The sequence below is a fragment of the Paroedura picta genome, chromosome 6 (genome assembly GCF_049243985.1).
Source record: "Paroedura picta isolate Pp20150507F chromosome 6, Ppicta_v3.0, whole genome shotgun sequence".
NCBI lineage: Eukaryota > Metazoa > Chordata > Lepidosauria > Squamata > Gekkonidae > Paroedura > Paroedura picta.
In genome coordinates, this window is record NC_135374.1 from 91,017,521 (window position 1) to 91,139,416 (window position 121,896).

Sequence of the window (121,896 nt, forward strand, 5' to 3'; positions counted from 1 at the left end):
CACTGTTACTATCACTACATTACGATGTATACCCGTGACGTTTATGTAAACCACCCTGAGCCTTATGGGAGGGCGGTATAGAAATTTAATAAACAGGACTGATAAATTCAGTTTGTTATCCTAGCAAAGCATTTGATTGTGCTAAACATCTTTATTATGTAGCATATTTGTGAGATATCTTCATTATGTTGTTTACTAATTTGCTTACGTCTGTACTGTGATTATTGCTATTTCATTGCCTGAGGAAGTATACATGCACACGACAGCTTTCACCTTCAATAAAACTTTGTTCATCTTAAAGGTGCCAATGAACTCAAATTTTGTTCTGCTACTTCAGACCAATACGGCAACCCACAGTTCTTGAAAAACTGACTTGAACTGTTTGGATAAAAGCTCATGGACCATACTAGAAACGTCTTAGAAATACAGTTTTTATTTCATCTGAGGATGTTAATTTTTTTAAAGGAAAAGAGATTGAACATTTTATTGAGCTTGAACTTGACTTTTGTCTTTCAGTGCTCTGGGGCTCCTGGTACAATCACGTAAAAGGGTGGTGGAGAGCAAAAGATGATCACCCTATCCTCTACCTCTTCTATGAAGATATCAAGGAGGTGAGCCTTTCCCCCCAGCCTTCTGTCAAATCTGTTTAAACCATGTTCCATTGAACTCTATGGGACAAAGCTTCAGAAACACCATTTAAACCAACTGATGAATGCATAGCATTCATATGCTTAGTGTCCTGATGTTATGAAGCAACATATCTAGATGACCCTCAATAGAAACTTCAGCTTAGCAGGCTTCCCATGAGAATATGAGGGCTGCCTTGCTGCATCTGTGGCCAGCCAGATCTATCTCAATGCTCATATGAATTTCAGATGAATTTTACTTATGCACAGCACCTGCCATTCAGAAATATACTTCCACTTTAGATGAAGGCTCCACTTAGCTATCATTAGGGCATAAACCAGGAAAATGTGGTTTAGTTCATGGCATGTGTGGCTGGCGAATCACAGACTGTCACAAATGTTTTGATGCCAGACAAACCAGTTCAGTTCATGATGCAGTAGGAAACACACAAACAGGCATCCTGGAGACATCCTGGATTATTTCCAGCTTCACTGGATGAATAAGGTTTTTGTATTAGGGGATAGAAGACTTTTGCTTCTCCGTTTGTAAACAGAAGTAGTAATAATTGAGTTGTTCAGACAGCTTTTGCTCCATTCAATTAATTTCCCCCCTTCTCTCCCTAACTCTGCTAGTTGCCTGATTTTACTTTCTCTATAGAATCCCAGGCAAGAAATCCAGAAAGTGATGCAATTCCTGGAAAAGGATCTGGAAAAGGAAGTTCTAGATAAGATCATTCACCATACACAATTTGAGATTATGAAAGAGAATTCCATGGCAAACTATACCACCACGTCTCCAGAGATAATGAACCATAAAATCTCCCCATTCATGAGAAAAGGTAATGGTTTTCTTTCTTTTTCCAGTAGAAAACCTTCCATTTAAAAATGTAGTTTCTGGCAAACAGAACAAGCATTTACACTTAGCGTTTCCAGGTTTCCCTGGTCATCAGCAGGGGATTGAGGGAGGGGTATAGGGATGCCTAATCCAGATTTGGAGACCTCTGGAGACTTGGGGATGGAGCCTAGGAAGGCCAGGGATCTCAGTGGGGTAGAATGCCAGAGTCCCTTCTTCAAAACATCAATTTCCTCAGGGGAACTGATCCTTGTAGTCTGGAATAAACTATAATTCTGGTAGATCCCCAGGTCTGACCTCAGCGATGGCATCCCTATTTGCACTACTAACATTATCTAAACTAGTAGAATAGGGAAACAAATATTTCCCGAAGCAAAGTTCCCGAAGAACTTTTGCAGATGGCGCTTCTATTTCATCCTGCTTTAGGAGCTGTTGGAGACTGGAAGAATCATTTTACTGTAGCACAGAATGAGAGATTTGATGAAGACTACAAGAAGAAGATGGCAGGAACGTCTTTGACTTTCCGCATGGAGCTTTAAGAAGGAACATATTCTACATTACATCACGGCACTTCCTATTGTTATAAGGAGGGTTGCCAACTGCAGGCTAGAATATTCATAGAGATTTTGCAGATGGAGCTCAAGGAGATGTCGGGGAGGAGAGGGCCTTAAGCAGAGTATAATACTTTGTCTTCCTCTGGAACTTAGGTAATGTGGAGGAATGCCATTATCTGAGATCCAATGCCTCTGTGTTATAAAGATAATGGTCTTGCCATTATAAAGTCAGTGCAATGGGATGTGAAGTATTTTTAAATCTATAAAATGATTATAATGTATTATTGTCATTTTATCTCTTTTCCAGAACTTCTTTATATGTGCCCTCCAGAAATATACAAAATATTGCATACAAAAAGTGTAGACTTAAGGGGCCCTGGTGCCCCTGCTGTAAAGGATTCCTCTTGAGCTTTTCTGAGGAATGCTGATCGAGAGTCTTCCTGTGGTGGATGCCAAATGGGAGGCGGGGAGGGGAACTTCTTCATTGGAGTCTTCTTCCTCTTTTCTTGCCTCAGGGCAACCAGCCTCTGGCTCCTCCTCCAGCCCAAGACAGCCTATCCCATGGCCCCTCTGGTATGCCCTGTGCTGGCTTTCCTCCCTGCTCTTCCTCTGTCTTCTCCATCCTTTTGCTTCTCCGTCTCTCTCCCTCCACTCTCCTGTGGGTCATCCGCTCTCTTTTTCCCTCCTCCTGCTGCCATTTATGCCGCTTGCCTTCCCCCTACTTCCCCATCCCCTGCATATTTAAGATCTCTTTTCCATCAATGAAGTAATAATTTATATTATTTCCCATGGATACTAGTGCCTATGTACTAGCAAGTGAAACTGTTTCAAGGCCCTTTTAATGAAACTTCTCTAACGTCTTTGAAATTCCTGTGTTCTCTAGTTACCTGATGATAATAAATGGATCACAGCTAAAATGGAATTTCTTCCTTGGTTATTGGGCACGTTAGGTACGAGGTCGGTAAAATGAGTACCCAGCTTGCTGGGAGTAAAACGGTAATGATTGGGGAAGGCACTGGCAAGGCCAACCCGAACTGAGTCTGCTATGAAAACGCTAGAGGGCGTCACCCCAAGGGTCAGACATGATTGGGTGCTTGCAAACATTCAGTCATGTCTGACCCTTGGGGTGATGCCCTCTAGCGTTTTCTTGGCAGACGCAATATGGGGTGGTTTGCCAGTGCCTTCCCCAGTCATTACCGTTTTAACCCCCAGCAAGCTGGGTATTCATTTTACCGACCTCGTACCTAACGTGCCCAGTAACCAAGGAAGAAATTCCATTTTAGAATTTCCTTTTAGGGCAGTGGTTCTCAACCTGGGGGTTAGGACCCCTTTGGGGGTCGAATGACCCTTTCACAGTAGTGGCAGGGCAAGCAGCTTGGACGTGGGGGGGGGGGGAGGCACCATCCACACAACAGCCTTGTGGGGTAGATAAGATAGAGCGTTCGTCTGTCTGGAGCAGCAGAAAACAGCGCGGTCGGCATGGTGGGACAAGAGGCAGAACTGAACTAAGAAACGCCGGGGGGGGGGACAATTTATAAAGTCGAGCTTGCACGCATTCGTTTTGTACGGATGGATACGAGCGCACTGCAAGAATTGCAGTGAAGAGATAAGATCAGACACAAAGAAGCGCGCAAAAAAGGGGATCTCGACGGCGAACCCACACGCGACGTAGACGATCCCTACAAGTCTTCTGCGCGCGCAGACAACCGGAGCTGCCAACGGATTTTCTCTTCCCCGGGGGAGCTGATTCAAAAGCTGGCCGTCATGCCGTCCTCGAGGAGGCGTTTTCAGGCGCAAAGAGCCGAGCCTCCCTCAGAGGGCGCGGGAGGAGCCCGGGGGAAGCGGCAGAGGCCGGGAAGAAAGCCGGGCGCTCTTCTCCCCCCGCCCCAGTACGCGTCGCCCGGGCAACAGGGCGGAGACCGGGGTCGGAAGCTCGGCCGAACTCTCCCTCGGAGGCATTCGGGCGGGCGTCGCTGACGTCAGAGAAGAGCGCGCGCGGAGAGCGGGTGACGAAGGCGGAAGCGGCGCGAGAGCCGGGGCTGAGGGATGCGAGGCTGAGGGCGCCAGGCGCTCCTTCCCGCCCCTCCCCCGCAACTGACCCAGCCCCGCAATGGAGGTAACGGAGGTGGAGAAAGAGGGAGGGAGGGGAGGATTCAATCTGACCCTTGGCGTCCCCGCACCCCCTTGCCTGCGCAGTCCCAGCCCCGAAGTGGACACGGGTTGTGAGGGTCAGTCGGCTTGGTTTGATCTCCTGGCCGCAGAAAGAGCCGCCACTGCCCGCCCGCCCTCCCATCCTCCTACCTCAGCCCTCCAGGGGCACATTCCAGAAATCTCAGTATTTCTCTCGCCATTAAACGATGATGCTGACTTCTCCCACGTGAGACGGTCAGGACTTGCTCATTTCTGCCCCTGTATAACGAGCAGCCAGCCCAGTGCGGTAACAGGCCAAGCCTTTTGGGAGCACATAGACGGGAGAGGGCCTGTGGCTCAGTGGAAGAGCCGCTGCTTTGCTCTGTGTGCAGGTTGGCCTCGGTTTCAAACCCTGGCAACGGCAGTTAAAAGGAGACCCTGCAGAACAATTTCCAGGCAGGGTAGACAGTTCTGACTTTGATGAATGAGACAGACGGATGGTGGTCCCCATCCTTTTTATCACAGGGGACCACTCAACGCCTTTTACTGAGGCCCGGTGTGTGTGTGGGGGTAGTTCTCTACTCTCAACCACTGCCCTAGCGCTCTCTGATCGCTATGGTAATATTTAAACATCCCTTCAAAATAAGATACAGACATGCCACAACAGTGAAGTGTGTTGTAAAGGGCCGGGGGGATGAAGTAAAGGGTCAGGGGGGGGGGAGAAGGCGTCCTTCAGAGCCCACCTCCAATTAGTCGAAGGACCACATGTGGTCCGCGGCCCACAGGTTAAGGATCTCTAAGGCAGCTTCATGAATTGATGCAGGGAAGGGCTTCGGCTCAGTGGCAAAGCATCTGCTTTTTATGCAGAGAGTCCCAGGTTCAGTTCCTGGCATCACCAGTTTAATAAGTGTCAGGTAGTGGGTGATATAAGAACACCTGATGAACCAGGGATCTGACTAAGTATGTGTCCACTACTGATGAAGAGTGACCAACAGTTCCACTGTAAACAGAATTATACAGTAGGTTTCACTGGCCTTAATTGGGTGTGACTTTGCTTGGAATGGTCCTGTAGTCCCTTGTTCAAATCTTGTCTTTGAAACTTCGGTAGCTTTGAGGTGTGTCACTACCTTTGAAACCTGTCTTATGAACTCTGTGTTATGAAGATAACAATCTTGCCATTGTAAACTTGGTGCGATGGAATGTGAAGTACTTTTACTACTATAAAATGATTATAAGTGTAATATTATCATCATTTTATCTCTTTGCCAGAATTTCTTTATATACCAAGTATCAGTGTGCCAGGCCTCTGTTAAAAGAATTGTTCTTGGGGCACTTCCAACATGAATCTGGATTTGGAACTCTGGTGTGGAACACACCACCTCCACATCTTGCAAAGGGAACAGTATATTTGAAGTGCTGCTTGCCAAGTCTTGGTGCTGGAAATATAGTTTGATTGTCAAGCCTCAGCTTTTGATATGAAATGTCACATCCCTCCCAGCATGTGCTCAGCAATTACCAGAAAGTAACCAAAACCACACAGTCTCTGCATTAAGGGACAATTGGGAGACATTTTAGAGCCCAGTTGGTGTACAAAATGTATCTGGGTCCTGTGCTTTCAGGGTAGTGAACATTGGTCCTGCCTGTGTAGAAAGTTTGTACTAAAAAATGACATCGAAATGTTGTCTTGTCAGAATATGAAACCTTATTTGCTGATCCATAGACTTGCCAGATTATGGAGGTTTGTTTGTTTTTGGAGATATGAGTGAAATCATGCTGGGCTAATTGTAAAACAGTTCTAAGTGTCACTTGAATTAAAAGGAGGTTGGAATAGGGAAAGGAAATTTGGTTGAAAGGTTAGTTGTAAAATGGTTGCACATCTCATGAAGTCACCAAGTGTGCTTAGAGTACACCTCCTTAGTGTCAAGTTAAAATCTTCTCCCGCAAGATGTTATTTGTCTTTATGGCTTTTATCCTTTAGATTTCCATAAAGTTAAATTCTGTTTCTTGGTCTATGAAACCTGGGTCGAGTCTGCACTTTGTTTTTTATCTTCTCCGAGCTCGAATAAACCCTCCCCTCTGCACTTTATTTGATTTTGATTTTGGGTGCGTTAAATTTTCCCTCTGCAACATCCATGACTGACCCCACTGACCCTACCTTTCCCCGGCAATATCCAGGAGCGGATATAAGTTGCTATATTTGAAGACCCGGCTTTTAAAGACCCCAGTAGAAGTGTAGATGTTCTGCGTTTCGCGGATTAACTTCCCGCTCCATGCCTGCAATGCTGACAAAGCAAAGAGGTCTTCCAGGATTGGCCAGGATGCCAGTTCAAAGACTTTCTGGTTCCCAGTTGCGAGATTTCCCTCCCAAGACTTATTTTTGCCCTCGTTTTGTGATCTCCAGGAGCCCATACTTCTCTCTGCAGAGATTTGCCTCTTGGATTTATTTCCCCCTCCTCTGTGAGGCTGCTGTCTCCAATCCTCTCCCCCCTCCTCTCATTCAGGAAAAGAAAAAGCCTTCTGCTGCACTTGGCTCCCCTCCCTGCTCAAGTGCAGAACACTTTCTGTTTCAATTTGGGGGGGGGGGGTAGGAGGAAGACCCAGGTTCAAATTGATCTGAATTCAGCAGGATTGACAATGTAAAAAACAAAGAGTCAGAGTACCTTTATTGGCATAAAATTGCAAAGCATAAAATGAAAATTTCAAACAGTTTCAGATGTAAAATCTATCGTAAAAGATTTTCGTTTCGTGTGTGTTTGTGTGTGTAAAAAACAAAGTAAGTGCAGAATCCGCCCTGCCCTATGAAACCACTGACTACTGTCATTTAGAGATCCTGGGTGAGCTATCATCAGTGTGATGATAACTTCCAGCTTTCCTTCAGGTGAGGCAGTAGTCTGACTGCTTGGACAGATGCCTGTAATAGGCTGAAAGAAGAATAAACTCATCCCAGACAAAATATATAATATTGTCTATGGTATGCCTCACTAATAGTATCCCAGTCCTAGATACATGTTTTAGTGGTTCTCCTGGCTTCAGCATTAATCATGATTTTCCAGGTAATAACTATACAACTTGTCACACACGTCCTCCAGCCAGGTTGTCAGAATGATTTCTCTCACATCAGCAATGATCAGGGGATAGTATCTTAGTATCGGACCATCTCTCTGATTACACCCTCTGAAGAGTACTTCACTCAGCTAGTTTCTATTGGTGGCCCCCAGCCCCAGAGAAGTGTGTCTAGCCTTGACCAGAACCAGGGCCTTCTTGGCTCTGGCTGCAGCCTGGTAGAATGAGTTGCCAGCAGAAATCTGGGCCCTGTTGGAACTGTCAAGGTTCTGAAGGGCCAGTAAAATGGCACCCTTTCACCGGTTTTATGGTTGAGGCCAAGGGTAGCCCTTTGTCATCTAAATTAGCGATCCCCAACCTGTGGGCCGTGGACCACATGTGGTCCTTCGACTAATTGGAGGTGGGACCCGAAGGACGCCTTCTCTCCCCCCCCCCAGCCCTTTACTTCATCCCCCCCCCCAGCCCTTTACAACACACTTCGGGTGTCATTGTCTCCCATCACTCCCAGATGGGACTATCTCGTTGCAGAGAAACAAGCTCAGGGTTCCCATTGATTTGTCATTGTCATGAGTTAAAATTTCCATGAAAATAAAATGTTCCTTATGTTCATTGTTGTGGTGTGTCTGTATCTTATTTTGAAGGGATGTTTAAACATTACCATAGCGATCAGAGAGCGTTAGATCAGTGGTTGAGAGTAGAGGAGTAAACTACCCCTCCCCCACTGGGCCTCAGTAAAAGGCGTTGAGTGGTCCCCGGTGATAAAAAGGTTGGGGACCGCTGATCTAAATGGACCCCCCTGCCTTCTCCACCCCTACCATCTTAAGCCTGAGTGGTTAAATCCAGCCCATCTGCACCCAGGTCGCAGTGATGGAGCATGTTCTAAGATAGTTATTTTTAACTGATATGGTTTTAAATGTAAATGCCTTTATTTATGTATGGAATTTTAACCCACTGTTAGCCACTCTGAGACTGCCACTGGAGAAGAGCGGCCTAGAATTATATTAAAATAAATTAATAGTGAGCCCAAAGGACACTATTCTTCCCCCCCCCCCATTGCTAGACCACAACTGTGAAAACAGTAGTGGACCATCTCAGCTTCCTCCTAGCATAAGTCCTGTATTGAAAACAGTTGTGGTTGGTAATAAATAAGGAGTTATTGCAGATTCTTAGCTACCTGACATCAACTGGGCCCCCTCTAGAACTCCCATCATAAATGCCCCATGAGAACATCTAGAGAGAGTCGGAATTAAAAGACCGGACAGCTAATTATGGTTTTAAATGTTTTAAATAAATGTTTATAATGTAAGTTAATGAGAATAATTTTTAGTATGAACTGTAATTTGTGTTTGTATGTGACCCGGAGCCCTTCTAGGAGGGCAGTATAAAAATTCAAGAAATATTAATTAAAACAATAATTCTAACAGGGAGACAGCTGCGAAATAAACCAAACCCCTTACTGAACCGCATCAGGAATGGAGTTCCAAAGAAAAGTTAGGAGAACGGGGCTTTCAGCTCTTTTTACTGAGGCTTCTGTGTCTTTGAAATTTGCATTGACAGCGGAATCACAGTCTCCTTTGCAGTGCTCCCATGCTCAGTATAACTGCACTTATCAAATGGCTCTCTGTTAAGCAGCTTTCAGTAGCGGAAGAGCCAGGTTGGACTGAGAAAGCTGGCAACCATGCAACAGAGCAGCTACATGTTTATTGTGCAGAGGTTTATCGTGGTGTGGCATCAACTGGAATTAAACTTAGCTGCTCTCCGAAGCAATTTACAGAATGATTTTAGGATTGTATAGGTCTTCTGTCAGGTTTTTAGAATGAAAATGACAGCATATTATCTGTTGTGGACTGCACTCTTTTATGTTGTTTTATTTGCTATATTATTTTGATTGATGTGAGCTGCTTTTATGAACATCTAATCAGAAAGGTAGGAATGAAGACACAAGTAAGGCTTTTGTATTTTTACTACAGGCGCAAGATTGTGGACAAGAGTCTGCAGCTTCTCCTTCCACTCCTGGAACAGGAAAGTCAAAAGTAAGTTTTCTTTTAAAAAATGTATAATATATGCAGTAGGATATTGTAAGCCTCTGTCTGTAGGGTGGCTTTGTTTAGAAAAAAGTCAGGATGGATGTGTTGGCTTTGCTTTATTACCAGGAAGAGAAATCATGGCAGTAATTGGAAAATGTACGTTTGGATGCTTCCCAAGTTTATTTGGCAAGTACAATTAGCAGCTGTTACTGGTAGCAGGTGGGGCCAATTCCTCCTGTTGAAAGAATAGTTGATTAGATCTGGCTCAAATATTTGGTTTTTCATTTCCTTATTGCTCATTTGTGCTAGTCTTGTTAAATCAAAGTGCATTCAGCAATCTAAGCAAAAGATTATCCTAAGTTTCTCAGTTTGGCATGCTGCTGAGGACATTTAACCATTGTTTATCATTTCAGCATAACGGTTAAAAATTAATTTGAGATGAATTTAGTTTAGTGATCAACTCAGGATCAGGGTCTGTGTGGAGCGGTTGCCCGCTTGGATTGAAGTATGCCATTTATTTATTTACTTATTAGCTTCAAAGCCCTAAGAACGGGCATTGAAAGGGTCCCCTCCCCTGGCCCCCAGCCAGGCAGCTGAAGGTGGCTTTGGGCCACAGCTTACAGCCAGATCAAGTGGGTTGGGCGGGGGGGGGGGGGGGGTGGCCAGCTCATTAGCAGGGCCCGTACAGAGCAGGCAGTCAGCAGGCCTGGAGGCCCTTGTTAGCAGGCTGTGCTTAACAGACTAAGAGGCCATCGTTAGCAGGCCCTCCACCATGACCCTTTGCCCAGGGCCCTCTCCTCTTACCTGCTGCTAGCTCCAGGCACTGAGGCGCGTCTGAGAGCAAAGAGGCTAGTGTCCAGGGATGGAGGGCGGGAGCTGCAGGGGCAGGGACAATCCGTGCAGCCAGCTTTGCTTTGCTGGCTGCACCCTGATTGGCCCTATTCCAACTTGGACAGCCGCACACATTCCAACCCCCAGGCTGTTTCACAAATATATAGAGGAACCATGGATAAGGATTAACTGTGGCTGTCCTAGCTGCCTCTCTGATTCTTAAAGGGCCACAGGCACTTGTTATATCTGTGAAAATTCCCTATGTTTTCCCTACTCCAGTATCTTATTGACAACAGTTTCTATACACACAGTCTTTTTCATTTTTTAAAAAATCAGAAATTTAATAGTATTATAGCATTATACCAATTTGTCTACCTGATATTCTGAATTCTCAGCTTTCACAAAAAAAAGCAAAAGCAAATCGCTAGCCCTTTTCATTATATAAAAACAAATGGATATCTCTACAACTAAAAGAACTTAGGTTTGATAAATGAATGCTGGGAATGTTGAGAATGTAATAGACTGATTGCGACAGTGGTATAGTGGTATTCAGATTTTGTAAAAGGCTCTTTGGTAAGGTGGAATACCTGCTGCAAGGGACTGGGTCAGGGAAACTAGTACAGATGTGGACACATCTGGATTTTCCCATCCACATTCACCTCAGCTTTCCTACCGTTTTTCCAAAATGTTGCAGTAAGCAAAATAGGAGGAGATGGTGAAAATTCTGGAGGTACATGGAAGTGCTACAGTTTTGTGGGGAAGCAGGGGTAAAAAGCTGCTTTCTATAATGCCCAAACCAGGGCAGCCTCCCTGCCCTTATATAAGTGGCCACCTTCACCATGAGAGACTGGAGTAGATGCTCGGGCTTATGGTAAAACTGGCTGTCTGGACCAGATCCATCCAAAATAGAACTCCTCCTCTCTCCTTATGCTCTGGTCCTGAAAATCTTGTGGCTGTTCTGAAAGTCTTGCAGGTCTAGTGAGGGGAAGCAGTGTCAGATCGCAGTCACAGAACTTCATGGGTGCATGGTGCTTATAAAGTTCAGCATATTTCTTGGATATCCTTGTTGACACAGGCTCTTTTGAAGGGAGTGAAGTTTCTGTGGGTGGAAGTAAATTACGAGCAGAGCCATAAAAATTCCATATGTACCTTATTCATTTGAAATATGTTGCCTTTCAGTGGTGTAGCTCACAAGGCAGTTTCCAGATTGAAGCTTGCTTGCTTGTTTGCTTGCTTGCTTGCTTGCTTGCTTGCTTGCTTGCTTGCTTGCTTGCTTTATTTATTTATTTATTTATTTATTTATTTATTTATTTATTTATTTATTTATTTATTTATTTAATCATATTTCTATACCGCCCTCCCCGGAGGCTCAGGGCGGTTTACATTAATGCTCATTAAATACCCTAAATACTATTATCTAAAAACCGAATTTTATTTGAAGCACATATAAATAGACAAGAAACTTTTAAAAACTGTCCAGTGTCCAAGGCCTTGTGGAGTGAAAAAATAAGTCTTCATTGGCCTCCAAAGGAAGCGAAGTGTTGGGTCCCTGAGCCAAGAGGATGCCAAATTTGTTTCCATCTGAGATGATGTTCTTGACAGGGCCTTCTTGGAAGAAGTTAGAGAAATAGCGTGGAAATATGATGAAATGGCATGATGAAATTCATGCTCTCAAACTATGATATATGTTTATGAATTTTACAGCTGGATAATTTACCCAAAGAAGAGCTCATCAAATTTGCAAAGAAGCAGATGGTACTTTTACAGAAAGTGAAATCTCGATCTGCAGGTAACTTATTGAACCTTAAAGTGGTGTGACAGTGTGCAGGAGAGAAGAAAAAGCAGAAATGGCCTGATAGGCTGCCATTAACAGCAGCAACTAAGGAGAGTGCTGAAAACATAGCCTTTGAAATTCCTAGGAATTTCCTGTGTTCAGACATCATAACAAGCTCCAGTCAAACACCAGTTAAACTCTCTGTGCATGGAAACACATTTTCTTACTGTGCTTGTGTGCATCCTTTCTTCCTCCCACCAGCCTCTTCCCTTTATGTGCTGAGAACTTCCCAGCTTGATCCAGTTGAGTCTGAATGCAGGTGCCCCAGTGAATGGAGTCCAGCAAATACATGGGTGCATTATTTACTACACACACGCACCTCAAAATATAAATTGATATTCAACCAGTCTGTGTGGAGCCAACAAGTTCTCTTTCACCAAGATTATTTGGATGTCACAGGGAATTAGAACTTGATCAGGTCAGGAAATGTAATTCTCTGGCTGTGGAGTTAGGGGTATGCATAAGCGTAGAGAAATGCTGTGTTTGCACTCACTTGGTGTTTCAGTGGAGTTTGTCACAATGCAGCCACCGTGGATGTCTGACCTGGCCATTCTCCCATTGAAAACAGTGATGCTTAAATGGCTGCAGACTGAACTTTGAGGTTGCTGTCCAGTCTGGAAATGTCACATCGCTCTGTCCTTACCTCATAGGATGCCACTCTTGTCTCTTCCCTCCCGTCTTCTCTTTGACCGTTTATGCACTAGAGGTTTCATGCCGGGCTGTAGGCTAGAGTTTTAGTCATGGCAAGTTGCCCCACCTCTTCCTGCACCCACATGGAGAAGCATTTGGCTTGATGCGCCTCATCCGCCCCCGATTTGTGCTCCTGCGTGGGAGCTGGGGCAGTGAAGTTCCCAATGCATAAACTGTCTTTGAGTTGTATGCATTGGCCGTGGAAAATGACAATGGAACATTAGCTGGGCTTCCAGGAAAACTTTGAAGCAGGTCTTACTTTCCGGTAGTTGTTATTTATATCTAGACTAGAGTAGTCATTGTTGTGCAATTGTTGACATAGTAGATTCAGAGATCTACTTCTCCCCTTCTAGAATTGGAAAAGGAGATTGAAGAACTGAAAGCAAAACCTGCTGCTGGAGGAACTGATGATATTATTCAGGTGGGAACAACCCCATTTTATGTCTCATGTAGTGTGCAAGGCTGCTACATCTCTCAAAAATAACAGTGTTCAGTATAATGGGAGCAGTCTCTGCTTGCATCCTGTGGCTCAGACTTCTCCTCTTAGCTGCTTGGTAGATCATTAATCTATGAACAAAAATATAAGAGGTACAGTTCTATTAAAATAACTTGTATAGGAACTTTCATCTTTTACTTATAAGAACAGAATAACACCTGCTGAAACTTGCAGGTGCTCTTCCAGCAGCTTATTTCATTTTCAGATGTTTGCTTGGTTTGGTGTAAAAAGCTGCTGATCATAAAAGTATTGGCACTGAACAGGAATCTGTTCTCTGCTTTAGACTCAGTGAGTTATCACAAGAGGTTAGGTCCAGAATTCCATTCTACCAGTAGATGGAGGAAGAATGAACCTTTCCTTTGTAGGAAGGCTTCCCTGATAGCACATCTACACCAAGTCTGTTGTATCTTAATAATAAATTTTGATCTTGTCCTACACTACATCTGAAGGTCATTTGTCAGATTTCATGTGTAGGAGAGCTGAATTCAGCCTGACTGCTCTGGGTTGTTCAGAGATTTTTGACAGGCTGAGATTGTACTTGGTTTCCCGAGGCTGCTAATGCTCCCAGCTTCCTTCCCCATAAGTAAAAGTAGAAGGGTTAGCAAGGCATGGTGGCAGTCAAGTCATCTTTGTCAGTGCTGTCTCATCAAGAACAGTCTGTGTGGGAGGAAATAATTGGAGTTAACTATGTGATGAATGTCTTTCTGCTGATTTGATGTAATTGAATAACCCCAGTACTAAAACAGGTGGATAGATTGCTCATGCCCACAACAGAAAGGAGAAACCAAGTCAAGAACCCAAGGATCAAAATAAACAAAATGTGCTCAAGCCTCTGTAAGGTAGAACGTAATGTAAAATTGAATATTAATATTTATTAAAAGTAAAAACCCAAGGCTTAAAATATAGCCTCATTAAAATCCAAGTGCACATTCCTACTAAAGCCTCCACTGACCAGATGTGTTTTGGCAGGGCTGCCTTTATCAGTGGTCAGGCAGATATAGAACAGCATACATACAATACAGGAAATGAAATATTAAATATACAGTTGGCTCCTTTACATACAATGATATACAATGTTTATTATTTAGTACACTAAGGACTTTAATGGATTCTAGGGACCAGAATTCTTTGAGGACTACTATGTTTCTAAAGCAGGCCCTGGTCCAGATGAGCACTTCCAGTGTCCTATAGGAGCCAGCCTTTCTCCAAAGTATCCTACAGAGGCTTGAGTGCATTTTAAAAATTTTGACCCTTTTTTGGAGGGGGCGAGGTAGATTGCTCATGCTTCTGCGGCATGGGGGAGTGGAAGTGAAGTGAGATGCCTGCAAGAAGTAGCCAGCACTGGTGTTTATTTGCAGTTTCTAATCTCTCTTGTATGCTTCCTAAATTAGGCCCTCACAGAGAGATTGGACGCTCTTCTTCTCGAAAAAGCAGAAATCCAGCAACAGTATCTAACTCTGAAAAAAGAAAATGTGAAAAGACAACAAGAAGCAGAGGTACTATATAAGCTCAGTTTAGACATAATGTGAAAGCATGGCTTATTGCCACATGGCTAGTCAGCAAAACCAGGATCTAGGATGCACACGATCACTGACTGTTATTGTTATGAGATATCCTGGCTTCAGTACTGTCCATGACTCCCCTAAGCACCCAGTGGATGGGAAATCCTGACTGCATCTCTGGTTCATTGTTTGCCATTGGCAAGCACAGAGGAGCTCTTCTCAGAACAGTAGCTAAGCTCCCCCCCCCACCCAAAACACACACACACACACCAGAAATAATGAAGCTGGCATGCTTTCACATTTATTTATCAGTCTTCCTTTCTCACAGACTCAAGGTAGGTAACATGTCGTTACTGCAGTCAATAAGATGATGCACCTAATAATGTAATAGGTGTAGGATTATAGAAATCTGAAATTAAATCTTAAAATATTAGTTAACAGGGACCAAGCCCGTTTTATTCAGGAATACAGTGGGCGCTAGATTGGGGGGGGGGGTGGAAGAATTCTGCAAATGTCCTCTCCCTCCTCTCAGGACCTGGAAAGGCTACAGGAAGCTGTAAGGGAACTCACCGGCAGGGACAGCCCTGAGGATCTGCAGCCTCCAAGCCTCAGAAAGAAGTGGAAGGAGAAGGGGGTGGCCAGGAGTGGGGGACAGAAGGTGATTGGCTGGCCACTGGTCAGACAGGCAAGCCAGATGGAGGAGGACGCAGTCAGGGGCAGGACAGGTGCCCTGAGTGGGGGTCAAGCGCAGAGTACTCTATAAACTTGTTAAAGTATATGTGTTCGATACTGCTACTTATTTTTTCTTTTTCCCAATTAGGCTGCTGTTGTCAAGGATGAAGAATCACAGAAGAAGCTCATGCAATTGAGCACCAGTTACTTGAAAGAGACTGAAAGTCTTAAAAATGAAATGGAAACAGCACAGTCCAGATATGAAGAAACTTTAACAGTACTGCAGAAGGAGCTGCATGAAGAAAAGAGGAAACAGGAAGAGCTAATGGATCAACTTAAATGTCATAGCAATTGGCAAGAAGAAATCAAAAGACTAGAGGAAGAGGTCCACCAAACAAAAACTGTATATGAGCAACAAATCTCAGATCTGGAGAAGCGGTTGGGAGCCTGCAATGAAGCTAAGAAGAAAGAAATTACCAGTCTGCAAAATGTTATTGAAAACAATTCTCGGGGTTACCAAAATGAACTGGATAAATTAAATGAAGAACTGGTGAAACTGAAGACCTCACACCAAGAAGAGGTGTCCGATTTGATGTGCCAGCTTGAAGCTTCTGCTATTGTATGTGAAGAAGAACGAAATAAGGTAGACAAGTTAAAGCAGGACTTGAGAGAGCAGAATGAGGCGCAAGAGAAAATCCTGCAGAATGAATTACATGCCTGCAAAGAGAAGTATGAATGTGAACTGGAGTGCTTAAGACAAGCTTTAACGGCAAATGAAGACAACCAAACAGAGCATGGTAATAAATCTCTAGAGCCAGAACTAACGGAAAAGGCCAGGAACTTAGAGAGTGCTCTAAAAGAACTGGAATCCCAACACAGTATATTGCAAGATGAATTAACCTATATGAATAACGTTAAGACGAAACTAGAAATGGAAGTCCAGCATGTGAAAGATGAATATTTTCATGAACGGGAGGATTTGGAGTTCAAAATCAATGAACTGCAGCTTGCCAAAGAAGATCATTGCTGTGTAATAGAAAAACTAAAATTGGATCTTGATGGCATGAGAGAGTGGTGTGAGAAAATTGCACAAGAGCACAGCCTAGAAATTCAAGATCTCACGGCAAAGCACGAGAAAGAAATGTGCGAACTCAAGCAAACATTGTCATCAAGTTTAGAGACAGAAAACAGATCACTGGCTCAGGAAGTCCAAGATCTTAAGGAACAGTGTCAGAAGTATATCTTGGAAAAAGAGGAAGCAATTGATAGCTATGAAAGCTTGAGAGAAACAATGGAAACCCTACAAACCGAATTGGGGGAATCAGCTGGCAAGATAAGCCGAGAATTTGCATCGATGAAGCAGCAGCAGGCTTTGGATGTTGATGAACTACAGAAGAAGCTTAGGGCTGCTTTCAGTGAAAAGGATGTTCTTCTGGAGACGGTGAACCATCTTCAGGAAGAGGTGGAACAGCTGTCTTGCAAAAGAGAGGAGATGGAAGAGCTCAGACTTAAAGCCCAGGAGCTTCGGGAGGAAAATGAGAAACTCGTTGCTTCTCTTAATCGAAGAGATGCTGCTGTCAAGGAGCTGGAAGAGAAGGAGCAAGAGCTTTGCTCTCAGAACAGCAGTGTGTTTGATGAGGTCAAATGCTCCATGGAGACGATCAAAACCCTCGAGGAACGGTGCCAAGTGAAGCAAGCAGAGGTCATGGGATTTCAGCAACAGGCTGAGACTCTCCAGCTTTGCAACCACAAATTGGAACAGCAGGTGGAGGAATTAAAAGAGAAACTGAGAGGCGCTGCAGGAGAAAAAGAAGACAGTCAGCAGAAAGTTCGAGAATTAGAGCAACAAATGGAAGCTCTTCAGCAAGACAGAGAGCGTCTGGTGTCTGAAGTCCAGAACCTTTGTGATGAAAGTAACAAACTAAAGGAAGAAAGAGATGGTGTTGATAAGAAGCTGCAGAGCATGGCATTGGAAAAAGAGGAATGGCTGGCATTTAAAGAGAAAGTGGGTGGCTTAGAAATGAAACTAAAACTGGCCAGTGAGGGCAGAGACCAGCTAGAGAAGCTCCTTGGTGAGGAAAAGTCCCTCAGGTCCCTAGTTGCCAGTCAGCTGTGCAGTTTCTTTGAATTGATGGAATCTGAATGTCCAGATGAAAACGCACAGTGTGACATTATTGCTCTCCTGCAAGTGGCCAGGGAATCCTTAGCAAGAATGAAGCAAGAGAAGCACAATCTGGAGGATGCCCAGGCTCACTTACAGGAGGAGATCAGGAGGCTCCAGGAAGAAAACACAGCTTGTTGCCTAGAGCTGCGATCTCTACTGGATGACTCGGAAAAAGAAAAATTCCTTTTGAGAGAGGAACTGGAAGGGGCTTTGTCAGAAAAAGAAGCCCTGCAGCTAGATATCCAAGAGCTGAACCATGCCGGTGAAAAAGTCAAGGCCGAGAACCAAAGCCTCCTGGCTTGTGTTGAAAATATTTCTGAAAAACTTGCAGACTGTGAAAGTAAACTGAAGGAGCAAGAAAAAACTTTAGAAGAAGAGAAGAAGAATCTAACCTTAACTCTTGATCAGAAAGAGTCTGAGCTGAGAAGGGTGCAAGAGGAGCTTTCTTTCCTTAAGGTTAGTCTTCTGTTAGTGATATACTCAGATTCATACTTCAAGACCCTTTCAGTTGAAATCAGGCATTTGTTGCGTCTTGGGCCCCGATACATGAAAGGAAACATAATATAACTTGACATCCCCATTATAATAATTCCAGATTAATTAAATAAATAATAAAACAGGAGTCTTTTTGACTTCTTGAAGACTAACAGAATCCATTCCAGCATAAGCTTGGATTGGTTACTGGTTCTTTTTGTAACACCCTTCCCCACAACCTTTATCCAATGCATCAACCTGATGGATATGTGCTCCAGTGCTGCTTCTGCTGGAATAAATGTGGTTAAATACTTTACTTGCCACTGCAGGATTCCTGTTTCATTTGAACACCCTGTAGCCCCTTGTAAACGTATTGTTATTGAGGCACTTATTCACACAGCAGTTGCGTATGCTGCATGTGTTGTGGAGTTTGCTTGTTGTAAAATTGTTGAGTTTAATGTTTCCTCCATGGCATTGTCATAATTCGGAAGTAGGGGCAATATGTAACTATAATTACACCATACTTCTGTAGAAGATTATACAAGTGTGAGGGGAAGCCTTTAGACATTATGTGCATTCACTGAAGAACCAAGGCTAGTAGTGCCATCCAGGGATGTCCCTGATGCAGAGATGGGTTCTTTCTCTTTGACGTGCCAGCTGTGCCATGTATAGATATTGTATTTAAAATGGGGGTGTGCAATCATTTTAGCAGCTGCATAGCTCTGGCTAGCCCGGATGCATCAGAGCTTGTGTCTGCCATAGTTAGTGCTTTGATAGAAGACAGCCAGGAAAGACCAGGGTTGCTATACAGAGGAAGGCAGTGAAAACCACTTCTGTTTGTCTCTTTCCTTGGTAATCCTAGGAGTTGCCATAAATTGGCTACGACTTGATGGCACTTCATTATTATTAGTCAGTCGTTTTAGCTGCTTTCCCATCACGTAAAGCAATACAGTTCATTCTTTTGCCTGCTTGCCTGCTCTTTGAAAGAGTCTGAATTAAATATGTCTTCCCTTCTTGCTTGGTTTTCACCAAGGCAAACAGACCATTCAAGCTTTAAATCCTGAATAAAGAAGCAAAGGATTGGTACTTGGATTAGAGGTCAGATTTGTTATCTGGAAGTTAACCAGCCTTCAATTCAGACCTGTGGGTTAGATCTTCACTATTCTGGTCAGCTGCATATGGAGTCTTTTGCCAGAGGGAGAAGCCTTTCATGTTGGAGAATGGGCCCAGCAACGTCCAGCAGACTGTCTTTAAAGACTGTGCTAAAATGTACTTTAAATGGAAAAGAGTAAAGCTCCTTATAGGCTTCAAAGGTTCCTTTTTCTGCATAATGAGTGTAGAGGAGATGGGTATTAATTTCTTGATGACTTAAAATAGTGATTACCCGATGAAACCTGTTGCTGATAGAAAAATGTTTGTTTTCAATAAGGCAAATGATGTTTGGATTTATTTTTTCCAAGTAACATTTATCCATGCCACTTTGAACCGATCTCTTTAATCTCAATAACGGTGGCAACACAGCAATGTTGTGAGCTTAGTCCTATGTATAGCTAGCCAGCAAGGCACAATGTGGGCTCACACTGCTGGCACTCCTCAGGTGCTGGCACCTTTGCTGAGATGTTGGCACTTAGCACCCCAGTTCAGTACCAACTCAGTGGCATCCATTCCTGTTGTCGCTATAGAAATGTTCCCAAGCAGCCAGAAAGTCCTACTTTTTCAGAGGCAGCTCTAACCGTGTATCTTGCAGGAGTTTCATCAGGCTACCCATCTAACTCATTTTGTTTGCATTGCAGAATTCCATGGCAGATTCTTCAGCTAAGAGTGACCAACAGGCACTGGAATCACAAAAAATAGGTAGCTTTCAAACCTTTGTTATCTGTCTTAATTTGTTTCCTCTCGTGTGTTGTCATAATTCGGAAATAGAGGCAATATGTAAATAAAACTAAACCATCCACTCTTAGAGGATTATTCAAAAGGCTTTTGCTTGTCACATGTTCTTGTTAATTTTTATACACACCTTATGTGTGACTGAATGCCACTGTAGGCTATGGGAAACAGAATTCAGTTGTTCCAAGTCAAAACGAAACCCTGTAGTTTAAATAAGCAGCTGCCCACAGGAATATGCTGCTCTCATAAGGAGGATGGCAAAATATGATGTATGATCCACACAGAGCTCAGCTCATATATATTTTTAGAAGCTTCTGTGAGAATCCTGATAAGCAGTTTTCAAAAAAAAGTTCACCCCAAGTTCTCAGTTTGCAGATCCGGTGTTCAAAATGTCCAATGTCATCTTTGGTATCAAAGAGGTTGCCTGCTTCCTGAGTTGAGCAAGATATGAAAAACAGACCAGCATCTAGTCGTGCTGTCTTGTGAACATTGATCAAGTTTGAATTACAAAACTCACAATGAGCTTGATGGTGTAGAGGTTTTTGCTTGTTTAGTCCTGGCTTAATTTGTTCTTTCAGAGAAGATTTGGTTAAGAGGTAGGGCATTGGAGCCAAAAATTTGTCTTTGTAGAACATTGTAGCCTAATCTTTATGAATTACATTGCATCTGGTGAAATAGATTGTTAACATATGAATAGTTGTGCCACAATAAATAATTAAAAAGTGATTCCAAAATCACACCTGTCTACATTCTGTTGGTTTCAAGGGTTATAGCTCTGTTTAGGATTGTGTTGCTAGTCTTGAACGTGCCCTTTTGACCATCTTGCTGTAATTGACTTAGGTGGCTGCTTGTTAGGGGGAAGATTCTTTCTGTCTAATTCTATTGCCATAGGTAGCAAGATGTTTGTTGTAGGACAACAGTCCTGTGGACACTTATTCAGGAGTACTTCATGTTAATTACATTGCAGTCAGCTATCAATAATTTCCAGTGGAGGTAGTATTAAGGTTGTCTCTGATTCATTATTTAGAATTTTATCAAATTTAATAAGTTAGAGCATAAGTGATTGATAGTCACTTTCTGGGTGAAAGAAAAAAATTGAATATCAACTAGAAGGTTGCTCCCCTAAAGGTCAAATAAATAAATTCACTACATTTATCACCATCAATATTACCATTCAATAATACTAAATCTGAATTCCTAATCAACTGACAAAAAGTCCTCCTGGATTTATTGATTAAGGAATCTTTTGATTGCCTAGTCAAATTAGAGATCCATACAATTATTGTCATTCCATTGACCCACTAATATGATCTTCACATTGGGAAGGTTAACTTCCAAATCCAGTAAATAATTTCCCAAGTCATACAAACAATGACAAAAACAGTTTAGATCTTCTCTTTCTGGGACCCACCCCTAGTTTCAATAGCTTGCGTTTGTATATCTGTGTTCTCAAGTCTAGGGTTGAAATTACATTTTCCTTCCCATGTTGCTTGTGCTTTTGCCTTTATATGAAAATCTGTAGAATTAAGTTTTGGTTCTCTGCGAGGAAGAGGTTAAAAATTTTGGTCCTGGTATATAAATTCTGCAAAAATGTCTTTAGATTATTTAGAGTATCATCAATGGTTTGCTAGTTCTCTGTAACTGAAGAAATTTTTCTCGTTGAAAAGTTGAGAGGGAAACTGTTTTTTTACCTTTCTGCATTGACTATTTGACACTGTAATTTGGTATTAATATTAAATTTTCCTCCTCTTTGGTGTTTTGTTGATGGCTATGGCTGAGCTTAAGCAATGCAATCCAGTTATCTTGAGTCATGTTAAATTGAATAAGAACTAATTGTGTCAGTTCACCTGAAATGGAAATTATATATTGTAATGGGGTAATAACATGAAACAAGATAAAATGTGTTATATATGGATATATATCTCACAGTTTCATCTGATAGTTTAAATAAACTTGCAATTTATCCAATATGAAAATTTCCCTTTACATTGTATGTATTTATTTATATTTATACTTATATTTGACACCCCCCCCCCAGCATGCCAGCTCAGGGTAGCTAACAACATTATAACAGACTGACTTTTTCTTTGCTTAGTGAATTTAGAAACACAACTGAAAGAGAAAGAAGAAAAATTAAATAAAATTAAAGCGGTTGCTCTGAAATTAAGGAAGGAGCTGGATTCTAGCAGAAAAGAGGTAACTTGCATCTGATGGATCTCAGAATTTTTAAATAAATGAAAAATTAAACAATAATTCCACACACAATCAGAAATTTGTAATCTCATAATGAAGCTACACAAGTCTTTTGAGGTCTGCTTTTAAATTGTTCCATTTGTTGTTCTTAGGGTAATCCTAAACCTTTCTGATAGTTAAGTTTCTGATTTAGCGTATCAAATTCCATGGTGTTCTGTTTTGACTTGTATAATTTGTGTTGGAGAGACTTGGAAATTTGGATGCTATCAGTGTACTGGCATCTGTGTACAGTCACATAGTCTCAGTTTTGAAAAATGGTTTGGTCAGCATGCAAAAATGGAAGTCATTGTTATTGGCAGGCCTCGCACATAACTTAAATATTATGTGCTTCCTTTGCTTGTGTTCTCACAACTAAGGGTTATCAAGAGTGCAATCTTTGTTATACAATCCACGCCTTGTATTCAAAAATTAAGGCAATATAGATCTGTGGTTGTTTTCTGATTCTGGAATTTCCTTCTGTCTTAACATTTCTCAGAGTCAGTATATGATCCTTCTTTTTAGAAAGGCATCTAGCTATAACTTGTCCTGTAGTTTGATGGCTTTGATTCATGCTCTTACTAGTATTTTATCTTGTTTTGAGCCATGTCTGCATGAGTCTTCTGAACAGAAGGAGATAGAAATGTACTTAATATGAATATTGTCATTAACAAAGCTGCATCTGACTGTGCCCTTAGATGCAGTCCCTTAGGGAAGAGCTGGAGCAAACACGTTCAGAGAGAGAGCAGCTTTCTTCTTCGATGGGAGACATCATTCAGGGAGCAGAGGGCTATAAGGTAAAATGCAGGTGGTTTGTCTTCATATATGATTTATGTGCTTGAAACACTGACAGTACAGTCTCCAAGGACTCTTTTCTGGGAGTTAGCCCCATTGAATAGACCTGAAAAGAATTCTGGGTAGACCAGCTCAGAATTGCTGTCTTAGTCAAAGCAGGGCTTGCACCAATTTTGCATCTGTTAAAGCTGCTGTGGAATTGTAAGTGGGTGCCTTGTTTACAGCAGACTGTACTGTAGCAGAAAGCTGCAGGTATTTTTGGTGGTGTGGATTTTCTTACCTCAACTGTGAAATAAACTGTTCTCCTCAGGTACTTCTGTCTGTCTGTCTTTCATCACAGCTGATTTGAGATGATTCCACAAGGCTTTCATGGCAAGAAGCATTCAGAGGTGGTTTGGCATTGCCTGTCTCTGGGTAGTGATCCTGGGCTGTCTCGATATAGCCCACCTGGTACTAGCCAGGATGACCCTGTTCAGCTTCCACAATCGGACCAGATTGGACTAGCCTGGGTGTTCAGGTCCAGGTCTTAGCTACTTGGATTAGCACTGACCCCCATTTTTAATATTTGTTGCAATCTTCTGGAATATTGCACAAAACCCAAAGAGAGATCATGGAGAGGATTAGGGTTTTTTTCTTCTCAAAATGATCCAATTGGAAAAACCCCATAAAATACAGGGGACTGCTGTTTAATTCCATCTCCTTTATTGCTTAAGCATAATGGACAGCATATGGAAAGGCAGAGTCAATGTTGCCGTTCTTTGCTAATGGCAGTGCCTCCATTTGGGTTAACGGCAGTGCTCACACAATTTTGCATTTACAATTTTGCTTCATTTCAGAGGAGTCAGACTTTGCATTCAATTGCAGCTATACAGACATTTCTGTGTACATATACTACAAACTGGCTGCTCGTCAAATCATTCTTAATTCAACCCTGGTATATGTATAATACAGATGCTTCAGTGGTAAAACTGCCATTTGGTTGACATTTTTAAAGTGTGGTTCTTAACCTTGATCCTGAACACACATCTGCTTGCCACTAAGCAAACAGTGGTGGTGAGAGCTGAGGGTCCTTCATGGTGCTAGCTGCTCTACCCCACTGGCCTCCGCATGGTGCTGTCCCCTCTGTAATCTTATTTAAATTAGCCATGAAACAGCTGCTTGTTGTTACTTACTTGAGTCCATACTGATACATTTAGCAAACACATAATGGAGTATATATTTTGAATCACCCTTGGAGGAATATGACCACAAAGTTGCAGTTGGATATGACCATGTAGATTTTACAGATGGCTTGCCAGTAAACAAAACAAAACAAAAAATCAGTGCTGTTTCCATATGAGGAAATAGCTCTCCCATTTTTTCTTCTAGGGTACTTCTGGTATTATGATAAATAAAGAGATGTGCTTACTGATTCTTGCATGCATAGAACATTAGTTGCTTCTGTTTCTTTAACAAAAGTTTAAAGGCATTTGTATGTATTCCCAGAATCTCTTAATAGAATTTGACAAGCAAGCGGAGCAGCTGGATTTTGAAAAAGACCGATCTCGGAACTTGGAACGTCAGATAGAGGATCTTTCGAGACAACTGGACACATCAGCTCAACAGGTACCACTTCTAGAGGCTCAGAACATATACTTTCCAAAGCCCAGAAGACATAATTTGGAAATGAGATCTAGAATGAATACCATGCTTGTTGCTCATACTCTTTTTAGCAAGACCAGTGGCGCTCTGCTAATGAAGACTTCATGGCTCGGGTAGAGACTCTGCAGACCAACACTAAGCTGTTGGAAACCCAGCTGTTAGAAATGCAGAAGGCCAAAACAAAAGCAGACAAGGAACTTGAAGCTGAAAAACTTCTAAAAGAACAAAAAATAAAGGTACGCCAAAGTCTTTAAAAAAAGCAACAACCCAGAAAGAAATCCAAAATAGTTATTTTTCCCCTTTCAGTGAACAGCCCTTAAACTGTTTTGGCAGGAGCACAGCACCGCTGCAAAAGAAGTTGAAGATCTGCAGGCCCAACTTCAGAAAGAAAGAAAGCATCTCCAAAAAGTCTTGGAAGAACTGGAGATGGCAAAGAAGGTAGATGTGATCCCTGGTGACCACCACGATGATGGTCTGAATGTGAACGTCTGGGCTCTGGGCAGACTGATCTTATGGGCTTAATGGCAGAGGAAATACTTATGCTTGTCAGGACCAGAGTCCGTGGTTGAGTCCCCTATCCTTGGTCACACCAACCTCAGTGAGAGCTGTTGATAGGTCAGCTGGTTCCTGTCCTCGTCGTTGTTAGATCCGAAGTCGTGTCCGACCCATCGCAACCCCATGGACAATGATCCTCCAGGCCTTCCTGTCCTCTACCATTCCCCGGAGTCCATTTAAATTTGCACCTACTGCTTCAGTGACTCCATCCAGCCACCTCATTCCCTGTCCTCATAGCCCTGTCCCTTTCTCTCTAGTACAGACTGAGTTCAGTTATTACACCATACAACAGAGGGGATAATAAAAGTGGAGGGAGAATGACAAAACTTAGAGAGGTAATGGATCAAGCTACACTCTGTCAAATGTGTGCCCTCTTTCCAGTTTGTGTCAAATAATAAGGAGGAGTAATGAAAGATAGATTCCCTTGGTGGGCTAATCATTTGCAACCTGCTCCACAGAGTCCCTATTGACTTTAATAGAACTGTTTTGGTTTAAAGATTGCAGGCAAATATTGCCTAAAAATCTGTATACTGTTTCTGGCAATTTCTGTCAGAGCTGCTTACAACTGAATCACTTGAATGTTCTTGGACACACTTCAGAATTATCTAGAATTTTCAAAAAAAAGTGTTTATTTTGCGTTTGCGGGGTAGTGTTTGAGGATTTCATGTGACTCAAATGATGGCTCCATTTATTAGTGCATTGGATATAGAATCTTAAAAAAAGCACCTTTGGTAATCCATGATATATTAAACTCTAATAATTCAGTTGTGATAAAGGAGAGACTTTTGCCATGCAAAATAGAATCATAGAATTGGAAGGGGCCATACAAACCATCTGCTCAAAAAAGGTTTGACCAATGGAGTTGTAAATTTTAATTCTGTAAATACCATCTGCTTAAATGATAACATGCAGGATGCACAGAAGAGTACACTGATGGACATGGAAATGGCTGATTATGAGCGTTTGGTTAAAGAACTGAACCAAAAGCTCAGTGACAGAGGCAACAGAATTGAGGATCTTGAGCAAGAGATTAAAATTCAGAAGCAAAAGCAAGCAACGCTGCAAGATGAAATGAGTGAGCATTCCTCTTGTCCAAAGAAAGTTCTGTGTATATTTTAATGCTGCAGGGGGGATTTTGGGCATGAGCCTGAGCAATTGAAAAGAAGCAGGGCATATATAGTATCATGCAAACACAGTTTAATACCACCAGTTCAATCAGTGCTAATAACATCCCAGAAATTGCTTTAAGTAGATGCCAAAACATTTTGTTAGACAGATCAAGGGCATGCTGCAGCATGTACAAATTTGATATCCTGGTGGACAGTCACCATTTGTGAGAGGGTTAGAGAACAGTCTGTTAACAGAACATACTGGCACTGGTATATGCAGGTCTTTGCCATGTTTTTCCAACCTGACAGTCCCCTCCAACCTCAGGACAGTTGATTCCCAGGGTTGCAAGACTGACATGGACCAGCCATGTGGGTCAAGAGCTCCACTGGGCAAAATAGATTGTCTTCTATCAGCTCATCTGGGGTTGTTGGATAGGGAGTAGGAGTGGTTTCACCCCCTTCTCCCTCCCTAGTGCTGTTAGTCCACACCTATCCTGAGACCTTGGGAATCAACATTCCTGGCATCAGAAACAACTGCTTGGGAAAGGAAACATGGCAAAGACCTGTTGCCCTTGCACTGATAGAGCAATGGACGGCATCTCAATGTCTTTTTTCACAACTATAAGCCTAAGTTGTGGGTGCTGTTGTGTTTTTTTTTTAAGTTTTGTCAATTGCATTTAGGATACTTTTCCCCCAGAAAAAGTCTTTTAATTCTTTCTTTTTAAAAAGTCAAACAACAAATGCTTTTTGTATAGCTTTAACTTGTGTTGAAATGAGGGTGCAAGAAGGAGGCACTGTTAACATTTGTCTTTTTGAAATGTTCAGGAAATGCGAAACAGGGGGGGGGGATCTTTTCTGAAACATCCTGCAATTTTGTTGCTTATAATGTCTGTTTGATCCCTTAGAGTCATTTCAAGCCTCTGCACAACAGTTTGAGGATAAGAACTCTAAGATCAAACAGCTGCTTGTGAAAACAAAAAAAGAGCTGGCTGACTTGAAACAAACCGTGAGTCGTTTTTTACTGTTTGTTAAGCCTGATTTTCTTGTAACAAAGTGATGCCGCCCCACCATGCCTTGTCTTCTATAGTGTCACCTTTACTATGCTTATATTTTGTAGGAAAATGAACTTCTGAGAATTCAGGCATCTCTAAAAGGAGAATTGGAAGCAAGTCAGCAGCAAGTGGAAGTTTACAAGGCAAGCAAGATAAACTTTTCCTCCCCCTAAATAGTGAGAAAGGGTGGTACTACCAGAGCAGTTTTTATTTTAAGCTGTCTCCATACTCTGTGGCTTACCTTTGGCGCCATCTGCGACAGGTACCTCTCTACACCCTTTCCCGCTGAGGGAAATTTTCCCTCCAAGAATTTTCTAAGTGTTGTCTATCATACCATCTTCTCAGACTGTCTTGCCAGCCGCCATTCTACTCTTAACATCTTACCGATTAAGTAGCTTGTGTAGAAATCGGCGTAAAGCTTTGAGTCATAGCATCTCTAGGACCTGAGCATCCTTTGCAATTGTTAACCCAGCTTTCGTCCTGATGTATTCAATAAATTCAGCTGTGAAAAATAAATAGGTAGAGAATAAACCCTGCTTTTAATTCCCTCTGCAGGCAAGCTGTACCGAATAGGCTAAAATATTTGTATGGCAACTTGCATCCTGGTCTAGGCTGCTGGTGCTCTGGCTAAGTAAAATAAGGACATACACAAGCCAATGGAGCACAGCAGAAGTCATATGATCACTTTGTAAATGAAGTATGTGATGATAATCCCATTTAATGGGCCAGTGGTTATTCTACTTAATAGGCAAAATGAATGTTAAGCCTCTTTTCAGTCTAATTGATTCCCTTGGAGTACCATTTAAGCATATGTTTTTAAGGTTCCTATTAAAATCAGTGTTAGCTTCATGTACAGCTTGTCTTGCTGAGATGACAGGTTGGATGATTACAAAATATAAAAACAATGCAGTTAGATGTCCAATAAGCGATGCAGCAGGCCTTGGGTTGCAGAATTAGAAAACAGGGCAAGTCAAGAACTGCCTAAGGCATGCCTTCCCATAAACAATGCAGAAAGTGGATTAGGGAGGTAGAGCCACATAAAACAAGATACAATGAACATCGCAATAGACTACTTTCCTTTTTCTGTGCCTGCCTGTAGAAAACCAAGCATTTCACATTGCCTCTAGTTATATGTGCTCATTTGAATTCAGCACATCAGACCAATTGTCCAGTTGGCTTTTTAAAGCTTAGATTTAGTTACATGTAAAATAATAAAAGTGTCATATGCCCTGTTGTCACCACCATCCAAAGGCCAGAGTTCCAAGATAACAAACCGATGGTAGGGAAAAGTGGTATGCCTAAACCACCACTGTGGTTACCATGCAAAAATTTGATGGCCCTTTGAATCCAGTCATCTCGCTAGGCCTGGTTCATTCATGGCAATGAATTCTGGGTGGAAATTCTGTCCTTGGCGGGAGTGTGCTTGACCAAGAAATCCACCTAACCAGAATAAATCTCCTCCTCCAGATTCAGTTGGCTGAACTAACCTCAGAAAAACACAAACTTCAGGAGCAACTCCGGACTTCCGTAGAGCACCACCAACGTACTTTGAGCACTTATCAGCAGAAGCTTGCAATGCTCCAAGAAGAGTGCAGTGCAGCAAAGGTATTCACTAAGGGGGGGGGGAGTTATGCTCTTAACTAATGGCTTATCACTGAAAATATTTATCTTCATCATTTGCGGAAAGGCCGACTGAAAACAGTGTTTTTGAACTAAGAATACACCTCTCAAGTTAGCCTCCCTTTATAGAGAGAGGGACAGATTATCAGGATAAAAGTATTGCTATTCCAGAAAGCTGAATGCAGATCCATGTTGACTGTCTCTAGGAGACTTAGTTCACTGTCTATGTCTCTGATGACTCTTGGGCCCGTTGGTACACTGCTTGCTTTATGGCTTCCCATCTGTCCATCATCCTACAACATCTTCAAAGTATGAGAGGATTCTAGGTGTGTATCTTCGAAAAGGAAAACCCAGCCGATGACTTTATAAGGATGTTGTAGGAATAGGGGCCGAGCACGGCAGTGGCTAACCATGATATGAGTTTTGTTTATTAAGTTAAGATTTTGGTGCTGTTCAGCTTTAATCCATAGAACACAGTGAAAGGTAGCAGATTATAAACAGGGATCAAGCGAAATCATGATCTCTTGCACATATGTCATATCAGTTATGGGCCCAGGAGAACTGAGTGAAAGTTTCTGAAGGACTTCTGCTTAATAAGAACACACCTGTCTTTCCCATGCAGGTTAGGTAGATCAAGTTCTGAGGAATTTTTGATTGTTTGATGAATACATTTCTATTGTGGAATTTTTTTTAAAAGGGTAGAGTGGTGAAAGAGGGAGTCGTATTATGCTGTGGTAACAGTGCACCATGAATGTAGGTCTTCAACGGGTGTCTCAAATTGAATGCAGAGGTATCTCTATCTTTTGGGCTTGAGTGAAACAGAATGACTCAGCATCCAGTTTAATTACAAGTCAGCATTCGATTGATGTCTTTATAGAAGTGGATGGGCAATGATGGCTGCTTCACAGCAAAATGCCTGCCTGTGGTGATTCAGCCCCCAGCTTGTGGTGATCATAGAAACTGACTAAACTTTGAGGGGAAAATTACGTTGAATCGATCCATTTTAAAAGGGTATCTGGAAGGTGTGGTTAATGTAGAACACTTTTTACTGCCATTCTCAGGAGAGTCTATCTTTTATTGATCACGTAATAACAACTTGAACTTACAACCTGCAAGGGCAAATTTGCTGTGTTTCAGAAAGCCCATGCTTGTGATCCGGCAACAATATAGTTGCATCCAAAGTTTACCTGTGTCAGGAGTAGGCTGCTTGTGAAATATCATCCGCCCTCCCCTGTCATTGCAGGCAGAACACGCTGCTGTGTCATCTGAATTTGAAAGCTACAAAGTTCGTGTTCATAATGTTTTAAGACAGAAGAATAAATCTTCTCAAGCTGAAACTGATGGGAGCAAACAAGAAAGGTAACTGTAGCTGTTTACTTTGAAGTATCAGCTTTTGATGGGGGGACATTTGTTAAGAGTCCTTCTGATAGAGGTAGGCAGGGGTTTGTTTCATTACAGAAAATATGGTTGCTTTTGCTGTTGACCCTGCTTCCTGCATTCAGCATACTTTCTTCTTCTGCCACTGAATTCTCCAAGAAACCATTTGATCCAAAGTATAGTTTAAAAAAAAACACTCCAAAGCAGTCCCAGTAGTTAGTTTATGATACTATATTTGCCAAGTTAACATGTCTTGGTGAGATCTACAGCCACTGACTCTTTCTGCAGGCTACGCAGGTGCTCTACTATGGAGTCCTTCTCCTAGCCCAAACAAGTATTGACATCCAACCTTTCTCCAGGGAAGCAGGGAAAGCTTTGGGTGTAGTATCTTGCCCCATGCCTTGCTGCTGAAAGTGTCAGTGGTTTTATGTACATTCCTTTTCTGGCTCAAGGGCTGCAACCATCCCAGGATTCCTCTCCTCTCTCCCTTAGCCAGCTGTTGGCTTCTATGTCGAACTGTTTGGTGCTGCCCTTTCTCTTCCATGAGGCCACAACAGCCATCAAAAGAGTCATTTGCTGCTCACAGAATTCCTCTTATCATCCCTTAGTACCCAAGTTCAGTTTATGTTAATCCTGTATAATGAAAATTAAGTCCATCCGTAATTTCCTTTACTTTTAAGAGTTCTGTTATTTGTCTGTACCTGAAACTGTACAAAGTCCTGTAACCTACAGAACACATTATTTTCATGGTCTGCCAATGATACATGTGAAGTTTGAAAAGCAGCATTAACATTTGTAAGCCGTTTTGTTTTATTTTCTTTCCTTTAGAGAACACCTAGAAAATGTAATAGATCAGTTAAAGACAAAATTGCAAGACACTCAACACAACTTACAAATCAATGTAGCTGAGCTTCAATCGCTGCAGTCCGAACACGACACATTGCTGGAACGACACAATAAAATTCTTCAGGAGACCGTAGCAAAGGAAGCAGAGCTCCGAGAAAAGTATGCATCTACTGTGTAAATTGAATTGTTGTTTCTTCTTGTGACTAGCATTTCATACTTGAATCCACCAACCGGTTACAGCAAGAACAGATGTTGATGAGCAGGAGTTTTGCTACCTTTCCAGTACAGCCCTTTGCTTCTGAATGCTGAACCATCTTCAGGAGCGGCATGGAATGCAGCAGTGAGAGGACGGACTGTAACCTTCTATTATTTTCTGTTCTCCAACCCTCACGAGTGACTTTCCAAGGGGCATGAGACTGCCCTTCTGTGAATGACATTCAAGAAAGGATTAAATCCATCTCAACAAATACATTTGGTCTTTGGTGCTAAGCCCCCACAATTTATTGGCTATTTCTGTTGGGGATAAGATATTTCAATGCATTTCTTAAGGTTCCTTTAAACTTAAAACTTAAAACTCATATGTGTAGCATCCAAGGACTATTTGTTTATTTAGAATAAACTCTTAGCTTTAAATACATGGGCTTCTCTTCTCTTACAGACTCTGTACAATACAGTCTGAAAACATGGTGATGAAGTCCGAGCACGCACAGACGATGAGTCAGCTGACAGCCCAGAATGAAGCTCTTCGAAACAGTTTCCGAGACCAAGTCAGGCATCTTCAGGAAGAGCACAGGAAGACTGTGGAGACATTGCAGCAGCAGCTGTCCAAAGTAGAAGCCCAGCTCTTTCAACTCAGAAGTGAGCCAAGTTCAAAAAGTAAGCTTCTTTTGTTACCTATGGGCAGAAATAATGTTAAGCTGGGAGGTACTGTCAGCGCTTTCCTCACAGTCACACACCTCTGAGACTCTCGCTTATCTTAAATTGAATTGCCGGCTCCCTAACTAAACCAGGGGGATCTCTTCCTATGTTATATGCTGTTGGTAGGGCTTACACATGGAGGATGTGGCAGATGTTTATGGCATCAAGCTATTAGTGGTTTGGTTTTATTATTGGATTTATCACCAGGGCTGTGGGAGGGAGCATCTTGTCTGTCTGGCCAGCTTTTGTGCAATTCCATTCCAGTAGCAACTTTATATTGTAGCAGAATTCCTGATTTTTCAGGTCCTACTCCTTCCAATATACCAACAAAGAACTTGCGAGAAAGAAGGAACACTGACCTTCCTCTTCTTGATGTGCACACTGTAGCTAGAGAGGAAGGAGAAGGAATGGAAACCACTGACACGGAATCTGTGTCTTCTGCCAGCACTTACATACCATCTTTGGAACAGCTCCTTAATACACCTGATACAAAACTTGGTAAGGAACACTTCTCTTAAGGCCGTGTGGTAGTGGTGGTTTCCCTGTCTGCAGAACTTAGTAGTGCTTGGAAGTTTTTGGAGTAGAGTTATTTTCGTTGTCCAGAGCTTTCTGCTCTACTTCCTTCATATGCACCCCCAAAAAGCATTCATACCGAAGCAGTCTCTTTCAGTGTTCTTGATAGCCACTCTTGCACAATCTATTATACCAGTAGTGTGAGCTGCTGTCAGAGAAGTTAGACTGGCTTAACATAATTGACCTTCAGGCATATTTTCTCTGCAAAATTTGGAGCAAATAGCCACTCAATTATAATGATGAATTCTGTGAGTTTTATTCTCTGAGGGTCTGGCTGATACAGAGTCTAGGATTAAATGGGATTAATTGTTTAGGTTTTATTTTTGTTTTGTTTTTTGAAATCCTGAGTTAAATTGTTCTTTGCAAGCACAGAGGAACAAAAAGCATTAGCTTTAACTAGGAATTTTATTAGCGCTAATGTGCGTCAGATAACAGAAGCTAAAGGTTTTATTTGATAGTTCTTCTTTTAGGTGGTTACTTGTCTGTGTAGATAAAGTGAGTACCAAAGAGAGATCTTTTATGTTGTTATTTCTGGAGCACCATCTCTGTGTGTGGCACTTACAAAAGAAAAGAACCTGCCCTAAGAACCTTAAGGTCTAAAAAAAAAAAATCAGCAGAGGATAGGGAAGCACAGTTGAGATGGAAGAAGGTGTGATTGTTACCTTAATTTTAGTTCCAGCAACAGTGGAGGTGGGAATGACAACTCTGAGCCTGTCCTCCAAAATGAAGTGCTGCTCAGTGAAAAGCTAAGAGTTGTCAGATGGATAGGCATGTGCACTGCCAAGTTATATAACACATTTGTTGTTTTGGGGAAAGACAGGGAAGATTCACCTGTTAAGTAGAAGGGAAATAATATTCAGAACATTGCCGCAAACTTTAATGTGAAAAAGTTATATAGATCTAAGTCTGCAGAGTTGTCGATAAGGCCTTAGCTTTTTCACATGTGTATATTCAATATTACATTGGTCTTTTGCTGTGTAGGCACAGGCCACCATCCAGAAAAATTGTGTGTGTTTTTATAGTCCGGAGTACAGCTGTCATTTTATTTTATGGGTGCAGTGGAGAGATTCTGTTCAGTGTAAAAAGTATCCTGCCTGTCAAGCCATTGCTGATAACTGCACCAGAATCAGGAAGCAAAGACCTAGATTGGAGCAGGGCTGAAGCCCTTGAAAGTGTCTATAACTCTGGATGGTAACCATAAAGAATAGTGACTCCATAAAATAAAATCATGAGGCCAGGTTCACATTACCTTTTCAATATTCACAGAACCCCCTCAGTGGCAAGCAGAGCTTACAAAAGAAGAGCTGGTCCAGAAACTAAACACCACAACAAAGAGCGCCGATCACCTAAATGGGTTACTTCGGGAATCAGAAGCAACCAATGTGATTCTAATGGAACAAATTAAGGTCAGTAGACAGACTCTTAGCAGTCTTCTAGTTCATATGACTGTCTACAAATCCCTCTGTAATTGTCATGTGAAATTGCTATCATTCCCATTAGTGAGTGCATGCTTCCCCACGTGTTGCATTCTGTGCTGTGTAAGTTCAACAAAAGTTTAGCAGGACAAAGGTCTGTCTCACCAAGTGCTCTTTGCCCTGCTTTGAGAACAGAGTCAGGGTGCAGAAGTCACTGTAAGAGAATAGAGTTCTTAAGGGGCAGAAGATGAACTAAGAACACAGGCTTTGGTACTGGGAGTTGGATTCAAAAGCAGGGCTACCAGTATTGCACCAACAAGGCTTGTCATCAAATATAGTCTTTTACACAGCATGAAATGTTTTGCCACAGCTGTTTCCAAGATCAGGATAAGTCATGCTCCTTAGAATCTAAAATAATACTACTTTATATTTATACCCCACCCTTCCCAATTGGCTCAGGGTAGGTAACAAAATAAAATAAACAAACTGATACACTATAAATAAATAAACTAATTCATATATAAAATATAAGTTTAAATTATATTAAAAGCCACCTCCTTAAAGTCCTTTCGGAGTGAGGGGCTAATTTATATTGGGCAGAGTGATATTTTTGGAGTAGGGAGGTCAACATTTCCTCAGTGATTATTTCTTGATGTCAACCATAGTTCTGGCGGAACAGCTGTCTTACAGGCCCTCTGGAACTGTTGAAGGGTCCTGGAGGGTCCTGATAACACCAGGGAGAGCATTCCACCAGGTCAAGCCCAGTTGAGGCTGGAGATCGTGAACAAGTTCTGATCAGAAAGACTTTTTGTGAAATGTAGCAGATGGGAACAGGCCAAGAACACACCCCCTACAAGTGCCTTCAGGCTTTTGATTGCCTGATGTTGTTGAAAGGGGAACTCCTCCAGCCTCCTCTTCCTTTCAGTCTATCCATGATTTCTGCATATGGGAGTCAATTCACACTCTTATATTTCTGCTGATGATCCTGCATGATCATATGACCCAGGAGGCATAATAACAAAGGGTTGCACTTTTATTCACTCATCTGCTTGTCCAGGAGGCTGGCAGAACTTAGTAGTATGAAGGAAATCAAATTTGACTCCATTCTTCTATGATATATCTATAAACACAGTCTATAATACTGTGTTTAATCTAACAGGAATCTCTCCCGCAGCTGCTCATTTTGACTGCTTTTCTTACTTTTTCACAGCCACTTAGGGATGTTTTTTTGTTCTCTGTGTTTTTTCCACCTTCAGCTTCTTAAAAATGAAATTAGACGTTTAGAAAGAAACCAGGAACGAGAGAAATCCGTAGCTAATCTGGAATATTTGAAGAATGTTCTGCTCCAGTTTATATTTCTGAAATCGGGCAGTGAAAGAGAGAGGCTTCTTCCTGTAATAGACACCATGTTGCAGCTGAGTCCAGAAGAAAAAGGAAAGCTTGTTGCAATTGCTCAAGGTGTGTGAAGCTATTTTGCTGCCGGTGTGTTCTATGTCAGGGAGTGTTATCAGAGAAAGGAAAGGAGATCAGAGAGGCTTCTGCTGGTGAAGACTGTGCAGCAAAATAGATGTAGTGAAAAACCTGGATGTCTTTTGACAAACAAGGGCCTCTAGAGCACTGGGGAAAACAAGACTAAATGTTTAAAACAAAACAAAATGTACAATGCAGGGCCTCCAAGAAGGGACACATTGTTTTTTTTTTTTTGGGGGGGGGGTTCCACAAAGGAATAAGCAGTCCTTCAGTTATATTTACCTTTAGCATGACTTTAGATCTGAAAATCATAGTTCAAAATGACATGGCCAGAATAATGATAGATCATACAACCAAATATCCATCAAAACCAAAAGCTAGTTTGCTTGTTTCTAGCTATGGGGTTGGAATCCAGGGATGGGTGAATGTATTTAGCATAGTTCCACTTGCACAAGACTACCAGTAACACATAGCACTTTAACGTAAGTTTTAACAGATCAAAAGTGTGCACGTTAAGCAATGGCATGTACAACAAATGGTTCACATGATTTCATTTAATCCGGTTTTTAAACTGTGTCAGAAGAAATACCTATATGCTTGCACATAAGCCGACCCACATATAAGCCGAGGCACCTAATTTTACCACAAAATCTGGGCAAACATTGACTCGCTTATAAGGTGAGGGTGGGAAATGCTCCATCATCACAGCCTCTCCCATCCAGCCTCCCCCACCAACAAATACAGAAAAGTTAAGAGGATGAATAGCTGCTGGTTTTTGTACCCCGCTTTTCACCCAAAGAAACCAAAATAATAGTTTGGAAGAAGTGATTAAGAAGAGGAAGAAGTGAATGCAAAGGAAAAAAAAGACCAGAGTCCCTCAGTCAAACTGTTGATGCCCTACAAGCTGTCAGTGCAGGCTTTTATTTCAATTACCGTATATACCTGTGTATAAGCTGAGGAGGGCTTTTTCAGTGTGAAAAAAGGTGCTGAAAAACTAGGCTTATACACAGGTAGATATAGGGTAGTTTGTACTATTTCTTGTGCACAGGGAAAACCTAGTGGAGATACAACCACCTTCTCTTAGTGCAAAGAGTAATTTTAGCCCTTCTGCTTGTGACAGGGGTTATAACAGTCCTATAGGGCAGGGGTAGTCAACCTGTGGTCCTCCAGATGTTCATGGACTACAATTCCCATGAGACCCTGCCAGCATTTGCTGGCAGGGGCTCATGGGAATTGTAGTCCATGAACATCTGGAGGACCACAGGTTGACTACCCTGGCTATAAGGGTTGTATAGGGGATAGTTCTGTTTTATAATAGGGTTGGGCACTTGTATTTTAAGCAGCAATGTTATACAGGTCAGTCAAATCATGCTTTCTTGTCTTTGGGTTAAAAGCTCTTCCTTGATTTACAAAGGCTGTATGTTTTTGTTCTTCTCAAAAGGTGAGGAGGAGAGCACATCACAGCCAGCTGGGTGGGCTTCATATCTGCACAGCTGGTCAGGACTCCGCTAAAACTATGGGCATGCTGAAGACTCTGCTTATCTCCACATGTAACAAGGGTAACTTTTGGGTTTTCTGTTGATTATTCTGTTTTTTTGGTTAAGTCTTGTGATCTGTGTGTTCTGGCTTCAACTTCTGGTCCCTATTTGGTGACTCATTACAAGGTTATAATGTTTGTAGGAAGCAAGGCCTGTCTCCCTCCTTGGTTAGAGAGTTGCATATGTGTAACTCTCTGCATCTGGAGCTTCTCCCTCTATTGAACCCTTCAGCTGGGATTTCTGACTGCAGCAAGCACCTTCACTTGTATTTCTCTGAAACAAGCTCCTGCACAAGATAATTATCAGTAGCAAGGCCAAAATGGAATTGGCCACTCTGACCACATGCGTTCCAGTTCTTCTCTTCAGCCCATCGCCTGTTTTGTGCTTAGGGATGTAGAATTATATGACTTAGAGTAAAACACTTCAGAACTTACCTTACAAATTGCTTATTCGTCCAAAAAGGGGAAAGGAGCAAAAAAAATTGGCAGCATTCTGCTACTTGAATAAATTGAAATTATGGCCCAAGTCCAAACTTAATTTAGAGATTCCTTAAGCTAACAGGACACTATCTAGTGTTTAGAACATTGCTGTGTCAGATTCTTTTGCCTGAGCATGAAATCATTAGTTAATGGCTGTCGAGAACAAATTTTCCTAAAGTATCCCTTTGACATTTTTTTAAAAAGCATTAAAATAAGAATTAGAAAAGATGTGTCACTCTGATCACAGGACGGCGTTACCTGTGCAGTAGGTCATATGGAGATTCTAAAGCTTGGTTCAGAGTTTGGGTCAGGTTATGAATTCTAAGTAGAATCAGCAGTGATCATTGCCAAGGTTGTGTGCCGTCTTGAAAACCTTCAAGCTTAATTCAGGTCAATATAATTTACAGCTATATGCCTTTTTCTCAAATGGATGCTTTTGTTCCACCATGATGCTCAAGGTGTTTCTACTTGACATGCATGTGTTAAAATCTGTATGATGCTTCTGTAGAAACAAATAGTTCTCTTTTCACTCAATCTCTATAGCATTTTTTGTTTGTTTCTCTCGAAGGGATGCTCTCAAGGATGCCCCACAAAATGTATCATTTTACATAACGTATATTTCAGTCTTGGTGATTTGTATTCTCTTAGCATATGCATTCTGCTTCCTTGCTAAATCTCTCTCTGGTACCCAAAGTTGATAAAACTGTATACCCAGTTCACACAGTACCACTTCCTCTATCTCAGTGCTTCAAAGTCTGGCTCCTGTTTGCCACCCTCTTAAGCATCAGTAGGTAAAACTGGGTTGAAAGATGGCCCAAATGATATAGTTGGAATCCTGGATAAAGTGGGTGTCCTCAGTGAACTTTGAAAAGAGTGTCTGAGGTCCAATCTGCTTTATCAGGCTGTCGACTGATCTGGGGTGGGTAGAGCAGCCCCAGTGAGATTTACTGACTTGTTCTAGTGGATGTGACTGCTTAGAGCAGCTGGCTAGTATTGTGTCTGAAGGCAAGTGAAAACAACATGGGAAGTGAGCCAGCATTCACAAAGAGAAGACTAATGAATGGCACAGCCATTTCTAGGGCCACTTAAGAGCCTTAATGGGTTTCATGACCAAAGTTCACATTCTCTGACAGGGTAGAAATGTGAGAAGGCCGTTGTGTTTTTAAGGTGTGGCATGAAAGTCAGCCTTGAGCAATCTTGTTTGATTTAGAGTATTTATAGTGGCTATTCTTTGTGGCGAGGACTGCTGTCTTGGATTCTGAAAGGAGTTGGAGAAAGCTGAATGGCAGCAAGTCAAAAAATTTTCTCAATGATAGCATCAAAATGCATACTTTAAATTAGTTGTCAAGTTAAAAACGTCTCAATAACACTGACAAGTGAGGGGGGAAATGCATCATTTGTTTGAACATCTCCAATGACGTTCCTGTCTGCAGTCTCTTCAGACAGTAGATATGCCTTAAATCTTCAGTATTGTTAATTTATCTCACTTCAAGCTGTGTAACATTTTAACATGTTTGTTGTTGTTTTCCTGCTAGGAGTCAAAGATCTTGATAGACCCTTTCTCCTGTATTTTGACATGTTGAAACTGACCGGGAAAATGTCTGTGCACTTTCTCCTGTACTTCGTTGTTTTCAGACCTGGTTTCACTGAATAATTGCTATTAACTGAATAGCATTTTCCTATTTGCACAATGTTAACAACTGTGACAGAATGAACCTTTATGTCTTTTGAAGTGTTGTACTTCAAATCCCGTTTTTATTTTTTTTCAAGCTGTGAATAAATTATGCATATAGTTTACTTTTATTACTTTTCGAATTTCTATTGTATCTGTTCATTCATTGTATAAATTCAGAGACTGCCATTGTAAATGTAACATTCTGTATGCATGATCTAACTATACTTTTTGCTAAAGAGAAACGTTAGAAGTCATGAGAGAGAAATTCAGATTAAAACTGCAGTTGTAAAACATGGGTCTTTTATAAATGCAATATATTTATGTATCACATAGGTACTTTCAAAAACCTCATACTTAAAGGTACTCTAAACCAGGTGGACTGAAGATAGAGCAGCTTAAAATCAAACAAACTTGCCTCATAAGGAAAATGTAACCTTTTCCTCAATCTTGTTTGCATATTCCAAAGAGTACTTTCCCTATCATAAATGGCCAACTAATCCAGCATTGTCTGTGTTTCTACAGCAAGGCTGTGAACAACAGGGCCTTAATTTGTAGGACCACCATAAAAAATTGTGTCTAAATGTGAAGATTTCTAGTAAAAGTATGTAATTCAGTGGGGCTAGGATTGAAGAACTGGAAGGGGAAGGAATACATATATCACTAACAGAGGGTGATATATGTATTCCTCCCCCTTCCAGTTCTTCAATTGTTGCCCCAATGAATTACATACTTCTACTAGAAATCTTCACTGTTAGATACAAATGTTTTACGGTGGCCCTATGAATTAAGTTCTGTCATTCACAGCCTTGCTGTAGAAACTATGCCCTCATATTCCCACACATGATGCGGGACTAGCTGGCCATTTGTGATAGGGAAAGAATACTTTAGATTACGCTTTACTGTCTCCTGAATGTGGAACTTCCTCGCAATGGCGATTTAAGAAGACACCCAGTAGACAAATGCAGTAGGCGTAGGATTACTGAACTGGAAAACGGTGCCAGAAAATCCACACCCGGCCTAAAACATGACATATCACAATGAAGAAAGCGAGTGACAAAAGTAGAAGACAATGCAGTAGAAGCAAGGTGATACATTCAGTAAGCATTGCAACAGACTATAATCCTCTTCCTTTATAAATGCACCCTCTGGGGCTATTATATTGCACAGCAGTCCTAATCCCTTGATAAAAATGTCTTCCTGAACATTCCTGTATTGCACATTCTGCAAAATGGTAGAAGTGTGGGAGCCTTCCTGGCCTGCAGGCCATCCATTCCACAAGGCAGGAGCCACCACAGAGAATGCGTGTGAATAGGCAGCTGCGGATCTTACCTGTTCAGAGTGGTACGTTCAGAAGGCTTTGTGCAGAAGATTCCCACTACACACATACAGAAATTACAGGCAATCCTTTGCAGCAATCTCTACACGTTCTCAGCCTTGAATGTGCTTAAGGTTCCCTAGTGCCGTAACAAATGTTTGGTGTACAAAACCATTGCTTTGCTCTTCAAAAATATAATTGCTCAATCAGTTTTGTGTGTGTGTGGGGGGGGGGGAGAATCAGGGTGCAGCCTGAGAAACAGCAACCTCAACAAGAGGCTTACAGGGCAGTTGAGAAGCCAAGTTGGCTTGCTATTGTTTTCTTCTGAAGAGGCCTCCTTGGTGTTCTCCCTTCCAAATACTGACCCTGCTTAGCCTCTGAGACCAGATGAAATTGGGCTATGCCATGCTGCCTTCCCAGTCATCCAGGATACTGATCTAATATGTTGTGTGCCACGAAGCAAGTGGTGGAAGCAGTTTCACTAACGCTAGCACAGAGGGGGCAAAAAATATTTCATTACCATATTACTCTTGTGGATTCAGTTTCCTGGGTGAATTCCAGGTACTTTAAATGCACACCTCCCAATAAAAGGCATGGTAATCATAATCAGTGACTGAATCTCTTATGTTCTGGCTATTCCTTCCCTTGCTGACTGCCTGAAATCAAAAACTAAAGGCAGGTTTCTAATAAAGGTTAGACAGAACCCTGGCATTGAATCAAAAAGGAAGTCAAACCAATCACCAACATAACTCTGTCAATATACAGAGTATAATCGTGCCCTATTTTTGTGCAGTGCAAGATAATAAATCATTCTGAATTGCATGGCTTTCCTAACGGTTATTTTAGGGAACACAGAGATTAATCAGTGTGAAGAAATCAGTTGTTGCTCCAAATACAAGATGACGTATTATCTATACTGTGTATGAATAATGGGGCATCAAATGTATCTGTCATTTGCAGAAGGTCAAGTGTATTGCTAGCTAGATGGATGGTCTTTCATTCTTAAATGTTTTATAAGTTTCTGTATAAATCAGATGTGTGATCCCCCCCCCGCCCCATATGAGCCACTGTGTAGCTTTTGCCCCACATTGTAAAAATGTTAAAATATTTTTCCCCCACAGGAATTGTTGCTTTCATAGCAATTTGCTGCTAGATAGGTTGAAAGGTTATTCAGGGAAATGTCCAAAAATACTTGAATAGTGATTCACATGGTAAGTGTTGGATCTGAATTTGTGAGAGAGGCACCTGGATGGTAACAGAAGCAGGAAGGCAGTGTGTGGAGCCAGGAGACACAGATAAGGAAATCTGCTCCCCTGCAGGCAATTGATATTTGTTCCCTGTAACACTGCAGATAGCAGATGTTTTCCATCTCTTTTTCATTTTACTTGTAAACACCCCTCGTGTGAGGCAATTCAGTCAAGAAGGATATGGGGTAGGAGTCAGGACTTTGCCTTCCTCTCTCCTCCCAACGTTGTGCCAAATTTTCCCTTGCAGTCTACATTCCCCCTGCTTGCCCACTGCTCTCCAAACTTTTTCCCCCATCCAAGCAAAACTTGCTCAAGATCCACCAGTCACTGTCAACCCAGCTGCCCCCCCTTGTGCTAACCAGTGCCCTTGTATAATCAGTCACCCGCTATCTCTTGAGAGCCTACATTGCATAGCAGTTAAGAGAGGTGACCTCTAATCTGGAGAGCCACTCTTCCTCCACAGGCAGCCAGCTGGGTGACCTTGGGCCTGTCTTAGCTCACTCAGAGCTCGCTCAGCCCTACCTACCTCACAGGAAGAAGAGTTGGTTCTTATATGCCGCTTTTCTCTACCTGGAGTCTCAAAGCAGCTTACAATCACCTTCCCTTTCCTCTCCCCACAACAGACACCCTGTGACGTAGGTGAGGCTGAGAGAGCCCTGATATTACTGCTTGGTCAGAACAGCTTTATCAGTGCTGCGGCGAGCCCAAGATCACCCAACTGGCTGCACGTGGAGGAGCAGGGAATCAAACCACGCTCACCAAATTAGAAACCACCGCTCTTAACTACTACATCAAGCTGGTGTCTGTTGAGAGAGGAAGGGAAAGCGATTGTAAGCCGCTTTGAGACTCCTTCAGGTAGTGAGAGTGCATGCTTTGCAGGGAGAAGCAAAGGACCGCTGTAGTTTTGTGGTTAGTTGCATGGTTATGCAACTGGAACAGCGGAATTTCATACAGTCTCAGTCTGGATTCAGGTGAGGACACCAATGCGTGCCAAATTGGCCCATTATGCACAGGGGGATAGCACGCATTCGGGGTGGAATGGTGGCGACTAAAATCACCGATAACGCAGTGCCGGCTGCAACCGGCCGCAGATTTGGTGCATGCCGCTGGAAAAGCCATGTTAGTGAAACGCAGAAGAAAGCGCAGCTTCCGGGTGACCGGGGTCGCCATGTGCATAATCGGTTACTCTGGGTTTTGCTGCCGTTGTGTCCCGTCCCGTCCATAAGCGGTTTGCTTCACTTCTTCCCCCTCCACGTTTTCCATGTGACCCAAAATCGCCGTTTCGGCAGCCATGCATAATGGGCCATTGTGAGGTCCTGCTGTTTGGCCTGGAGCAAGGTAGAGCCATCTACAGTTATTTCCTCCAAAGGTATAAAACATTCATAACAATTTGATGAAAATAAATATAATTTATATCTGGGAAAGACAAGCTAATCTATAACAAGATAAGCTAAATCCACTGGAGGCCGCTGGATATTAGGGATGTGAGCTTCAGCGCAGCTCATCCACCTTGCCGATCCCGGAAGCCCGAGGCCAGTGCTACAGTGCAGAGAGGAGGAGCAGCAGGAGGGGCACACCTGCTGGAGGCCACAAGTGCCACCTTGGGCTTCAGTGATTGCTAAGGCGGCCGCATCGTGCCGGCACGCACATCCCTACTGGATACAGAGCAACACAAACCCACTGGATATATATCAACGCAATCTTGCCATCAAATCTCTGACAGAATCTAAAGAATTGGCCTCCAGGTGTTCTTCATAGTCCTGGGAAATGGGAGTCGGCCTGCAAAAGGAGACAGACAACTTCAATTGTCAGTCTGGAGCCAAGTCTCTCAGCAATTCCTTCCTGTGTATTTTGCTCAGAATAATTTTTCTTCGGTTTCTTTCCCTTGCAGCAGTGTTTAGCGACACAGATACTCTGTCACAGGATAAACTGTCATGTTCAGAAATGGTTTAATACCTGCAGTCAGTGGCTATATGAACACCTGCACCAGCTGTTGCATTTGTTCCCAGAAATAAGATTCAAAATAGGAAAGAGGGAGGATCCCTCCTTTCCCCTTCTATTCAAACCATGGTCTTTTCTTTCTAGGACAAGGCAATTTGTCCTCCGGCTGCCACTTTTACAAAAGCATAATGCTCACCTAATAGGTATAGTCTGTGATCAGTGATAGATAACTAAATTCTCCCTCCCCAGGCTTGTCGTGAACGTCTATTCTTAAAATTATTTGAAGACATTTCCACGCTATGCAAAGCCAACACTAGAGGGATCAACCAGCCCTATTTAAAATACACACTCCAAAACACACTGGTTAGCAAGACCCCACAGCCCACCCTTTTGTGAATATTTTATTTTAAGAGCATCTTTCTCCCTGTCTGCTTGAGAATTTTAACAAATGGCATTATTTCAGAGGCAGGCCTTGATGAGAAAGGCAGGCAGGATATAGAATGCAATTGTCAGGCAGGAAATTATGAGAGAAGCCAATCCTTTATGAAGCAAACATGTCCAAATAATAATTGTTTGGACATTCTAAAGCTTTGAGAGTTCAAGACAGAATTGGCAGGACTCCCCTAAAGCATGCTGTAGGGACACTGACACTTGCAAGTTTAGTGGAGTTTGGTGTGATTTTGAGTCTCTTAATTACTAATGGCACCACTTCATAATGGTAGGTTTTTATCTTGCTGAACTCCTCTAGATAAACATCTGACATCTATCACTCTCTAAAGTTAGAACCATGTCACATGTGGCGACATGCACACACAGAAGGGATTTCTGTGCATAAAGCAGTGTGCAATGTACATAAAGAAAGTTAGACAAGTGGGGCATATGAGGACTCACAAAGGAAAGGAAATTCCATTCCCTGACTATCTCTTACAGTGCCCCTCCCCAATCCTCCTCGTTGGGTGCTTCCCTTCCCATACCAAACATCCTTGTTGCATTCCTCCCTGGCCAATCCCTGCCTTTTTGTGTGTCTATGCAACTTTTTTTGCAACTTCTGTACATATGAAGATGTTGCAAGTTACTTTTTAGAGCAGTGGTTCTTAACCTTCCTAAAGTCGTGATCCTTTAATACAGTTCCTCATGTTATGGTAACCCCCAACCCTAAAATTATGCAAGGGTTCTTTCACAGAAATTAAACCGAAACAGACCAATGGCGCGAAGATCCATTGTTCATGATTGCCTCTCTAAAGTCCCTCCCCAAAATCAGGAATGAGATCCCCCCCCCCGTCTTGTGAGTCCATAATGGGTGGCCTTCAAAAAGCACTATGCATCTATTAGATGCATAAGCATTTCAGCGAAGGACTGAATTTAAAAAATTGGCCACCATCCCATCGCAGGCCTTTAAAACGTTGAGAAAGGGGATTGGTTGCCTGGCTTGATTGACAGACAGAAGAGAGTCGTGTGTAAAGTGCATTGCTCTCTTCTACCATTTCAAGCAGGCATGCAGAGTGCCAGGAAGCATGAAAAGGCAGCAGATGGAAGCGAGACAGGCAGAATGTAAGGAATGGCCGGAGGTGCAATTATTTTTAGCACTACGCCGTTATGCTGGCGTAACACTATTTTTTTTTAGATATGTGGAAATGCCCTGAGCGTCATGTGGCTTGTACACGAAGGTACCGATTTGGCCATTTCGACTTCTGCACCCATGGAATTCAAGGGCACCATAGACGTCTGTGTTCCTGCATTTCCCAGGGCATGGGGGAGGGGGGCTTTGAGGTACAACCTCCGAACTTTCAGTGTAGCTCCGGAAGGTTCTTCCCTGACTCCCCTCCAAATGTCAAAATGATTGGTCCAAGGGATCCACATCTAGGGGCTCCCGAAGAGGGTGCCCCATCCCCTGAATATATCCAATGGAGAGTCATCTCCTTGTTTGCAGGATTGTACATGTACTTACTGTAATATAAGTACAGGACTTTTGCGTTGCCCCAGCACCTCATAGCAGCCATTTTGTGGCGGGACCTACTATTTATGTAAGTACCACCAAGCTGCAAGCGACTTCTGTCAACCCCAATTAGAGGCTTCCAAAGCAGGTGAACAAGCCAGAGTGGTTAGCTATTGCCTTCCTCTGCAGAGTCTTCCTTGGGGTTCTCTCGTCTAAGTACTGCCGCAGCTTCGCTCCCAAGATCGGGCTCTACCGCGCCATCTTCTTCCTGACAGCACCTACCACCCTTTTCCAAATTCCAAAGGTGCCCACAGGGTTAACAAGGTTGGCGGAACCCCTGAACAGGGATGACAATAACTAAAGTGGCGCTGCCTCCAAGCAGATGATGGGAAGTATCATCCGGGTCACCACCTATTCACTGAAGCTCCGTCCCTTACTGTCACCCCTGCCCTGAGGGAGGCAAGACTGGCCTAAATGCACCGACGCGCAGGCCAAACAGTTGAACAAACATCTGCAGCAACAGGCCCTATCCCGGGGCGAGAGCGCGCGTAAAAATGGGCAGGGGCAGCGGGCCCGCCGCCTACCCTTTCGGCCACCCCGTTCCCTCTCCCCGTTTGGAGTCACCAACACTCCGGGGAGGGCGGGAAGCCGCCATAGTCTGCGGGCAACAAGCAGAACCCTGCCCAAAGAGACCAGCAGGCTTCGGGAAGGGAAGTCCAGCGGCGAGCCGGGCGGCGTTTTCGGGGCCGTCTCGCCCTCTGACGCGCAGCATCCCGACCACTTCCTCCGCGGCAGCGAGTGGGCCGGCGCAGGGCTGGTTTGGCCCGTGACGCGCCGCCGCCGCCGCCGCCCTCCCTGCCTTGCCTTGCCTTGCCTTGCGGGCGCGGCCCCGCCTGCAGCTGCTGCGCGGAGCTTGCGTGGGAGAAGGCGCAGAGAGCGAGCGGGAGGCGCCGCCGGGGCCAGTGGCGCGCATTTGCAGGCTGCGCCGGGGCTGGCCGCGCTGCTTCAAGATGTTGGGGGTCGCAGCCGGAGTGACGAACAGGTACGTCTCCCCCCTCCAGGCCGCCCCGTGAAGGCGGCAGACGACGCGCGCCTTCCATTCATTCCGTCCTCTGCTGCGCCTCCCTGCTCCATTCCGACACCGCCCCGCTCTTTGGATGCCTCTCCCGCCTCCCCGCCCGGGGCCCTGAGGATCGGCCTCGAGGCTCCTCTTCCCCACAGGCTGCATCCTCTGCCCCCAGCGGAAGGAGAAGGGAGATGAGCCCACCGCACCCTTCTCCGCCGGCGGCGGCGCGGCTGAGTGCTCTCCAGAGGGCGCGGCGAGGTGGTGGTGGCCGGCTGGCTGGCTGGCTGGCAGGGGTGTGCTTTAAGACCAGGAACTGGGTGGAGAGGAGGAGAGCGGGGGCTGGATGGGGCCGGAGCATCTGGGAAGGGGGGGGGGGGTCTGCGTCGGCAGGAAGATCAGGGGGTGGCAGACACGAGCCGGCCGCCTCCTGCATGCCTTGCCTTTGCCACGAATCGGCGACTAGCAAGGCTTTGCACCCAAACTGGAGAAAAGGCTCTTGATCCTGAAATGCATCTTCAGGCAGCCGCTTAGTTCTTGCTTCCAGAGCAGAAGCTAAACTTTGGTCTCAAAGAGGAAACTTTAAAGTGAAGGAGGGGGGGCAAGGCCCTCCTTGTGACTCGTCCTCAGGTCTCCTCTCCAGCCTCTGAATTCGGCGTAGTTACAGAGTGCAAATGCCATATGCAGAGCAAAGGACAGCAGCACCGTGGCAGCAGGCTGGGACTTCTGACCCAGTTTTCGTTTGTTAGGGAGCTGTGTCCAGTCGCTGATGTGCATATTGACGTACTATATCTACTGTGTTTATACCCTGCTTTTCTCTTTTCCATTCCGTCTTCACAACAACAACCCTGTGATGTCGGTTAGGTCAAGTCCTGGCCCAAATGAGCTTCCAGGGCCCAGTGCCGATTTGAACCTGGGTTTCTCAGATCCTATTCTGAGTGAGCAGGCAGGTAGTTGTGAGTTTTCTGTGTTCTGCAGGGGGTTGGACTAGATGACCTTGGATGTCCCTTCCAGTCCTGTGATTATAATCAAGTGCTCTAGCCATTGCACAGCACCAGTTTGTTTTGCTGTGTAAATGGTACTTTCATAAGATGAAAAGCATGAAAATGTGTTTGTATTGGCTTCTGTGACATGCTTCTACCGTTTCCTGAGTACATTTAAGCTTGCACCGACTGCTTCAGTGACTCCATCCAGCCACCTCATTCTCTGTCGTCCCCTTCTTCTTTTGCCCTCAATCGCTCCTAGCATTAGGCTCTTCTCCAGGGAGTCCTTCCTTCTCATGAGGTGGCCAAAGTATTTGAGTTTCATCTTCAGGATCTGGCCTTCTAAGGAGCAGTCAGGGCTGATCTCCTCTAGGACTGACCGGTTTGTTCTCCTTGCAGTCCAAGGGACTCGCAAGAGTCTTCTCCAGCACCAAAGTTCAAAAGCCTCAATTCTTTGATGCTCGGCCTTCCTTATGGTCCAACTTTCACAGCCATACATTGCAACTGGGAAGACCATAGCCTTGACTAAACACACTTTTGTTGGCAGGGTGATGCCTCTGCTTTTTAGGATGCTGTCTAGATTTGCCATAGCTTTTCTCCCCAGGAGCAAGCGTCTTTTAATTTCTTTGCTGCTGTCCCCATCAGGAACCAAAAATATTAACTGGCATTCCTGCACAGATGTATGCATGTTAAGCATTTGTGGCCTAAAAGGAAACATAACCACTGATGCTTGTAAATAGTCCTTGCCCTGTTGTCTGCAGACAGGTCTTATGACGGGCGGCCTGGAGAGTGACTTTTTTGAAAGATGGCTACATTGCAGGCATCTTCTTGGTCATTCAATTTCTAAGTGGTGCTGTTAATAGAATGACAGCCTAACAAAGAGCTTTCTCATAGAGCCCAAATATTCTGAAACAAGTGGGGTTTGTTGGAGATTATGGATGCAATGCATTCAGAAATAACTTCTAAAATAAGAACTGTTCTTTTTTCTTCAAAATTGGGACTTCTAGCGACCTTAAACTAAACTCCCATTCAGAGCATGCTTGTATGTAATCATGCTTCGTTCTGGGTACACTCTTATTACTGACAGACGAAGCGTTGCCTCTCGAAAACTCATACCTGGAACATTGTGTTGGTTTCCAAGGTGCTTCTGGACTCAAATCTGGCTGCAGACTAAACACTGTCTGTGCACCAGGAAGCCGAGATTCAGTTGAGGCTTCCAGGCTTACATACGCAGGATTTTAAGAGTGCATCTGTTCTCCACACATTGCATTTACTGCAGAAAATTCCTGTTTCATGGGAAACACAACTGCTGCATAAACTGTGACATGCCCTTCAAAGCAAAGGAAACGTTGACTCTGTTTCTCAACCATTTTCCCCACAGTGAAGGCAGGTGGCATCAAGCAAGCTTCTTGCACAAAGTACACACATTTTGAAGTTAGTTGAAGGATCACTTATTTTGTGAATTATTTCTGGATTCCAGTGTTCCAAGGACCTTAACCTGTGTGTCACCTTCTGCAGATGTCATGTGGTCAACACACTTGCTTATAACATGTTCTTGCAAAAATAAATACAGATGCTCTAGGTTTGTGGTGAGTTCAATAATTCAGAATTAATGGATGGAAAATGTGAAATACTGTCGATGCTGCTAAATCTTTCCATGTGCAGTTTTGCCATTGGCACGGACACCTAGTCCTGCATACTGCAGCATGGTTGGATAGTGATACACAATTTTGGAGTGTTTTTCACAGTGTTGAGTGCATTTTGTCTTAGTTATTTAAAAGTTTGTACCCCACCTCTTCATATAGTTGAGACATCTACCAACAAAGTCCTTTAAAAATACATTTCAGCCAACAAATGAGGCATCAGTTTTTGCACTAATTTAAATTTTTAAGTTGCCTTTATGGAGCATGTTCGTCCTATAACTTGCCGAAGTGCATCTAGGAATAAAAGTTTTCTATTCGGATGTAAATGATAGAATATGTTCCCAGCAGTAGCACCGACCTGTGCCTTAGGAAGCAACTTGGGTTCAGAAAGATGTCCAGGTGTTTCATGATCTGTAAGATAATTTTACTTCATCTAACATTGACAGATCAGTCACCCCTGAGCACATCAGCATTCCCAACCAATATAAACTGTGTCTTCCTTAATTCATTTTTGGTTTCTTAAGCATAACTTTAACCACTGGTCTAGGACAGAGACTCCAAAGCTATGGATGAAGTGATTCAAAGATCCCATGAATATTAAAGTACATCAGTGAAAAGACAGACTTGGCACAGCTTACAAGACAATTTCCAGACATCTGGAGTTAAATCCACACACCCAAAAAAAACCCTCTCTGATTCATCATCATCAGAAAATACATAAGCCAACAGAGGATGGTTCATCAGGTAGTTTATCTCACACAGAAAAATTCAATCATAATGGATACTGTTTTAAAAGATGACTTGTAATTTGAGTTCACTTGTGCTCCTTTAACTGGGGCAATAAGATGGTTCTTTTAAGGTCTGGACTCATCATCCAATTTTGGGTTTCATCTCACAAGGAAGTGGTTTGGCTGAGGACTTGGAGGACATCTGTTTTTTAGGGAAGAGGTTATCATTTCTCATCTGTTACGGAGCATCTTCTATGGAGTGGCCCATCAAACTCTCCACCACCATCCCTACAGTCTTTCTGTTGGTGAAACTACTGGTCCTAGATAGGTGCTGTCATAGATGAAGCTGTTTGCTTCCTGTGGCCAAACAGGAATTGGTTTCTTTACATGCTGCCCCTCATCCCCCAAGTTAAATACAATGCACAGACTGGAAATCTAACATCACAAGGGACGGCAGGGTAAGGTGAACTTTTCCCTGCCCTAGGTATCCACAGTTCAGTGCCCCCCGTGCTTTTATCTGGCTGACATTCAGTGTTAAATAAATGAATTTGGGAAATAGGCTACCGGGAACACGGTACAGTAGGAGAGATTGAGTCCCCTAAGTTGTGCACAGCTGTGGATGTTAAAATTAGATCCCTCTGCACCCTGACTTGCATTTGACCAGGATGGACAGTTGGCTGCTACTGTAACATCAGGTTCAATAGAACTTCATTGTATTTGTTTTGTATTCTGTTCCTGTCGATTGATGCTTTCAGCTTGTAAGAAGAAATACATGGATAAATATATAAATAGATAACCAGTACACATCGACTGGGAAGTGGTAAGCAGGGGATTAAAAACACAAAGTGAAGGGCTGAGCTGAGAGCCAGCTTGGTGTAGTGGTTAGGAATGTGGACTTCTAATCTGGTGGGCCGGGTTTGAATCTGCGCTCCCCCACATGCAGCCAAGCTGGGTGACCTTGGGCTCACCACGGCACTGATAAAGCTGTTCTGACCGAACAGTAATGTCAGGGTGCTCTTAGCTTCATCTACCTTGTGGGGAGAAGAAAGGGAAGGCAATTATAAGCTGCTTTGAGACTCCTGGTAGAGAAAAGCAGCATACAAGAACCAACTCCTTATCTTTAGTATACCTTGGGGAATGTAGCCCCTGGATAAACCTTGAGGACTACATTACCCAGGATGCACCTGGGACATCCTTTCTGTCTAAAAGAGGCAGAGGAGTGGAGAAAGGGTGAAGGCAAAGGGTGAAGACAAGTCTTCACCTGTCTTGTCATTGGCTTGGCTGGCTGCTTCATCAGACCCTTTCTGGAGCTACAGCACGAGTAGTTACCTGGCATAGCACAAAAGTACTATTGAGAAAGAGGGAAGAGAAGGAAGAAAAATAATGAAAGAACAAATGCCATTTGTTCATTCATCATTTGTCTTCTGCATTGTTGAAACAATTGGAATAAACAGACCTTTGCAGGGATTTCTTTCCATTTGTGTGAGAGCTATATATATTTCCAGCACTGACAACCTGGTCTTGTGGCTTAATAGACAATTTCCAAAAGAGTAGTTGTTAGTCATTTTTCAGTAAAGGTAATCAAAAGAAAAGTCCTGTGGAATCTTACAATAATAAATTTACTGTGAAACTCTTTAGGGAGTGTTTTTCACTTGGAATTTCAAGAAACATCTGCTTTAAATTATAGTTAAAATACCAGATCCATTTTCATGAATTAAATTGTACCTGCCTTGTGAGCTGTTATTGTTGAGTTCTATTTTTGTTTTAAATAACAAACACTTATTGTGACTGTCAGCCACAATCTTTAAAGTTGGGATTGGGCAGGGATAATACTATGAATTTGGATCTGCCATTTGATTAAGCAATGCCGTTTCTTTAAGTTTTACTTAGAAATGTAAAATCCCCCCCCCCAAAAAAAATGGCATGCAAAAACCCAAGACTAGGTGGCCAGTTTTGTGAAAACCAAAGTACATCCAGTACTTACTTTCCTCAAACCCAAAGTTGGTTAACTGCTCTTATACCCTAAATTGCATAACTTATTACTTAGCAAATAAAATGGTGCCATTTTGCATATTTATGGAATTAAAAAGTAGTCTTGCAACTTCAATGGCTTCAGAAGGGTGTAATGCCCGTTAGGATCACATTGTTAATTTTATGTGAGGAAAACTACAGGTATTTCCAGTACATGAAAATAGAAAGTTACAAAATGCTGTGTGTTCATGTAGCTGCCTTATATGGAGCAGAATGGTTCATCATACAATCAGGAAGTTGGAAGGGACCTCTAGGGTCATCTAGTCCAATGCCCTGCACAATGCAGGAAACTCACAATTACCTGCCAACCCACAGGGACCCCAATTCCATGCACAGAGGATCCCCCTTCTCCCAATCATGGACAGTATTGTTGACTTAGTCTAACACTGGCTCCATGACAGTTGCTAGATCTGTGCAATGTTGTCCTTTTCACTCTTGAGTAAAACCTTGTGGGCAGTCATGTCAAATACTGTTGCATTGACCTTTTAAAATGGAATTACAAGTCACATTTTCTTGAAAGACTCTAAATGCATTCTTATCTGACTTGCATCCTTCTAAGCCAGGGTTTCTCAATCAGGGTTCTATGAACCCCTGGGGTTTCTTGGCAGCACTGGAAAGGTCCCAAATGGGTGGGAGTTAATTAATATTTTTAATTAATATATTTTTAGTTCGTTAACATTTATGGGGTGACATGACAATAGATGGTCATGTCGCCCCTCCCCAAATGGCCAATGAAGGACCTGGATGGGGTGGGAAGGGGAGGGGCCCCAGGTGGGCGTGTACACAGCTATGCTTCCAACCATATTCTGCACCACTTATGGGTTTTCTTGAAGCCTGAAGAATGTTTCACGTATTTCTCAATGGTAAAAAAGTTGAGAAAGGCTGTTCTAAGTGCACAGTGTCGGACTGCATTTTCTGATTCCGAACTACCTCAAAATTTCTGAAACTAACTATAAAAAAACATGCTTATCATTGTTGAATAATGGTGCAGCACTACACACTAGGCGAATCAATATTTGCGGTTAGACTTAGCCCAAAGGAAGTCAGGAATAAAACAACTTAATTGGTAACATATGGCACCTACATACTTGAGATTTTTCCCCTCAGTCCTAATGTGCTCAAAGTATAATGGAGGTGGTCAGAAAAAGGTTCCACATTCCATTTTCAGAATTATACAAGGTTTAAGGTTTTTATATGGGCTTATTATGTAGTAAAATGTATATCAATAAATTTTATTCAAATAACTGGCCTTTACCAATGAAGTTCCTGCTAGAACAGATATGAAGCATTTTCTAGCTAAAGAATATTAGAATTGTAAACTACACAGTAAAAATGAATCTAGCTAAACATTAGCTTCACTCATTACTGTGAAGTAAGATTCTGGGCATTTTCATTCAAAGGTACCACTTGGTGTTTTAAAGGAGTATATTGTTAGTGGTAGAGCTTTTGTTCAGATGGATACCTGCAACTAGGCATTTGCAGAAAATGGTTGTTTTAAAACAGCAGTTGCGTTCTTTATGTGCCTAAATTTGATGAGATCAGCTTGTGCTTGTGCTAGCATTTAGTTTGCACCATGTACGGTGACTGATCATCAGAGAGAAAGTTTGCGTATGGACATAAATATGCATTCTTCTGATGTGAGCTAAGTTCTCCCCCGCCATATGGTCAGAAGGGACACAGAAGACTTTAGAATCAAATGTAAACTGCGTTTTCCTCTTTGCCCTTCTGAAGTCCCTTGCTAATTTAACTGCTTAGATGTTTTTTAAGCTTCTCTTTTAAAATAGAAGGCTTTGTTACCCTATTTTTTAACTTTTGAAAAACTGTTCCAAGAAAGGGAGAGTTGGTTTTGTGGTGCAGACCAAGGCCAACCAATAAGGGCTATGCACCATGCTCCTCCCAGAAGAGGAGGATGCTAGTTTTGTGACTGACACAAGAATCTTCCACACAACACTGTGAAAATCAGCTTCTGCTACAATTTGGATAAGCAAATTTTTCCTCCACCTGGTTTGGCGGAGATTACACACTGACCGCATTTTGGGTGCACACATTTTGGCATTTCCTACACCACCTCAGGAGAATGAAAATTACACTGTAAGCTCCTTGGGACAGACACTTTACTTTCAGTTACGTGACTATGTGAGTTGATGCTGTATACAATAGCAAACATATTGCTTGTAGTCTAGTGCAGCCTTTTCAAACTTTTGACCGTGGAGGTACCACTGAAATATTTTTTAGGCTTTGAGGTACAAAGAAATTATGTCAGCTGGACACGCCTTCCTGCCATGCCCCCCAGAAGTGAGAGGAGCCTCGGCTGCCAAAGGTTTAAATGGCTGGGGCCCCTTCCCTCCCCACCACTTTCAGGCCCTCACTGGCCACTCTGTCGTGGGGGGAAGTCAACCTGCCCCCAAAAGATTAGAATTCATTTTGGGGGGAGGGGGCAGGGCTCTCCCCGGCTGCCATTTTGAACTCCCACACCGTGGTACCATTGAGGGGTCTTTGTGGTACTATAATACCATGGTTGGGAAATCCTGGTATAATGAATGAGCAGCATTACTATACTGCATTCCCCTACTTAAAGCGAGCTATTGGGGAGAACCTTCAGGTATAGTAACAATTCTAGCGTCCTTGCCGTTTGCTTCTGAGCAAAAGTTTTACCTCCTAAGAATACAATTTTATCTCAATTTTAATTGAATAATACTTGCATGAGATGAGATGTTGAGGAGATCAATATGATTGTTGTTATGGCTGAGAAGATGGATAAACAGAGCAGCTGAGAGCTCTCCCTTCATATTTTATGATGCTCTTGGGAACACTTTTATAGTGTGGAAGCTTATTACTATACACTTAAAACTGAGTGAGATCCAGGAAGCTAAGTTCTTTGTTTAAGACTCAAGTAGCAGAGTGCTCTCTAAAATGCCTTCTATTTTATTTATGTTTGGTTTTGCTGTGAATTCTTAGTTTATGGGTACATTTTCAGTACTATCAACAAGCCAGATGAGAACATAAAATAGCAGTGAATTTGTCTGCTTACAGAGGTATTCTTTACATTATCTCCACTTTGTTTAATGTTTTAAAAGTATCTTTTCGTTTGTGTGCAACAGGTTGTATCTGGTACCTCTGTTGTGTATATTGTTAGCTTACCTGAATGCTGTACTGAAAATGATATGTCATTAAATCCATTCTTAAATGTTTGTCCAAATTCCTGGTTCTGTAGTTGAGAATTGTTTAATCTGGTGCGTTTCAGCTAGGGATTTTTTTGATGTTATTTAGAAATATTGATTATATCTACAACATTTATTTTCTTACCAGACCTATTAGGCTGTTTTAGAAACATATAAATACGATGCAATCTTAAACATACTTCAGTGAATTTAGAGGGGTATAACTCTGTTTAGGACTGTCCTGCACCTAATCACTTAATTAGAGTATAGAAGTGTGGTGTTTGCTTATTTATAAAGTTAATAGTATAACATTGCAAATATACCCCAAATTTGAGAAAAAGGGATATTCAAACTTCTGTGCTACCAAAACACTTTCACGTAATCTTTTGCTATCTGATGTTTCTGATCTGAGGAATTGCTATCTGAAGACCAGATCTTTTGCAAAATAAAATAAGAGTTGGGTGGCACCTTCAAGACTAACGTTTTCCCTCTCCCCATGTGAAAATGTTGGCCGCACAAGGCCAGATCAAGAGAACAGAAACTCCCGAGTACTGTCGTCTGGTATCTCCACCAGACTTGAACTCAGAGGAAGGCAAGCTAACTAAGTAGCTGCTTTGCAGAGGTACAAACCTAAATGAGTTGCTGTGCAAATGCACATTCCCCCTCCCCACGAGTCCTTTTGCCTCACCAAAATTACATTTAAAACACCCTAGCAGTGAACGGTGGCCTTATTGTTATCCTGCACGCAAAGATAGAGGAAACCGATACACGTACTGAGAAATAGGTCTCACTGACTATGCCCAAGTTGTAGAAAAGAACAAGAGTCTCGTTAGCAGAAGAAGATTCTTTCTACCCTAGAATTCTTGCATGGAGGAGCTTTTCATGGCTGTTTAGTGGTTAGGGGAATACCTTCTGTATATCCTCTGAGGCAGCCTCTCTCTATTGCTACTTGACATGTTAGAGTTATAGAATAACAGAATTGGAAGGTACTTCCTGGGTCATCTAGTCCAACCCCCTGCACAAAGCAGGACACTCACCACCCTATCGCTCATCCACTGTAATCTGCCACCCCCTTGAACCTTCACAGAATCAGCCCCTCAGAATCAGCCTCTGTTTCAAACAGATTCTTGGCACTGTGGCCTAGTTCTCACTGAGGTGGTAAGCCTTGTGTCTTGACAGTCACCAAGTGAGGTTCATGTGATGGGATATTCTCCCCTAAAAATACAAACCCTTCTATATAGAGAACTGGACATCTGTGTTCTGCCCATCACCTTTGCATATTCTGCGTAAGGAGATTTTGTTTTGGTGGTGATGGAAGGACCTTTCCCACATGAGAAAATTACCTATAGTACCTTGGACACAGGTTTGGGGGGTTAGACCAGCCTTAGACATTGACAGTTTGTTGCATTGAGGGCTGCCTGTTTGGTCACTACTTCAACCCAGGTCTTTGAGTGTGTGTGTGTGTGTGTGTGTGTGTGGTAGTGCTTCTAGAATAAAAAGAAAACAAGACATTTTCTGGTTTTGTAAGGAAAATGTACAGATTGTAAAAACATGTTTTCTTTCTCCACCCTTTTCATTCAAGAATTCCTTCCATAGCTACTGTTTCAGGGGATGTTGCCAATCTTGTGCCTAGCCAGAAGGGAAAGAAAAAGGACCAATCCTTCTTTTATTTGCTGATTACTCTTAAGAACTTTGCTTCAGCATACTCCAGTGTGGGTGTTTCTTTTCAAAATGGGCTTTTCTTGTAGTTCTTTCATACACTTGCTGGCACAAAAAGAATTGTCAGACCAGCCTGCCTTCTGTGGCTTTTAAAAATAATATTGCCCTCAGCAGGACATAACTTGGATAGCATTAGTAGTGATGGTGAACTGACTCATTCCTGAATGGCTTTACATTACATTTCAGATTCTAAATGTGTCAGAACAATCAACATGGATTGTGTTTGCTTCCACTGTTTGATGTCTGGTGTGAGCCCAAAGGTATCTTCTTTCAAACTGGAGCGAATAAACCATGATAGCATCTGACATTTCAATTTTGTGCAAGATTCCCCAGATCTGTTTTGAAAATCTCCATTCTCCCTCTGACCCATTATGCATGGGGGGAATAACGCACATTCGGGGTGGAATGGCGGCAACTAAAATCACCGATAACGCACGGAGCCGGCAGCAGCTTCGGTGCATGCCGCCGAAAAAGCCGCATCAGCGAAACGCGGAAGAAAGTACAGCTTCCGGGTGACCGGGGCGCAACCAGAAGCAGCGCCGGGATCGGGTTTTGCCGCCGTCGTGCCCCCTCCCGTGCATAATCGGTGTGCTTCGCGTCTTCCCCCTCCACATTTTCCATGTGACCCTAAATCGCCGTTTCGGCGGCCGTGCATAATGGGCCTCTGAGGCGGAGAACAACGTTTCTCCCCCAGAGGCAGAAGACATCATTGGGTGTTTTTCAGCCCTCTCTTCAGGAAGGCAGGTTACTTTTTTCCTTTCCTGTTTCCTGTAGGGGGCATGTCTTCAAGCTCCAGTTCTTACCTGCCTCTGAACAGAAAGTTCCCTTTTTTGAAGTGCAACAAGCTAGAACTTTCTCTTACATATTTTTCCTTCCTTTCCTCTCTTTCCTCTCCCCTGGGCCTCTACCTTTTTTCCTTAGCACCACTAGAGGAGTTTTATTTTTTTAAAAGAAAATAAATTCTCTCCACATGGAAAGAGAGTCAGCGCTAAGCCGCAGAGACTCAGGCCTCCCTGAATGTAGACATGGAGGGGAGAAAGGATAATTTCCTTTTGGAGGAGGATCCCTCCACCTCCATGGTGGAGGGAAACATGGAGCTCCTTGGGCTGGCGGGTGAGCCAGCTATGGCTACCCCATGTCTGGTTGGGGCAATGCATGCCGAGCGCAAGACCAAATGCAAATGGCAGCCGCAGAGATGGCAGGGGGCCATTTTATGAAGCAGGCTACTACGTCTTGTGGCCATTATGCCTTGTCGCCTCAAGGGCATGCCAGCCAGCCTGAGCTGGAGGAGAGCAAAATGTTGCAGGAGGAGGAAACACCTTCGCAGGAAGACACAATGGGCAACCTCCCGTTTCTCCTGATATTCTGAATGCCATAAATAATTCAATTGCACAGCATATACCTTGAGGCTTTGAGACAGACAGAGAAGTAGGGTCAGATCTTATTCTCCCCCCTCACCACCCCTATCCAGGCTTTATGACTCTGATAACTCACACCCAAGGCATTCCTAGCTCAGTAAAGTAGCCAGAAAAAGATTTAGCTTTGAGAGGGGGGTGTGTGCAGATAGATCCTCTGATAGTGATACAAATACTAAGGCTGAAACCGAGTTTCTTACAGATGAGCAGATAGTAGTGGATATGGAATTGCCCGTACCCACAGAGGGAGTTTTTTAAAATAAAGGAAAAGATCTCTGGCAGCCCTGGACTTAAAGCTTCCACCCAGGAGGAAGCAGAGGAGGCTCACAGCAAGGCAAAATGTCATGTCAGAGTTTTTTCCACCCAAGTATTCCAGAGGATTTCCCCTCTACCTGATTACTTTAAGAGACAGTTTAGGAAAGAGTGGGTTAAGCCCACGGCTAATAAACAATTCCCTTCATATACTCAGAAGTTATACAACTTACCTGATTATGTTGAAAAGTTTCTGCAGGTCCCAATTGTTGATGCGCCTGTAGTGGCGCTACAGTCAACTGGCCTAGTCTCTGAAGATGGAGACAGTATGGTGAAAGATCCGTTGGGCAGAAAGATGGACTTTGCCTTCTGTAAGTCACATGAGACAGCTGCTATGGCACTTCATGCTTCCTGTATTGCATTTGTTATTTCCAGGTGCTCATTGTTTGGTCAAGGAAGATAGTCTAACTCATAGGTGATTCAGACAAAAGGCTGCAGGAAGGCGCCAGCAGGATTCTACAAGGTTTAGCTTTTGTGGGAGACCCTTTGTGTATGTGCAAGGAGTCCATTGTACACTAAAGTATGTCTTTGACTGTAGGAGAATTCAACCTACCCATTCATCTGAGGCCAGCACATTTTATGATTGATCAAAACGAATGGCACAGCACAGTTTATGACTGATCAAAATACCGTTAGTATGTTGCCTGCCTGGAGCTTTGAAAACCACCTCATGGAGTTAACCTCAGAAATTCACCTTTTACTTTGCAATCATTTTCTGGATCTTGTGTCAGTTCCACTTGGTTACTCCACAAACAAGTCATCTTATCTTGAAAAAGTAGTTCAGCTAATTTATGAAAAAGACAAGATGGGTAATTTTTTATTTTACTAGGCAGAGATACTCGCAACTCTACTTGCTTTAATTTCTGGAATTCTTGGGATATAGATGGACTCCTCCCTTCGGTGAAGAAATGGCTTGACATTCTGTGAGAGAACCATGCTGCTCATACGTGCTTTTACATTAGAAAGAATTTGACAGACTAAGCTAACAGCTCTTTGGATTCATGCCATGCTTATTATCTTTGTCTGCATCTCTTATAAGGCAAACAGAGAGGAACAGACCTATCCACTGGCAATATGATAAATAAAGAAAAATGTCATATTTTTGTGGTTTTCCTTGTTTCTTTATTCTTTAGGACTTCTGTCAAAACGGAATCCAGGTAATCTCCGTTTTCAGTTCTTTCATTAGTGACAAGTCCTTATATATATTAATAGTATAATACTGGCCACAGGCTCACATAAGTATGGGGATACCAGTCTGTATTGACATGTGTCAATTGCCAGTGGATAGGTCTGTTCCTCTCTGTTTGCTTTAATTATTAGACCGTCCTTCTTATACTCATGCATCTCTTATAAGTACAAAGATATATTGACCACAGAAGGTGGTATCTACTTAGGTGGTTTGCATTTATTTTTGTAGCACCTGTCAAAGCAATTGCTTGTTTCTGTACCTGTTTTGAATCTCCTTGTTCATCCCTTTCTTATTCAGGCTCAGTTTCTTAATTACTACCCCAGCTAAAATTTACACTGCCTGTTTTAATGCTTGGCGCTGATGAAGATTTGCAATGCTTTCTTGCCACAATTCAGAAGATAGTGGTCTTCATTTGTAGAATTCAACTGCTGGGCATTACAGCACAGTGTGTTTCTAAAATTGTGTCTTAATATAAATAGAATTGGTAACACCCTTTGATTCAAGTATATTTTTACTTTCTGATCAATCCTGAAAAGATCTAGTCTGTAGATGACTCAGAATTAGTATAGATCTTGCCATTTGATCCAGCAAGGGGTAGTGGTTAGAGTGTTGGAGTCAGAGGTGGGAAGGTAAAATAGAGGAACGGAGAATGATATAAGCCACTTTGGATCTCTATTGGGAGGAAAGGTAGGTTATAAATTAATTAGATCAATAAATATGATATAGTTTATGTAGAGTTACAGCAGTCTGTACACATTGATTTTAATCGTCTTTGATAGGAGTAACCGCATAGAATTGTATTATTAGTCTGTCACATCTATAACAAATGGGAATATGTAAAGCAATTTTCAAGGCAAAGGCAATTAATTTAAAGAGCAGTGGCCACTTCTCTACCACTTCCTCTGGTATCTTTTCAGTTGCAGTTATCTCAGGCAGTAAGAGGATAGTATGCATGTACATTCCCTGGTCCTGTGTTATTTGGGGAGAACTTGAAGTTTTGTTATGTATGTGTTTTCATAGCAGTAAATCTCAGTAATGGCAAATCCAACACAGGGGCAACAGTAAGTCTCCTCTAATGATAAACTGAGACCCAATCCACCATCCAGACCAGGGGTAGTCAAACTGCGGCCCTCCAGATGTCCATGAACTACAATTCCCAGGAGCCCCCTGCCAGCATTCACTGGCAGGGGGCTCCTGGGAATTGTAGTCCATGGACATCTGGAGGGCCACAGTTTGACTACCCCTGATCCAGACACTTATCAGGTGAAAACTTGCATAGCTGTAACACAGCTAGAGCATCCTCAGACTGTTCTCTTGTCTTCATTGTGGGCATCACAGTAATTCAGATAAAACCGCAGCATTATGTTGCTTGCCTTTTGCATGTTCCTAATGAGGAGTGCTAATGCTTCCAAAGCTTTGCATTGCCCCTTTCTAGGAGGATTATTATCCTTCCAAGTTGGCATACTGCTGTCATAACTGCTGCATAGCTCTGCCACATCACTGCTTGGGTGGGGCTCTCAGTGAAATTGGGTGAGAGCCAAGCATATTTAGATGAAGGGAGAAAATCACTAGTGTCTCAGTGCCTCTCCTAGCAACCGTGGTCTCAAAAGTATTCCTGCATTTATTATGGATAGGAATAAATGTTTATTTCTCTTGAATTTATGGTCACAGACAAAAATCAGAAGTTTGCAAATAAATAGTTTATCCTTGCTTTTTCTTCATACTATCTGTAGTTAAATAGTCCTGTTTAGAGAGAGAGAGAAAGATGCTTTATGGAGTCTCTTTGCCGCATATAAATAACTAGAATGTGTATATTTCTTACTGTTTATTATAAAATAAACAGCCTTCCATAAAGGGAAAAATGCTAATGTTGAAGTTCATTTGTTATGAATATTAGGCAGGCTGGATATGCTTAGGGATGAAATATGTTGTAGCCCAAAGCAACAGCATGACTAAGAGAACATTTACTCATATTAGGAAATTAATTCATCTTCTTTTGACATAGTAAAGTGAGAGATGATTGAGTAGGAGTGGTATAACAGCCAGGAGTTTCCAAGGTTAAGTGAGTCAAACCATGCAGTTCTATCGCATACACTCTAAATTAGGTAAAAGTCTTTGAATTCATTCCTCTTTTTCTTCCATTTTACACTTAACTTGGGCATGAACCAGTTCACAAGGCAAAAGTTGTCACAAATTTGGTCCAGTTTAAGCCTTCTGAACTGACTTTTGTCCAGTTTGGTTTGTGGTTTGGGCCAGTTTAACATAGCAGCTGAGCAGAGCAGTTAACCTGTCAGCTTTTAGGTTTAAATAGCTCCGAGCCATTTAAACCATCCATTTTGCCCCTCCTTTTCCAAGTGGGGAGAAGTGAAATGAACTACTGAAATAGCTGCCAGTTCACTTCAGGCTTTAGAGTGTTCCTGAACCAAATAAATAAATGGAAGCAAAAGCCCCCAAATGAACAGGCTGGTTTGGGCTAGTCTGTTTCACTCTCCCCACTTTGAAGCAGTGGAAAATGAAACCTGTAGGTGAAATGGCTGCAGCCATTTAAATCTAACAGCTTGGCATCGGTTTCAGTTTCCCATTTCATTATCTCCTGGTTTGAACATTTCACCAATCCGTTTTGCTTCTCCCCACTTCAAGGGGGAGGGGAGTGAAATGGAAGGTTTTAATGACTTTTAATTTAATTCTCAGTTTCTGTGATTATTTAACCCCATTCATTTAATGGGGATTCTGTTTCATCCTTATCAAAATCCTCTAGTTTCTTTTAATTTGGTCCTAGACTGGAATCTCACAAATGATTTAAAAATGATTTTAAAAATTACCTGAATATATACAATTCCAAAAACATAAGCAGCTGGAACCAGGTCTGGCGGCCATTTTAGCAGGCTGTTTCACTTCCCCCATCTTTTAAGCAGGGCAAAGTGAAAAGACTGGCCCAAACTAGCCTGTTTGTTTCAGGGCTTTTTCCTGTATTCAGTCCAAACTCTGAACCAAAAATTTCCAGTTCATGCCCATCCCTCTTTTAACTAAACCCCTTGCAGTGTAATATTGCCTCTTATTACCTGGGCTGACACCTGAGGAAAGAAATAGTAATCGGCTTCGTTTTAATTGATTAGACCTATATAGCATTTGCAAACCTTGTTTTTGGGAAATGAACACATATACTGTGCAAGCAGCATCAGGATAGGGCATCTCTCCTGTTGCCATGTCCTGCCTCCTTGAAGCCCAAATCATAGGATCATAGAATAATAGAGTTGGAAGGGACCTCATGGGTCATCTAGTCCAACCCCCTGTACTATGCAGGACACTCACAACCCTATTGCTCATCCACTGTAACCTGCCACCCCCTTGAACCTTCACAGAATCAGACTCTCTGTGAGAAGGCTACCCAGCCTCTGTTTAAAAATTTCCAAAGGAGAACCTACCTCCTCCCGAGGAAGCCTGTTCCACTGAGAAACCACTCTGTCAGGAACTTCTTCCTGATGTTTAGACAGCAGAATTAGATTTCTCTGTAGGACAACTGCCAGAGCTAAATCGAGCTTGTAAAGGCCTTGGTTCAGGCATTGATGTTTGAATTGGTCCTTGTCGTTCCTTAGGGGCTTTGGCGGGGAGGCCAGCCTAATTCAGATGTTGTTTGGGGTGGAACAGCTCCATTTTGCAGTTTCTCAGGGCTCTGATCTCATTTGGAAATGTATTCCACCAGGCCTGGGCCAGGGCTGAGAAGCACTGGGCCTGGTTAAGGGCAATCTAATCTCCTTAGAACCTGATATGTCCTATGATGTTTCAGACAAGGGGGCCATGTGAATGGTCCTGGTAGGATGGTTTGTTATGGGGGCTTCCAGCTGCCTACTTAATTGATCTGGGCTACTGACGTCTTGGCCTTCGTCTGGTAGCACCACTTCTTCTAGTCCTTTTCAAACTGGACCTAAAATACAGCATTTTCAGGTCTAAACCTGGATTTTTTCAGGGAACACATTGTTTTGCCTTGCCTCCTGTGCATGTATTGCTCAGTGCATATCTGAAGAAGAAAAGGGGATGTCTTTTCTAAGCTGGTTCCATCTGCTTATGTTTTTTGGAGTTGTATGATTTAATGTATTTTTTTTAAATAAACATTTCAGGGTTAATTTTGGGACACCTCTTCTTTTTTAATAATTTGAGAAATTGCAGTCTAGGAGAAAAGAAAGAGAAACCAAACAGAATCCCCACTAAATTAATGAGGTTAAATAACCACAGAAACTGATAGTTAAATTAAAAGTGATTCTAGTGCCACCTAGTTGATGGGTGATCACAATGATTTTATCACTGTAACCCTTGAATATAGTTTTATAAAAATTGTTTAATGTTAATGATGCTTAAGGTTTGAAGTATTTTGTTCAACATGGAAGTCAATTAATTAAGATTAACTCCATTTTTTCTGGCTACATGATAAGCACATTGGCTTAATCAAATCTCTATATTAGAGATTTGATTAAGCCAACATGCTTATCACAGTGCCTCCATTACATATGTCAAGTTATTTTGTAGTGATTATGATTTTTAAATTATTAATGCGTTTTGTTTCTATATATAAAGTCTGATTCTAATGTCATAATAAATCAGACATTAACAAGATCTTTTCCACACCTGGAATTTGGCCTGACTCAAGGCTCGGCTGGTTGCGGGGCTAATCCCCACTTCCAGGGCGGTCTTGGGCCTAGCCCAACTCAGGCCCTCAGTGACCCCGTGGCAAGGGAACACAGATCTGCGTTCCTTTTGTTGCCATCCAGAAGGAAGGAAACAGTCGGGCCATCCCAGAAGGGACAAAAAAATGCCCCAGGTGACTCTGCTGTGCTGCACAGTGTAGTAGGGCCATCTGGGTTTTTTTTTTTTTAGAACACAATATTGGGGTTTTTTTTAGGCCCATGCAGCCCCACAGCACGGCAGAACCTCACTGCCCCAGCTGCCATGCAGGAGCACCAATCTGGGGTGGATGAGATGCAGCGATAGCAGGAAGAGGGGGGGGCAACATGCCCCGGCTCAAACACCAGGTGGCAGCCTGGCACGGAGCCTCCCATGTGGAAAAAGTCATAGTATCTGTAAATAGACAGCATTGTTGTTAATGCTACCAATTCTAAATACTGGAAATAAATCAATAGTGGATCTAGGTGGATTTTCTCATACCAGTAAGGAGGACCAACTATTTTGGCACCGTAATTTTTTTCACTGCAGTCCTCAGCACCTTTCAATAGGTATCTCCAGATAAATGCAGGTGATATGCCAATAAGATAAGCAAGGAGCTTTGATATTAATTTGTCTGTTTAAATCTTGTGTACATTAAACAGCAGATGTTTAAAATTAAAATATTGGGTTGTTTTCTACCACTCTTAGTTGAGAGCAGAGTGTGCTGCTGGTTATAAGTGATGGAATGTTATTACCATCAGTGGCAAAATGTCTTGTATTGGCAGAATCATGCACTGTGTGCTGATGGACAATGCTGTCTTCAACACTGCTCTTATGAAAATGAACACATGACACTGCCTTATACTGAATCAGACCATCAAACCCAGTAATTTCTACTCAGACTTACAGTGACTTTCCAGGGTCTTAGGCAGAAATATTTCACATCACCTGTTGCTTGATCCATTGAATGGGAAATGCCAGCGATTATACCTGGGAGCTTCTGCATGACAAGAACTGAGGCATGTCCTCTCCCTTGTCTTTGTACTCCAAGGACCAGGTTGTTCTCCTGCTCATATCTGTGTTGCCATATTTGGATTGGTATTCTCTAGGTTTCTGACAATTCACTCACTGTTCTTTCCAATTTCACAGGAGGAAAAAATCTTTTTTTACTCTTTTTCAACACAGTTCTTTAGGAGAAGAAAGTTGGACCATACAAAGGGTTGTTTTGTGGGAGGCTCGCTTTTAGAAAGAGAAATGGCACAGATTCAAGGCACTCGAGAAATAGAACTCTTGTTTCATTGGCTTGGCCCTTGTTCAAAACCCCGCCACCACTCCTGATGACAAAAAGGGGCCGTCTGATTTTGGATTCCACAACAGAAAAATCCCTATTGTGAAATCTTGAACTGGGAAATTAATGTGGGAGCTGTATCAGCCTCCCACATTTTGTAGTTTTTTTAAAAACAATGAATGTACTTTGTTATTTTTAAAAATCTAAACACTTAAGCATTCAAAGCACTGAACCATTTCAGTCCAGCTTCTGTTCTGGCTATGGGGTGGAGATGGCTCTGGTCACCCTCACAGACAATCTCTGGAGAAAGTTGGATCTACACTGGTCAGCACCGCTTTTACTATTAGATCTAATAGCAGCGTTTGACACAATTCATCATAGACATGCCAGTTCTTGACCTGTTTGCTTCCAAGAGTAATGCAAAGGTTCTGAATCCCCCCCCCCTCAAATACTTCTGTCCTCAGGTAGAGGGGTTGGATGCCTTCCAGCAAACTAGGCTGGAGGACTTATTCTACACATTCCCTTCACTACTAGTTCTTCCTCAGTTCCTTCATAAGGTGAAGGAGCTGGGAGCACAAGTAGTTTGTGTTGCTCCTCCTTTTTTGGCCCAGATGGCCATGGTTTCTGGATCTGGTGAGTCTGGTCTAAGGGGGAACCTTGGACTCCTCCAGTCACAGTGGTTCTCCTGCAGCAGGGGCCGATTTCTCATCAGGATCCCCGGTAGTCTTAACTGCCTGGTTCCTGAACACAGGTCATGAGAGCATATGCAACTCTCGGACAAGGTGATTCAGACTCTTCTAGCTGCTAAATATGTTTCTTTGATTCTGTGAAAGGCCTTCCAGCACCGTTTCATTTTCTAAAGTTTCCGACACTCTTAGATGCTTCCTGTTGCTTTCTGCTTACAATTCTTGTTTGGCATTTGGGATGAGTTTGTATGCACTTTGAGTGGTTTCTGTATTTCTGTGGAATAACAAATAATGGATGTCACGAACTGAATGTGGTTTCTCAAAGAGTGTGCTGTGTGGTGATACCTAAAGTAAAGCTAAACTAATTGCTTGCATCCCTCTGGTGATGCATTCAAGATCATGTGACACTGTGACCTTCAGTTTTGTGACATTCAGATTGAAGAAGAGGGCTTGTGAGTTCTAAAATGGGCATAACGTTTTGTGTCAGTTTGGCATTATAGGATTTCATTCTTGTTTATGAAGATAGTAAGCATGGTAGGACTCTGGTTCCATCTGCTGGGGAAAAGAACTGCTGGCAGTTGCAAAAGGATCTCATTAGTTTGGTATAGGAATCTCTTGTCCAAATTTCCCAGTAAAGTATAACCATTTCTGAATGTCCTGATTAAACATAAACTGCAAACAGTTCCAGTAATTTATAACAATTCCTGAATGAGTAAAATGTAAAAATTTCTGCAAAATTTCTTTTAAAAGGCTAACTAGTGTAGAAAGAACTGGAGCAGAGAAACTGTCTCTTAAACTTCATTAGTCCCACAGCTGGTTCCTTAGTTTAAAACATTTTGTTAAAATGAGCAAAAGGAACTTATAATGTGCCAACCTCCCAACTTTTTTAAACAGTGAGTTTTTGAGAGTCCCAGTCTTCAGGTTGCAACCCCACCTTGGGAATTTAGAAATCTGAGTCGAAAACCGATGGCGGAAAACATCTTAACTTGGTTTTAAATATTAAAATGTGCATGTAAATGATGTACACAAATCTAATGCAACACAGGCCACCCAGGACCATATATTTGGGTTGTAAAAGTTGATAAAGGCATTTTAATTGCAACTTTTGTTTCCAAACTACAGCTAGATCCCTGTGCTCCACCCTCACACACATAGTTCAAACATTTCAATACTCATTGATTGATGGAGAAGCACCATTAGAGAGACTGGGGAATTTTGAACATCCCGTTTCTGTTTCACTTTCAAGCATCTCCAGAGCTCCTTTTTAAAGATCATTTTTAGGTAAAAAGGTAAAGGTATCCCCTGTGCAAGCACCGGGTCATGTCTGACCCTTGGGGTGACGCCCTCTAGCGTTTTCTTGGAAGACTCAATACGGGGTGGTTTGCCAGTGCCTTCCCCAGTCATTACCGTTTACCCCCCAGCAAGCTGGGTACTCATTTTACCGACCTTGGAAGGATGGAAGGCTGAGTCAACCTTGAGCCGGCTGCTGGGATCGAACTCCCAGCCTCATGGACAGAGCTTCAGACTGCATGTCGGCTGCCTTACCACTCTGCGCCACAACTTAAAACAAGCACATATATGTAATGAGTCCCTTTGCATAAGGTTTCTGGCTGAAGAAACTGCAAAACATTTGCTCACTCTCTCCTAGTCAGAAGATTACTTTGACCACTGCATTAGGGAGGCCAACAAAGCAGCAGTGCTACCAATATGGCCTCCGTGCAATATTTTTCATTGCAAAGAGTGTTATGAAGCAGAGGCATCTGGACTCTGCATTATATAGCAACACTAAATGTCTCCCCATTCCTGGATAGCTCTACAGAATTGGTCTCAGAAAACTGAGGGTGTTTTTTACTATCTGTGGTCTAATCCTTGAACTTCTTACTTGTAAATAATTCTAGTGACTTCAGAAATCGTGACTCTGAAGTATGAAAAGTGCAGTCTGATACTTTGCAGAGTTTGCATCAGAGAGGGTAGGCTTTGAAAATGTTCTATTTGTCACATTGTGTACACTTTATCTCCTGATTTCCTTGAAGCCATAGTATATTTTAATGTCATAATGAATCATCACTTTGTCTTTCCTGTCTGCTTCTGTGGAAGATACTAGAATGGGACAGGCTTGTGAAATGTTGATGTTTCTCAATCTAAAGGAGTTTGCTTCTTGTAGTTCTCTTGTAACTCTGTTTAGATTACACTGTTAATCTACTGCATGATTACAGAACTAAAAATTATGGGCATGAGCCCTTTTAGGTCTGTGATGCCCTCCTGTTCACTTCCCTCCACTAGGGGCAAGTTTTTTCCTCCATTTCTTTTTCTCTTTACTGACTGAGCTGCCCTAGTAATACGTTTTCTTCTGTGCTGAAGAACTCTTGCTGTCCCACCCTGCCACAATGCAGTGTTTTGGATATTGGCTGAGCCCAGGAACCTGATGGAATTATGGGGAGCACCTTTAATTTAAACTTCCTAAATGGTACTTGAGGCAATTTGAAATTCAAAAATAACAAAATATTTTATTTAACATAGAAGGGAAAGGTCAGGGTTGAAAATTTCTGAGGTAATTCAATATAGATAACTGTGAGTTAAAATCAGTACATGTACAGACTTTAGTTCTTATGCTTCAGGTGAATAAGAGTTCCTTTAAGTTTAAGGAATACAGTTACTTAAATCTTTACGTTGAAAGACTTTTGTTTCACCCAAATTAATTGATCCCCATTCTCAACTCTTTCCTGAAAACTTTATCTTTCAGAGTTATACATTAAAAAGAATTAAAAGCAATTTCTTACTTGATATAGGGAAATGAGGCAGATGCAAAATCTACGCAGAACCTTAAAGAGGAACTTAACTCAAGAGGAAACTTAACTAATTCCTTAACTCAAAGAGGAATTCAAGATGTATGGCATCATTTGTAGGTATGAATAATAGGATGTATATCTGCTTGAAATTATTATTTTTTGCTGCCCAATGCATCTGAAAGGAACTTGAGTTACAACATGAGTTAACAAGCGAATAAACAGAAGCTGTCATGTAGATCCATAGGAAAATATGCAGGCAGTAGGAGTAATGTAGCATCATTACAAGGATCGGTCTAGTCTTAAAATAGTGAGCTAGTTTTCTTGTTCCACAGAATTATTCTGGCTAGATTTTAAATTTAAAAAGAGAAGAAAAAAAAAAGACGTGCCAAGCCATCTGCAGTATGTAACAATCTTAAGATGGTGACTCAGGAAGCTCTTTGCTGATTAACTAAGTTAGTTTATGCACAATTAATTGGAACAAAGAATAAATAGTTGCTCTGCCTTCGAAACTGTAAATCCCAGCATTGTCTGGAACACGTGTCTTTGTGTTAGAAGGTCCCTGTATCTAATATATTATTTAAAATTAATCTCCAGGTCTGCTAATATAAAAACTATCCCATATTCTGATCTTCTTTCAATGCTAGAGATAGATTAGCCAGGGTTTAATGAAACCCTGGGGTTTCTTTATGTCCATGGAAGGGTTTCCTGAATTGGTGAGAGTTAATTTTTAATTTTTAAAAAAAATGTTAAACATTTATCAGATGATATAACCATATATAGTCATGTTGACTTACCCCCCCCCCCTCCCCAAATGGCCAGTGATGGGTCTGGAGGGGGTGGGAAGGGGAGGTACCCTGAGTAGGCATGTACACAGCTATTCTTCCCTACTATATTCTGCATGATTGTGCCATTTATTGGGTTTCTCAAAGACTGGAGAATGTTTCAGGGGTTTCTCAATGGTAAAAATGTTTGAGAAATGCTGGGTTTTATACTTGAAAAGTGAGAATAACCATTACGACTTTATCCCAGTGCAGCCTGGGATCCTTTTTATTTTGTGTAGTAATACAACAACCTTTGAACAACTGCTGGCAAGAATGCTGTGTACATTTTACACATTGTACGCATTTTGTTTGTACAGCAGTTCTAAAACAGACTGGAGGAAAGCCTGAAACATTTTTGCATACTAATTGTGCATATGCCTCTAAAAGGTTTTAAAGATTACTACTGGAAAATGCCAAAGAGCTTTGTCTTCCTATTTTGTACAGCTTATTGAATCAGTCATGGCTCCAAGCATTTTAACTCCAGAACCCTCTGAGACTTGTGCTGGGGCATCTATGAAGGTGGGGATGGAGGGAACAGGGGACAAATGGAAAGATTACTGGTGAGGAAATGACAGGAAGTCCTGAGTTCAGGTACATGTTAAGAAAAAAGCAGGAGTATTGTGATTCTTGCCCTAACCTTGGAAGCCAAGCAGGATCAGCTTTGATTAGTATTTGGATGGGAGGCCACCAGGGAAGCCCAGGGTTGCTATGCACAGGCATTTCAATGACAAACCATCTTTGAATGTCTCTTGCCTTGAAAACCCTACGGAGTCATCATAAGCTGGGTGTTACTTTCCATCACATTGTGACTCTTGGACATCTTAAGGCAGGGGTAGTCAAACTGCGACCCTCCAGATGTCCATGAACTACAATTCCCAGGAGCCCCCTGCCAGCTGGCAGGGGGCTCCTGGGAATTGTAGTCGGACATCTGGAGGGCCGCAGTTTGACTACCCCTGTCTTAAGGTATTCTTACATGGTTAGTCTCTAGCTTTCTAGTTATAGAAGAAGAGTTGGTTTTTACACTCCACTTTTCACTTCCCAAAGGAGTCTCAAAGCGGCTTACAATTCCCTTCCTCTCCCCATAAGAGACACCATGTGAGCTAGGTGAGGCTGAGAGAGCCCTGACATTACTGCTCTGTGAGAACAGACTGTGACGAGCCCAAGGTCAGTCAGCTGGCTGCCTGTGGAGGAGCAGGGAATCAAACCTGGCTCACCAGATTAGAAGCCGCCGCTCCTGGTCTCTCCCATGCTTAAGACTTCTGTGGTGCTGGTCATTGGCAATTCATAGCCTCCTGTTCCTTCAAGAAGCTCAGGCTGGTTGTTGTAAATGAGTTTGATATTGCATTTGAATTCTATTTGAGGATGACAGCAGAGGTCTTAGGCAAGAAAGGGGCTTTTAAATAAAATAACAGGCTGTACAGTAGGGTGTGAAATACCAGCCTGATATGAAGTGAGGCCACTTACACACTGTTCAGTATCAGTTCTGTGTTTTTGTTCTACTTTACTAGACAAATAATGGGAAGTGGTTTGCTAAGTCATCCTGGCATTTATCATTGCTGCCAGTCATGGCCAAAGGAAAAGCTGTGTAAACAGGGAATGTTTAACATACAGCTTTTTTGGTTGGTTTGTTCATCAGCTCTTCTGCTTGCAGATCCACAAGTATATTGTGAGTATTCCCTCTTTCATATTTTGTTCTTTCAGGGATGCCCCAGGATTCTGTATTTGCCAGGGCTGAATTCTCTGTCTCTGTAGGTAGAGAACTGTCTCTGTAGGTAGAGAACTGTTCAATGTATAGTTTTGTTTATTTCCAAAGAATATCTAATAAACATAACCTTTTATGGAAGAGGCTTACTCTTCTAAAGAGAGTTTAGCTGAATAATATCATTTGGGTGGGTTTGTTGCAGATAAAACCTTTGTGAATTGACAGTGTCACATTTTTATATTGATGTTGTTCTCACACAATAATTTGTCCCTCAGAATCCTTGTAGAAGTTTCAAAATAGAAAAGAGACACCAGAATGATGTACAGATCATGCTTTCCAAAGAGCATAGGGAATGATCCCCCCCCCCCCCCGGCTTAACTCTGCAGTAACAGAAGCCTCAGTCCTGCTATTGGTAACTGTCAATAGTGGAAAGGCCCTAAAAATTCTATTTTTTTTGCAGCCATTCTTGCCATGTCTTACAGAATTAGTGACTAAAATATTTTGAAACAGCTTCTTCCCAGAACAACCTGATTACTAAGGGAAATTAGCAGTGGTGTCCTAAGGAAAATTATACCCTTCCATGCCTGTAAATTTCACTAGACTTAAAAAGGGAAACCTCTGTTTTGTGATTGCACTGTTAATCTGTGGTGAGTGGCTGAATGTTTTTGAAAGGCAGATATTGCAGAGGGATCGATATTATTTATTTGTTTGTTTGGACTTTTGTTTTTTTTTTTAAGGGTTGCATGTCCAGGAATGAATATGAGCTGAGTGCTTTTAATGAGAATCCTGATAATAGGTTTCAAACCAAACTATTCTGTAATTTTCATATAACATCAAGGACATAGCAACTCTAGGAAAGGGTCTTACTCCTAAGATCAGTTTTCACAAATATGTTGAAAGTGATGTCGACCCTGGTAAACAATCCTTTCCTGGTTTATCTAAAAGGTATGGATGAAATAGACTGTCCATTTCTGTGCTTCTGAAAACAGCTTTATTTCACCTTTTTCCTGTATGATACCATTTGAACCCTTTTAATACTTTTTAAAGAAGTCCCAATAAAATAGCCTTTTTTTGTCTGGGCCATTCATTGCAGAAGAGTTTTTTATTTTGATTGTTTTTCTTGCAGTTTGGCTTAAATTTCCGTTGCCTCCCATCTTTCTTGACAAATGATAGGAACTTTTAAAATTCTTGTCATAGACTGAGTAATTACAAATAAATATCCTAGCATTTCCCTTCTGTGTCCACCCCTACATATCCAGAAATCTAAGCAATGAGAATGAAGAGAGAAGTAAATGCACCTGTGTGTTGAATAGACATGGGAAGGCTCAGGGAAAAGCTGGAAAATGAATTTGGAGAAAAAATACCATGGGTTGTCTTAGGTTACTCCCCCCCCCCCCAGTTTTTCCAATTAAAAATTGACATTTTGGGGAGCAGGAAGAAGGAAACCTATGAAATATTTCCTCGATATTATACATGTATTTTAAAAACAATGTACAATATCAGGGTAATTCTCCTACAGTGGGGCCGAAGTAATGCAAAGTGGTTTCGCCTCTGCTTGCCTAGGTAGGGCAATTATAATGCAAATTTCTTGCAGCCACTTAGCTGGTTTGGGAGCAGTGCTTATGGAGGAAGTAATTTTGGAGGAAATTTCACCTAGTATATATGGTTTATAAGGAGTTTGCCTCCTGGAACTGCCATTTCTCCAGGAGAATTGATTTATGTAGACTGGAGATAGTTATCATTCTGGAAGAACTCCAGGCTCCATGTGGAAGTTGGCAAGTATACAACAGAAATTCCAGGACATGTTTATACCTAGATTCAGGTGGGTGGCTATGTTGGTCTGAAGAAGCAGAACAAAACTGGAATCCAATGACACTTTTAAGACCAACAAAGTTTTCCCCAAGGTTTCATAGTTTTATACAAGCAAAATAGCTCACCTACCCAATATATTTAAGTGTTAAAGGTCCACAGAGAAAGGCAAGTACCAGTCTGAAGGGGGGTGGGGGTGGCGACTGCAGTATTCTCACAGAGAGGCAACATTCTCTTGGTATAAACATAATTCACTGTCACCTTTTAAGACCAACAAAATTTCATTCAAGGTATGAGCTTTCGTGTTCACGCACACTTCCTCAGACAATGAAATAGGAATTATCAGAATACAGGTATAAGGAGAGAGTAAATTAGCAGTAAATTAGTAAACAGCATCATATAGATATCCAACAAATATGTAGCATAATGAAGGACAAAAAATGCTTTGCTAGAATAACAAACTGAATTCATCTGTCCATTGGGTTCAGTCACCATTCACAAAAACACAAGCAGAATTAAAATGTTAAGGTTAGTGATTAATGGCAGATGCTTTCCCAGTTGTGAACAGAAGTATTTTAAAAAGACCTGTCCTAATACCGGAGAGTTAGATTATAAATTACTTTAGGAAAATTGCTCCGATACAAGTTATTACAACACTCAAAACAATGGAATCTCCAGGACTCAACAGGGATATTGGTTTCTTCTCTCACTACATATGCTAATCTCATTCATCTCTTACATCTGCATTCCTTAAAATCCCCTCTTCATTTCATTTGTGATGTAATGAATTATGTAACACTCAAATATATATGCTAAGGTAGGCTTGGATGCAGCTTTTTAGTATTGGGTAGGTTAGCCAATTTTTTAGCTTTGGGTAGGTTAGCCATTTTGCTTGTATTAAACTAAGAAAATTATATTTTTAAGTTTCTTAATTCTGTGCTAATGAATGCCCTGAGCTGGATTGTCCAGGCTAGCCCAATCACATCAGATCTTGGAAGCTAAGCAGGGTCCCTGCTGGTTCATACTTGGATGGCAGTGAGTCCAGGGATTCTGTGCCAAGGCAGGCGATGGCAAACCATCTGTTTATCAATGTCCTCAAAAGTCCTACAGGGTTGTCATAAGTTAGCTGTGACTTGACAGCCTTTCCTCCATACCACCAAAATAATAAATGATGCGACTTATGTTGTTAAAGCTTTCATTTAATGTTTTCTTCAGCATTTCTTGTTCTTCTTCCTTGGGAGGAGACAGGAATCCACCCTCCCCCATGACTTCCATGTCTCTGGAAATATAACTTTTCTCTTATATTATCATCAAAAGATATAGTGTGCCCAGTGAAATCTGATTAAACTTTGGCATGCCCAATTAGTTCATGTGGCATTCTGTCAGCAGAGGGAGACGTTGCAAAGCTGGAGTCTTGCATGTAACATTACAAGCTTTTATCGGAAGCAAAGACAAAAATATATCTGTCTGTTCATCTGTATTGCCTGTAGGCAATTATACAATATTATTATTTATTATAAAGAAATGCAAAAAAAGAGAGGGAATATTATTTTATTCAATTTCATGTCAAACCAGTTTATATGTATAAAGGAACTAGAAATAATGTTACCTTCTACAAGGGAAAGTAGTTTTTCAGTATTAGTTTTATTAATATTTTCAGACATGCATTTTCAACCTTTGGGGAGAGGGGGAGAGCTATGATGGGAGGGACAGATTGGAGTAGGACAAAGAAGAGTTGTTTGTTTATACCCCACTTTCCCTACCCAGAGTTTAAAAGCAGTTTACAATTGCTTTCCCTTCCTCTCCCCACAACAGACACGCTCTGGGGTATATGGGGCTGAAAGAGCTCAGAGAGAACTGTGTCTGATACAGTGTTCTCCATCTGGCTACACGTGTAGGAGTGGGGAATCAAACCCGGTTCTCCAGGTGCTCTTAACCACTATACCACATGCAGTTCCATATTCCTTTGCCCTAGTCTCCCCCTCCATGATTTAAATTCCCCTCTTCAAAATATTTCACTTTTTAACAAAGACACGGGTGCTGTTGTAAATATTATTGAGTAATTTGTAGTTAATAACTGAAAAGGAGGTTATATAGGGTGGTTTAAAATTGATTTAAAGGTCTTTGCAGAATCACTGAGGAACAAGTGTAACCCTTTCAAAAAATGAATATTAAAACCATAGTTTCTGACCCTTCCACTCTCACTGAGGTTGCATACCTGTTCTCGTGAGTATAATAGTTACATCATGCACTTTTCAGGGAAGAGAAGAGAGGTGCATGATGCATGATCTCTAGTGCATTATGATTTATTAGTGTTTGACCAGCTCAAATGAAAAGTGGCTAGTTGAAAACTGTGCATTTCATCAATAGTAGAACTTCCATGTTGAACTGACCCAGGCTATTTGTCACCATGCTATTCCATGTTTGTTGGGTTATTATGGATTCCTGTATAGTTGCTGTGTTCATCGTTCCTTGGAGCTGGGTATTTTTTGCATTTCTTTTCTCTGCTTAAAGAGTGCAGGAGACCCACTATCTACTCCAGTAACAAACTGGCAACTGAGTCATTAGGACTGAGTTGACTGTTTTCCATCACTATACATTTTTGGACAGTCCTAAATGACAGGGTTGAGTCATCATTGCAGCCAGATTACCTAGTCTCTAATTCATCAGTTGGTCTGAAGTTAAAGTCCATGAAGGGAAGCCTTAAGCAGAAGATGAGATATATCTTGAAAGACAACCAGGACAGGATCCTGGCAATAGGGAAATATGCCTATATTCTCTAACCATCTTGAGTATAAAAATTTAATAGCCATATGTTGAATCTTTCAGACTAGACTAGCTTGGAGTGTATATTGGAAACCATGATCAACTATTTTGTAGTCTCCCTGTGACCATGTAGGGGGACTTTGGCTCACTGGTAGAGCATCTGCTTGGCATGCAAAAAGTCCCAGCCAGGTTCCATCCCTGACATTTTCAGTTGACAAGACCAGGTAGTAGTGATATGAAAGACCTCACCCTGAGACCCAGGAGAGCTGCTGCTAGTCTGAGTAGACAAGATTGAAGTTGATGGTCCAGTGGCTCTAAGGAAGCTTCTTTTGTTCAAGTCATTGCTGTTTTCCCAGAAGTCTATCGATATCTTTGGAAACTGGACTGATTTTGATTTCAGTGAGGGATGTCGTTTTATCCCTACTCCTTACCACCATATCCCACCAGATCATGTTTTTGTGGAATGTATTAAATAAATGTTGAATAAATGCTTGTGATTTATGTTCTTGTTGAGCTGTATTATCTAAAGCAGTTAGAAGACCAGACTTTGCATCTGCATTGATGAGCCAAATGTTAAAGAGTAGTGTGGAGAGACTGGTGGCTAGGTCAGTAAGTCTCTCAGTTAAGACCATTTTGGGAACTGATCTTTACCCTGCCAGTCCTTCCCTCTTCTCAACATTATTTGCTGACCTGGGCACTATATCAAACAATATCTTTTTCAAACAGAAAAGTAGACAAGGTGTGTTCACTTAATCTGTTTGCTGAATCACTGTTTCCATGGCAATAGGTCAAGTGTGACTCTGCCTGGCAGAGCAAGGGTAGTAATTTTGCCTTCTAATATGGGCAAAGTAACATCTCTTGATTTTTGCCGCTCTTACAACCTAAGCTGAGGCACAACCCTCTCAGTACACTGAAAAGTGTAACTCTGTTGAGAATTGCACGGCTAAGGTACTAAACCCCTACTTTGGAGCATTTAATATCTTAAGGTGGAACAAAATGCTGTTCTGTTTCTTCTTATCTATTTATTTGGCTTTTATACCACCCCTCAGTGGGTTTATAAAATAGCAATAAAACACAATATTAAAATTTAATAAACACATAAAACATTAAAACCTAATAAAATCCAATGCAAAAACCCGGGTCTCCCGACTCCTGCCCACCAATATATGCCCCCATAAGGAGAATGAGAAAAAAAGAAAATGGGGAGGGGACATGGAGAGGAGAGGGGGGAGGCCCAGTTAGTATTTAGGTCACCATTCACAAGCCTTTCCAGTGATATATTCTGTGAAAAGCAGATCGAGGTATTCTCTGGGCCTCCATACAATTTGGCACCTAATTAGACACATAGCTTTGCTTTTTGTATCAGTGGCTTTCATACACTAGCAGACCGTACCCTAAAAGCTGGATAGGGAAAGGTTAAATATTACTGGTATATAGCAATAGGAGTTGGCTGATTCTGATCATTTTTCACAGATTGAGCAAGCTTTGAAGTTTTCCGCCCAACTACAGAAAGAATGTAACCTATTTATAATGTTTATTTAGTAAATGCTTGAGCAAGATAGCTAGACCACAGCCAATCAGTTAAAGAAGGAACATAGATGTTACGTGTCTGACTTAGATGACCAAGTTAGCCCTATCTCATTAGATCTCAGCAGATAAGTAGGTTTGACCCTGGTTAGTACTTGAATGGGAAGGAAGTCTGGGGTCACGGCATACAAAGGCAGACAACGGCCAACCACTTCTGAATGTCTCTTCCCTTGAAAACCTGCCATACGTCAGCTGCAACTTGAAGGCTGTTTCCACCAGGTACCAAGTTCTACTTCTCACAATCAATAATTATCAACAAAAAATACTCACTTCAGTAAGTGATGTGTTGATACCTCTAAGAGGTTGATCTTGAAATGACATGAGGCAGCAAATATTCTTTTCTAATGTATTTTCAGGATAAACAGCCACTGGAACAATGACATGGCTATCACCTGAGAGAACGACGGGGTGCTTGGTGCAAGGAAAGAGCTAATACTGCCCTGAGCTGTATGAGAGGGCAGTATAAAAATCTAATAAATAAATAAATCCAGAAAAATGGGTATGAGGTACATATTGCCAGGAAATGAGGAAGGCAGAAGGTCATAGACTGATTTGTAATAACAACCTCCCCTCTATTTAAGAAATAATACTCTTAATACAGTTGACGATATTGTATGATGCTGGGATTGAAAGCATTTGGCTCTTTCATTACTTCTCATTAAGGATGGCAATTTTTTTTTTTACAAATTCAGTTGCTGGACAAAACCAATCAAGAATGAATGAGTAGCATGGTGACTCTAAAGCAGGCTTTTTCAACCAGGGTTTCATGAAACCCTGTGGTTTCTTGACAGCTCTAAAAGGGTTTCCCAAATGGGGGGAAGTTAATTTTTATATATATGTTAAATATTTTTAAAACATTTATCAGGTGTTATGACCATATATGGTCATGTTGACTCACCCAGATGGCCAGTGATGGGGGTTGAGAAGGGGAGGGGGCCCAGGTGGCCATGTACACAGCTATGCTTCCCAACCTTATTCTGCACCATTGTGCCACTCGTGAGGTTTCTCGAAGGCTGAATAAGTCTTAGCGAGAAAAACACATGCCATGGTGTTTGTTATTAGATTAGTAGTCTTTCAAATAGTTTGCGTCTGGATCTGTTAGAATCTCTTTTGTGTTCCTGTATTGCAACAAGATTTTGACCTTGAAGCTATATCACATTGGGACATGTAAACATCTCCTGACCCACAAGCTTTCATAATTTGGCAGTTGTTCATGCAGATAAGCTAGACTTGAGAATGTGAGCCTTGGAGTTAGCTTAATATGTTCTCATTTCCAACCACCCCCAAATGTCTGTTTCCTTGAAAACCCCATGGGGTCAACACAAGTCAGTGATGAATTAATGGCCAAAAAAAGGATTTTGCCTAGTAATGTAAATATTAAGGACATTTATGATGTCTCTACATTATCCTATGCATTATTTTCATGATCTCACTCATTCTATTCTTATCACAGTTATATGTACTGATTTTACAGATAAACAGAAAAATCCCAATCAAACGAAAAATCCTACCTCATTAATCACTAGACTTCACAGTTATTTGTAGGAGCATTAACTGGTGGTTAAACACAACAAATGAAAGACTTCAGGGTGCTGTTGCTCAGTTATTTTTAAGCTTACCTGGCTGTACATTAAGAATTTTCTTGAAGCTCTCCAATTGAAAATGCAATGCTGCATGTTTAGGCAAATATCGGGCAGGGTCTTTCTTCTATTTATTTTCTCTCCCCCCCCCCCAAACAAACTTTCTAGGTGAGTGTCAATTTATAACCTGCTTTGCTTTATAGTAAAGTGAGATTGGGCAAACTTTGCCAAATTTGGGTACAGTTACAAAGCTCTGAAGAAAATAATTGCAAATTCTCATTTTACCTGCACATGGAACCAGGATATGGCCATATCCTGCCACTGAGTACACAGTTGGCGTGGAGTCCCTGCAGTGCAAGAAGTACTGCATCTTGCATGCAGACTATATTTGAAGAAGTGAACTGACCAAGTCTAACTGGAAAGATTAGCCATTAAAGAAACTAACGTATTTTAGAAGTCTCCATGATATTTCCAAAGTCTTCAAGGAAAATTTCTGCTGGTTCCACTCAAAACAGGAAGCCTGCTGCACCTTTGTAACTTCTTTGACGTCTTTGTACATCTCTTTGTACATCTCTATGATCTCATCAGATTATAGAAGCTTAGCAAGGTCAGCCCTGATTGGTACTTGAATGGAAGACTATGTATGAAGTCCAGAGTTGCTACACAAAAGCAGGCAAGCCAATTCTGTTAGTTTCTTGCCTTGAAAAACTGATGGGGTTTACACTTCACTACAAGAGAATATAATTCTTACACTTACTATCAATTAGTTGTATAGAATTTGCTGCCATGGGATATGGCGATGGCCATGGATTAGATGGAGGATGGGTCCATCACTGATTATTAGCCTGGATATAACTTGGTAGACAACAGTCTGGAGAATGGTTGCTGTTTGGGGTCTGAGCGGGTCTGAAGGAAGATTCGCAATGAAGCTTCAAGAAGATTTTATAGGCTGCTTATGAGAGCCTATGACATGGTGGTAAAGGTTGCTAAACGTGAGTTTTATGCAGCGTTCATCATGTCTGTTACCTGACACCCAGAACAGTTATTTAGGGTAGTTTGGTCCCTCACTAACCTCAAGGAAGGACAGTCAAATAGTAGTAAATTGGAATTAAGCAGTGAGGCCCCTGTGATACTTTGCTGATAAAGACTCAATGCTCTGCCATGACCTTCCTGTCACACTTGGCATAGTAAGGGAACTGGAGGCCCTTCGGCCATCATTGGGTAGAGTGTTTGATGGCTTCAGGCAACTCTTGCTGGCCAAACGGGATAAGTAGCTAAATTCAGTGATTTCGACCATTTACCCATTAGATCCCTGTCCTTTTTGACTGCTCGAACGGAGCAATGAGAGGATAGGAGGCCCTCTCTGGGAGATAATAATAGAAACATAGAGTTGGAAGGGGCCTCTAGGGTCATCTAGTCCAACCCCCTGCACAATGCAGGAACTCACAACAACTAATCTACAAAGACCTTCCCAGAGGAGCTAAAAGTGGTTCAGCATTTACTGAATAAAACAAAATTGGACTCCCAGGATCCAGCCAACCACTGCCCCATTTCTCATTTGGCATTTCTGGGGATGGAGGTTGAAAGGGGAGCAATGGACCAACTTCTAGCATACCTAAAGAAAACTTTGTTTGCCCCATTCCAGTCTGGCTTCAGTCCTAGCCATGGGATGGAGATCGTTTTGGTTGCCTAGATAGACACGCTTTGACGACAGCAGGATTGGGGCAGGTAGACATTGCTCATGTTGCTCAACCTCACGGCAGTGTTTGATGTGGTAAATCATGAGTTGGACTATGGGGGGCAGCTCTTCAGTGGCTGATATCTCTGCAGGGCTGCGGACAGAGGGTGGCAGTGGGAGAGAATGGAGATTCTTCCATCTGTTTTCACTAGCAGTCGGAATGGTTGGGTTCAATTATGTGCAGATGTCATCACTTGCTTCGTATCCACATCGTCCGCTTCATCACCTCAGAGACAATTTTGGTCCAACTACAAGTCAAGTTTATGCACCACTATTTAAACTTGTATTGCAAGTTTAAAATACATCATTATCACTTGCAACTCAACAGTTGCCAGCTTCCTCTCTTACAGGAAGCCTTTTATTCCTTCTTGTTTTCCACTGTCTCCAATGGACCTTGTCCCAAAACACAGTAGAATGATGAGTGATGCATGATGTAACTTCTAATGATTACAACCTAGCAAAGAATCGTGAAAATCATTCCCCCCCCCCATTTGGCTTTTCTGCTGAAGGGATTTTGCCCATTTAACTGCATTTGAGAGGACTAGCCATATTAGTGTGTTGCAGCAAAGAACAACAAAAAGAGAACCTTGGGGCATCTTAAAGACTCACACTGCTATTGTAGTTTGTGCTTCTGTGGATTAAATTAAATCTCAGCAGAGGCACGAAACTTTAACCACAGTTGGCAAAAGAATTATAAATGAAAGGCTATGAAACACGAAATCTCTTTTGGCTCCATTCTTCACCATCCCCCCCCCCCTTTACCTAGGAGGGAATGCATGAGTGAAAGTGAATAACATTTCTAATAAAGTGGGTTCTGTTCCACAAAAACTTGTGTCCCATTAAGCATTTCTTTTAGCATTCGAGTCGCTACAAAATCCGACCCTTTGCTATCTTTCATTTTGGAAGGCTATTGCAAAAATTAAAAGCTTTAGCGTGTTTTAGGTTTTATTTTCCTATAGCTAACACTTATTTTGGCATATAAATTAAAGCCACAGGTTACTTGGCTAAGCCAGATCAGTGTCATTTCATGAAAGATGGCTTCTGGAGTGGCAATAGAATATTATCTGGGGGTGGGAACAGTGAGTTGACCATTTCAGTTGATTGGAAGAGGTAGGAAGAGAACAGAAGGCGATAAGTTTTGTTGTTGATTTGTTTGCTTGGTTCCCTTCCACACACACATAGTGCTTTGATTTGCTTCTGGATTGTGTGCAAACCAAATGTCTGTGGCTGATCATAGAGCCATCCCTTAGATGTGAGGCTTTTTGCTAAAGGAAACGGTTCCCTTCTGGAGGGTGTGTACCTATGAGAAACAGGAAGCAGCTCAGCGGCTGCCTGTACAGAGAGACTTTCCCTTCTGATCCGTGCAGGTGTGCAGGCTCCCTGCTCAACAGGTTCCTTCTGAGCATCTTGGCAACCTCTCTGGTCGATAGAATCTTCTTTTTTGTTTTTTTGGGGGGAAGAGGAAGGAAAGCGTGAGTTGGACAAGATGACTGCATTGCAGCTGAAAGAATTATCTCATTCGGGTCTGTACAGAAGGAGAAGGGATCGTCCCGATAGCTTGGGACTTCATGGGTTACCTGATCAGAAGCTAAGGTGAGTGCCGGGGAAAAAATTAATAGTTAACAAGAGCGCAGGGTGTCTCTCAGCATGATGGTTCATTCAGATTGTTGCAGAAAGCTGAGCACAGTGAGGATTGCAATAGTGTCAGGTACAAAACCAGAAATGATAGGAATCGTCTCCGATTGCAAAGGTAAGCAAAGAGGAGTTAAGAGGAAGTTGGTGTATCCAGCAGCTCACCCCACTTTGGACTATTTCCCTGCGGCGTTATTGTTCTCTTAAACACTGTGATAGCACCGGGAGCAAAAATGGGGCATTTTTGTAACTTTGATTTTAATTGAATCTTGCTTTTTGTTCAGAGTTCTTTAGACTTCATTCCTATATCTTAAAAATCAGTTTTAGCTACCAGCACAGTTCTGTAGTAGCAAGCAGACCTGTGTAGGCTTTTGGAATTTCTGGTAATGCTCTGTAGAATTTTTCTTCTTTTAAAAAAAAATAGGGTGATGTATAAACTTGTTAGATCTTGCTTTTTAAATAGGAGTTTTTAAAAAAATAATTGAAATGTTTTGTGACAAAAGAATGCAGAAGAACCACTTCATATGACCTTATGAAGGAAGAGTAATAAAAACAGGTCTAAAAAAACGATGCAGGTTAGTTTGCAGAAGTTGAGTTCTTCTTTTTAAAAATAACTTCATGCGATGAGTAAAAATCTTGGGATTGAACAACATACCATGCAATCCTAAGAATCCTTCCTTGAATGAAAGCCTCACTGAATAGACCTCAGTTAGATTCTAAGTAAAACTGTTGGGGATTGCTCAGATAATTTAATAGCCAGCATGGCGTAGTGGTTAAGAGTGGCAGACTCTAATTGGGTTTAATTCCCTTTGCCTCTATATGCAGCCTGCTAGGTGACTTGGGGTCAGTCACAGTTCTCTTAGAGCTCTCTCAGCCTCACCTACCTCACAAAGTGTCTGTTGTAGGGAAAGGAAGGAAAGGTGATTGTAAGCTGCTTTGAGATATCTTTCAGAACTGAAAAGGGGGTATAAAAAACAACTTTTCTTCAAAATATCTTACTGAGAAAAATCACATTTTTCTTGCTCAGGTGAAAAGGGATACTAAATTATCAGAGCAATCCCTAAGCAGGTTTGCTTCGTACTTTTAAAAAATGTTGAGAAATCTGTGGAAGGATAGACTTTCTTATCATGCTGCGAGTGGTAGATTGCTTCTAAGATGGTTTTTATTTTTACAGCTTTAACACAACAATTAAAAAGTCTGTAGGACTGAGGTGCTATGGACTGATAAAAAAAATTAGGGCACAGAAGGGCCATAATAAGGGCCATAAAAATGGGACTTGTGATAGTTTAGATATAGAATTACAAATAATAATGTAACATCTGTTTTATTGGTTAGTACAGAGGACATCAGTGATGGAAACCATTTTATGTTTATGTCAAACAGGTAAGAATCCTAATGTAACATTCTTTAATTCTCATGTGGTCCCAATTCTTGATAGTGCAAAAATAATGCCTACCATTCTACAAGAAATCTCTCAGTTCAAGATTATTGTTGATTTTAAAAGCAAGCAAAATCAAGGAGAGGAAGGGGCAGTACTGATCAAAATGCTGAACGTTACAGTTATTTTTTTTAAGACAGCCAAAATAATGTTTATCAGCTTTCAGTCAGACATGTAACCTTGTGGAAGTAATCTTTAATCACATGGATCTGTTTTTCATACTTCACAAAACCCAAAGCTCTTTTCACCTTGCTTCAAAGAAAAATAATTACAAACACCACAAACTTCACTTCATTTGGAGTCCAGAAGAGATTTTTCTTAACCGTTTTAGTGATTTTTGGCTATTTTAGCAAGGTCCCAATCATAGAATCATAGAATAAGAGTTGGAAGGGACCTCATGGGTCATCTAGCCCAACCCCCTGCACTGTGCAGGACACTCACATCCCTATCGCTCATCCACTGAAACCTGCCACCCCCTTGAGCCTTCACAGAATCAGTCTCTCCGTCTGATGGCTTTCTAGCCGCTGTTTAAAAATTTCCATAGGTGGAGAATCCACCACCCCCTGAGGAAGCCCGTTCCACTGAGAAACCGCTCTGACTGTCAGGAACTTCTTCCTGATGTTTAGACGGAATTTCTTTTGAATTAATTTCATCCCATTGGTTCTGGTCCATTCCTCTGGGGCAAGAGAGAACACCTCTGCTCCATCATGGTTAGTCTACACTCATTGGATTTCTTACAGAATTCCATGACTGGCAGGCAAGGTAGCTTTCTCACACTGGTATTTTTTAAAGTCTCCAGTAAAAACATAGGAACCCCCCCCCTCCCAAGCTCTATACAGGACTGGAGAGGCAAAGTGAAGCAACTAAAAGAGTCAGGTTTGGGAAATCATTATGTGTGTTGAAATAAGTGTTATTTAAATTACAGATCTTCCACCCTCTGTACTACTAGACATGCCTTCAGGTTGTCCCTGTAGAGGTGTATTTCTCAGAGGAACTCTTCGTCTATTGACTTTACCCTGTTCAACACTCATGATCAGAATGTGAGCTGATGAGGGTTCTGTTCAGGTGGTATATTGCATTGGCCAGCTCAGACTGCTTACACTAAACTTTGCAGCCTGCTTGTTTGGTCAGAGGCCTGCTCATAGCTGATGGGAGATCCATTGAGAGTCTGGTTCTGATCCACAGCTACCACCTAATTAAATAGCTACACAGTGAAGATGCCAGAGGGGAAGGGGAAAAAAGCTCCTTTTTTTCCTTGTCTCTGCAGTCTAAGCTGAGGAATGGAGAAAGGGCAAGGTGAAACTAGCTGGGTTTCTGATCATCCCTCCCAAATTTGCTGCATCTGAGTACTTGCGCCTCTTTTTTTAGAATAGGCTTGGCAATTACTTTGGGCTTGTCTTCCAGCAACAGAGTTTGAAGATGTTGAAGCTTGATTAAAAACAAAAACAAAAAAAAAGTCCACAAACCTTTTGAAGAACTAAGAATTATTTCTTTGGTGAGGTTTCTCTGATCTGTTATTGACTCTCATCTGAGCAGCATTTCCATGTGTGTACATTTATGGCATCACATGAATGCGTTCTGCTCTTTTTTTTTTTAAGTTACACTGTGCAGCAAATTGAACGATCCCTTTTGAAGCTCCTGTATAAGTTGCCATTAGCCCTGGAGTTCAAAGTTAAGGCAGTTTTCATGTAGCTTCACCCTTTTATTACTTTAAATTATAGCAATGCCTGCAGGCCCCAGCCAAGATCAAGACGCTAGCGTTTTAGACAGAGGTGTGCACATTTATGTGTGCCGATGTGTGTGTGTGCAGTGGATTTCACTTCCCTTTATCATTTCTTGTGGTGGAAACGCCACTTGGAGATTATTACCCACCTTTTTTTGTCTGACTGACAGTGCAGAAGATGGAATATTTCCATTGCTTAAGGGTTTGAATGTCAGTGGCACACCCCTTTTTTTTCTTCCTTGCCCTTGTTTTTACCCTTACACTTTCTGCTCACACATTGCTTAATCATCCTTTAGAAATGCCTTTTGATTTACTCACTAGCCCTAGAGTACACAATTTCTGGAAAGGGGTAGGCATCATTGCATAGTCTGCTGTGCCAGCAGATCTTATGGGTTATATTATGCTTGGCCATACTTGATGCAAAAGGTAAGCAGGGGGCAAACCCATCCATCTTTTTGTGGACAGAGAATTAGAGAAATTGTGAGGCAGGAACCATATGATTGCAACTTACTTATCTTTGTTACATGTAGCCAGAACATTTCCTGGTGGAACAGGGAGGATGATGAGGGTATCAACCTGTCTATCTTGGGTTTGGCACGAGGAACCTTTCAGAGTTCAAGGCTGGAAAAAAGTATATGGAAACCTGCTAGAATGTTCCAGTATTGCCTCTTTTGAAGCAACTCTGTTTTTGAATAATATCCATCACAATTAGTTAGCTGCAACTCAAAGAGTTGTACTCAGTACTGTAAATAATTTTCCCAGTGTTGGTTGCCTCACCTTGACAATCCCCTCCCTTCCTAAATAATGAGTGCAGTTGAGCTTCTTAGAACCAGCCAGTCACTCCACAGCTGCAAAGCGTGACGGAACCCCACCCTGTGTGGTTAGAGGTGGCTCCAAACCTGCAATGGGGATTTGAGCCCACCTGGTGGAGCATACCAATTCATTCATTCATGCGATGATAGTTCCAGAACTGTGTGGCCAAGGAATCTCTTGCAGGCGGCCAGGGGATCTGATCACTTTATGATGCCTGATTGGCATGTTCTTCATCTTGCTTTTTTAAAGAGGACTCCCCCCTCCCCATGTAAACTATGCTTCCCATGCTAGGCCATAGAGGAATCAATGAATCAGAGATTTGGTGACAAAAGTCGCTAGGGAAGTAGTTTGGTGGTGGTGCCAGTTGCAGGGAGAACTCATGACTTAGGCTAATATTCTTCACCCTTTTCAAGGCCAAGGCCTGCTTAATCTACATCATGTAACCCATTTCTTTCTCCTCCCTTCCCTCGTAGGACAACAGGATTTTGCTGCTTTGAGACGCCTTCTGGTTGAGAAAAGCAGCATATAAGAACCAACTCTTCTTCTTCATCTGCATGGGAGGACAGGACAATAATTGGACCCAGAGAGAAATTGTGGGCAGTTCTTTTAGTATGCGGGGTGAGAAATGGTGCACTTGCTATGGTTCCCTGAGCCTTATACCTATGCACAGTGAAAAGCTCTCCCCTCCCCCCACTTTAATCAATTGTTCCGTATCCCCAGGAAGACCTTAGACTAGGGCCTGACCCATTTGTGGATCATGGCCCATCAGTTCACCAGCAGTTTATGACATCTGGGAAAAAGAGACTTTGAAAGGGGATATTTTAAAATATATTCCCTAAGAATGTTGTTGTAGCTGTTTCATTGTATCATAGCAGAGCTGATTATATAGAGATTTTTTTTAAAGGTCACCAGCATGATGTGTCAAAAGGAATTAAGACAAGAGAGAAACTTTCTGGTGTGTATCAAGGCATTAATACTATGAGTTTTATTCTTCTCAGTGACCCTACTGTCCTTGAAAGAGTTTGTTTAGTAAGCCCTCTTAATTCCCGCAGCAGCTTCTAAAATCTGTTATCAGACATCCAATAATCTCAGGTAGTCTGTTGACATACGGTTCTCTTGGCTGGCAAATTTTCCTGCTGTTGACTTCTCTTTGTTTAGACCTGTTCAGTGGGGTACTTCTGTGGGTGTTTCCTTTTGAAGAACCAACAGGGTTTTTAAAGCACAATGCAAACCCTTGGTCTGTTTTACAATGAGATCTTTGCTCACCTTGTGTTAATCTTGGTTAAGTGTGCATGGAGCAGTAGGAAAAGAGGATGTCTGAACTCTGTTGCTGAACGAATGTCGACATGAACTGCAAGAATGCTGACGGAATCTTAGGCCTTGAATCTGTGCCTAGGACTTGGAAGACAAAATAATAATACACAACAGAATTCTTTGCTTGGCATACTTCCTTTACAACTCTGAGTATGTACAAGACTACCCAGAATCCTTCTCAGGTCTTTCAGTGGAGTTTGCTCCCAAGTGTTATAACTTGTAACACTTTTTATCTTAGAATCTAAACACTAAATAATTTGTTCTTTGCCTTGACCTGGATAGCCCAGGCCAGCCTGATATCGTCAGATCTCAGAAGCTAAGCAGAGTCAGCCATGGATGGGAGACCAACAAGGATAACCATGGTTGGATGTGGGGATAGGCAAAGGTGAACCAACTCTGTTCAACTCTTGCCTTGAAAACCCCATCAAGGGTTGCCCATGAGTCAGTTGTGATTTGATGGTAACAACGAAAACATTATTGTTGGGGGGGGCATTTATATCCCTGTTTTTCTTTCCCAGGGGACCCAAAGTAGCTTTATGGGATTATTTTAAAGATTATAAAAAGACAATATTGGTGAAGCACTTTGAATGCTGAACGTGGTATATCAGTGCTCAGCATTGTTGACTGTTATTAATGATAAGGAGATAAAAGTGCTGGGGTATTCCTAAAGATTTACAGTTGTCTCTCACAAGCAGATGGGTGTGGTTAGAATGTCAGCTGGGATATATTTGGGCCAGGTTGTGCTTGGAGTAAAATGATTATACAGTTCTTTTATCTGGAGCAAAACTTGCAATTCAGTCTTCATTTTACTGCACCTTTTCTTTGCCAGCAGACCAGGGGATTGAAATGCAAGTTGAGCTCATAGTGTAGAGGTCACTTCTGGTCAAGGCAGTCTGGTTTCACTTGTTGCAGCCTCTCTCATGAGCAATATGTTCAGACAATTCCTGTTGAATAGACCAGTGCAAGAAAGTACCCGGGAAGGGGTGGAGCTACATTTTTAATGAACCTGCTATGTATGTAGACATTCTGCACAGCATGCCAATATGCAAATAATGGCTTGAGGGCCAATCAATCTCTAACTGACTAAGACTCTATTAATGGACCAATCCAGGGGCCCTGTTAAGGGCCAGTCAGGCTCCTCCATTTAGGGGCCTATCAGAACTCTTAGCAGGCTGCCTGAAGTGTATATATGTTCATATGTGTGCCTGGTTTCTCTGTTTGGTGTTTGGCATTAGAGTTTGTCTGAATAAAGAGCTGTTGATTACCGAGAATATCTAGTCTGTGCCTACCGAACCCCCAACTTATTAGAACCTTTACATTTTTTAAGCCCTTGCATATAAAAAGCTTGCGTATCAGGAAGTGTGCTTATATAGTATCTGCTTATTTTCTACTTGCAGGGCATTTTGATGTGAGGTTGTGGGTTTTCTGATGTGGTGAAACAGTCATAAATGCAGTCTTCATGCTGAATTCTAGTCTAGTGAGAATTCTGTCATGTGAGTTTTTGGAATATGTCAACGAGCTCGAGGTTTGATTAGAATCTGCACAAAGCTACTCAAAATTATTTACTTCTTCAGTTACCATGTATTTCAGGCAGGTCACAGGAACAGAATTTTAGACAGCATTTTTGTTTTTTTGTACAGAAGCCATCTGTAACATCCAATAACTAAAGGTTTGGTTGTACCATCCACCGTTTAGAACTTCTGTGTAGGAAAAGGCACATACATTATTTGTATACTAGGGGCAAAGCCCGTTGCATTCAGGAATACAATGGTTGTTAGATTGGGGGTGTTGGTGGAAGAATTCTCCGGATGGCCTCTCCATCCTCCCAGGATCTGGAAAGGCTGCTGGCTGGAGACCCCAGGCAGAGAACTCACAGGCAGGGGCAGCTCTCATTCGGCAGGGATCTGTAGCTCCTGAGCCTCGCAGGGAAGTGAAAGGAGGAGGGGGCAGTCAGGGGTGCAGGATGGAAGGCAATTGGCTGGCCACTGGACAAACAGGCAAGCCAGTTGGAGGAGGAGTCACTCAGAGGTGGGACAGCTGCCCTGAGTGGGTGTTAAGCACTGAGTGGCACTTAAGCCATAAAACCAGCTCCTCCTCCAAGCTCTTACCAGAAATATTAAGTGGAACAGATACTTAGTCACATGGGACAAGTGCACTAGTTTGGCACTTAGCGTGCAGTCTCTCTCCATGTTAATCATAAACAAGATTTTTAAGAAGTTTTTGATGCATAGTGGAAAATTCAGAGAACTGTCAATAAGCAACACCTCGGTATATCTTCCACTGAATGAAACAGACAACGTTGTTATTATAGCGGAGATAACCTTTTCTTTATTGAAACTACATTTTAATGGAAGCAGTTGAAAACTTGGCATTGTAATGTCACTAACAGGGGGTGAAATGTGTGTTGTTTGTTTTTAATAAAGGAAAGCTAAATCTACAGTAGAATGGAAACAGTTCTCTGATCCTTCTCACAATGTAAACAGCAATGTACTCAATTAAAATAAATTCTCTAATCCTCTCAGTCCAAATGTGACCATCTCTGTTTACTTCGGAAGGGATCTCAAAGGGACTGACATATTGCTTAGCAAAGAAATCAACCCTGGCTCCACCACCTTAACTGAAGGTCAGGCTTCAGTGTGGTATCTGTGATGGAGACGTTACTATAATAAGAATGCAGTTTCGAGCCAGAAAGTCTGGTGTTGACGGTCCTCCCAGCCGTATAAGGAACTTCATGGACACACGAGAACTCTTTCATGGCAAGCTGGACGTTTGGTCTGGTCGGGGTATTAATTATAGCTGTGAGATGAACTGTTCAAGTCATTGTATTCATGCGATAAAAATGGGAGTGTTAATTGATTCAGTCAGCTGAATCAGGGTCACATTTTTATGCAATTTTGCCTTTAAATGTATTGTTACACTTGCAATGTGTGTCTCCTTGTGGGAAGGCTGCTTAAGGGTAGTAAAGTTGCTCGTTACAGTGGAAAATACTTTTTAACAGTGTAACTCAGTTTTACTACAACATAAGTCCAGCCTAGTGCACTGAAACTAATTTTTGCAATTCTTATGCACATAGTCCCAGAAACTGATGTTCTGGATCTTGCTTGGTATAATGTGCATTTCATTGCAGATTCCTGTATTCTTCAGCAAAATATTGCAAGTTACAATGTCAACTTCAAGTATTGAAGTATTCAGGACAGCAGAATAGGAGTGTAGATGGTGCTTTAGATCAAGGCTCTGGTTCATCAGTGGCTCTGTCTCTTTCTTTCATTATCTAAAGACCTCAGAGCAGTAGACATGGGAGTATCTTCCCACAAACCCTTGTGGACATAAGTGGTCTCTTCCATTCGAACTCATCTTTCATCCACTATACCACACAGTCTCATGACTACATGTTCAAAAAATAATCTGAAGTAATCCGTGCTTGGATGCACAGGATTGATTTCAGAAACCCATGCCAGCAGTGGAGGATTTGTGCCATGTGGCAGGCTTATAAAAGTCACTTACCTAGTCAATTGTAGCAATTAAGTGGCTTCTTTCAAAGAGAAAAGAAGAGAAGAAACAAAAGAGGGAAAACAAATCTTTAATTATTGTATAACCCCTATGCATTTTGTGTGCTACATCAGGGGGACTTATTCAGATTTCTTTTTTAAATTCTTTCCCCATACCTACACTTAAAAGAGAATGAACTGTTTCCTTCCAAACGACCAGCATGGAAATTACTGCACAAGGGGAAAAGATATATATATTTTAAAAAACATTATTGTATTTATTTCACTTATGCTCACCTTTCTCCCATATGGAGACGCTAAGCATTTTACATCATTCTCCTTTCCTTCATTTTATCCCCTCAATAACCCTCTGAGGTAGTCTAGGCTGAAAGTCATTCTGCCAGCTTCAATGACACCCTGGAGATTTGAACCGCGGATTCCAAGGTGACAGTCTAACCCACCTTAACGTTTTTTTACTGTTGAGAACCCCTTGAAACATGCTTCAGGCTTTGAGAAACCCCAGAACCGGCATACTCTCCCAAAATATGGTTGGATAGCATAGCTGTGTGCACGCCCACCCAGGGGTCCTCCCCTTCCCACCCTCTCCAGGCCCATCATTGGCCATTTGGAGGGGGCATAGGTTGGCATGACCTAATATGGTTATATCACCTGATACATGTTTAAGAAACTTTTAAAAATATATTAAAAATTAATTAACTACCACCCATTTGGGAAACTCTTCCAGGACCGTCAAGACACCCCAAGGTTTCATGAAACCCTGGTTGAGAAAGCCTGGTCTAACCAATCCACTACACTATGTCCCTCACTTACGTGAGACTTGTTGTGATCTCCCATTTGTGCTGCCCTGATGGGTCACACCTACTCGGCCAGGTATTTGTGCTGAGTTGGAAGGCAGGCCAGAGACCAGAGTCCAGTCTGGGAGGTCAGGAACCAAGGGCAACAGTTCACACAGTAGGCAGGGCAGGGAGCAGAGTCAAGGCAAGTCTGGATTGAAAGCCAGAGAAAGAGTCCAAAGCTGAACTGAGGTCAGGAGCTGGGAACTTAGTCGGAAACTGAGCCAAGTGTCTGTAGCCAGGAGCGTAGTCAGAAGCCAAAGCCAAGTGTCAGGAGCCAGGAGCGTAGTCAGAAGCTGAAGCCAAGGATCTGGAATCAAGAGAGCTGTCAGAAGTCAGACCAAAGTCAGGAAACTAGGAGTTAGTAAGACAGAGTTTTGCTGCAGCAAACTGGAACATGAAATCGTCTGGAGAGACGGGCAGGTAAATGCACATGTTGCATCCATGGAGGACCTTGCCTCAAGGTCCTCCTAAAATAGACTAGAGCAAGGTGGAGCTGCTCTCAGCCAGAGGGCTTGCAGCTGGAACTAGTCCTCCTCAGAGGTCAGAGTTGCAGCTGGACCCCTTCTAACTTGACAGCGAGCTGATAGACATGCTGATCTTCTGACAACTGTCAAGGTGGACTGACGCTCCTGTCAGGGCTGCTCTGCCGAGTATCTTGGGCTCCTGGGGGTCTTGGCCTGGTGGCATCGTCGCTGCCACTCTGGCGAGTCCCCGAGGCTAGAAAGAGTCTTGTCTCAGGGCTTGATATAAACCAGCACATAGGGGATCGATGCCCAAGTCTCCTGTTGTCTCCAGGAGAATATTTGGCCCGGGAAACATACCTGGGTCACCTGAGACCTTTGGAGTGCCCTCTGGCCCTGGGATCAGAAGTGCATCTGGCACAGGCATGATGCTATCCCTATTCCTGATCAGATATACATCCTGCATTAGCAATGCTGCAACATCAGGACCTTCCCATCATTCACTGGGCATTCGCGGTGGGGGGGGGGAGAGAAAACTCAGCTCAGCTGGGGTTAAGACAGTACATAATTGTTCAAAAGAAGTATATAAATATAGACTGTGGATTCCGATAATTGTTACCATCGGCAAGATAGCAGTCAGAAACAGTCGATGGGTGAGCTTCTGTTCACACAGACCATTATATGCATGTTTTAACTTGTGTGGAGATCCAGGTTGTTTTAAATGTTGTTACATTTGCTACGTATGCATCCCATTCTACGTCAGTATGGTCCTTTATGTATCACAACATATTATAGCAGCTTACAATCACGTTCCCTTCTTCTTCCCGTGAAGTAGGTAGGGCTGAGAGAACTGTCACTAGCCCAAAGTCACCCGGGGGCTTCATGTGGAGCAGTAGGGAACTGAACCATCTTTCTCCAGATTAAAGTCTGCCACTGTTAACCACTACACCATGCTGACTAGTTATAGGGATTTCTGGTGTTTGAATAGCACTATCAGTGTCAATAAGATATGAAAGGCTGAAATTGCGTTAATAGTGAGGAAGAGAGCTATAAGCAATAGTACTCTCATCATCATAAAAAACCCATGCTTCATCTCTATACCTGAAAAAGCATCCAGCGAAGGATTGACTTTACTTTAAATATAGTGGAATTCTCAGCAGAGTTACACCTTTCTAAGCCCTTTTGACTTCAGTAGATTTAAAGGTAAAGGTAAAGGTATCCCCTGTGCAAGCACCGAGTCATGTCTGACCCTTGGGGTGACGCCCTCTAGCGTTTTCTTGGCAGACTCAATACGGGGTGGTTTACCAGTGCCTTCCCCAGTCATTACCGTTTTACCCCCCAGCAAGCTGGGTACTCATTTTACCGACCTCGGAAGGATGGAAGGCTGAGTCAACCTTGAGCCGGCTGCTGGGATTGAACTCCCAGCCTCATGAGCAAAGTTTTCAGACGGCTGCCTTACCACTCTGCGCCACAAGAGGCTCTTTCAGTAGATTTAGATGGCTGTAATTCTGCTTGGAACAGCACTGTTTGGCTTCAGTCTTCTGGAAGTAAGCCCCTTTGAATGGATAGGAATCTAAGGAGACCTGTTTAGAGTTGATCTCTAACATTCCTAAGGATATGGCTGCTGGACTAATGACGCAGAATACGATGCAATCTAATCAGCGACGGAGGTATATCCTCTTGAGTCAACAGGACAACTAACATTCATTGGCACAGTCTAAATGTATGATCTGGAAAGCCATCTGGGAAACATGTCAGGTTGGATCCTACCAGCTTTATGCTGGCACGGGAGGGAGGGGATATCACACAGTTCCCCTCTTCACTGCCCTGCCCCATCTTATGTGGCTCTTTTGTCCCCCCAGTACCCATGCAGCCTTTTCAGGGGCCGAAAGAGAACGTTGGGAGGAAGATGGGTTATGACTGAATACTGCAAGGGGAAAGCTGGTAGAACTCCAGCCCATAATTATTTATAGAGAGTCGTTTTTACATTATTCTGTAACAGCCTGTTCTTGATTACTGTGGGTATTTCCCTGTTATCTTTGCAAAGGCGTTAACGTTGATGGTACAATAACAAGGGAGTAAATTTTTCCACATGGAAATGCTGCTGACGGTTACCGTGCCCTGTTTGACATGTCCGTTGCCTCAGTGGAACTCTTGACTGGCAGCAGTGGATATTGGAGATCACATGCTCCACTGGGATTGGCGATGCCACCTAGCTCTGGAATGTGTTTCTCCACTTCCAGTGGATCTCTTCCAGCCTCACAGTGACATTCAAACGGCTCTGTGACTGAACTTGAAGTTCGGCATACGGCACGCAGCAGAGTCCTGTGGATTGTTTCCCCCCCTGTATTCCCTTCTGCGTCTTTCCTCGGAGGTTCTTGCGGGCGTCTGTTTTTAGGGAGTATCAAGTGAAGCATGGAATTCCAAAGCCGAGGGCGCGCCTATGTCATTCCAGAGAATGAAGAAATCTCGCAGGCTCCTCAGACTGTGCACAATGACCACGGAAATGAAGGGGAGAGAGCAGTGTCAAAACTGCAACGTAGGCACAGTGACGTAAAAGTTTACAAAGAGATATGTGATTTTTATGCAAGATTGTAAGTTCACCTGGTCAGAGTGTGTTTATCAGTTTGGTAGCTTTGTAGTCTCATAATATGATTTTGGATTGCTAGGAGCTATATTGTATTGTGATCTGTATATTAAAATGATTTGGTGGAGTTAAATCATATTTTAATTTCGGCTGTGTTGAAATATACAGTCTGTGTTGAAATGTACAGTCTGATTCTTGAACAGAATAAGATCCCTACTGGGTGAGCTTGGAGCACTTATAAACTGGCCATGTGTAGAAACTGGCAACACCTCTACTTCACACTGACACTTGGAAAAATGTATTGCTTGGCAGTGTTTAAGACAGCTTAATTTTCTGCGCTCACCAGTGTAAACTTCTTGCAAGCGATCTTAATTTTTTTCTGCTGAAATGTGAAGATAAGTGCTGTCAGACGAAGCCCAACCATGGTCATACTGACTCAGAAACAAGTCCTGTTCTTTTAAATAGGACATTTTAAATTATAAGTGTGCCTAGGATTGCATCCCTGACACAGTTTAGATTCGGGACATGCCATCTAAAAGTTGACCTTTTAAGAGTTTCTGTTGCGGCAGATAAGGACTCTGCGCACTGGATGCCTACTGCTGTGATGATGCATGTCTTGAAATTTCTACAGTGCAATTCTAAGCAAATACATCTCCTTCCAAATCCACCGAAGTAAATGGCCTTAGAAGGGTGGATTCTGCTTAAGATTGCCCTGGTAGGGATGTGACCTTAAAAGTTCAGGGAGGCCTGCCAGTGGCTGGAGATGAGCAGATGTTGTCTCTGCAGTCATATTCAGCGGTGTTGCTAAATGCAAGTATTTAAATCACTAAGACTGCAGTCACCATAGTGTGTGTATCCCATTGCAGAATATTGTATGCTACCTTTTTCCAGGAAGTGCAGCAATTAGTGTAGATTATTATCACCATGACAAGACCCAGACTGTGCAGAAGAGTCAACTTAGTTGTCAAGTTTGCTCTTTTTGTCCCGTGTCTCATGGAAACTGGTGGAACAGAAGTTTCCACATCTTGTGTAGTTGCTCATATGGCCATCTTTCTAGAAGGCTAATTGCTTCAGAACAGCATGCTTGTATGGCCTTCAGGTAGCTCTTTGGTATGTGGACTTTGTATACAGTGTTGCAGAGAAGACCCTGATTGTGCCTACCCTATTTATACAAATAGAACCACAGGCAACCAGCCAAAATATACAGACCATCCACCAGAAGAAAAACGGATGGTCATGTGGCATGGGGCCAGTCAGTCTCTCTCTCTCTCTCTCTCTCTCTCGCCCTAACTTCCTTGACAATACTGTTGTGAGGAAGAAACATGAGTAGAGGAAAATCATATATGTGACCCTGAGTTTCTTGGAGGAAGGACTGATAGAAAAAAAATGGTAGAAAAAAGTTATGAAAGGGGCATGGGTGTTTCCAGCTTGCTTCTGCATCCTCTGCGTACATGTAGGATAAATGAATTGGGTAATCAAATGTGCATATGACACGGCCTAGGGTTCCTTAGCAAAAAATTCTGTGTGACAGAAGATAATGTGAATTGGCTCCGAGATAATCTCCATGTAGGAAGCAACCTGTTCAGGACAGGAGAGCAGCTGGACCTACAGCTGTTCTCACCATGGCCACTTTGGGGACAGAAAGGGGACTCATCACTCTCCGCCTCCCACTGCGGAAGTGTTTGTTGAGAAGATGATTCAGAAGAAGTGCACCTTTTGGTCAAGGTCATCTATTTGGAGATAAGGACACTGCCCTTCTCTGCTTCTGGAATGCCTTTGGGAGGAAGATGTGCTCATAGGAAGCTTTCTTTTGACCTGATCTCTTCTTTTTATGATCCGAGGAAAGGAAGGGGAGAAAGGATTCTTTGTCCCTTTCTCCCCCACTCATCATTCTTTGTAGATTCTCAGTTATATCACATTTTTGATAATGATGTTTGTACCATTCCTAAGCAAACTGTGTGGCAATAGGATTCATTGCTATCAGTAAGATTTAAGACTAGGCAAATATACATTGTTTGGAACTTTTAGAAATCTCATTCTGTTTGTTCTTGCCCGTGAATTGTTGCATCTCATTGCAAAAGTCTTGTATATTTCCTTGAATTGTTGCCTTCAAATTGGAACAACTTATTAAAAATGAAAACATACCTATGAAAATTCATACATGCATACATATTCAAAAAGCAGAGGCATAACCAATACAATCTAAGGAAAATGTCTTTAAAATTTTGTAAATCATGCACAAAATCCCAGCTCCAACAAAATATACATTTATCAGATTTTTAAAAAACAAACTTTTCCAATAGGAATGATCAACTTTTTATGACGACTGTCTCCTGCTGTTTAAACAGGCTTTACGACTTCTTTCCTTCTATACTAACTTATTCTGAAACTTCATTAAATAGATTTCTCATTCTGGAGATTTTCTGGTTTGATAGTTCTTCTGGCTTTTCCATATTTTTATTATTCTGGAAATATGTTAATTTGATTAATAAGTAAGGCTCATTGATATTATTAATCCAAGTAATTAGGTTTGGAGACTTCTTTCCAATATCTGGCAAATCTAAGTCTTGCTAATGTTTTATTATGTTTATGTTTATGTTTATGGTGTTTATGTTTATGTTTATGGTGTTTATGTTTATGTTTATGTTTATATTTATATTTATATTTATATTTATATTTATATTTATATTTATATTTATATTTATATTTATATTTATATTTATATTTATATTTATATTTATATTTATATTTATATTTATATTTATATTTATATTTATATTTATATTTATATTCTGCCCTCCCCGGGGACTCAGGGCGGTTTACATAAGAACAAAGAACAATACATGAAACCGTCTATAACATGTGAATAACCTTACAATAATTATAACTAATAGTTGTAACCATATAACAATGTTAACATATGAAGTAAGTATTATAGAGAGCATGTTCTCTTGCATTGATCTTTTCCTTATTTCCTTACAGCAACATGGCAAACGCGCTTGCAAATGCCATGTGCGAGCGCTGTCGAGGAGGCTTTGCACCTGCGGAGAAGATTGTGAACAGCAATGGGGAGCTGTATCATGAACAGTGTTTTGTGTGTGCCCAGTGCTTCCAGCAATTCCCTGAAGGACTCTTTTATGAGGTCAGTCCCTTTGATTTCTGTGCTGGCTTTCTGCTAGTTCATTACATCACTTTTAAGAGCTGGTTTCCATATTTGCGGTTATAGAATCATAGAATCATAGAGTTTGAAGGGGCCATACAGGCCATCTAGTCCAACCCCCTGCTCAACGCAGGATCAGCCCAAAGCTTATCAGCCCAAAGCTTCAGATTATAGCCTGAATCCATCACTTCCCTTTTGAGGAGCAGTTGAGGAGCAGTATCAGCCCAAAGCTTCAGGTTATAGCCTGAATCCATCACTTCCCTTTGAGGAGCAGTTGACCATGGTGTGGTACTTGACTCCAGGGCTACTTCTCAGTGTTGGCCCTGAGCAACGGAGTATAACTAGTCCCCTTTCCCCCTTTTGCCTTTAATCGCACTCCTTCCATTTGTCCTTTCCCCTTTGACTCTACCTTTCTTTCAGCAACCAACCCCTTTTCCATTTCAGTTTGCTTATTCTGCTAAAGAGATCATATTAAATTTTCTTTTCTTAGTTACTTGGATTAGTTTGTAGAAAACCAGAGAGAAGATACCTTGCATGATTTTATTTGAAGCAGTTCAATAAAACTGGGATCATTGGTAGCCCCAAGGTTTTCAGTGAGGGCCCCCCTTCCTAAGGGCCTATTGAACTGCAGTGCTAGACTAGGGCCTAATTTCATCTTCTAGCCAGTTTTATTCCATCTTATGTTATGCTTTCAGTTACTATTTCATTTTCACTGACTGATGCCCAGAATAGGGGGGATGGTTATATTAGGTTGCCACCATTTCCCATATGTTATATACTGTTTTAATTGTTTTATGGGGATTTTAAATTGTATGGATATTTTGATTTTGTTAACCGCTACTCCCAATTATGGGAGCGGTGGTATAAAAATAAAATTATTATTATTATTATTATTATTATTAATAATAATAATAATAATAATAATAATAATAATAATAATAATAATAATAATAATAATAATAATAATAATAATAATAATAATGGCAATACAAATATGGTTCTGAAGGAGCTTTGGTCTGAGGGTTTGCAGAAAAGTGTCTTCATTCTCATTAATGAAAGTGAGGAGACCAAGCCTTCTCATTTCAAAATGCTTAAGAATCTGAACAATCCCAACAAACTGAAGATTTGGAACCATTCAGTAGAGAGGAGGGAGCTGAATTTTAGCACTCAACACAGGATTAAAGAGCCATAGCTAAAACATGAACACTTATTTTTTATATTGAGAAATATGTGAATTGATTCTTTAAGCAAAAGTGTTTAGGCCTCCCAGGACTTGGGTCCCTCCAGGGACTATTGACTGGGAGAATGGGCTCCTCCACTCCCCTCATGACCCAGAAAGTGACTCCCATATCAGCTCACCAAGGGGAAACACCATCAACGTGGTCGGCTCCAACGTCGACCTCTGGAGTCCTTGGCTGAGGACTCAACTGCTGCAGAACACTTTGAAAAGGGAGTGGGTGTGCCACCAACATAAAAACTCTCTGCAAAACATGTAAGCTTCCCATGGACTATGGGGGGGGGTGTAATGGAGGAATCACCTCTGATCAAGCTGAGCCGCATGGAGCTTGGCACAGTCTCAGATGCTGCACCATGGCTGGATGTCCGGGATGCTGAAGCAGTACTGGAGAGAAGCCCCTACCTGAGAGTGCAGGAAGGAGGTATCCAGCAGAGGAGGTTTCAGACACTCTAGAGCAGTGGTCCCCAACCTTTTTATTACCGGGGATCGGTCAATGCGGCCAGGGCGGGTAGTCTTTTGCTGATGAATGTTGCCACCGCCTGAGCCCCTGCTCCACTTGCTTTCCCGCCGGCGCCCCTGACTTCCCGACACCCGCTGGAGGACGCTGCCAGCAGGAGCTACACAGTGCCACACCGAGGGGGAGCCCCAGCCATGGTGGCCGTTGGAGAGCACCAAAGGTGAGCTGGTGGCAGAGTGGCAGGGCAGCTCCCAAGGCAGCAGCTGGGTGGGAGGACGAGGAGGAGCCGCGGCCCGGTACCGACTAATCCATGGACTGGTCCCAGTCACCGGACCGGGGGTTGGGAACCGCTGCTCTAGAGGAACCAGTTGGCAGGTTTGGGATGGCAATATCCTGATAGCAACAGGAGGGACTGAATATCGCCTAATGGCTAGAGTCTCCCTCAACCCCTATATTTTTTAAACAGTTTATCTGTTTTTAGTCCTTATTAGAGCCTCTTGTGGCCCAGAGAGGTAAGGCAGCAGACATGCAGTCTGAAGCTCTGCCCATGAGGCTGGGAGTTCAATCCCAGCAGCCGGCTCAAGGTTGACTCAGCCTTCCATCCTTCCGAGGTCGGCAAAATGAGTACCCAGCTTGCTGGGGGGTAAACGGTAATGACTGGGGAAGGCACTGGCAAACCACCCTGAATTGAGTCTTCCATGAAAACGCTGGAGGGCGTCACCCCAAGGGTCAGACATGACCCGGTGTTTGCACAGGGGATACCTTTACCTAGTGCTTATTACTTTGAGAGTACAATTGGGTACAAAGATGGCTAAGTATATTTTCTGCTTGTATGTATTTGTGTAGAATTCAAGGTGTGTACCATGAGAAAGTAACACTAATTCTTTAATAAGTTGTGGTAATTGCAGCAAAACCAATTTGACAACAAGTATTCCAACATGTAACAGCCGAAGATGACTGAGGCAGAGCTTTCAGAGTCAGTTTTGACAAACACTGCAATGCTACTTCCTAGTACTTTGTGGCTCCAGAAAAAAAAACATTAATAAATGTGATGTGATGAAATACCACAAAAAAAAATTCCTTTGATTTCCTGGAACAGTCTCCAGCATGCACTAATACAAAATTCCAGTTGTGGGGAGAACAAAGAACAAAGAAGGCCTGAGGATTTTTTTTAATAGAACAATGGCATCTTTTGCACTTTTATAGTAGCATTGGTCACAAATATTAGAAACCAATGGTCCATATTTTTCTGGCACCCAGTCCAACAAAATGCTGACAGTACCTTTTCATTTTGTGTGTGAATAGAGTGAGCTGTTCTCCCCCCCCCTCCCAATTCTCCAGAGTATAAAAGGAGCAGCAGGAAATTAATGCAGGACAGAGGAGATCAAAATGATGCGTGTAACCCTCCTCCATGAGGCAAGGGGAACAGTCAGTGCTACCGAGAAAGTCTTCGAAACACCCAGCTTAGAGTCATACTGATATCAGCTGCCTCCAGCACTAGCCTAGGTTGTGTTGGTCTCCACTAAGAAGGTAGAGCACACCTAAGAAAAAGTTACTTGTGACTAAGGATGATTTACCCACACAATTTGGACATTGTATTCAGGCTGACTTACCTGAGGCTAATGATGACTGAGAAAACTCCTGCATGATGCATTTAAGAGAGAAGACTGAGAATCTGATTCATCAAACTTTCTCATAAAGCCAGGGCACAACACACAACTAATTATATTGCTTATCATACTGTACTGAACACGATATAAAACCTTATTCAGTACATTATTCCAAAGTTAATTAAACAGATCATTGTTTCTGCTGGTCCTTTCTCTGTATAGTGTGTTGTATTAGAGAGAATACAACCAACTCCCAATTTTTAATAGTGTTTATATATACAAATTTCCATTTAGCACTGATAAAGAGGAATTTTAGATACGTTTTTCATATAAAGTATTAGTTCTTGGTAACTAACCAGATTTATGTTCTGTTTAGTAAAGTATTGTTTAAGAATCAATAAAGATCTCTAATCAGTGATTCTCTGGATTGCTTTTATTTATTTTTAACCAAAATGTCTTGGAATGTAAGACCTTGATCCATGAAATGGTGTGATTTTCCTCCAATAGAAGTGTGCATAAGATGGGGCTACTGGCTGTCCTAAAGAATGTTTTCACATTAGAAACTTGACATCAGCATTGGTAAAACTCTGAAGTGGAAGATTACAGTCCATGGAAAATGGCTTCCTTATATGCCAAATTATATAGATTTCTGGCTCAAGCTTTTCCTCTGTACATGTGTTTCCTCTAATAAGCTGGAACATGCTTCCAGAAAGTACTGAGAGAGATGAGTTAGTGAAAAATGCTTCCTTTCTGAACATCAGATGTTCATTATTTTGGTCCAATGCCTGTGGATCTCTGGCCAAGTCCTTACAATCCCATCATGATGATAATATAAACACTCATATGGAAAATGAACACACTTTTCCTGGCTGGTGTTTATAGCATATGTGTTGAATGTGGTTTGCATGCAGGTAATAGACAGAATTTCAATTCCTTAATCTTCTACTATAATCAGACCAGCTGCTAGGAAGAAGAAGAAGAAGAAGAAGGGTTGGTTCTTATATGCCGCTTTTCCCTACCCGAAGGAGGCTCAAAGCGGCTTACAGTCACCTTCCCATTCCTCTCCCCACAACAGACACCCTGTGGGGTAGGTGAGGCTGAGAGAGCGCTGATATCACTGCTTGGTCAGAACAGTTTTATCAGTGCCGTGGCTAGCCCAAGGTCACCCAGCTGGCTGCATGTGGGGGAGTGGGGAATCGAACCCGGCATGCCAGATTAGAAGTCCGCACTCCTAACCACTACACCAAACTGGCTCTCTCTAGAACACTAGAACACTAGAAACAGAACACTAGAACACTAGAAGCAGAACAGCATGTCCATTAGATATATGAACCACAAAGGACCATATTTTCCATATTCCTCTAATACAGCCTTTTTTTATACCATCGAGAAACCCCTCAAACATTCTTCAGGCTTTGAGAAACCACAGAAGCGGTGTGATCGTTCAGAATATGCTTTGGAAGCATAGCTGTGTATACTCCAACCTGTATACTTCCACCTGTGTATACTCCCATTTCTACCCCTTCCAAGCCAATTATTGACCATTTTGGGGGCGGTTGGGTGGCTTAACATGACCATCTATGGTCATATCACCCAGTAATTTTTTTAATATATTAAAAATTAACTCTTACCCATTCGCGAAATCCTTCCAGGGCCACTAAGAAACTCCTGGTTGAGAAAGCCTGATCTAATAGCTTTTTATATATCTCTGCTTTCAGTTTGAAGGAAGGAAGTACTGTGAACATGACTTTCAGATGCTATTTGCCCCTTGCTGCCATCAGTGTGGTAAGATTTTGTCTTTTAAAATAATCATAATTGATGGACAGTCCAGACTGGAGAAAGAGGAATGTTGCATGTGCCATGTATAAAAGAAGCCAAGCCATCACAAACTAGATGGACTCTTAGTATTGGAACTCAGTGCCATCATAATCTACATAGGTGATGGGATATTTTTTTTCTGATCTGTCTGCACTGTTTGCTCAGAAGTAAATTTCAGGTGGGGAGCCATATTGGTCTGCAGTAGAAAAGCAAGACTTGTATCCAGTACCACCTTAAAGACCAACAAAGTTTTAGGGCATCGCTTTGTCAGACACATATCTGATAAAGTCAGCTTTGATTCTTGAAAGTTCATACCCAAAAATCTTATTCTTTAAGCTGCAACTGGACTTGAATGTTACTCAAATGTAAATGCTTCTAGCTTTCTACTAGGTGTGGTATTAGTGTTTCCGTGATTCACTGAACCAACATTTTCCATCATTGTTCTATGCCAAATTACAACTGTAGAGTGTACGTAATCCTGTTTAAAGTTCTAAAATCTGTGTCATGTAAATGAAGTGAGAGTTATGGAGAAATAATTTCAGTCTGTCACAAGGAATGTCTGTTTTCTCTTCAGATGCTTTAGCTAGTCTGCCTTTTGCTGAGAATATCAAATCAAACACATTAATCAAAATGAGAGAAGCAGTCTATAAATCTAATAATAACACTCTAATAATGGTAATATTACCAGTATATTACAGGTGCCATTTTTGGAGTTAATGGCTAATTTCTATAGTAACATTATAACAGAAATGGTAATGAAATCAGCGTGAACGAATTGTGTGTTTTATCAGTAATGTAGTAGCTAAAACTCAGTAGCAGTTTTATTGGATGATTTTACCCCTCTTTTAAATTGGAAGTAATATAATCTAGAGAAGTAGGCATACATCCAAGTGAACTTTCTGCCTTGTAAACTATGAAAGAAGAGAATGCCTACTGCAGTCACAAGCCATCAACAAATGGAAAACTTGAATCATGGCAATGTACGGCTGACTATAGTGGGATGGTGTTCTGAAATAGATTGAAGTGACTTTCTAGGTTAACTTATTCCTATGGAGAAATGGAATTCCGATATGTTTTTCCAGGGAACTGGATGCTGCAGAAGGGTAAATTTTGTGTCAAAAGAGAAATTGAGAGATGGTCACTATTGGGACCTTTTCATGGACAGATATGAGAACCACAGCCTTAGTCTGTTGCTTTTCATTTTTATCTGTTAAGGTCCCATTGTTTTTATACACCCATGGGGATGGAAGGAAGACAAAGTGCTTAGTGTTAAATCATTGGCAGCCTAAATTGCAACATACTATATTTTAGATATCTCCTCAGTATATACAAACACACTTATCTATGAGTTTCTGTAATGCTAAATCTAATAGAAAAGACATTGAGTTAGATCTTATGGCTCTCTTCCAACAAATTTTGCTCACATAGACCGTTTATGCACTGGGAACTTCACTGTCCCAATTCCATGCAGGAGCACAAATAGGGGGGGATGAGGTGCACCAGGCCAAATGCTCCCCCATGTGGGTTCAGGAAGAGGTGGGGCAACCTACCATGACTAAAACTCCAGCCTGCTGCACAGCATGAAACCTCTAGTGCATAAACGGTCTTAGAGAAAGACTTCCTTCCATAAAGAAAAAAAATCTCTTCATTAGAGGACAGCTATGACACCTCCGTCCACGTCTCTCCTTTTTTCCTTCTATAGAATCTGAAGTAAAACAGTATGTGTACAGACTATAGTTCATATGTTTCAGGCTATTGAGAGTTTCATAAGCTTTTACCAGTGATTTGGGAACTTTAAGATGAAAGACTTTTGTTCCAGTGTTTCCCAAATACTCCAGTGAACTTTGTTTCAGTAGCCACTGACTCTTTTGGTTTTCAGAAGACTAGGACACTCTATCTAGTACCCAATCCCCTTCCCTAAACACACTAGGACTCTCCTTGAGGTTTCAAAAGGCAGTTTCTAGCTACTTCAGACCAGGAATCTCTCTACTTTTCAGAGCTATCTCTCTGTTTTAACTGGTACGGGAAATTTCTTCTTTCACTATTATACCACTTTCGTCCTGAATGGGAGTCTTTGCCAAACTACCCACTCTTCCTCACTAACTTTCTCCCAATTCTCCTTGTGTTATTGCTCTCTGTCAGGGCTGAATTCCAAATGAATTTTCCTCAGCATCCAGTTCAAAAGTCTTTCTCTGCTCAACTGATGCTAACCAATCTGATCTCTTGGAGCAGACTGTCTGACCTCTTGGAGCAGAATGAAACCTTCACAGTTCCATATGTTTACACAGGACTTCTAAGTTTCTAAAAGTGCAATCCATCAAAACAGCTTTCTCCATCAGAAAAAGTCATTCCCTGGTATAGGAAAACTTACCAGGAGAGAGTTATAGGATCCATCCCACTGTGTGTAGCGTAATTCCCTATAAATTGGGGGCAACTTAGCTGAGTTAAAATCAGATACCGGATTTAGTACAGAATTTGTCTGAACATTAGTCAAGGTTGATGCATGGCAGGAGAGTTTACTCAGAGAGTACTCTGAGTTTACTCAGAGAAGTAATTAGATAGCATATTATCAACAGCAATTTAAAATTTAAAATTGGCCTTTTTTGTAACATCCTGGTATGTATTTCCTTGTAGGGGAGTTCATTATTGGTCGTGTCATTAAAGCAATGAACAATAGCTGGCATCCGGAATGTTTCTGCTGTGATATCTGCCAACAGGTATTGGCAGACATTGGATTTGTGAAGAATGCTGGCAGGTAGATCATCAACTTTTTTCTGTTATCCAAAAGCATAACTTGATTCTAATGTTACATTTTTAGGACTTTATCCTATTGGAATATGGTGCCAACATTACAGCTGCTGTTTAATTAGAGGTTGCTGTGCATTCTGTGTGAATTTTCTGCTGTGGCAGCTGTGATGAACATGAGGTTGTCCCACCACTGAAGGGAAAAACAGTCACTCAACTGTTTTATCCCTGAGCCTTTGGGAGCGCTGCTCCGAATCCAATCCTTTTTTAGAGTGGGGGTGGAATTTTGGAGGGAAACGCAGCAGGATTTCAGTTCACATCTGCCTCAGGGAGAGAGCAAGCATACTTTGGGTCTGCCTCAGCAAGAGAACAATTTGAAGAGTAGCTCTGCCTGGTGTCATTCCACCCCTGGGAGACAACAGAATACTCAGTTATGAGGCCTGTCTCTGGTCAGAACTTTTACAATTTAGCCTGACTCATGGGAAAGGGCAGGCTGGTGTTGGTGGAATCCTGTGTGAGAGAAAGGATCCAACTTGATGACTAGTCTGTGAAAAGCAGTTTGTACCTGCAAGCATTAAAGAGAATTCAGACCACACTCTGGAGCCATAACCAGCTTAACTTTATGTGCCTCAGCTAGGCTTCTTCTTTAACTCTCTGGAGACCTGTGCTGATTTGTTCTTTAAAACCAACCTGTGAATAAATAAATCTTCTTTGTTATTTGCATACAACTGTTGCCTCCATGATCTCCTTGCTCTTGCTCCCCACAAACCTACACCTCGTGGACAAAAACAGAAAGCCTTTTACACAAGCTTCCTTAAGAACATCTTGTAACTGAGGAGGTTTACTGTTCTAAACAAACCTGTTCCCACAAAATCATCAGAGGCTGTGTGCCCCCCCCCCCCCCCCCAGAAAGGGGTTGTCACAACATTCAAACCTGGAACCTTATTCTTGCTGGGTCAAGTTGGAACATAACATGTATGGACATTGTAGCACACACTAACTCTGGAACTTCCCCGCCAGTGTTCCAGCTATCCTGCCCCTCAGCTTTTTAGTTCTTGTGCCAATTTTGGTGTTGCTGGGTGACCCTTATGCACTCTACTGGCGATCAATTGTACCTGGATAATCCAGTCAGATCACAGTAGCTGTCGGTCCTGGTTAACACTTGTGGGGAGAGGAATGGGAAGGCGACTGTAAGCTGCTTTGAGCCTCCTTCGGGTAGGAAAAAGCGGCATATAAGAACCAACTCTTCTTCTTCTTCTTCAAAGGGCAACTTCCAGGAATTCCAGGGGCAGGCAATGGCAAACCACTTCCAAACATCTCTAGCTTGGCAGCCAGACAATCTTAGGATCTCCTGGCTGTTTTACTCACATACCATACAATAAACAAAGAAATAAATACCCCACTGGTAGTAATGCCACAAACTCCAAAACCCAATAATACCGTAAAATATGTGTGGAAATAAATCCAACAATCATAACAGACAATTTATATGTAATCCTTTTGAACCTCACAAATGTAATAGTAGGATTACCAGCGCTAGACCTAAGAATGTGAATATATAAACTCCCCCCCCCCAAAAAAAACGATATAGTTTTAATCTTGGTTGTCCGTAGGGTGTTGTACTAGATGACCATTAGTTCTTTAGTTCTTTACAGTGTTAAGAAGACAGACTAGTCTTCTGATTTGTGATTTATCTCCATGGATATTCAGGATCATTCTGTACCCTAACAATTTTTAGAACAGTTTCCACCACACACACACACCCAATACCTCTCTTGTTTGAATGTTTGTCATGTTGTTAGAACATTATTCTTCCTTGCAGGATGTCATTATGTGCTTTTCTCTATACTACGTTCAAGCAAAAGCCCTGTGTTTTGCTTTTTGTAGTAGAACTCAAGGAAACATTGTATTGCTTCCCCCCCCCCCCCCCTTGATCTCTGCCAGGCACCTTTGCCGTCCTTGCCACAATCGAGAGAAAGCCAGGGGCCTGGGCAAGTACATTTGCCAGAAATGCCATGCAATCATTGACGAACAGCCTCTCATCTTCAAGAACGATCCCTATCATCCAGATCACTTCAACTGTGCCAACTGCGGGTAACAAAACCAAACAACTCTTTTAAAAATCAATGTTTTGGTTTGATTTGATATTTTGCATCCGACTTTTCAAAATATTGTTTTAAATGTGTTATAATCAGGTCTAAATATAGAACATATCAAAGGTTTAGCAGTGAATAAAATAACATGTCTTACAATCCTGTGTGAGTCCAATAATTCCTGTTGGATCCTACAGGAATTGACTCCTTTGTAAAGCAATAACTGGATTGCAGCTTTAGCCCCTATAATTCCCTCAGCAAGGCCTTTTTTTGAGGAGATTAGCCTGGTTCAACTGGATTATAGGCCTACCAGTGGTAACACAGTTTGGGCTTCACTTTTAGTTCCTCTATTTAGTTCAGTGTGGTGGAAACATCTGTAGCACAACATTATAAGGCCAGGTCTGCTCTTGCATTTCCTAAACAAGATGCTAATGTATGGGGTGATGGGGGGGCATTCATTTTGCTCTAGAAGCATGCTAGTTGTATAAATTTAGTCCAACAACATTAGAATGAGAAGCAAAATTCACCTTCATGTGTTAGTGACACTCACTGTACATGACAGAGATCTATTTAAAATGGATCCTGCAGTGTTAAAAGCCGAACATGACTGTTTTTCAAGGTTCATTTCATAGGGCAGCACTTCTGCCATTCTGTAAAAATAACTGATTTTTAGTTCCTAGCCCAGCAGTATCCAAATTCCTTGCTGGAGTTTAAATTACAGTTTATAGCTTACTATATTGTCACACTTTTTTTCTTCTTCTGGAACATCCTCCAGTGGCAACATTTCTCTGTACTTTGGTTTCTGCATTTTCATTTTATCAGTTTACCTCTATGTATTTCACAGAAAGGAGCTTACTGCTGATGCTCGTGAATTGAAGGGGGAGTTATACTGCTTGCCTTGTCATGACAAAATGGGGGTCCCCATCTGTGGAGCATGCAGGAGACCCATCGAAGGGCGAGTGGTGAATGCAATGGGGAAACAGTGGCACGTTGAGGTGAGCATATGCATGCGTTCTGCTTGGAAAAATAATTAGCAAGATGGAGTCTTCAGAGATGGTTAATAGGTTCGGTGTCATTTTGTAAGCTGTGATGCATTAAAATAAAGGCATCACTTCTTTAAAATATATAAAGCTCTCCTGATTTATAAACTATTTATTTATAATAAGAGGGAATCACAAATGTTTTAATAATAAAGAATAACACATTTTTTTAAAATTGAGTTCACTTATTTCAGTGGAATCATCTGCCTTGGATTAAGGTAGCAGATTGTCAAAAGGATATATGCTTTACCATTGACTGTTTTGAATCTTACAGTAATTCCCAGCTGGCAGAAGAGATTAGCTATTATTTATTAATTACTCATTCATTTATATTTAACTAGTTTTATTTTTTCCATACCTTAAGATAAAGGGAATATGCCATAAAAAGGAGGGGGGTCACCTTATATTCCCATATATCCTGAAATTAAAAAAAACTTTTTATGTGGAGGAGGGATCATTTTATATGCAGGGTCCTCTTCCTTTTAAATGAATGCATTAGTTAAAAGCCTCCTGGTAAAATTCCTTCTTAAACAGCCATTTAAGGATGGGTTTACTGTCCTCAACTCTAATGCTCTTTTTATTACTTTGAACTGACTACGCCATGGCACATAGCAAAAGCCTATGAATCACGCTATTATTTACAAAGATGCATTTTTATTTTTGAACAGAGTATAATAAAGGAAGGGTGCATTGCTGGGCAGAACCCAGAGACGATATTGTACTTTCATTTCATGGAAGATGGTTTATTATTTATCCTCCTTAAAGCAATATCATTTTGAGGCTGATAAATTCCATCACGAAAACAGTTTTGGAATGAAATTGAGGGGAAGGGGAATACCTAATGCTGTTTTGGCCATCTTAATCACCAAATATATTTTAATCCTTTGTGTGTGCTAGGCCAGTGTTTTTAAATATATGTTTATAAATGAGGGGCAGTCTTGAAAAGATGGATGTAGCTTAATCAAGAACAAGATATGCTAGTGAATCTTAAATGGGACACTCAGAATGATGCAGTGACTGATTCGTTTAACAGCTTCAGAAGAAATTAGATGGATTCTGCGGATGTTTCACTGGTACTAGAGGAAGGAGGGGAAATCTTCCCTCACTTGTCACCTCACTGTAGCCCCCTGACGGATATGGCTGTCTGTCTTTATGGGGCCTTCGACTCCCATTGTGCCTTTGGGGAGGGCCAAGATAGCTGCTGGGGGAAGCAGGGATAGGTGCACTCTCACTAGTGAAATGCCCAAGATTCAACTCATCTTAACACCGCCCGTGGCGCCACGGGCGCCACGGACTAAATAAAGCTCTAAGACGTTCTGAGGCGGGATGTGTCCGGGATGAGGAAGGGTCCAGATTGGACCCTTCCTCTGCACAGACAATCGGAGGGACCAATCGGCAGGCGCGAAGCGCCTGCCGATTGGTCCCTCCGATTCCCAGCCCCATGCAACTGCGAGCCGTGTGCAGCGCGGCTCGCAGTTGTTCCTAGCACCTCCGACGCGTCAGGCCGCCCGATCGCCTTCCCTGGGGCCTGGTGAGCTTTTCCTCATATCGGGGGGGGGGGGGAGAGGAAAAAAGCTCCCCAGGCACCGGGGAAGGCGATCCGCGGCTCGCAGAGCCGCAGATCGCCTTCCCCGGTGCTTGGGGAGCTTTTTCCGAGAGTGGGAAGCTTTTTCCGAGAGCTTTTTCCAACAATGTATTACTGCGGGAGGAGGGGAGAGGGAATCAGGGCCGGCCTGCGCCCGTGCAGGCCGCGCCCGCCCGCCCGGCCCGATCCGCGGCCGCGGCCGGGCGCGGCCCGATCCGCGGGCGCGGCTTGCGGGCGCGGCCGGGCGCGGCCCGATCCGCGGGCGCGGCTTGCGGGCGCGGCCGGGCGCGGCCCGATCCGCGGGCGCGGCTTGCGGGCGCGGCCGGGCGCGGCCCGATCCGCGGGCGCGGCTTGCGGGCGCGGCCGGGCGCGGCTCGATGCGCGGGCGCGGCCCGCGGGCGCGGCCCGAAGCGTGGGCGTGGCCCACGCGGGTGCGGTCCCCGCGGGTGATGCCCGATGCCCTGCCGGTCCCCAGCCAAATAAAGGTTGGGGACCACTGCACTAATCTACCTATATCTGCTTCCCCCAATTTTCTGCTTTCCCCAATGGATCCTTGCCTTTCTTCTACCCAGATAACTTTCTCTATTCTCTCCCCTTCAGTTCTATCTCCTCTTATCATGGTTCCTTCCCTGTAATATTTTTTTATTTTTTAATCCCATTGCCACCACCTTTGACTTAAGATAATCAAAGCATAGAAGCCTCTATAATATTGCTTCTGTAATATGCCTCTTAAGCAATAAGCAATCTCCCAACATTACCATTGATAGCTCTCAGCTTAGTATTGTGAAATTTTGGTAGGAATTTATTTCTTGATCCACATTCTGGAGCCATTGTTCTGAATTAGATATATTAATAAGTTTTTTGAAAAATTAATAGCTGTTCTGAATATATTTGAACTTAGGAATACAATGTATTATGCCTAGAGCAAAGCACTTTGCCATGGGAAGCAATTTCACAGCTATGTTCCTGTGGCAAGTGTAAGACACCCCTTACAACTAGCCCTTTTTATTTTTTTTCCTTTGCATCTCTGCTATCTGGCATGGGCATGACCATTTTATTAGCATTATACTTTCTATCCCTTTAATCTGTCATCAGCCCAGCTATTCAGATAAGCACTTACAGGGAGCTGTTCTGAAAGGTCTTTGCATGACAAAGGAAGAAAATAGAGAAAACAGAAACATTTTAAACTGGTCTGAGAACTTTACATTTGATTTGGTTCAAATTAGCTATATGGAATTCAAATAGATTTGTTCAGTGGAAAATTCAGGAAAGGTGGTTTTGTTTCGTTTGTTGCTGCCAGAGGTTGCTGGGAAGTGCTGACAGACAAAAGTATAAAAATCTGCAGGTTGTTTACATTCTTTTCACAGTATATCCAGCAGCACAAACTGGAACAAAAAACATGCCTGCAGTTTGAATAGCCCGAGCAAGACCTTCTGCAGGTACCACCCTACAAACAAATGAAAAATCTGCACCAGTTGCCAGGAATTTGGGACTGACCTTTGATGCCTCTCTTTCTATGGAGGCTCAGGTCACTACAGTTGCCTGGACGGCATTTTCCCATCTTCGCCAAGCTAGGAAATGCCCTACCTGTCCTCAGACAACTTGGCCACAGAGATCCATGCAACAGTCACTTCCAGACTAGACTACTGTAACTTGCTCTATGCAGGCCTGCCCTGGTCCTTGACCCGGAAGTTGCAGCTGGTACAAAATGTGGCTGCTAGGGTCCTCACTGGTAATCATGGAGGGCCCATATTCAGCCAGCGCTTCGACATCTGTACTGATTACCAGTCTGCTTCCGGATCAAGTTCAAGGTTTTAGTCTTGACCTTTAAGGCCAGACGCAGTCTGGGTCCTGTTTACCTGTGGGACCAACTGATTGCTTATGCCCCCCGCAGTGCTCATCGCTCTGTGGATATGAACTTACTGGTAGTCCAGGGCTCTCGGGATGCTCGCCTGGCCTCAACCTGGGCAAGGGCCTTTTCGGTCCTGGCTGCAACCTGGTGGAATGAGCTCCCGGAAGAGCTAAGGGCCCTGCGCGGCTGCCGGGGGCTCCCTGCCCAGTGGCTTGATGCGAAGCGCCTCTCGCTGCATCAAGCCGCAGCACAAGGGAGCCCCCAGCATCGGACTACACGCCGCCTCCATCAAGAAAATGGCCGCCAGCCAGAAGATGCCGCGAGGGAGCCCGCCCGCTCACTGGTAAGCCACCTTTTACTCTGCCCCAGCCTGCTAGCGCCCATTGTATTTCGGATACAATGGGCTTTTTTACTAGTAGAATCATAGAGTCATAGAGTTGGAAGGGGCCATACAGGCCATCTACTCCAACCGCCTGCTCAACGCAGGATCAGCCCTAAGCATCCTAAAGCATCCAAGAAATGTGTGTATCCAACCTTTGCTTGAAGACTACCAGTGACTAAACTCAATGACTTCACTGCTAAACTCAATGACTTCTGTACAGATAACCCCAAATGTTTGGGTTTTTTTGTAGCATTTTGTTTGTGCGAAGTGTGAAAAGCCGTTCTTGGGCCACCGCCACTATGAGAGAAAGGGACTGGCATATTGTGAAACCCATTACAATCAGGTATGGTTGCCCTGTACTGATCCAGTTCTGTCTGTCCTTTTTATTTCTTGTTATAAGAGATGAAATGAAAAATCGTGTAGATGAGAAATTCAGCAGCTTTCCAGCATTTCATGATAGAGAGACTGGGAATTAAAATCTGTCTCAAAAGATTTGAAGTGTGTGATATTCTGCCTTTGATGTGGTATGCCGATGTTTCCTCTTCTTGGTTTCCTGCCCCAAAACACATTTGGGAAGCTTTCAGCTGGAAACCATAATTGGTTTTTATACAGGAGGTTTCTGCAGCATAGATATCACATTTGATTTCAGATGTATTTTTTTAAATTTGTGTATAAATACTGAAACATTATGAATACCTGGAAAGCAGCATGACAAAAACTATATAAACATGGGCTAAAAAGACTGATACAGTAAAATCTAATGTATTCTAAGATTTCCCATGAGGGGTTTGAGTGAATATATGTATGAGTTGACTGATTTTATGTTTTCACTCAATACCATAACCTTAGCAATGAGTGAATGGTGCTGATGGAATGTCCATACTTGCCTGCTTTCTCTTTTCTTTTTTTTAAAGCTACCATTTTACAGCTTCAGGTTAGTCTGTGAAACTCTGTGGCCAGTTTTACTCTCACTAGCGACTAGATACAGAATCGGTCTTGTACAGTGCACCACCAGGTGGTCATTTCTGTTTCTGATTTTTGTGTTATGATGATGCAAATATTAATATGTTTACAATATTAAATAACCTCTAACCAGATTTGCCTTTGCAACAAGTTAATTGTGGGTGGGCTGTAAGAGAAAACATGCTCTCTCTCTCTCTTTATTAATAAGAAGGCTTTTCAGTTTTCCTTCTGCATTTTCAACAGATAAAATGCAATTTGGATTGCCTGGGTGAAATTTAGTAGGAGGATATGCTGTCAAGAACCAATTAGCTTAATCTGATTTGCAAAAAAATTAGAAACAGTTAAGAAATAATTACATTATTAACAGCCCAGTCCACCTGTCTGTGTTTGCATTTTCAGTTTCTTCATTATTGCAAGTCATGCCATTTACAATGATTAAATAACAATGCTGGCATGATATCTGTAATTTTTTTTAATTTAGAAAGCACACACACACACACACACACAGGTTCAACGGCTTTTATTTCCTCAAATGTTATAAACCGATGTGTGATTCTGAAAATGTTTTTCATGTCCCCAGCTGTTTGGTGATGTTTGCTTCCACTGTAATCGTGTGATTGAGGGAGACGGTGAGTTCTCATTCACTTAACACGGTTTCCATCATTTCAGCAAAATGCATTTTTGTGAAAACCCTTTAAGAAGAAAGAAGTCTGGTATCTGGTTTAGTGCATTTCAAAATATAATGCAGTGCAATGCTAAATGGGGGTGGAAATCTCACTGTTGCACTGAAACACATAAAGGTGGATTCATTCACTTCCATCACTGGCTTTCAGGCTGAGTTCTATTGAAGCCTGATTTCTCAAAATTGCTATGCTTCCTGAATTATAAGAACACTAAAGTATACAATGATATCAGAACTGCAGGGATCTTATGCTAGTGTTTCAGCTAGGCATGCATGTTTAAGTTTGGGTTGCAAAGATCTGGATGGGTTTCAGTGCACTTAAAACGATTAAAAGGCTTTGCAATGATATTGTGATAATAGTAATAATGCCTATTGTATGAATTTCAGTTGGGGGACATTGGAATAATTGTAAATGTTTTTAACTTTTGTATGTTGCTTTATTGCTGTCACCTGCCCTAAACAAAATGGGATAGAAATACAACATCATCATCATTGTTATTGTTATTATTAATTTTGTTATCCTTGTTAATTTTGTTATTGTTAATTTTATTGTTATTATTAATATATAAATGAGTTGTCTGCCAGTACTGTACATATTTTATTACATGAAAAGATATGTCCCCCCCCCCCAAAAAAAAGTCAGTTTTGCTGTGTGTGCTCTAGCTGGATAAATGGCCACTTTAGCTGATCCTGTAATTTCTCTTTTCTTTCCTAGTTGTCTCAGCCTTGAATAAGGCCTGGTGTGTCAACTGCTTCGCGTGCTCCACTTGCAACACTAAGTTAACTCTCAAGTAAGTGCCTGGGGTGCCGATAATGAAAGCAGGAGTGACATCATCGGGTGACACGGGTGTATGTTTGCCTCTGCTGTAGGGAGACTTACTTTTATTGGGAAGGAAAATAAGAACTGTGTTTGTTCAACATGGCTTGTAGGTTACATCCCTCAATATAGCCTTGGTATCTTGGCAGGTTTTCGGCACTGTGGTCCACATGATGCATTGTTCCTTTTCCCCCACAGGGGTCATACACGTGATCATAGAAGTTTCCTTAACTGTGGCAGTATAAACAAGCACTGCACGAAGCAGAGCAGCTCAGTGTGAATGTTTAGGAAGGCTGCATACATTCTGAAGTTAGCAGGGATACCATAATGATACGTGGTAGCCACCCTACGATGCATGAGAAGCAAGTGGTACACATTGGATTTAGCCAACTCATTGGTGGTCCCCATAATGTGTACAAACTTTTGTTTAAATGTTTGCCTTTCGTTGGATACATGCTATGCCCAGGCAGCATACATGGCCTTCAAAATTTTAGGTTCACACTTCAATGAGATCATTGTTAGGTAATAACATAGTCTTTAGCAATAGGCACAAGCTTCCTTTCCTGTTGATATACTTACACTTTCACCATTTCTATATTCTGCTGACTTCTGTTTACTGCTGTGCCTGTACCTTGACTCTTTCCTCTTCTCTCCTCTATTCCTCCTTCGCCCAACCTAAAAGGGACAAGTTTGTAGAAATCGATCTCAAACCTGTCTGCAAACATTGTTACGAGCAAATGCCTGAAGAATTTAAGCGGAGACTTGCCAAACGGGAGCGAGAAGCAAAGGAGAAAGACAAAACCAAAAAGAAAAAGCCTATCTGTCTGTAAATGCTTCATTCCTTTCTACTGCCACCTGTGCTCCTTCCTTCTTCTTGGTCAGTTTTAAGGGAATACCTTAGCTTTTATAATATATTGCATGATGTTGGGATTATCAAAAAGCAATCCTAAGATTTTGGGTATCTGAGCAGTGGATCTTTAATTGCAGGGGTGCATGGTCATCCAATACGTAAGATACAGTAGCTGTTTTTCCTTTAGTAACCGACTCTAGTTAAGTACAATTCCTTTTTTCCTGGAGAATATCTGAGTTGTTCAATGCTTTTTATAGGGGTTGAGTGTGAACTATATGCTGCTTGGGGAAGTGGATTGCAGAAGCCCACCTGCTGGGTTGCAAGCCCCTATATACTGTCATTTTTATGCGGCTTTTTGGAAGTGGCTGGTTCCCATTGATCCCTGACGTGGATTGCCTAGGTTAGCTTGGTCTTATTGCATCTTGGAAGCTAAGCAAGGTTAGCCCTACCTAATATTCAGATGGGAGACCTCTAGGGAATACCAGGGCATGACACAGAGGCAGGCAATGGCAAAAGGTCTCTGAATGTCTCTTGACTTGAAAGCCCTACAGCAGGAGTGACCAAACTGTGGCTCTGCAAATGTCCATGTGCCAGCATGTACTGGCAGGGGGCTCATGGGAATTGTAGCCTATGGACATCTGGAGAGCTACACTTTGGCCACCCCTGCCCTATAGGGTTGCCATGTCAGCTCTGACTTGATAGCAGATACACCCCCCACACACACAGAGTGCTCATAGAGCTAGGGTGTAATGTCTCCTGCCTCACTTATTTTACAATTTGTAGTAAGCTTTGGAGGATAAAATTTTCTTTTGCAAAAACAGGGCACAATGATTTGAATAATGTAAATTAATAACTGCCTTTTTAGGACAGATAGAAAAGAATTGTCTGAATTGGAAAGATTTGTTTATGTATAATTCTAAATTCAATTTCACAGACATGCATGCTGGCTTTATGGGAGCCGTCTCTCTCATTTTTTCCCCCTTGCTTATTTTAGAAACAAATTTGTGGAATTTGACATGAAACCTGTCTGCAAGAAGTGCTATGAGAAGTTTCCCCTGGAGCTCAAGAAAAGACTGAAGAAACTAGCAGAAACTTTGGGAAGGAAGTGAGGCTCAACTTCAGATACCACCTCGCTGTGCAAAAATTAGGAAACAGTACTGTTGTTACAAAAGACTTTTGCTGAGTCGTTGGAACCCAAACATCCCCCTCCCCTGTTCCTCTCTGCATGACTAGCTTCATACTGAAATTGTTGCCTGGCCACCTTGAAAATATACCTCTTAAAAAAACCTTTTGCATCTTGCATAATCTCATATCCAACCATTAAAATTCTATAATTTACACACACATATATATATATTTGTAGATGCATACATAATATTTGTAGAGTAAATAGCAGATTAAAAATCTGGGATTTTTATATACCACATGGACATAAAGAACATTTTGCATACTTGCTTGCAGGTAGTCAACTGTACTATCCTAAGCAGACATCAATGGGCTTTGAAGTGTATCCCTGCTTAGGAAGGCACTGAAAATTACTTCTCTGAGTTCAGAATAACTCACCAATCTGGCCAATCTTATTTTTCCACCAGGGCTTGGTGGGTGAAGGGGATACAAGATCAGGAAGAGAGAAAAAAAACCCTTGAAAGTGTGTGAGCACGTATATGACAGCAGATAGATAAATACAGCAAAAATTCATAACTGGATTCAGTATCATTAAGTCAGTTCCTGCCCACTAAACCAGTGATCCCCAACCCCCGGTCCAGATACCGGCACCGGTCCGTGGATCAGTTGGTACCGGGCCGCAGCTCTGTCTAGGAAGTTAGGTGCTACAGCCCACCGTTGACCCAACTTTGCAGAAGTCCAGGTCACAAAGCTCCCCTTCTCCATTCCTGCTCTGACTAGGACTCCCTCATCTCGTGTTCAGGAGTGCCGTATTCCCAGAGCAGCCCACACAACTCCGTGGCAACGAGCTCCCTGCCTGCTGCCTTCAGCGACCACAGCGAAAAGAAACAAGAGGTCAGCTTGCTCCCTTGTCCTTCTCATCCAGTTGCCCAATCAGAGTAGTGGCCCCCAGCTAAGCCCACCCCTCTGGTGCCATCCAATGAAGGGTCCTCTAGTAGTCTACCCCACCCCCTGGGCCTTAGTAAAATTGTCAAGCGTTGACCGGTCCCTGGTGATAAAAAGGTTGGGGACCACTGCACTAAACTACTCCTGGTATAGATGAGGGCTTAACTTGGTAGAAGGTCCCAACTTTTGGTGCTAATTTTCATTCTTCGTGGTACCCTGGTACAGCCAGCCTACAGCTATTCAGAATGATTCAATGAGTGCCTACAAATCATGAGTATTTTTTTATAAAGAAAAACAAAAATAGTTCTTGATTGCCTCTTTTTTTCTGAGCCAATGGAACATTACAGAACACATTTTCAAATGTTTTGTTCTGACTCTGAAGGCCGGAAGCTTTTACAAGAATAACAAAACAGCATTCTCAACATTTAGGAGGAATCTCTTATCAGAAAGCCTCGTAATGATTGCCAAGGAGAGTCATCCGAGTCTTCTGTAGCAGGAACAACCAAAGTCCAGCGTCACAGTGAAAACTTCCTGGGCATAGGAGTTTGTTTGTTTTCCTTTATCATTCTTTGGATACCCATTTTAAAGAAGCTTTACTTCATAATATGCAGAAATGTTGGACTGTTCAAAGTTTACTAAAGTTTGGCATTGACAGTGCACTCTTTTGTATGTTTACTGAGAATAAGGACATGCTTTATTCAGTGGGTTTACTCCCAGGGAATGTACATAGGATTATAACTTTAATCTGTGTCGAGCAGAACAAAATATGTAGCTCTTAAACAACCTCAGCAAGAACACTCTGGATTGCATAATTTTAGGATTACATGCAAAAGTGGAAAACAGCAATGTCCTGCTGTGACTAGCAAAGCTACTTGAATTTTGCAGGAATCATTCTGTGTAACAGACATGTTTCTGTGTGCTTTTTTATTTCATTTCCTTGTTGTGCCTTATTCTGCCATACTTATGCAATAGTAGTCAAAATATTTACCCTTTGTATATTATTAATTTTGTATTTTTATGCAGAAAATGTACGCAGTATTCCAAAAGATGGGCATATATTTAGCTTTTTTGGACTTACAAGTTCTTTTTAGCTGATGGAAAATGCTTTAACTTTCAAGGCATGTTTCTGTGCATTTTAAATAGTACATGAAATAAAACAATCCCAGCTCCACAAGTATATACTGTATTAAGGGGTCATTAAATGCAGTGTTACCTACTTCTGATTTCGAAACCTGTGGTGTTAAATAAATTGGCTCCCCCCCCCCGGTCTTAAAAACTTTCATAACATGAATACATAGGAATCCTTTTCAGAAGGCTGTCTGGAGGGTCTAATAATTATGTGTAGAACAATACTGGCTAGATATGAGGAAAAAATTCTCTGTCTAACATGCAAGAAACCTGGGGGGAAAACACGTTTCTACATCACCTGGAAGTGACATAGAGATGTCTGAGAAACCTGTAGAACATTTCAGCCTCCCAGGGCACTCAATGGGGACCTCAAAGTGGTAGTTGTATTGCAAAGGCATTTCAGAAACAGACTGGAATGGGATATTGCTGTTATCACAACACTCAGGACAATGGAACCCCTGGGCTTAATAAGGATATTGGCTTCTTATCTCACTACATTTGCTAAGTCACTCAATTCTCATTTAAACCCAGAAATTGAACATATTGGTATTTTGTGGGGCAGAGGCACTGGACTCAAACATCTGGCTTCATTCCTTTTATCATTATGCCAAATTGCTTCTATTTACATGATGTACCAAAAATGCTTTATTTTATAATCTCAGCTTTATTTATTACTAAAGACTATGTTATTACTTACTTATGCATATTTGCTCTAATTAGCCCTTTCTGGCCTTTAATGATGAAATGTTGCTGATGTGTCGAGGGAGCATCATTATAATGAATACAGCACCCTGTAACAATACCTTCTTGTAAGAGAGGTAACTCTGCCCATTGGGGCAGAACTTGGCCAATAGAGTGGTGTCATACTCACTTAAGGATGATGTATAGATCAATGGAAATGGGTGAATTGTAAAGTAACAAGAAAGTTATTTAAAATCCTGGCCTACCTTCCTGAGATGGAGATCTGTATTTCAGTCCTGTTGCTTTGATCTCCCTATATATGCAAATATATATATTTATTTTGCTTTAACTGGGACTCTTCTCTGATTCTTTTGGATTTTTTTATTGTATTGGTTCTGCTGAATCTCACATCAAGTAAAGTTAGATATTTATAACTAGACAAAAACAACTTTTGGACATGTGCAGATGTCCCCTATGACTTCACGCAGACTTCTTAAGCACACAGGTGTCTGCAAGCAGGCATAAGGTATGCATCCCCATCTTTATCACACATGTGATAGTCAGTTTTGGGGGCATTAATTCTGCAAAAGAGGTTTTCCAGGCTTTCTTTTGGTATAAGCAACTTTATGTCACTAGACCTTTTGCTTGGCCAGGAACTTCTTGTCCCATTTTTTACATATGCTTGCTGTGCACATTGAACAATTTTCTGTGCTAATAATAGTTGCTCTAACTTTGAACACATTGAACAATTTTCTGTGCTAATACTAGTTGCTCTAACTTTACGATTATTCTGTGCTTTTACTTTTGTAATAGTGATAGCCATCCTAGATTGCCCTTCAACTGATCTTAACACCATTTCTCATAACTGCTTACATGTAGCTCAAAACAGTTAAAAAGAAAGAAAAAGGTAGAAGTCAGAAAGTCCTAAGTCTGTGCTACAGATACCCATATTGAATAGTGGGTTCAATACAGTATGGAGTCACTCTTGGAGTGAAATGCCAGCTTACACTCGAGAACAAAGCTCAAAAGCCCACCAATTTATATACAGTCCAGGGTTCCCATTCAAACAATCCAGTGTGCTAACCAATGACATTAAATGTCCCTATGGTTTGAACTGCAGTTCCTGGCCTGCAGGTTTGCTTCTCTGTTTGTACAACCATCTGGATGATGGAAAAGTGGGGGTAGGTGGAAGTGAGGGGAGAAAGTCTGT

At 42.1% G+C, this 121,896-nt stretch overlaps 3 protein-coding genes across 13 annotated transcripts in view; all 3 read left to right on the top strand.

Annotated features, from left to right (window-relative positions):
- Nucleotides 1–2,314, top strand: part of LOC143840289 (sulfotransferase 1C1-like) — an 8,084-nt gene extending 5,770 nt beyond the window's left edge. Inside the window, exons 7-9 of the mRNA XM_077343613.1 lie at nt 517–611; nt 1,285–1,465; nt 1,906–2,314. Of these exons, the coding sequence (XP_077199728.1) occupies nt 517–611; nt 1,285–1,465; nt 1,906–2,018 (389 nt within the window). The 3' untranslated portion in view covers nt 2,019–2,314. The remainder of the gene's footprint in view (nt 1–516; nt 612–1,284; nt 1,466–1,905) is intronic.
- Nucleotides 2,315–3,986: 1,672 nt separating this feature from the next.
- Nucleotides 3,987–39,223, top strand: GCC2 (GRIP and coiled-coil domain containing 2). 3 transcript variants are annotated; one of them, XM_077343617.1, is made up of 23 exons: nt 3,987–4,149; nt 9,197–9,259; nt 11,789–11,873; nt 12,962–13,029; nt 14,496–14,600; nt 15,427–17,898; nt 19,710–19,770; nt 21,899–21,999; nt 22,731–22,829; nt 24,313–24,432; nt 24,540–24,704; nt 24,802–24,906; nt 25,936–26,098; nt 27,038–27,138; nt 27,250–27,327; nt 28,652–28,789; nt 30,048–30,163; nt 31,010–31,186; nt 31,686–31,903; nt 32,333–32,443; nt 33,785–33,924; nt 35,190–35,391; nt 36,845–39,223. In XM_077343617.1, exons 1-23 carry the CDS (start codon nt 4,144–4,146, stop codon nt 36,913–36,915), a joined length of 4,965 nt encoding a protein of 1,654 aa, XP_077199732.1. In that variant the 5' UTR covers nt 3,987–4,143; the 3' UTR covers nt 36,916–39,223. The 3 variants fall into 3 exon arrangements, with proteins under 3 accessions (XP_077199732.1, XP_077199731.1, XP_077199730.1); XM_077343616.1 differs by having other exon boundaries at nt 3,989–4,149; nt 21,908–21,999; nt 32,249–32,443; XM_077343615.1 differs by having other exon boundaries at nt 3,992–4,149; nt 32,249–32,443.
- A 7,114-nt stretch (nt 39,224–46,337) lies between these two features.
- On the top strand, nt 46,338–120,054 carry LIMS1 (LIM zinc finger domain containing 1). Of its 9 annotated transcripts, none has more exons than XM_077343624.1 (12): nt 82,778–82,796; nt 87,283–87,427; nt 98,499–98,658; nt 103,699–103,765; nt 106,433–106,553; nt 108,488–108,637; nt 109,481–109,631; nt 113,746–113,838; nt 115,039–115,087; nt 115,856–115,931; nt 116,640–116,834; nt 117,802–120,054. In XM_077343624.1, the coding sequence occupies exons 3-11, from the start codon at nt 98,503–98,505 to the stop codon at nt 116,785–116,787; spliced, it is 1,011 nt and encodes a 336-aa protein (XP_077199739.1). In that variant the 5' UTR covers nt 82,778–82,796; nt 87,283–87,427; nt 98,499–98,502; the 3' UTR covers nt 116,788–116,834; nt 117,802–120,054. The 9 variants fall into 9 exon arrangements, with proteins under 9 accessions (XP_077199737.1, XP_077199741.1, XP_077199735.1 ...); XM_077343625.1 differs by lacking the exon at nt 82,778–82,796 and adding an exon at nt 82,939–82,953; XM_077343622.1 differs by lacking the exons at nt 82,778–82,796; nt 87,283–87,427 and adding an exon at nt 46,338–46,576.
- The last annotated feature ends 1,842 nt before the right edge of the window (nt 120,055–121,896 follow it).

Excerpts from the sequence above, each read along its gene's own strand:
- GCC2 (XM_077343615.1), top strand. Across the intron at positions 26,099-27,037 it reads AACGCTGCAAGATGAAATGA|AGTCATTTCAAGCCTCTGCA; the intron begins GTGAGCATTCCT and ends TTGATCCCTTAG. Across the intron at positions 27,139-27,249 it reads TGGCTGACTTGAAACAAACC|GAAAATGAACTTCTGAGAAT; the intron begins GTGAGTCGTTTT and ends TATATTTTGTAG.
- LIMS1 (XM_077343618.1), top strand. The coding sequence starts at position 95,345 with ATGGAATTCCAAAGCCGAGGGCGCGCCTATGTCATTCCAGAGAATGAA. Across the intron at positions 95,524-98,498 it reads TGTGATTTTTATGCAAGATT|CAACATGGCAAACGCGCTTG; the intron begins GTAAGTTCACCT and ends ATTTCCTTACAG. Across the intron at positions 108,638-109,480 it reads TTCAACTGTGCCAACTGCGG|AAAGGAGCTTACTGCTGATG; the intron begins GTAACAAAACCA and ends TGTATTTCACAG.